Here is a 144,179-nt window from a genome sequence, read left to right on the forward strand (position 1 = left end):
CAAAAAATGGGGTTTAAACACAAAGGGGCAGATGTACTAAGCCTTGAATAATGATAAAGTGGAGAGAGATAAACTACCAACCAATCAGCTCTTGTCATTTTTCAAACAGAGCCTGTAACATGTCAGTTAGGAGCTGACTGGCTTGCACTTTATCTCCACTCTTCAAAGATTAGTACATTTGACACAAAATCTCAAAATATATTTATGTACACTCAGTAGATATTTATTTTAGGAGCAGGCCATGAATTCCAAATTTTGTTGAATATTTGTTTCAGTCTGATATACATAGTTCTTCAATGTGGAAATGACCATGATTCTTAAATTAACCAGTGTTCTAGATATTACTCTATTTTTGATCAAACAGAAAGAATCTGGATGAATGTTCTGCAAATATGTACATAAATTTGGGAGGTGCACTGTGCGCATCTGGAAAGTTGTTGCTAATTAGAAAAAAAAATGCATTGTGTAGCGTATGTATAAAATAAAATCCACCCAAAGGGAATTTACACAGAATATGAAAACAAATCTTTCAAATTAATCATTGAGGAATAGAAATTTAAATGAGTGGGTATAATATTAATTTCCCTTATATCTTAGATCTGCACTTGCCTTTGTCTACTGATATAAGGGCTAAACATTCTGAGATAAGAACTGCAATTCCTTAGTTATGAAGTGAGAACTAAACATCCATCATTGGATCTGTCATGGGATGGCTCAGTGGCTACCATTGCCTTTCAAGAATGGGGCCATGATTATAACTCTCTCCAGGACTACATCTGTGTGGAGTTTCTCTTCCATATGTTCGTATGGGTTTCCCCTGGATGATCATCTTTCCTAACTCCCTCCTAAAAAACATTGTGGTATTTTAATGGTCTCCTGAACCTTGATATGTGTGTACTTGTGGGGCAGGAAATGTAGTGGTGTATGGTGGTCATTCCGAGTTGATTGCTAGCTGCAGTTGGTTGCAGCGCAGCGATCAAGCTAAAAAAAAAGCTGTTCTGCGTATGCGGCGAAATGCGCACGTATGTCGTACGAGCACAATGAAAGATGTAGTTTTGCAAAGGGTCTAGCGAAGCATTTCAGTCGCACTGGTGGGCGCAGTGTGATTGACATGAAGTGGGCATTTCTGGGTGTCAATTGGCCGTTTTCAGGGAGTGTTTAGAAAAACGCAGGTGTGTCAGGGAAAACGCAGGCGTGGCTGGGCGACGTCAAAAGCCAACCCTCCAACGTTAGAATCAACGCACACGAAGAGTAAGTCCAGGGCTGGTCTTGTTTTGCACAAAATGATTTTTGCAGGCGCTCTGCTGCACAGGCGTTTGCACTTCTGCAAAGCGAAAATACACTCCCCAGTGGGCGGTGACAATGCGTTTGCACGGCTGCTAAAAACTGCTAGTGCGCGAACAACTTGGAATGACCACCTATGTACTAAGCCTTGGAGAGAGATAAAGTAGACATAGATAACGTACCGGCCAATCAGCTCCTAACTGTCATGTTATAGGCAGTGTTTAAAAAATTACAGGAGATGGTTGGTTGGTACTTTGTCTCCAATCATTTTATCTCTCTCCAAAGCTTAGTACATGCACTCTTTAGAAGGTAAGCTCAAACAGGACTCGTGTAAACGATTACATGAATATCTGTATTCTTTTTTTAAATGTATTAAATATTCACATGCATACCTCAAAGCCATCCTGATTTTGGTAGGACTGTTCCACCATCCCACAATCGGCATGTTCATCTCAGTTCGTGGGCAGTTGGTAGGCAAGTCTATAGTGAGCTGGTACTGTAGGTGCTTACTGTGTATTAATAAGACAAGGGGGTTATAGGAGGAGTGGAGTGAGGTTGGAGGAAGCCTAGTGCTACAGTAATGCTAAGCATGCCCACTGAAGACGTGCCCATGTCCACCATGATGCAGTCATCCCATAACCATGCCCTCAGTCCAGAAGTGGACTTTCATAGTGTTGGGAGGTATGGATATTTATTTTCACATTATTGTCATATCTTTCCTAGCACCTACTTTTATACACTTTTAGGTGCTCGACTGTTCTCTATTACTTTTATGGATATTTGTTTATTTATTAACAGTTTCTTAGAGATGTACACCGGAAATTTTTCGGGTTTTGTGTTTTGGTTTTGGATTCGGTTCCGCGGCCGTGTTTTGGATTCGGACGCGTTTTGGCAAAACCTCCCTGAAATTTTTTTGTCGGATTCGGGTGTTTTTTTTCAAAAACCCCTCAAAAACAGCTTAAATCATAGAATTTGGGGGTAATTTTGATCCTATAGTATTATTAACCTCAATAACCACAATTTCCACTAATTTCCAGTCTATTCTGAACACCTCACAATACTATTTTCAGTCCTAAAATTTGCACCGAGGTCGCTGAATGACTAAGCAAAGCGATCCAAGAGGGCGGCACAAACACCTGGCCCATCTAGGAGTGGCACTGCAGTGTTAGACAGGATGGCACTTTAAAAAATTGGCCCCAAACAGCACATGATGCAAAGAAAAGAGAAAAAGAGGTGCACTGTGGTCGCTGGACGGCTAAGCTAAGCGACACAAACACCTCAATATCACAGGAATTATTCGTTCTAATCAATGGTATTATTGGTCCAAATCACTGGAAGAAAATGACAAAATCACAGGAATTATTCGTTCTAATCAATGGTATTATTGGTCCAAATCACTGGAAGAAAATGACAAAATCACTGGAATTATTCGTTCTAATCAATGGTATTATTGATCCAAATCACTGGAAGAAAATGACAATATCACTGGAATTATTTGTTCTAATCAATGGTATTATTGGTCCAAATCACTGGAAGAAAATGACAAAATCACTGGAATTATTTGTAAACATTTGTAGAAAGTCGCTGCTTTCTGATTACAGAAATGCTCAGATATTCCTGCGAATCCACAATCCCTTCCCAGAGGAAAAAGAAATTGAGAAACCGTTGTTTGAGAACGTTTGTTCTCTTTCCCTTACAAAGGAACAAACCACTTTCCAAGAAGACTGAAGTTTTTGGGATTATGGAGACATAATGTTTTTGAATATAAATCCTAAAGCAGGTTGTGTATTAGAGCAAAAGAGTGCAAGAGACCAGCCATGCAGTTTCTGAAATATTATGACAAAATGTTGCTGTATTTCATAAGCACTCATTCCTAACTCTGCTAAGTACTGTTTGGTATACTGTATCTGGTTTCCATGAGGTAGTTGTCCATTATTTCAGCTTCCATTGACCTTTTTGAAAGCGGTAAAAGTTATCGATTCTTTTTTTTTATCCCCCCCCCCTATTTTTAATTTTCTCCTGCATAGCCCAGTAATGTTGCAATGTTAAGTATTGACTTGTGCCTTCTGGGGATCCACTTCTTCACCAAACCCAGCCAAATCTCATCCTAACCCTCTGTTCCACATTCTCTATGTACCCCATCTGTGTCACCCATGTCTGTCTACCCCTCCCCTTTAGATTGTAAGCACTCACGAGCAGGGCCCTCTTCCCACATGTGCTTATCCTTTGTCTTACTTTAATACTCTTCAACTGTACCACATCCAGCAGTCTTCTGCCACCTGATACTTATTCCAGTGTCATCTGCTGATGTAACTATGTTTATTTACCCTGTACTTGTCCTATACTGTCATCAACTGTAAGTTGATGTTTTCCTGTTTGATTATTTATGTACTCTGTAATTTGGCGCTGCGGAACCCTTGTGGCGCCATATAAATAAAGGATACTAATAATAATAATAATAATAATAATAATAATATAGGGTGTATAATCCCCAGGTGTATCTCACACATCACACAGTTCAGTATATAGGGTGTATAATCCCAAAGTGTATCTCACACATCACTCAGTACAGATTACAGGACGTATAATCACCAGGTGTATAACACACATCGCACAGTACAGTATATAGGATGTATAATCCCAAAGTGTATCTCACACATCGCTCAGTACAGTATACAGTGTGTATAATCACCAGGCGTACCACAAACGTTGCACAGTACAGTATAAAGGGTGTATAATCCCCAGGGGTATCTCACACATCGCTCAGTACAGATTACAAGATGTATAATCACCAGGTGTATAACACACGTCGCACAGTACAGTATACAGGGTGTACAATTAATTACCAGGTGTATCACACACATCGCACAGTACAGTATACAGGGTGTATAATTAATTACCAGGTGTATCACACACATCGCACAGTACAGTATATAAGGTGTATAATCCCCAGGTGTATCTCACACATCACACAGTACAGTATATAGGGTGTACAATCCCCTGGTGTATCTCACACATCACACAGTACAGTATATAGGGTATATAATCCCAAAGTGTATCTCACACATCGCTCAGTACAGATTACAGGATGTATAATCCCCAGGTGTATAACACACATCGCACAGTACAGTATATAGTGTATAATCCCAAGGTGTATCTCACACATCGCTCAGTACAGTATACAGGGTGTATAATCACCAGGTGTATCACAAACGTTGCACAGTACAGTATAGAGGGTATATAATCCCCAGGTGTATCTCACACATCGCTCAGTACATATTACAGGATGTATAAAATCACCAGGTGTATAACACACGTCGCACAGTACAGTATACATACTGGTCACAACAATGCAGCAGATATTGAGCACTGATCAGGATACTAGAAGTGACACAGAGCTGCAAGATACAGCAATGGCCTACTGTACTGTACTATATGTATACTGCTGGTCACCAAAATGCTGCACTGTCCTACTATATACTGCTCACAATAATGCAGCACAGAGATAGTATACTTGACACAGAGCTGCAAGATACAGCAATGGCCTACTGTACTGTACTATATATGTATACTGCTGGTCACCAAACTGCTGCACTGTCCTACTATATACTGCTCACAATAATGCAGCACAGAGATAGTATACTTGACACAGCGCTGCAAGATACAGCAATGGCCTACTGTACTGTACTATATATGTATACTGCTGGTCACCAAAATGCTGCACTGTCCTACTATATACTGCTCACAATAATGCAGCCTCTCTCAGGAAAATATTCCAAACAGAACTTCCACCAAAAGAAATTACGGTGTTGTAAGGTCTGATAGGAGCCCTAAGTTGGGTACATTGCGATCCGATCTGCCACATAGTCGACAGGTGATATCCACATATACTAGCACTCACTTATGTTTCCCCCTCCATGTATCATCAACTAAATGTGCACCCCATTTGTTTTAACAAGAAGCCGAAAAGAGCTCGGTAGTGTTTGTTGGCCCATTTACAGACCCTTGATACGGGATGAGAAGGATTTAATGTATACTTCACAATACCACGAAGCTTATTTAGAACATATACGGCACGATGATATATGCCCCTCAGACATGGATTCATACATACATGCTTTCTACTATCCCACTAGGTCATACATTTCCCACCTACAACTCTCCCCCGACCATCCAAACGTCTGTAGATATTGTGTAGATATTTTTCTGTTTATTGATTAGATAGTGGCAGTTATTGGTGACTGCCAAAGGGTGGACTGTCAAAGTCGAAAAATATTGCAGTACACACATCACGTACAAACTACACACAGATGGCGTCCGCGTGTGTACTTGTTCTGCTGTGCATGCGCATATCCGCAATTTGCTTAAGGTCGCTCCCGCGGTCCTGCGCATTAGCGCGTGGTATGAGTATTTACGGTAGAGTTTGTGAACGCATGGAAGGCTATCAAAACACATTACATATTTAATCCAAATAGTGCACAATGTACACATAGGGGTAAATTTACTAAGATTCGTGTTTTCCCGTTTCAGGTCAAAGTTCAATCACGAATGACATCGAAAGTGTAAAACTGCAACTTTTTGAATTGATTACGACTAATTTACTAAGCTGTCGTATTCGGGTTTTTCTTTTGTTCCGATGTCGATGTCATTCGTGGTTTTTTTTCTATTTTTACGGCAGTGATTAGCAAAACACTGCCGACTTTTTTACAATGAATCTCGGCCGGATCTGTGTGATCCGTGCTGGGGTTCATTTTTTTTGTTTTTTTAAAATTAAACACTGTCAAATATTTTAAAAAAAATTGCGTGGGGTCCCCCCTCCTAAGCATAACCAGCCTCGGGCTCTTTGAGCCGATCCTGGTTGCCGAAATATGGGAAAAAAAATGACAGGGGTTCCCCCATATTTAAGCAACCAGCATCGGGCTCTGCGCCTGGTCCTGGTCCCAAAAATACGGGGGACAAAAAGAGTAGGGGTCCCCCGTATTTTTAAAACCAGCACCGGGCTCCACTAGCTGGACAGATAATGCCACAGCCGGGGGTCACTTTTATATAGTGCCCTGCGGCCGTGGCATCAAAAATCCATCTAGTCACCCCTGGCCGGGGTACCCTGGGGGAGTGGGGACCCCTTCAATCAAGGGGTCCCCCCCCAGCCACCCAAGGGCCAGGGGTGAAGCCCGAGGCTGTCCCCCCCCATCCAATGGGCTGCGGATGGGGGGGCTGATAGCCTTTGTTGTAAAAGAAAAGATATTGTTTTTAGTAGCAGTACTACAAGTCCCAGCAAGCCTCCCCCGCATGCTGGTACTTGGAGAACCACAAGTACCAGCATGCGGCGGAAAAACTGGCCCGCTGGTACCTGTAGTACTACTACTAAAAAAATACCCAAAAAAAGACAAGACACACACACCGTGAAAGTATAATTTTATTACATACATACACACATACATACATACTTACCTTATGTTCCCACGCAGGTCGGTCCTCTTCTCCAGTAGAATCCAAGGGGTACCTGTTGAAGAAATTATACTCACGAGATCCAGGGGTCCAGGCTCCTTGGGAAATCCAGGGGTAATCCACGTACTTGAAAAAAATAACAAAACGGTGTCCCGACCACGAACTGAAAGGGGACCCATGTTTGCACATGGGTCACCTTTCCACGAATGCCAGAAACCCACTTTGACTTCTGTCTAAGTGGGTTTCTTCAGCCAATCAGGGAGCGCCACGTTGTAGCACTCTCCTGATCAGCTGTGTGCTCCTGTCCTCACTGACAGGCAGCACACGGCAGTGTTACAATGTAGCGCCTATGCGCTACATTGTAACCAATGCTGGGAACTTTCTGCTCAGCGGTGACGTCACTTTAGGTCAACCGCAGGGCAGAAAGTTCCCATCATTGGTTACAATGTAGCGCATAGGCGCTACATTGTAACACTGCCGTGTGCTGCCTGTCAGTGAGGACAGGAGCACACAGCTGATCAGGAGAGTGCTACAACGTGGCGCTCCCTGATTGGCTGAAGAAACCCACTTAGACAGAAGTCAAAGTGGGTTTCTGGCATTCGTGGAAAGGTGACCCATGTGCAAACATGGGTCCCCTTTCAGTTCGTGGTCGGGACACCGTTTTGTTATTTTTTTTCAAGTACGTGGATTACCCCTGGATTTCCCGAGGAGCCTGGACCCCTGGATCTCGTGAGTATAATTTCTTCAACAGGTACCCCTTGGATTCTACTGGAGAAGAGGACCGACCTGCGTGGGAACTTAAGGTAAGTATGTATGTATGTGTGTATGTATGTAATAAAATTATACTTTCACGGTGTGTGTGTCTTGTCTTTTTTTGGGTATTTTTTTAGTAATAGTACTACAGGTACCAGCGGGCCAGTTTTTCCGCCGCATGCTGGTACTTGTGGTTCTCCAAGTACCAGCATGCGGGGGAGGCTTGCTGGGACTTGTAGTACTGCTACTAAAAACAATATCTTTTCTTTTACAACAAAGGCTATCAGCCCCCCCATCCGCAGCCCATTGGATGGGGGGGGACAGCCTTGGGCTTCACCCCTGGCCCTTGGGTGGCTGGGGGGGGGGACCCCTTGATTGAAGGGGTCCCCACTCCCCCAGGGTACCCCGGCCAGGAGTGACTAGTTGGATTTTTGATGCCACGGCCGCAGGGCACTATATAAAAGTGACCCCCGGCTGTGGCATTATCTGTCCAGCTAGTGGAGCCCGGTGCTGGTTTTAAAAATACGGGGGACCCCTACTCTTTTTGTCCCCCGTATTTTTGGGACCAGGACCAGGCGCAGAGCCCGATGCTGGTTGCTTAAATATGGGGGAACCCCTGTCATTTTCCCCCCCATATTTTTGCAACCAGGATCGGCTCAAAGAGCCCGAGGCTGGTTATGCTTAGGAGGGGGGACCCCACGCAATTTTTTTTGAAAAAATAAGCACTTTCCCACCCCTTCCCACTGATATACATGCACGGATCTCATGGATCCGTGCATGCCTATCTAATCACGGGAAAAAAAATAAGGTCTGTTTTTTTTAGCACTTTTTTACGAGTTGTAATTTTTCACGGCAGTGTTTGTTTTTTTTTTGCTTTGCACTTCTTAGTAAATGACCGAGATTCATACTTAAACAGCCGCGTTTTGACCGATGGTGTATTCATTCGTAATTTTTTACTTGGACTTGCAAAAAATTACGAATGCCCTCATCTCTGCCGTGATTAGTGTTTAGTAAATTACCGAGATGACACTTTGATGAAAAAACGGCATCTCGGTCAAAATCGGGAGCTTAGTAAATTTCCCCCATAGTCTCCCTGCACCACATCAGAAAGTACCAGCAGTTTAAATGGTAACAGAACAAAGGGATTCACCTTTACAGAATAGGAGGGGACAGAACAAGGTTATAAGGTGGTGTTTGGTATCCAGCTGTAGGATATTTTAAGGGTAACATTCCGGTGTTGGTTTGAGGAAGATCGCATGTTCCTGCGGATAGTTATGTGCAGGAGCAGAATATAGATATAAACTGTATTTACTGTACATTATGTATGCGGCGGGAATCCAGAGGAGACCACCCACAAGAGCAGTTGGAACAGACATCACCCACCTATTCAAACCGACCTATGACCTCTCCTGTACTGTAAATGACCATCCCTGTGTCCAATGGACAAAGAGATTACAGTATCCATTGTGTTATGTTTTGGATGAATTGTATAAAGAGAGCCTGCAGCAGGCCTGGTCAGACACAAGACTCACAACGTTATCTATCAGATGACGGAGGACCAGACTGGGTAGCGCGGCGAATCCACTCACGTATGTAACATTGACTGTAGCCATTTACTCTGTTATATTGTATTGTATTGTTTGTATTGTAACCCCCTTTCAGCAATAATACGCTGTGGTGTCGGAACCCAGCGGTTTAATTACAATCTGGTGTCGTGTCTTCATTGCCCTGCTAAGGTTTAAAGTGTATTATCATTGCATTGCATAGCTGTTAAGGGTTTGCAGTGTATCTCTGGGTGTGTACGCGCTGTGAGTACTTTGTACCGTCAGCACGGCGTTTGTACGCAAAGTCCGTACACAGTACGGGACTTTGTACGCTAATAGCGTACAAAGTACGTAGTGTGTGTATTAAGTATAGCGGCCGCAGCGGCTCCATGTTAAAATGTATTTAAGGTGTGTTTAAGGTATAGCTTTCATTCCTGAAGATAAATCAGCATTATCAATACTGCTCACAATAATGCAGCACAGAGATAGTATACTTGACACAGAGCTGCAAGATACAGCAATGGCCTACTGTACTGTACTATATGTATACTGCTGGTCACCAAACTGCTGCACTGTCCTACTATATACTGCTCACAATAATGTAGCACAGAGATAGTATACTTGACACAGATATTTGCAGCACACTGAGCACAGATATGGAGCGTTTTCAGGCAGAGAACGTAGATATTTTTAGCACACTGAGCACAGATATTTGCAGCACACTGAGCACAGATATTTGCAGCACACTGAGCACAGATACGGAGCTTTTCAGGGAGAGAATGCAGCCATGTCCTCTCCGTTCAATCTCCAATGCACGAGTGAAAATGGCGGCGACGCGCGGCTCTTTATATAGAATACGAATCTCGCGAGAATCCGACAGCGGGATGATGACGTTCGGGCGCTTTCGGGTTAACCAAGCAAGGCGGGAAGATCCCAGGCTGCCTCGGAACCGTGTAAAATAGGTGAAGTTAGGGGGGGTTCGGATCTTGGAGAACCGAACCCGCTCATCTCTATTTCTTATATATTTCTGCAAATTCCGTTGCACTTTACAATTGGAAACAATAATGAAAAAACAAAAATGGGTAATAACAGTCATAGAGGTAGGAAGCAAGTTTACAATCTATGGGGAATTGCCCATCAGATTGCAAAGGTTATTTGTGGGCTGTATGATAAGGTCACGCAGTGATGTTGGCCTGGGGTCAGGAGAATGGAAAAGTGAAGGAAGAGAAAATATGTGAGGAATGGATATGTGTGGACTGTACAGGGGGGTTGTGACTGGAGAGGTAGGTTGAAGTGAGCTGTTCTGGAATTTGATAAACTTGCCTGAAGAGGTGAATTTTCAGGGAACGCTTAAAGGTTTGGAGATTAGGAGAGAGTCTTATTGTGCATGGTAGGGCATTCCACAGAGTGGTTGCAGCCCGAAGAAAGTCCTGCAATCGTAAATGGGAGCAAATAATGAGTGTGGATGAGAGATATAGATCTTGTGGAGAGCGGAGAGGTTAGGTTGGGAGAAATTTTGAGATAAGCAAAGATATGTACAGTACATTGGTGTAGTTTGGTTAGTGGCCTAGTTTGTGAGTAAAAGTATTTTATATTGAATACGGTAGAATACAGGTAACCAATGAAGGAAATGACAGAGTGGATACAGTATGTAGCTGGTGTAGTCATGGATGTACAGTTTATTAACAGTACATTTGGAGGCATCAGGCTAATGACGTTAATTATTACTAATTATATAACAATTATTATAAAGTTTTTGCCCTTTAAGGAGGATGTAAATCTCATTAATTAGTCTGGTTCTTTATAATAATAATAATTTTATTTATGTAGTGCTCTTTCTCCAATAGGACTCAAGGCGCTTAACAGATACATAGCATAATATAGTACAGAAAATAATGAAGTACATTTTCATAAAATACAGAAGCATGAAGATACTAAAAGGGACATTATGGAAATGCTTGAGTAAACAGGAAAGTCTTGAGTGAATTTTTGAAGGATTCTATAGTTGGGACCTCTCGCACTGTGCGGGGAAGTGAGTTCCATAGAGTCGGCGCTGCATGACTAAAAGCTCGACCCCAGATGAATTACGGGAGATTCTAGGTACTGCTAAAAGTCCTTCATCTACAGATCTCAGTAATCAAGCGGGGCAGTATGGAATCAGAAGCTGCTTCAGGTACCTTGGACCCTGGTCATGCAGTACTTTGAAACTCAGTAAGCCAATCTCGAAGATGATTCGCCATCTTACAGGCAGCCAGTGAAGGCAGTAGAGGATGGGTGTTATGTGGCTAGAATTGAGCTGGTTGGTCAACAGCCTGGCAGCTGTATTTTGCACCAGCTGTAAGCGGTACAATTCTTTTGCTGGGAGACCAAGATAGAGGGCACTACAGTAGTCTAATTGAGATGATACAAATGCATGTATGACTTTTGGCAGATCATCTGAGGGAATTAAGTGCTTGATTCTGGCTATGTTCCTCAGATGAAAGAATGAGGATTTGATTGTGGCTGATATCTGATGTTTACGTGTCAAGCCACCATCCAGGACAACGCCAAGATTCTGCACACAATCAGTGGTTTGTAATTCTGAATTCCCAAGTGTAAGTCCAGTTGGTTGGCTATGCTGCAGTCTTGTCCTTTGATGTTGCGGTCCTATCATAAAGACCTCTGTTTTATCCAGGTTCAGTCCTGGAGCTCAGCAAGACAGCCATTTAGGGTTGCTATTGGGTTATCAGTGCTCGGAGCAAAGGACAAGTACAGTTATGTATCATCTGCATAGCAGTGGGCAACTGCATATCAATATTACTCTATTTTTATGTTAGATATAATTTATAGTACCTGCCAACCTGTATTATCCAATACATGCACAGTAGCCATTCCACGGTTTTCTATTCTGATACTTGTACAGTAATTCTTTCATATCACTTGAGGGGAGCCAAATGTTTATCATAGCACAGAATGGTGCTATGATTCTCACTTTGCAAAGGGCAGCATAATCAAAGTAGTCCCATAGCCTCATATTACATTTAGTTTTGCTTTTTTTCAAGTATTGCCAGTTGCCTGCATTTTTCCACTCTAATTACAGCTAAAACGCTATACACAAACAGTGGGGCAGATGTACAGTACTAAGCCTTGGAGAGATAAAGTCAGTTCCTGACTGTCATTTTTCAAACACAGCCTGTAACATGGCAGTTAGGAGCTGATTGGCTGGTACTTTATCACTCTCCAAGGGTTAGTACATCTCCTCCATAGTCTGGTAATTCAGATGCAGTGGCAAGGGATTGATTCTGCCCATTCTGTCCATCCACTTCTAGTGTGGCAGATAACTGCACATCATACTTGCCCACTCTCCCAGAATGGCCAGGAGGCTCCCGAAAATCATGTGAAACCACCGCCCCCCTCCTACCCCCTCACTCCGGAAAAACAGGCAAGTCTCCTGACTTCAGATGAACGCCCTGTCTGGCTGCCTACATAGCGAATAAAGTGGAAGGTCTGGGTGCTGATGACGCGATTCTGGGTGAATCGTGTCATTGTAGCCATGCCCCCTGTTGTATAATGCCGGTAATCTCAGATTTGTAAAACAGGGGACGTGACTACAATGATGCAATCCTGGCCACCATGCCCCCCCCCCCCCCCGCACCAGCCCCCCAGCTGAGCCGACCTTGCTGCTTTCTCCCGGCGAGAGCAGCCCCGAAGTAGGCACATACGTACCAATGAATGTGATTCGCTTGCGTTATTTTTAAATAACTAATAATAGTGACTAGTCTTTTTTTTTGGACAACTGGGCACTTACTTAGAAAATGCTAAATACTAATTAAGGTCTGAATTGTTGTACTTTATTGTAATTAACATGTTATTAGCATATATAGAATAATAGAGAAATTAGAATATTTTGAGGGCTCAATTTTTTTTACTATTTGATACATTTTAGTAGCTGAACCTGACCTCATATGTTACTGTAGTCTGTCACCTTCTCATTCATGTTTGCTTTTTGTACTTTCCTTTGATATATATTTTTGCATTTTATAGAGTGCTAACACATGCAAACATTTTATAACTGTGTATGGTGTATCGTCTCACAATATTTGTGCCCATAATTAAATTACTTTACAAGTTAGCTCAGCTCTTACTGGTAAATTTTATATACATGAACTGATGCAATAAACTTTTACCTGTTTGGCTTTTTATCTTTAATTTAACTTATGCCTTTGTCTATGTTTTACACCAGGTTACTGATTTTCTGAATACGAGTAACATATAACTTTATTCACGAGTGAGAACTAGATTTAAATCTAACAGTAAAGATTATTGGTAAAGAGGAAATCTTTGTTCATTAGACTTTTTATTAGAGTCTTTTGTTCTTCAAATGCCATTCATATTTGCCTAGTCAGCATGCATATATGGCAGAGTATTGGCGGGATGTAATGCCGGCCATTTTTTTCTAAACGGACAATCACTTACAAGGCATTACATCCCGCAGTATATGTCTAGCTTTCTACTTTTTCCCTATATATAAAAGAGCCACTAATGTACATTATTGAAAGCACAAAAATGTAATTCTGTCACTGTGACACCATGGCCCTGTTTTTGCACAACTACCACCTGGTTGTATATGAAGCATTTTTATTATCCCATTCAAGATGGCAGTATCTAGAGGAGATGTATCAAATTCATTTCTTTTAAAATGCATAATGGAGCGACAGGGAGTGTTTCTGCCTGAATTTGAGGTTGATCCAATAGTGACACATTTAATGACAGTCCTAATGTCTATTACATTAAATATATAGAGGGGAATGTAATAGAGTCCGAGTTTTTGTGCGAGTATCAGTATGTTGTAAGTTTGTTCTGAAACTCGCAATATGTAATAGTCTGAGAGTCCATGTGAGCTTTATCCTATTGTTACTGCAGAAAATAACTGAGTAACACGAGTTTCATTACAAAGTGCGAGTTTGACAGAAGCCTGCACAGATCAGTGACTTGTGTGTGTTAAAAGTTAATGAAGGTTAATGCCCCTATCAGAACCGCCATCAAAACGGGCAATATCGACCCATTACGCTTTCTAATGGCAACACATGAAATACAAGGAGGTGCGTTCAGGGATGAGTAAATGGGTCCAAATCATTCCCGCATTAACATGTGAAACAATATAATTATAAAAGCGCTCCAATGGTCTAGAACATAGGTTCTCAAACTCGGTCCTCAGGACCCCACACAGTGCATGTTTTGCAGGTAACCCAGCAGGTGCACAGGTGAATTAATTACTCACTGACACATTTTAAAGGTCTACAGGTGGAGTTAATTATTTCACTTGCGATTCTGTGAGGAGACCTGCAAAACATGCACTGTGTGGGGTCCTGAGGACCGAGTTTGAGAACCTGTGGTCTAGAAAATTGCTGCCAGCAATTCAATATCAGGAGATGTTCTTGAACATCTTTCATAAAGCTTACTTTTCTCCACATCACCACTTCTTGGCGGGAATGTTCTCGTCAGCCTCTTGCCCTCGCTGCCACTCCCCTGTGGTGGATTTATATAATACTTTTTGGAGCTGCCTCGTTTTAAGGGTATTCTGGCTGTGTCAAAAAATTTGCCCTAGAACATTTGCTGTGAATGTTCCATTCACCGATATATGGGAGATATCTGAAATATTGCCTGAGGGTCAGTGAGTGGAGAGAGGCTATGAGAGTCTCTTGCTGATTATAAGCACTGTTGCAGGCAAAGCTATACTACAGACATGGGATGATGCAATACCTCCCATGTTACAATTATTGCAAGACAAACTTTTCCATGTTTTCAACATGGATTGGATTGAAGTCATACTGGAAAAGGAAAAATATGTAGTCAATTTTTTCGTAAGAGCTACATCACAACTTTGAATCTTGATATCCGGTGTAAAATTCATGACTCAAACTCAACGGTACAATATTTTGAAAATCTAGGGAGGCACTCCTGATAAACATTATATCCTGAACCATTACTCTATGGGGTTGCGGTTGTCTCCTTGGTCCTGTTGCCTCGCTTCCGCTCCACTATTCTAAAACTGAACATAGGGTTGTGACAAGCGTTTTATTAGTGTTACTGTATTATATGAAAAAATGTCCTTTATTTTGGTTCAATGGAATAACTGACAGTATAGTATAATATTTTGACAAACTTGTATGTGATCATACATTCATAATTATTCTATGTACTGATGTAATTTCACAGCTGATTTCATGTTGGACTACAAGATGTTCATAAATATTGTAGATGACATATTCGAATGGTGTTAAAATAAAAAATGTTCAGAAAAAAAAGTTAATGAAAGTGTTAAAAAAATAAAAAAAAATTATGTGGGTCCCCCCTACCCCCCAAAATCATAACCAGTACCAGACATGGTTGCGTAAATACGGTAAGGGGGGAAAGTAGGGGTCTCCCATGTTTTCATCAAAAAGCACCAGCCTCTTTGAGCTGGTCCTGGTTGTGACGCGTTGAGACGATATTGCTGGACACTTCACAATTATCCCCTTTATGAAATTGGAGAACTTTCTTTCAAACTTTACCCGGACGGCACCAATTGGACTCTCTCCTTTGGACATTACCACCTGCGGTGAGATTGGAGATATCCCTACCTGCATGGAAAAGCTTGCACTTTGTGCTTAAAAAGGACCTACTGAACTCTACCACTCACTTATACTTCTATCCGTCAGTGTGGACTTTATTCTGGAGGGAATCCTAGCCTGGGGTATGATATATATTTCTCCTAAGGGGTTTTGTGAATGTTCCTTGACCTATGAATTCATTTATTGAGGTGTTTTTATGTGAAAGACATCTTGTGTTTTTAGACATCATTTTTTGATTAAATTGAGTATATATTAATTCAACTTAACCTACCGTCCTCTATATTGATTATCAATTTTTAATTTATTTATTTATTTCATTTGGGGGATATACCCCTTATACAGCAACAGAGCGCAGGTGCTTTTTGGTTTCTGGTTGTGGAGATACAGGGTAGAAAAAGAATAGGGGTCCCACTGTATTATCCGGGATTCCTCAGGAAGTGGGGACCCCCCCCAATTTAGGTGTCCCCCTGAGCAAACCCTAGGCTTGGGCTTAAGCCTGGTTCTGTTCCCCGCAATCCTGGTGGCTGTGGGTGCGAGGTTAATGGTGTAAAAATAAGATGTAATATTTTCCTTTACTTAGGGACTTCTGGTCCCAACAAGCCTGCCCCACTTGCCAGTACTTGGAGAGCCACAAGTACCAGCAAGCCCAGACATAAAGGGGCCACTGGTACCTGTAGTACTCCTAAAAGTACTGTAAAAGAAATATTAAACAAACACAATACACACATTGAATGTTGTAAACTTCAATTGCATCCACACACTCACCCACATAAAATACTAACCTCTATCCCTGGCACAGGTCAGTCCTCTTGTTTAGTAGGCATCCAGGATCTTGGCAAAATAAAAAAATGAGATTTCTGATCCAGCGGTCTTGTAAGTGGCTCTATATAGTTACTATACATACAGCCTCCTGCCCGAGAATGACATTTCCCACATGGCTTATGCGCTGATTGGCTGAGAGTCACACCTCTCTCAGCCAATCAGCACATAACCCATGTGGAAAATGCTCTTGCACTCTATTACATACATCAACTGCAAACTCACATATTTTGAGCTGCAAACTCGCACATTTTTAGAACTCAGAACTTATTACATTCCCCTCTCAGCGCGTCTGTGGTAAATTACCTCTATTCTCAGTGGGTATGGGTTGTTGGGTTGACTCAACTTAGGTTGACAGTCATTAGGTCGACCATTGAAGGTCGACATGGGCATTAGGTCGACAGGTGAAAAGGTCGACATGAGTTTTTGGACTTTGTTTGGAGTCGTTTTCTTCATAAAGTGACGGGGGAACCCCAATTAGTGCACCGCGTCCCCTCGAATGGCTCGCTTCACTCGCCATGCTTCGGGCAAAGTACCTCGCTCCGCTACCCCTTCACTCGGCACAGGTTACTGTTCAAATCGTAGTCCACGTGGATCGTCAAGTATGGAAAAATCCATTTTTTTTTAACTCATGTTGACCTTTTGACTTGTCGACCTAGTACATGTCGACCTAATGACCATGTTGACCTAATGCATTTCAACATCCAGTGGTCGACCTAATGACTGTCGACACAAGCTGTGTTGACCTAACAACCGTATCCCTTCTCAGTTGACCTTTCACTTCTCTCCATATCTGACTTCTGTGATGGTGAAATAAGCAGTTATAGTAAGTATCAGAGATGTGGGAAAGTTGCTTAATCTCTTGGCTTTTTTCACCCTTGTGCTGAATCTATTTTGGCCCCTTCTATGCTGACCCCACAGTTTGAAATATGTTTTTTTATAAAAAAATGTTTAAAAAGTGCTTTCTTTAAATCTAAAGACTAGAATGCACAATTCTTTAAAATCAAGTGTTTTTTATAGATAAATCTACCAAATAAATGTTTGAAAAATATTTGCAGAACATGGATTGCCACCGTGTGCAGAGTAGTTGACGGTCTTTGGCACTTAATGGTCCATACTTCTTTTTGCATGCACATACACTATGTATGGATGCCATCTCATTTTTATTTTCAGTAGTGTGCACCTGTAGAAGAGAAAGGAGGTAAACCTCTCTGATAGGGTCGGTCCACCTTTTCTGGTTACCGTCTCAATGCCCAGGACTTCATGGTTTGGAAGAATCCCTGCTGGATTATACACTCGTGATGCTCTATGACTAAAAGCCTGAAATTTGATTATACTGCAGATGGAGGTGCTGCTGTTAGTGAAACTTTCACCGACACCACAGGAGCCCAGTCATTGGACCCCTCTGGTTCTGCTAGTTGAGGAGGGGGGTTATATTCTAAACTTACAATACATTAAAGTTGTCAGGGTCACTTCTTTTTGTCAACTTTCTGAAAATAAACTTTAATAGAATACCCAGTAGGACATGAACTTGCATTTAGATTATCATACTTTAAAATATAAAAAACTTTCAGAAAATATATTAGAGCAAATCAATAGGATAGATTTATTTACTTTGTAAACTACTTTGTAAACATTATCTGCGATTTTTCTGGCAACATTTGCTGTTTACTCACATGTGTTATTATTTGCTACACATACAGTAATGAACCTGCTGTTTTCATAAAGCTAAATAAGCAGTGAAACGTTCCTTTGATGTTTAAGTACAGTATCTTGCAGAGAGTTATCTGTATATTAGCCAGTGTAATATGGTGCTGGACTGATTCAGTCCTAGAAGTAAGCCTGGCCTTCTGGGTGGTGCAGAGCTCGTACAGATTTGTTCTGTGCCTCTGTGGAAAAGCCAGCTTGTATATATACTTCAAAAGAAAAATGATCTGACATTACAGAGCAGCCATGGGTCATGTAACACAGACTACCTGGTAGGAGAGAGAACAGAAATGGTTTGCCTTACCCCTGGCCATTTGTGACCGGCTGTAGTAGGTTTAATAGCAGGAGGAAAATGATAAAAAGATACTTTGCCAGGTAATGCTGACAAGGAAAGAAAATGGGCAATTCCCCTTGTGACCTGATGGTTCAGTTCAGTAAATCAGGCACACAGATTACTACTTGTTACAATAAAATCTAAACAGATGTATTGCATTTCTAATCAATGCATGCATTTTATTTATTTATTACTAGTTATTTATATAGAGCACACATATTCTGCAGCGCTTTGCAAAGAATATTTGTTCATTCACATCTGTCCCTGCCTGAGTGAAGCTTACAATCTATGGGGGTAATTCAGACCTGATCGTAGATGTGCGAAAAAAATGCACATTTACAATCAAATTCTTAGACATGTGGGTGGACGCCCAGCACATGGCAAATCCGCCCCGCATACCGGATCCAGGCCCTCCCCCCCTGCAGACATGCGAAGGCAATGCATGGTGGCGATGGTTTCATATGTTTTGAGTAGCCCTCTGCCTTTGCAGCCTAGCTGCGAAGGCAGGCGGCTACCCGCCATGTTTTGGGTCACAGCGGCAAACTGTCCGGACATGACTGCATTGTCCGGACCGCACCCCCCAATGCCGCCTTGATTCTTTAGCGACGCCAACTCACACCCCATGAACACCTCTGCCTGTCAATCAGGCGGATGCGATCACACAAGTGAGATGCTGTCACATCTCCCTGTGTGTGCATGCGCAGTGCGGCTGCTGTACATGTGCATACTGCGCCGGGCTTCAGCTTGCGAACACTGCCGCAGCAGTGTGCAGGTCTGAATCAGACCCTATATTCCCTACTACATGTACACACAAAAAAACACTAGGGTTAATTTTTGTCAGGCGATAATTAACCTATCAATATGTCTTTGGAGTTTGGGTGCAAACCAGAGCACCTACAGGAAACTCACGCAAACATGGAACACATACAAACTCCACACATTTATATTTAGGGCCATGGCCGGCTTAAATCCTTTACCTCAGCGTTGTGAGACAGTAATGTTAACTATTACACCATTTATGCTGCTTTTTGTGTTGTTTTAGTTGGAAATGTGTGTACAATGGTGGTTTGAAGTAATGTACACACCAGCAGGGTTTGTGCTTGACCCAATCACAAGTCCAGTGGCTTAACCAAGTAGATTGGTTTACTGAATAAATGATGGTATAGCCGTATTTACTGCTGATGGCATGAAGTGGAGATTATAGCAGAGAGGGGTTCTGGCAACTCACCAACTGATGTCTCCTGAATATGGGCATCAGTGCAGGATGCTGGAACAGCGGTACCATGGGGAAAATAATCGCAGGTCTCTTGGAGCTAAGTGGAGACGTCCATCTCCCACTTTGTCATCCATACACATTAACAAGCACATGTGCAGTAATAACACTGGCAGCATCTTGGTAAAGGAATGAGGCATCATCCCTGGAAGAGCCATGTTGTAGACTGTCCTCTTCTAACACCACCTCACCACATTTACATAGCAACCTGTAAGAAAGGTGAGGTTAGGCACATAAAAGAACATTAACATATCATACAGCTTTGGTTTGGTCATTTTAACAAGTACATTAGCAAAACGTCTCTCACAAACAGTATAGGCCTTGGGAACAGTCTCTTGACTCACAGTCATGATTCTTGATGCCTTTTGAACTTTTGACTTTTCTGTAACTTTTGTAGCCTTTACTTTCATGGCAATAGCCGAGCATGTTGTACTTTATTGATTTTGAATCCAGCTTAGGGCCAGGCTGGGAATCAAACCCATGACCTTTGTGCTGTGAGGCAGTAATGCTAACTATTACACCATCCGTACTTTGCTCATTCTGCATCTGTGCAGTGTTTGCCTCTAATGTCACATGTAAGAAGTCAAAATCTGGTGTTAGATTTTGAAGCATAGCTGTTGCTATTTCTTCATCACCTACTTGTACACCAACAAGTGTTAACTTCTGCGTGCATTGTTGATGATGACTAATGCATATCAAGCCTAAACAGAGCTGTCTGGTGCACCATAAGATATTCACAAATCAGCACAGCACAGCACAAATGATTGCCACTTTAGAAAAACAGGAGAACTCTCCCAAAATATCTCACTTTCTGATTCTCACACCGTTACATTCCCCCCTCCAGTATAAATATTGGTGCTAATTTAGAAATATTGATAAGTATGCTCCCAACTCTCTTATTTTGGCAAACTGTGACACTAATATTAAGCTTTGTTGTTAACAAGTGATGCAGCTGTAATTTCCAAGCAATTGCTGACAACAGCTCACTGCTTTGTAATGACCGGGAATATCACTGAACACTGTTCTGTGGATATACTAACCAGGCTACTGGTCTAATTCAGAGATTCAAGTAAATCTGATATTTGCTCAAAGCTCTGATGTCTTTAGATCTGTACTGCGCATATCTTGTCCTGGGATCTTGGCCGCAGTACCCCAAAAGCCGTACCATGACTAACATGCAGCTGGGGTTTGGAGGCGGCGATGAGGAGCATTTCAGGAAATGGGAGCATGTTGGCACATCGGCCTTGTCTTTAGTGTTCACCTCTGAGAGCCCCTATGTATGGATAGATTACATCAGGCTGCAATTTGTACTTTACGGTTACGGTGAAGGTCGAGCTCAGATCTGTGAGATTATAAATATGTGGATCCACTCTGTCAGTCCCTCCATTGGTTACCTGTATTCTACCGTATTCAATATAAAACGCTTTTACTCACACACAATGCCATTAACCAACCTACCACCACATACATCTCTTCGCTTATCTCAAAATATCTCCCAACCTGACCTCTTCGCTCTTTAAAAGAACTGCGTCTCTCATCCACACTAATTTTTCACTCCCATTCACGATTGCAGGACTTTGTTCAGGCTCCACCCACTCTGTGATATGGCCTTCCATGCACAATAAGACTCTCCTCTAGTCTCCAAACCTTCAAGCATTCACCTCTTTAGAAAAACGTATCAAATTCCGGAACCACCCACATAACCTTTATAAACCTTAATTACATCCCCACTGTAGAATCTACTCACATCCTCACATATTTTATGATTCTCCACTTTCCCATCCTCCTGAACCCCTGTCCAACATTTCTGTGTGACACCTACTTGTGAGCAGGGCCTTCCTACCTCTATGACTGTTATTACCCAGTCTTGTTTTGTTCCCTGTTGTTTGCAATTGTTTTGTTTTATGTTATCACCTGTTTACAATTCAAAAGCACAATGGAATTTGCTGCGCTATAAAATAAACTTTTAATAAATAAATAAATAACTAATAATGCCCCTTTGTTTTGTTTTTTGTTTCTTTTCTAACATAGATTATTGGTCTACCAAATGGTGAGATGTTGCTGTCAATGGGTAAATTCTCATTCTCATGAGCCAGGTGATAGCTACTGTACCCACACGGTTTGTAGTTGATAGCCCTGCACAAGGGATGCAATCACATGACCGGTGGTCGGGATCCCGGCCGTCAGGCTGCCAATGCCAGTATCCCAATTGCAGGCAATGACAACGGTCGGCTTGCCAATAGACTGGGACTATTCCCACTCGTGGGTGTCCACAACACCCACAGAGTGGGAATAGAACCTGTAGCGAGCCACCGAGCCCGCAAGGGGCTCTGTTGCAATCGCCCTCCCCTGCCGGCATTCTGGTGACCGGGATTCCGGGGTCGGTATGCTGACCTCTGGGATTCCGACTGCCTGGAAAACTATCCCAACCCCTGCACAATAACAAACAGGTGCAGTGTTTGGATTATCATAAAATTAAGATGCATAAAATATTATCATTTACCATGAGGTGGTTAAACATAAGCACAATTTCTCTTCGGTAATTTACCACTTTTTAAGCTTTGAAAACCTGGAACTGCGTTTTATCTGAAATGACATTTTCCAGATCAGTAAGTTGACAATACTGCAGTGTTATTTATATATTTTGATCTGGGAGCGTTTGTCAGAAAACAGTATAAGTATTATTTATCTAGCTACCCAACATTATTGACTAGTACATTTCACAGTATTCAGTACTTTTCCTGAAAGGAGTAAATAACAGTCCTATTAGCTACAAGCTGCTGGATGAAATAGATCGCCATTAAGGGCAAAATGCCATCTTCACCAATTATTGCATTTGTCTGCTTTTCCTACACAGGGAGAAGTAATAGAGGTAAAGGTTTGAGAAATGTGCTTGTAAGACAGGTTTGTATATTAGAAATGTGTGATACATAATAGACACATAGTAATGGGAAGTAATCCAATATCAATAACATGTTACTAAAATGAGGTATCTACTTAATCATTGCAATTCTGTAAACCCCAGGAGAAATGTGTATATTGTTGGTATGTAGCTTCAATATTTTAGAATACAGCTTGTTAGAGAGATATAAAAAGCCACATACAGAGGCTTATGCAGAGTTTTGACATTTTACCAGGTAATTCCCACTTGCTTTTTGGAATGAATTTCAGGATCCAAAACTGACCCGGACAAAATGTATAATTCAAACTAATCTTCACGCAGGAAGGGAACTTAGACTATGCTCCGGTTGGCCTGGTTCTTGGCTCTAACGTTAATCTCTGTCCCCCTAGGTGCTAGGATGTTTTCGGCGCCCCCTGCAAACTATACATTTGCGCCATACTACAAATATGTGCTCTTGACATGTCTGTTTACAATGTTTCATTCTTTGAAATGAAATATGCAAGGATGACAGAAGGGTGCTGGCTGGAGATTCAGAAGGGTGCAGCCTGCGGAGACTGTAGGGGGCTGGCTAGGGACACAGAAAGGGTGCACCAGAGTGTAGCCACAACAACCAAAGCAGATGAATATTAGGGCACCACATCTGGCACCAGCATCCCACCCTAAAGTGTACCAGACAGCAAGCAGCTATCTAGCACATAGGGGAATTTTTTTTCTAATATAATGGGCCAAATGTAATAGAGTGAGAGTTTCAGAAAGTGAGAGATTTGGTAAGGTTTTGCAGGTTTTTTTTTAAAGTGGCAATCATTTACACAGCAAGATCAACCTGGTTTTGCAGTGTAAATGATTGCCACTCTAAAAAAAAAACCCTGAAAAACCTTACCAAATCTCTCACTTTCTGAATGTCACTGACCTGGGTTGGAAGTGTTGAGAACTCGGTTCTTCCGATGATCAGGAAGAGGAACCACAGCTGGGCCGGAGCAGGGATGGCCGGATGTAGGTTTTCCTCATGCAGAACTTAGCCGTTGTAACCGACGTGTAATGCTATAGAATTAGTTGTGGCCAAGGCTTGGGGGCGATGCTGAAGTACACAGAAGAATGAAGAACTTGTGAGCGATGCTGAAGAGATGAATGAAGATTTGAGAACGATGTTGAAGCACACAGAAGAATGAAGAACTTGTGAGTGATGCTGAAGAAATAAATGAGGATTTGAGATTCAGTGTAACTCTGGAAGTTTGGGAGGCGTTCCACTTAGGGATACCCTGTAATACTGGATGCACAGGAGGTGTCCCTCTGGGTTCCGGTATGAATGGTCGACCATGTTATGGTCGACAGTCATTAGGTCGACCACTGTTGGTCGACATTGACATGGACACATGGTCGACACATGAAAATGGTCGACACATGAAAGGTCGACATCTGAAAAGGTCGACATGAGTTTTTTAACTTTTTTTGGTGTCGTTTTTTGCGTAAAGTGACTGGGAGCCCCAATTAGTGCACCGCGTCCCCTCGCATGGCTCGCTTCGCTCACCATGCTTCGGGCATGGTGCCTTCGCTCCGCTACTGCTTCGTTCGGCACACTTTACCGTTCCAATCGTAGTCCATGTGGATCGTAAAGTGTGGAAAAGTTCCCCAAAAGAAAAAAAAGTTAAAAAAACTCATGTTGACCTTTCATGTGTCGACCTTTCATGTGCCGACCATTTTCATGTGTCGACCATGTGTCCACGTCGACCATGTCAATGTCGACCAATAGTGGTCGACCTAATGACTGTCGACCATAACATGGTCGACCATGTGAACGGATACTGTCCCTCTGAGAGATACACTGTAACGCTGGTAACGCAGAGAATGTCCCACTGAGTGATACACTATAACGCTGGTAGCACAGGGAATGTCCCACTGAAAGATACACTGTAACGCTTGTAGCACAGGGAAGGATCCACTGAGTGATACACTGTAACGCTGGTAGCACAGGAAAGGTTCCACTGAGTGATACACTGTAACGCTGGTAGCACAGGGAAGGTTCCACTGAGTGATACACTGTAACGCTGGTAGCACAGGAAAGGTTCCACTGAGTGATACACTGTAACGCTGGTAGCACAGGAAAGGTTCCACTGAGTGATACACTGTAACGCTGGTAGCACAGGGAATGTCCCACTGAAAGATACTCTGTAACGCTGGAACACAGGAGACGTTCAGCTTGAGAACACGCTGAACGCTGCTAGCACTGGTGATTATTGGAAAGACGATACTCAGGCGCCGGGACGCTGTACGGCGTCTGCCTTTGAACTTCCCGCCCTCTCCCGATTGGCGGAAGGGGCCGATGATGTCACCCGCTCACCACGCTCTCGTGGATGCCGGGCGCAATGGCGGCGCCCACACCCCGGGAACCCGCCGGAGGCAGCACCAGCAAGATGCGACGATCCGGAGCCCACCGGGGGCGACGACTGCCGGGAGACCCAGCGCACCTGGAGCGGTAAGCGCGGCAGCCGCAGCGCTGTGAGTGTGACAGTACCCCCTCCTCTAGGAGTGGCCCCTGGACACTTTCCTGGTTTCTTTGGATGTTTAGAATGAAAGTTCCGGACTAGTCGGGGGGCAGTGACTTCAGAAGCTTTGACCCAGCTCCTCTCCTCAGGACCATAACCTTTCCATTCTACCAGATACTGTAAATTCTTGTGAAGATAACGAGAGTCAAGAATAGTTTTGATTTCAAATTCTGTTCCAGCTTCAGTCTCTACCGAGGTTGGACTAGGAGACTCCGAATGAAACAGATTTAAAATGAGGGGACGGAGAAGGAGAGAAACATGGAAAGAATTTGGTACCCGAAAGTTGGCAATCCCAATTTGCAGACAACAGGGTTCAGGACTTGCAAAACAGGGTAAGGACCGATGAACCTCGGAGCAAACTTCATAGCGGGTACTCTTAAACGAAGATTGTGGGTAGAGAGCCATACCCTGTCACCAACTTTGTATTGAGGAGCTGCTCACCGTTTTCTATCCGCAAAGAATTTGTAGCGACCAGAGATTTTCTTGAGATTAGCATGAACCCTACTCCAGATTTCTCTGAAGTGCCGGAGAGTGGAGGCTGCAGCAGGAACATCCTCCGAAGGAAAAATTGGTAATTCTGGGACTCGTGGATAGAATCCATAATTAATGAATAATGGGGACTCACCAGTGGAAGAGTGGTACAAATGATTATGGGCAAACTCGGCCCAGGGTAACAGTTCCACCCAATCGTCCTGTGAAGGAGAGAGATAAATGCGGAGAAAAGTCTCTAAATCTTGATTGACACGTTCATTGGTTTGTGGATGGTAAGCAGATGAGAACTTGAGTTTTATTTGTAAGGCTGAGCAGAGGGCCCTCCAAAATCTTGCAGTGAACTGTACCCCTCGATCAGAGACTATCTCCCGAGGTAACCCGTGCAGGTGGAAGTGTTCACGAATAAATAGCAAAGCCAACTTGGGAGCCGTTGGTAAACCGGTCAACAGAACAAAATGTGCCATTTTTGAAAAGCGGTCAATAATCACCCAGATGGTATTGTAACCCGTGGAGAGGGGTAATTCGGTAATAAAGTCCATAGAAATATGGGTCCAGGGTTTTTTAGGAATGGACAGTGGACAAAGCAACCCCGCAGGAGGCAGACGAAGAGTTTTGTGCTGAGCACATTGAGGACATGAATTGACATAATCTTGTATATCCTTCTTCATGGTGTCCCACCAATATGACCTTCGTAGAAATTCAGAAATTTTTTGAACCCCAGGATGACCGGAAAACTTGGTGATATGAGCCCACTGCAGTAACTTTGGTCGAAAATCAACTGGTACAGACATTCTCCCAGGAGGAGGACCCAGAGAGGTGGGAGCTGCTGAAATAGAGACTGGACTGAGAATTAAACTCTTTTCAAAGGAATTCTCCTCATCCGAGGCAATTAAAGAACGAGACAGAGCATCAGCCTTAGCGTTAAGAGTCCCGACCCGGTACTTAATAACGAACGAGAACCGAGTGAAGAAGAGCGCCCATCTAGCTTGACAGGGATTCAAGCACTGGGCCGTCTTGATATACAACAAGTTCTTGTGATCGGTGTAAATAGTAATTAGGTGTTTAGCACCTTCCAATAAGTACCTCCATTCTTCTAGGGCAGATTTTATTGCTAAAAGTTCCTGATCTCCAATGGTGTAGTTTCGTTCAGCAGGAGAGAACTTACGAGAATGGAAACCACATGGATGTAACTTCCCATCAGAAGAGTACTGTGAAAGGACGGGACCAATGCCTACTGAGGAAGCATCGACTTCCAAGAAGAATGGTTTTGAGAAATTCGGTTGTTGGAATACCGGAGCAGACATAAAGGTTGATTTCAACCGGGCAAACGTTTCTACAGCTTCGGAAGACCAGAGACTTGGGTCAGACCCCTTTTTGGTTAGGGCAGTAGTGGGTACAACGATGGTAGAAAATCCCTTAATGAATTTCCGGTAGATATTTGCAAAGCCCAGGAATCTTTGTACCGCTTTCAAGGAGAGAGGCTGAGTCCAGTCCCGAATGGCAGTGAGTTTTTCCAGATCCATGCGAACCTCCGTACCCGAGATGACATAACCGAGGAACGGAATCGAAGGGACCTCAAAGATACATTTGGAAATCTTGCCGTAGAGACGATTCCTTCGTAAGCGAAGAAGTACTTCTTTGACCTGTACTCTGTGCTATGCAAGATTCTTAGAAAATATCAGAATGTCATCCAAGTATACCACTACGCTTTGTTATAACATATCTCGGAAGATTTCATTTACAAATCCCTGAAAAACGGCAGGGGCATTGCTGAGGCCAAACGGCATTACCAGATATTCGTAATGCCCGTCCCTGGTATTGAAGGCCATCTTCCATTCGTCCCCCTTTCGGATACGTATCAGATTATAGGCTCCTCTTAAGTCGAGCTTAGTGAAGACGTGGGCTCCACGAACCCTATCAAATAGCTCAGTAATTAACGGCAAAGGGTATTTGTTCTTAACGGTGATATCGTTTAAGCCACGATAATCAATACATGGTCTTAACCCCCCGTCCTTCTTCTTCACGAAAAAGAAACCTGCTCCAGCCGGGGAGGTAGAGGGGCGAATGAATCCTTTCAGTATATTAGATTTGATATAGTCCGACAAAGCTTGGGTCTCGGGTAATGACAAGGGATATGTGCATCCCCGGGGTGGCATTTTCCCTGGGATAAGCTCAATGGGACAGTCCTAGGGTCTATGGGGTGGTAACTGATCGGCCACCTGTTCCGAGAACACATCTGTGAACTCCCGATAGGCCTCCGGAATGAGCTCCTCATCCGACTTGGAAGATGCACGGAGCAGGTAAACAGGAGTGAGACAACTAGAGTGACAAAACGAACTCCAGGACAATATTTGTGATGACTTCCAGTCGACGTGAGGGTTGTGAATTTTAAGCCAAGGTAGACCAAGAACAAGATCGTGAGGCATCTCCGGAATTACTAGAAACTCCAAATGTTCTTGATGCAGAGCTCCGACCTGCAGCTTGATTGGCTCTGTGCGACTTGTAATAAGACCATTAGATATTTTGGTACCATTGATGGCAGTCAACGTAATAGGTCGTTTGACAGACTGTAACTGTAAACCCAGACTCTGAGCACAAGAAAGAGAAACAAAATTCCCTGCAGCCCCAGAGTCCAGCAGGGCCTTAACCGGTTTGGCTATAGACTCAGAAAACAGAGACACGGAGAGTAAACAATCCACTGTTGGAGAAGATTTAGATGTAACCCCTAACTTGACTCCTACGGAACAAGCTAGGCCTGCCCGTTTCCCGGACGGGACTTGCAGAACTTGATAAAGTGATCCGCTGCTCCACAGTAGAGGCAGAGTTTACCCTCACGACGGCGCTGTCGTTCCTCCGGGGACAGCCGGGATCGGTTGATTTGCATGGGTTCGTCCGGACTCGGGGTAACTGTTTGCTTAGGCGGAAGAAGCCGGAATCTGGATCGATCCGACCGACTACGTTCGCCACCTCGTTCCTGCATGCAAAGATCCACCTTGACACAGAGTTAGATCAACTCTTCTAAAGGATCCGGCAGATCCCTAGTGACCAGCTTGTCCTTCAGATGGTCAGAGAGCCCGTTCCAGAAAGCGGCCCTGAGAACATCATTATTCCAGTGTAGTTCTGAGGCAATGGTCTGGAAGTGAACCACATACTGTCCCACAGAACGGGAGCCTTGACGGACTCAGAGCAGGTCCGAGGAAGCAGCGGTCATTCTGCCGGGCTCATCAAAAATCCTTCGGAATGAAATTAGTGCAACTGGAAACCAATGGGTCAGATCGTTCCCACAACGGAGACACCCAATCCAACGCTGAACCTTCAAGCAAGGAAATAATGTATGCCACTTTGGACCGATCCGTGGGGAAATTGTGTGAGAGAAGTTCAAAATACACCTCGCATTGGTTGAGAAAACCACAGCAATTCTTTGGATTCCCATTATAGCGAGAGGGAGTGGGAAGCTAAAGGCGTGACCTGGTTCCAGACGAGGATTGAACATTACTGGAGACGACTACTGGAGCGGGTAGTGGAGCAGGAGCCAGAACTACTGAAGCCAGGGAAGCCTGAATTTGATCCAGCCGGCCGGATAATTCCTGGAGATACTGCATCACCTGGCTCTGTGCCGCCTCCTGACTCTGAACTCGGGAAGCCAAGTTTTGGATGGCGCTTGACTCTGGGTTCCGATCCCCCGGGTCCATGTGGCCTGAGTATACTGTCACTGACCTGGGTTGGAAATGTTGAGAACTCGGGGGTTCTTTCGATGATCGGGAAGAGGAACCACAGCTGGGCCGGAGCAGGGATGGTCGGATGTAGGTTTTCCTCATGCAGAACTTAGTTGTTGTAACCGACGTGTAATGCTAAAGAATTAGTTGTGGCCAAGGCTTGGGGGCGATGCTGAAGTACACAGAAGAATGAAGAACTTGTGAGCGATGCTGAAGAGATGAATGAAGATTTGAGAACGATGTTGAAGCACACAGAAGAATGAAGAACTTGTGAGTGATGCTGAAGAAATAAATGAGGATTTGAGATTCAGTGTAACTCTGGAAGTTTGGGAGGCGTTCCACTTAGGGATACCCTGTAATACTGGAAGCACAGGAGGTGTCCCTCTGAGAGATACACTGTAACGCTGGTAACGCAGAGAATGTCCCACTGAGTGATACACTATAACGCTGGTAGCACAGGGAATGTCCCACTGAAAGATACACTGTAACGCTGGTAGCACAGGGAAGGTTCCACTGAGTGATACACTGTAACGCTGGTAGCACAGGGAAGGTTCCACTGAGTGATACACTGTAACGCTGGTAGCACAGGAAAGGTTCCACTGAGTGATACACTGTAACACTGGTAGCACAGGGAATGTCCCACTGAAAGATACTCTGTAACGCTGGAACACAGGAGACGTTCAGCTTGAGAACACGCTGAACGCTGCTAGCACTGGTGATCATTGGAAAGACGATACTCAGGCGCCGGGGCTCTGTACGGTGTCTGCCTTTGACATCACCCGCTCACCACGCTCTCGTGGATGCCGGGCGCAATGGCGGCGCCTACACCCCGGGAACCCGCCGGAGGCAGCGCCAGCAAGACGCGACGGCCCGGAGCCCACCGGGGGCGAAGACCGCCGGGAGACCCAGCGCGCCCGGAGCGGTAAGCGCGGCAGCCGCAGCGCTGCGAGTGTGACACTGAAACTCTCACTCTACTACATTTGGCCCATTTTTTCTTTTATAATACTTACTATCGGCTAATCACCATTAATTGATTCCTCTATGACACCTATGCAGGAAAATAGTGCAAACATTGCATCATTTACAGTCATAATGCATTATAGGCAAAATAATATCCCTGTGCAGTTGACATATAAAATTCAATGAATGGTGATTAGCAGATTCTAAGTATTATAAATTAAAAAAATATATATGTAGTCTCCCTAATCCTAAAAGTTTTTTTTTTATATATATATATAAAATGGCATATAAGAAGGATGAGACAGAGGAGGCTGGTGGCCAGGAGATCAATGACACTACTGTGCTGCCTTAGTCTGTCTGTCATACAGCATGACAGGTGTGGTAGGTCAGTAACAATAGATGGCCAGCTGCTGGCAGAGCAGGGACTGCGCCCCTCCAGTCAAGTGCCGTCCCGCAATACTGACCACATCGCACTGGCCCAGCCCCTGGTCATGGTCGACTAGCCTGGTGTTTCTTTAATTATCCGATCAGTGGCTACTCACCTTGCTAGGCTGCTCTTTTATCTCAATGCAGTATGACATGGCCAGCTGGTGGTTGCTTCTAAAAAGCAATTGTTGCCCCTATAATGCAAATTATGTTTATGTATATTCCCAAACTAGAGTACATGCTTTGATGTTCTTCTTCTATAGACAGTTGTAGCACACTTGGGGGGGACATTTACTAAGCAGCGATAAGAGCGGTGAAGTGAGCCAGTGGAGAAGTTGTCCCATCAACCAATCAGCAGCTCTGTATAATTTTATAGTATGCAAATTATAGGTGTTACATCAGCGCTGATTGGTTGCCATGGGGAACTTCTCCACTGGCTCACTTCTCTGCTCTTATCACTGCTTAGTAAATGTCCCCATTGGTCCTAAGAGATGGTGGCTGAGTCTAATTTTGCCTATGGGCTGGATTACTTGTGTTAAGTACCCTCCCACTAAGTCAGATGCTGGATGAGGTCAGGTGGCTTCCACCTGGATGTCTTGACCTGGCAGAAATGTATGTAACCCCCTATGGATATTAGAGACTTACCATAAGCTTCACATGTTAACTATTGCCCAAGCAAATCAGTTTTGGCAGGACTTTTCTAATTTCTGCCCCCCAAAAAATGGTATGGAAACATGAGTAGCCTTACAATGTGGATGTGGAACAGTCAGAGTGTGCCCTGTGTTGTAATTTGGCAAGAATAGCCAGGTCAACCATATGCAGGGCCGAAACTAGGATTTTTGTCACCCGGGGCAAGACAGTAATTTGGGCAGTGGCGGAACTAGCGAGCAGCGGGCCCAGGTGCAACAAAATGCTTTGGGCCCCCCCCCCTCATCCCGTCCAAGTCCACCCCCTCACCCCTAGAGAGGATCTGGTGAGGGGGACCTGCTCAGGGCCAGAGAAATGGATACCTAGCAACAGTGCCGGAACTAGACATTTTAGCGCTGTGTGCAAGAAACGGCATCGGAGCCCCTCCTCCATCTATGTAAATCTGGGGCAGTGCGCGCCGTAGACGCGCGCAAAAAATATAGGGGCGTGGCTTCATGGAGAAGGGGTCTGGCCACAAAATAATACCAATTCATATAACGGTGCACTGTCTGGTGGTAGTTCCGCCACTGGATCTTTTGGGGAGCCCTGCGGTCAGGTGACAGACTGCAGATTTATACAGCTGGGCCTTAGGTAGTCCAGGCTCAGGGTATGGCTGCAGTAAGGCTTTCAGCAGGGAGGAACGGTGCAAGTGCAGGTTTGCACCAGCGCACACCTTCACAGGGGGTAGAGAGTGGTGAGCTGCATTCATAAACTTCCCCCCACTCACAGTGACTCACCAGGCAGCAGATGTTTTCCCCCCAATTCCTCTAGTAGCAGGAGAGAAAGCCGGTAGCAGGCCGGACACAATGAGGGAGGTGCAGACTCAAGCAGCCCGCACTCCAATAATGGTGGCTGGATGGTCCGGGGGTCAGCAGGCATACATGCAGCAGAGGGACCCAGATGCCGTCTCAGCAGCCAGTTAAGGAAGGTGGAAGGCCCCCGGAGAGGTACCAGAGGCAGCTGTATGGAGGACAAATAGCCCGAGAGGCCAGGGAGGGCACCGGAGCACTCAGTCCCGTTATCAGGATGGTGGGCGGGAGCTCTGGGATCCGGCAGCAGTACAGGCGGCAGCAGGAGTCGGGGCTGGAGCCAGATGACACCTGGCAGGCTGCCAAGAGGAGACTCCACCGCAGAGACAGCAATTGCAGTTGGGGGGCGCAGGTGGACTCAGCGCCGTTGTACCGCGATGGCGGGCAGCAGCTCCGGGATACGGTAGGAGCACAAGCGGCAGCAGGAGTCATGTCCAGCGCATACTCTGCAGGCTGTCGGCGGGGGGGCACAAGCGGCAGCGAGGCAGTGGGAAGCAGCTAGAGGGTGAAAGGAGGACACCGGCGCACAGTGCACACTGTCCTGCTCACAGTATAGCCCTGGACTGGCCGCTGTGTGCTGCGGGCCGCAGCACACAGCAGCAGGCGGCATGTAATGAGTCAGTTTGACTTATTACATGCCGCGCTGGCTTTGGGCCCCTTGAAAGCGGCGGGCCCCAGTGCAAGGCACTGCCTGCACTGGCGGTAGTTCCGCCTCTGAATTTGGGCTACAGGTGAAGTAAAAAAGGAAATAATACATACGTAAATTCACACACCTATACACATACATACCGTCACACATCTAAATGGGTGGTCTTCAGTTTGCCAGCTGTTGGGATCCTGGCGCACAGTATACCGGCGCAGGAATCCCGACACCCGGCATACCGACACCTTTTCTCCCTTTTGGGGATCCACGACCCCCTGGAGGGAAAATAGATAGCTTGGTAGCGCGCCACCGTGCCCGCAGCGTGGCGAGCGCAGCGAGCCTGCAAGGGGCTCATTTGTGCTTGCCCAGCTGTCGGTATGCCGATGGTCAGGATTCCGGCGCCGGTATGCTGGCTGCCGGGAGCCCGGCAGATGGCATACCATAATACACCCATATAAACACATATGTGCATGCATACATTCACTCACATACATATATATAGTCACACACCTGTATACATACATAGTTCCACATATATACATACAGTAACACACAAGCACACATACAGATATAGTCACATACCTATTCACATACAGTCACACACATGCACACATTCATACACACATATACAGTATTCTCACACACACACATACAGTGCCCCTTCACTGTGTCACACTCACTAATACCACTTTTATACCTACTATAGCGGGTCGCACCCGGAAGTCTGACACAGGAGCCTCAGGCCCCTTTCACACCGCTGAATCCAACCCGGCTTATTGCCGGGCTGGTGACGTCAGCGGTGACGCTGCGAGGGCGGCGCTTGGAGATCACATGATCTCCAGGTGCCGCCATACTTGTCTACAATGTATTTCTCCTCTCCGGGAAAAGCCGGAGAGGAGACGCTGCAGTAGTCTTCGGGGGGCGGGAGCGGATGGTGACATCACCACATCGGCAAATGCCGCGATTCGCGGGTCCGCGGGAAGGGGCGGGGCTAAAAGGACACAATTTGCATCATTTTAACCCCTTCCCACCTGACGGACCCGCGAAAACGGGAGATTATCTCTCCATCCTGCTCGCATCACTAAGGTGCAAGCAGGATGCGGGAGACCTGCCCACTGTTCCAGGGGTGCGGGGGCTACCCCAAAAAACGGGAGCCTCCCACAGCTTCCGGGAGAGTAGGTAAGTATGGGTGCCGCCCATACATTCACTGTGAACGGGAGCGGGTCGATGCTACAATCCTGCAAGCTACCCGAGTTGGAATACCGGATTCCCGGATTATTCTAACTAGGCCCATTTACACCATGCAGCAACACGGGTTACGCACTCTCATGTGCAATAACCCGTGTTACTAGCTGGTGGTGTAAAATAGGTATAATTAGTCTGTGCTGCTGCTCTTCTCCCCTCTTTTCTCCGATGCTGCTGGCTGGCCTGAGTACAGAAGTACAGTGCCATGTAGCACCGCCCCCTTTTCGGAACTCCGGCTGCCGCTTCTTTTCCAGCTCAGCAGTGCACTATAGTAGTGCACTACTGCGGTGATTAAAGGCAGCAGGGGGGAGGCTGGGATAACTTGTTCCCTGTGCCCCCTCTTTGAGCACAACACACAACTACATAGAAGAAAGTGAAAGTAAACTACAGGTTTCGCAGCAGGGGCTTCTGGGTGCTGTAGTTTATTTTCAGTTCCCTCACAGCAATGCAGCAGCTAGTAAAGCCTGGACACGCTTGTACTCCGACGGCTCTAAGGGATCACTGCGCATAGGGATGGGGTGTTAGGAGGATTAAACTGAGTGTTGCGGCGACCCTCCAATCCAGCGCCCAGGTCACATGCCCCCCTAGCCCCCCCCTAGTTGTGGCCATACCATATGTCATGTAGAAGAATGAGATTACTATAGTGAGATCATTAGGAGCCACCCAGCAAACATGGTATTCGTAAAATCAGTCATTGTTATGTCAACTCTTCCTGCGTCCTTCTTTATTTGTATGGGAAAAGCTGTAGTTAATCACACTATTAATGATGAACGTCTGGCTATAGATTGCTGGCTGTGATATATGTATGTTATATGCCAAATTGGACAGATCTGAAACATTTACCACAATTTAAAGTGAGTGAAAATTGTCTGCACATTACTCAAAAAAAAAATTTAAGCTTATTTAAAATGGAGCTGTTAGCTCTACAATGCTAGTTCAGTTCAGTACAAATTATTAAACGAACCCAGTAAATGTTACTGACTGTATGCTGCAGCTTCAGGATTAGTGTTATAAAAATTGATTTAGCAGGCCAAATTGTGAACAAAATAATTTCAGACACATATGCATAAAATATAGCATATATTTCCATGAATCTTGTACTGAATATGTGTTAGAATCTTGTTTATAGACTGTATACAGTGCATATGTTGCGTACTGTTAGGGACATTCAGTGTCTGTGGTGTAGACTGCTTTGCTGCGGCTCAGAAGAGCAATGTGGAGCACAGTGGCTGGCAGACAGCTTAATGAGACAGTCTTCATTTCACCTAAGGCACTAGGAAATCCTGTTAGATTTACAAGTGTACATCTGTTAAAATGTCCCTAGAGTTATTTCTATTGGCATTCTTCATTTGGACTTAAACCTACTTAGCACTGATTGTTCGATTTGCAGGCTCACTTATGGCTGCGTGCTCAGCATTGTGTCTTCATGAGCAATGTTCAGGAAGTCTCTGATCCCAGCCTGTCTTTCACATATAAGCTTCAACTGAGATTCTACAAAGAGCCAGAAATTCTGATTTGCATCAATTCATTCTTATTTGTAGGAACCCAGTACAATTCTGAATCACCCATTTATTATTGGCCATCTCATCTCCTCCTCCTCCTCCTCCTCCTCCTCCTCCTCCTCCACATCAGCAAATGCTAGATATGTAGGATATGGATATTTGTGCTGTAATTGCCACATCAAGTTTATTGGATCTACGGGACTAAGTAGGATGTAAATGTAGCATGGGCGCATAGAAAAGAAGCAAATAACATTTGCCAGAGGCCAAACCACTGATAAGTTACACTTCATGTCCCAAGTCACAATTATTACATACAATATAGCAGCACTCACAGACATTTTCCCCATGAACAGGAAGAGAGAGTGCCAGAGGGTCTGTAAGCTGCTTTTATAAGGCTAGAGACACGTGTTAATACTCACTGATTAGCTTCTTTATGTTCAATGCCCTGTAATTGGTCTGATTCTATCATGTCAATTTCTAATTACAGAAATTTGGTTGATTGTCGGAACCGTCTGATTCTGTCTTTAGCTGCCTAAATATTGGTCTCTTTTATTTTTGTGTGTGATCAAAATACAGTAGTATAGTTATTTTTGATTGAATATATTCTACATGGCCAGGAGTATGAACATCACACCCAATTGTGCTTGTTGAACATCTCATTCCAATACCATGGGCATCAATATACAGTTGGTTCCCCCATTGTGGCTATACCAGTAGTGTCTAACAGTGCCTACTCCTTTTGAAACATGGCAGCTGGGATTCCCATCCAATAACCCACTAGAGCATTAGCAAGGTCAGACATTGATGTTGAGTGACAAGGATTGGCATGCAGGCAGTATTCAAATCAATAACATATCTATCAAGGGTTCCCTTGGCTCCAGAAGGGCCCACACCACACAGCTTGCAGACATTTTTGATGCCTACCTTCTATTCATCCTACTGTCCTGAATTATAAATTATTTCATTGATAGCTTTGGAAGTATGGCATCAACATCCTGTTTCCAAGATAATACCAGATTATTGCACAGAAGACTCAGGCACAGTACTAAAGTCTTTGTGACATTCTGCACATGCACTGGCAACATTACTGTCTTCAGGGAGGGGGCCCACGGATATTTGCACAAGAACCTACTCCAGTTATAAATGCCCCTGATTCACGTTCATCCCAAAGGTATTTAAAGCACTTGGGAAACAAAGATATTCAAAGTAGTTGAGGTCAAGGCTCTATGCAGGCCAATCAAATTGTTCCAAACACAAGGTTGGCACACCACCTTTTTGATGCCCTTGCTTTGCGATCTTTTGGAATTACACCACGCAGCAACCTCTCCTTGCATAATAACAACCTCCCTACTCGCTTTTTGGGGTAAAATGTGCAACCAAGAGTGGGAAAGAGCAGTTATATGCGATCCAAAACATGTGAGCTATGAAACAAATAACCCATGACATCATGTTTTCCCTCATTTCCAGATCTATATTTGGCAAAAGAAACTGAGGATTTGGTTCACTTAGGTTTCCCAAAATTCAGGTCATACTGTTTGTTTCATGATGCTACGATCACATCATTGTGGCCCTGCCACCTGCTATACAAGGCTACAACTCACAGCTTGGTAAAGCGGGTTGTGAGACCATGATGACGCGTTTCAGTGTGAATTGTGTCATTAAGCTGCCTGGACCAGCCACTTCATGAGTGAAGCGGTCTGCGGCCAGCAGCATATGATTCCGAGAGACTTGTCTGCTCTTCCCTGAATCTGGGAGAGCCAACTGAGATTCGAGAGTCTCTTGGACATTTCCGTGAGAGTAGGAAAGTTTGATTGAACACTTCCCTATTTAACCAATTGCCCCCCAACTGCACTCCGGCACCTTTGCTGCTGATTATCGGGCTAATTCAGACCTGATCGTAGATGTGCTAAATTTAGCACATCTATGATCAGCTTCCCTGACATGCGCAGCACAGGGCTAGTCCGCCCCGCATGTCAGGCCCTACCCCGTCCTACAAGTACAATAGCATCACACAGCGGTGATGCTTTTGTACTGTAGGAGTAGCTCCCAGCCAGCGCAGCTCCTGTGCACTGGCAGGGAGCTACTCGTTGCTGCCTGGGTCGCAGCGGCTGCATGTGATGTCTCGCAGCCGCCGCAGCCTGCCCCCCTCCAACGGTCCAGGCATGCCTGCGTTGCCCGTATCGCACCCCCTAAACGGCGGCCAAATGCTGCTGGCCCGCCCCCTCCCGCCCAGCGACCGCCTCTGCTTGTCAATCAAGCAGAGGCGATCACAGGGCTAAGACAGCCGCCGGCTGTCTGCCATGCGCCGGCGCATTGCGGTGCTGGCACATGCGCACTCCAGACCAGGTCTGAATTAGCCCCTTTATTTATTAATAAACATGCCAAATTTGCTTGCCTCCTTTTACATAGTTGAGTTTATTTATCCAGGTGGTGGCACTGCAATGCCAATTGGTGAGTGAGTATAGTATTAGTAATAATCTCTATATGCGAATCTAGCTACACACATTCAAAGAATAGCTGAACAGAATTGTGACTAATCATTTTTTCTCATTATGTTATAAAGAACCTAATTAAAATTTGTAATTTGCCTCATCATCAGTGCTTACAGATAATGTGTGATGAGCATACACCACAAACTTTGTATTTATTTCTCTATACATATATTTTATAATAATCATTCTGCTATGTAAGATAATAAAATTATTTTAGTATCAAAGTATTTTATATTTTGGTAGATTTAAGCTGCATCATTTTGCAATACACATTTGTAGCAGAAAAGGTTCAGGTCTTTTTGCAATACTAGGGTGGTTCAATAACAACTCACATGTGCTGTTGGGTGAGTATATCCTGGCATTATCATGCAGCAATATGGCACCTGTTTGCAGCAACCCAGGTTGTTTTTTATGAATTGCCCTCTGTAAGCGGCTCAATGTGTCACAATAGTGGTCAGCATTCACAGTATCTCACTTGGTGAGGAAATCAACAAGAAGCACACCCTTATGGTCCGAAAACACGGTCGCCATGACCTTCTTTGCTGATGGAGTTGTTTTGGATGTCTTTGAAGATGGGGATGATGTGTGTTTCCATGTCATGGATGCTTATTTAGTCTCCGGTGTCACATGATGTACCCACATTCCCTCACTTGTAACAGTACGCTGCAGAAACTGCACTCCCTCCTCGTGGTACCGTGTCAAGCGCACAAGACACAATCCTATCCTATTGGTTTTGTGAACCTCCATGAGTTACTTTGGTACCCTGCGTGAACACTTTTTCCTGTACCCCAGTTCATCATGAAGATGTTGTGCACAGCACCCACTGAGATGTTCAGTTCATCATCAATATCACTAACTCAAATGCGTCTGGCTTCCTGAATCAGATCTTCAATGCAGTATGCTTTGTCATCTGTGGTGTACGTGCATGGCTGGCTGGATTGCGGCTCATCATGAACGTCTGTACTCCCGTTATCAAAGGCAGTGTACCATACACAAACATTTTTCTGGGACATGATGATACTACCGTACACCTCTTAAAGTTGGCATTGTTGGCAATGTTAAAGTTGGCAGCTGCTGATGTGCCCTTTTAGATGCAGAAATCTGATCACACTGCGCACCTCAATGTTTGACCACAGTGGCAAACGCAGGATTTGCATGGGGGGGTTTCCAGAACTGGGCGGAGCCAATCACGGGGGTGGGGACTGAGGTGACCCAGTATATGCTGGGTCCGTAAAACTAGTGTGTCTGTGTGTGTATATATATATATATATATATATATATCTACACATATATATATATACACATATATCTACACACACACATATATATATATATATATATATATACACACATACACATACATATACACGGGTGGTCTTCAGTATGCCGGCGGTCGGGCTCCCGGCGACCAGCATACCGGCGCCGGGAGCCTGACCGCCGGCATACCGACACTTATTCTACCTCGTGGGGGTCCACGACCCCCCTGGAGGGAGAATAGAATAGTGTGGCGAGCGCAGTGAGCCCGCAAGGGGCTCATTTGCGCTCGCCACACTGTTGGTAAGCCGGCGGCCGGCCTCCCGGCGCCGGTATGCTGGTCGCCAGGAGGCCGGCCGCCGGGAGATCGTAGTGAACCCATATACACATATACATAGCATATTAAACATGCATACACATATATATATATATATACACACACACATACAGTACACATATATATACACATGTATATATATATATCTATCATATGTGTGTGTGTGTTTATATGTATGTATGTATATACATGTGTATATATGTAGGCACATGGATATATATGTACTATAATTAAAATAAAGTAAACTTTTATTGCACTTGCAAGTGCCACCAGGAAGACAGCAGGCTGCAGAGGACGCTAGACAGTCATTAATAATACTCATGCAGCTAAAAAAAAAAAAAAAAATTTTTTTTTTTTTTTTTTTTTAGTGGAGGCGGGTTTCTGGGTACTCGGAAACCCCCCCCTGGGTGCGCCACTGGACCATGTTTCCCCCAACCAGGCCACCTTGCAGCTGATGTTGGGACAGTATGACTGATATGAGGCACAGTCTAATGGCCATGAGGGGAAGTAGTGGTCTACCTGCTCTGGCCTGGTGGAAAATTAGAATGAAATAGAGAACACTACCTTACTTATGAACCACCCACATACATATTGGTGTGAATCTACACTTGTAGAGAAACATTGTTCTTCTCTATTTTATATTGTTTTCAAGCTAGTTATGAATCAATGGAGTGCCATTCCCTGCACTTAGAAACATTGGTCTGCAGACCCACTGCTTAGTAAATTTACACCAAAGAGAAAGTGAGAAAAACATACACACAGATACATAGAGAGGAAGAGAGGGAAGGCGAGGTACCCAGAGAGACAGAAAGAGAACAAGGTAGAGTGAGAGATGGCGAGAAGCAGAATGAGACAGAAAGAAAGGAATAGAGGAAGGGAGAGATAGAGAGCAATTGGATATAGACACACCTGCTCTTTATGATAGCTCGACCACTGCTGGGGGTTACTTACCTTCACAATATTACATGTGCAGTAAATAATTACATTTTAATTTGCACAGGAAATAAAAAGTAATATTCTCAAGACAAGAATAATATAAAGAACATATTCATAATAAGGGGTAGATAATAGAGTTAGGGTGTGGGTGTGCTGTAGCTCAACCATCATTATGTTGCATCGTCTTGGGAGTACGGTTACATTATAAAGCACTGACATATTAATGACTAGAGGCATGTATGTAGTGCTCTCTCATCTTCTGGGCCAACTTTCCAGGAAGATGGTGCATGTGCAGAATGTATCAAAAGGCTCTGGCACACTGCCATCAGTACCCATTATAATTACGTCCCTTTGATAAAGCCCTCGCTATACGCTGGAGGCTTCAAGTGTAAGGTCTGTACAAATACAGATGTGGATGCATTTAGGCATACCTCCAAGCTGTCTCAATTCACATAGACAACAATGTCCTGATTCCGGGGAACATTCCAGCATCTTGGCAGGAAGGACGTTTAGCTTAACTGGGTTGTTATGTTGGGAGGTAGATCACATTGACCAGTGCTCTGTACAGCATGGGTGCCACCAGAGATTAGAGGCATTTCCAAGGGAGGGGAGAGGTGTTGGTGGTCCAATGCTTCAGAAGTACTAGAGACATGACCTCAGTGTGTCACCACACCAGTCATGTAGTGGTCATGATCATGCACCTTTTTTGAAGAGGTTGTTGATGTGTCCTTAAAGGAAAACGTTAATGTTGAGAGGTTAGCATTTTGGTACAGATGTGCAATATGGAAAAATATAGATTTTATGTATTTAGAAAAAAAGGCAGTGCGTAAACAGTTTACTTTACAATGTATAATAACTATCCAAAACATGAATGATAACACACAATATTGAGATGTAAAGAAAGATACACTTATCATGAGCAGGTGTCAGGTGGTCAATGGAGATTAAAGAAGCCAATCATCCTGAAAAACAGCAGTGGCCCAACTGCCATTTCATGCAGTCTTTGCACCTTCATCAAGAGCTAAAGACACAGTGATAGTGAGTCCCTATATACCAAATATTCAGAATCCTCAAATAGAATGAAATGCATTTGTGGAAACAAGCACTTTACACTGAGGTGCTGGATGTGACATCACATCATTTGGTTACTGGCAAAACTCTTCAGGACGGTCGGTAGTGACATGCTGCAGCTCAGTAACAATGCCGCCGATTTGACATACTGAGGTTAATATGACCCCTTCATAGGCAAACGCAAGGGGGGTTTCCGGTTGCCCAGAAACCCCCCTCCTCTTGGCAAGTGGCAAATTATGACAACAATACCAATGGTATATAATACGATTACTAGAACTGGCACCGCATCATGCAGAACTGCTGCACATGCCCACTGGTAGCAGATTTTTCTATCAAGTTTGCTGTCTGTGTGGTTCTGAGCCCTCATTGAGTTCACTGGACCAAAGAGTAGCTACCAGAAAAAAGAGACAGGAGCCTTACCATGAGGTGGGAGAATGTGTGCTTAGAAAGTTCAGTACTGGTTCTATAATGTTTGTGCATTTATTTATTATAGTATGTTTAACCTTTTCCTGACCAATTATCGTATTTATATTATTTAAATATGTTTCGGGCCCTACATGCTGGGCGATAATACTGAAAGATATGAACGATCTCGTTCATTAATGAACGAGATACCGTTCAAATCTTTCAGTGTGGAGGCACCAGCGATGAACGATGCGCGGCCCCGTGCTCGTTCATCGCTGGTGCCCCGTCGCTTGTGCATGCAGGCCAATATGGACAATCTTGTCCATATTTGCCTGCACTGTTATGGAGCCAGGTGACAGGGGGAGTGAAGAAACTTCACTCCCCCCCGTCACTGCCACCGGGTCGCCCATCGGCCGTATCTGCCGTCGGGCAGCTCAGCGGCGGATCGCAAAGTGTGTAGGGCCCATTAGATACAGCCTATACTAAAGAACATCTATACTGTATTCCATGTTCCGCAGAGTGGGATATTTGCAGTTGCATTTGGAAACCCCCCTCCAGAAATCCTGCGTTTGCCACTGCCATTTGAAACTGAAGAAATGCAAAATGGAAATTAATTTTAACATTATCACAGAATTGCAATAAAAAATTAATACTAGAGTATTGTACATAAAAATCTGCCATTGGTAGAGCTTATGCTATCTTCTGTGGACAATGGTGCCATATACTTAATGATTGCACTTTCCATCTTATCATATTGGTTATCAAACAGGTCAACACAGATCTTGGCAGTTAGATAAAAAGATAACTGTCACAACTGAGGGCCTGAGCTGACGGGAGGCAGCCTCAGTTGTAGGGGCTGAGATGTACCGGAACCTGGGAGGTTGTATCAGACCCCTGGACATGTAAGTAACATGAATAATAACTGCCCGAAGGCGTGACCACGACAACTTGGATAAAAGTCAATGATGTTTATTATGACAACTCCGCAACACAGCAGCAGTAAAAGAAAACGTAAAAGTCAGCAAAGAATAAATACAGTTCCTGGGTACTACAGGATGGCAGGAGCCACAGGGCACTGGTAGTGTGAGATAGTTCTTATGATCTTCTAGATGGAAAGTCCTTACCAGGCCCGACTGTAGCAATGGAGATAACCCAGGATTGTGCCAGCTGGTGTTCCAGGAAAAGCTGGGTTGCTGAAGATAAAACAGCTGCTGTGGATACTGGCTGGAACCAGACTGTTGTTAGCACGGAGTGGATACTGGCTGGAACCAGTTAAATAATAAATGAACTTGGGAGCGATGAAATATGAACTGAAATGTAGAACTTGAGAGCGGAGAAATAATAATACCGGTGGAGAGTGGTAAAGTGTAGAAAGGACACCGGCCCTTTAAGGGAAGCTGTACTCTGCTGGAAGCTGAGCTGGAAGCAGGTAATGTTGTAGCTGGAAACAGATGAATCCACAATGGATTGGAGAGTCAGGTTACACCGCAGGTGGAATGCTGGTGCGGGTCTCTATGGTGGAAGTCTTGAGACAGGAGCTGGAACCTGGAAGACAATCACAGGAGAGAGACAAACAGGAACTAGGTTTGACAACCAAAGCACTGACGCCTTCCTTGCTCAGGCACAGTGTATTTATACCTGCAGCAAGGAAGGGGTTGGCTAGGCAGTTATGCAGATTATCAATACTGAGAACAGATTGGTGGAAATGATCAGCTGACAGAATCCAAGATGGCTGCGCCCATGCAGACACTTGGAGGGAAGTTTGGTTTGTAATACATGTGGTAATGAAAACAGTAATGGCGGCGCCGGCCACCGGAGACAGGAGACGCCAGGCTGACAGATGCACATCCAACCACGCGGACACAGCGGAGGCCGCGGCTGACGTAATCGCCACTCAGACACTCTGCATGCAGAAGTTCAGGGACGGCGGCGGAGGCCGCGGGAGACGCCATGCCAGGTGTAATATGGCGTTTACTGTGAGAGCGTCCCAGAGTGACAGGAGAGGATACAGGAATGTACACATCAGGATAACAGATGGGATCCGGTCCTGGAGCGCTGAGCCAGCCTTAGGAGGCATCTGATGGGTAAGAAATGGCGTCCAGATACCCGGATCGTGACAGCACCCCCCCCTTTAGGAGTGGCCCCAGGACACTTCTTAGGCTTTTGAGGAAACTTGGAATGGAATCTCCGGACCAAGGCAGGAGCATGGACATCAGAAGCATTGGTCCATGAACATTCCTCAGGGCCGTAACCCTTCCAGTCAATAAGATACTGTAGTTGACCGTAACGGTGACGTGAGTCCAGGATCTTGGCCACTTCATACTCAACGCCTCGTTGAGTTTGGACTTTCGGAGTTGGAGGAAGTGAGGAATGAAACCGATTCAAGATCAGCGGTTTCAACAGGGAAACATGGAATGTCCTGGGTATTTTTAAGAAGGGAGGCAACTGGAGTCTGTAAGCAACAGGATTGATGACTTGTTCAATCTTGAAAGGACCGATATAGCGAGGTGCAAACTTCATACTGGGAACTCTTAACCTCAAATTCTTCGTGGATAACCATACCCGATCACCCACCTTGAGAGCAGGAACTGCTCGACGCTTCTTATCCGCAAACTTCTTGTACCTGAACGATGCCTTGAGCAGAGCTGATCGTACGCTCTTCCAGATATTGGCAAACTGATGCAAGGTGATATCCACTGCGGGAACAGAAGTTGCTGGAAGCGGTTGGAACTCAGGGACTTTAGGGTGGAATCCAAAGTTAGTGAAGAATGGTGTTGAAGCAGATGAAGAATGATACTGGTTGTTATGACAGAACTCGGCCCAGGGAAGTAATTGAACCCAGTCATCTTGAGAGGAGGACACATAGATGCGGAGGAAGGCCTCCAAGTCCTGATTCACCCTCTCGGTTTGACCATTGGTCTGAGGATGGTAAGCCGTGGAAAACTTTAGCTTGACTTGGAGGACTTGACATAAACTTCGCCAGAATTTGGCTTTGAATTGAACTCCTCGATCTGAGATAATTTCTTCAGGAAGACCGTGGAGTCGGAAGATCTCTTGTATGAATACTTGAGCCAACTTGGAAGCTGACGGAAGACCGGTGAGAGGAATGAAGTGTGCCATCTTGGTGAACCGGTCAACTACCACCCAGATGGTATTGAACTTGTTGCACATGGGTAAGTCTGTAATGAAATCCATCGACAAGTGGGTCCATGGTCGACGGGGAACGGATAGTGGAACCAGTTGCCCCGCAGGCGACTGGCGGGATACTTTATGTTGGGCACACTTTGGGCAAGATGCAATAAACTCCAAGACGTCCTTTTTCAGAGTTGGCCACCAATAGGACCTAGAGATAAACTCCAGGGTTTTTTGGATACCTGTATGTCCGGCAAAACGGGAAGCATGGGCCCAATGCATGAGCTTCTTCCTTAGCATCGGCTTCACAAAACTTTTCCCTGATGGGGGCGTAGAGTCCATCCCTACCGTGGAGAATGCCAACGGATTTATAATAGGATGCTTGTCTGAAGACTCTGACTCATTTTCTTGCTCCCATGAGCGGGAAAGGGCATCGGCCTTGCGATTCTGAGAGCCCGGACAGAACTGGAGTTTAAAGTCGAACCTGGAAAAGAAAAGTGCCCATCTGGCCTGACGAGGGTTGAGACATTGTGCGCCCTTCAGGTATAAAAGGTTCTTGTGGTCTGTAAGTATGGTGATTGGATGAGAAGCTCCCTCCAACAGATACCTCCATTCTTCTAGAGCGAGCTTGATGGCTAGCAACTCCTGGTCGCCAATGGCATAGTTGCGCTCAGCTGGGGAGAACTTCCGGGAGAAGAAACTGCAAGGGTGTAAATGGCCATCTTTAGCCCTCTGAGATAACACCGCTCCTACTCCAACGGAGGAGGCATCCACCTCTAAGATGAAAGGAGAGTCGATGTCAGGCTGTTTCAGAACAGGCGCAGAGATGAACCTTTGTTTTAAAAGATGAAATGCTTGCATGGCTTCTTCAGACCACTTGGACGGGTTAGCACCCTTCTTAGTGAAAGCAGTAATAGGCGCCACAATGGTGGAAAAGTCTCGTATAAACTTTCGGTAATAGTTGGCGAACCCTAAGAACCTCTGGACCCCTTTGAGGGTTAAGGGTACCGGCCAATTTTGGATTGCTTGTAGTTTCTCAGGATCCATCTCTAGTCCGGAACCGGACACAATGTACCCTAGAAACGGAATGGACTTGACTTCAAAGACGCATTTCTCTAATTTGCAATAGAGATGATTGACACGGAGACGGGACAGAACCTCTTTAACCCAAAAACGATGTTCCTCTAAATCGTTGGCAAAAATGAGGATATCGTCTAGATAGACCACGACATGATGGTATAGAATGTCTCTGAAGATCTCATTGACAAAATGCTGGAAGACAGCTGGAGCATTGCTCAATCCGAAGGGCATGACGAGGTACTCATAATGTCCGTCACGGGTGTTAAAGGCGGTCTTCCACTCGTCACCCTCACGGATCCGGATGAGATTGTATGCACCTCTCAAGTCCAGCTTTGTAAAGATGGTAGCTCCGCTAACTCTGTCAAAGAGCTCAGTAATCAGGGGTAAAGGATAACGGTTCTTGATGGTAATGTCGTTCAAACCTCTGTAGTCGATGCACGGCCGCAGACCACCATCTTTCTTCTTTACAAAAAAGAAGCCTGCGCCGGCTGGAGAAGAAGAAGGTCGAATGAACCCCTTTGCTAGGTTCTCTTTAATGTATTCCTCCATAGAATGCGTCTCAGGCAGAGACAACGGATAAGTTCGGCCTCGAGGTGGAACCTTCCCTGGAACGAGATCAATCGGGCAGTCCCATTCTCTATGAGGAGGAAGGATATCAGCAGAAGCTTTACTGAACACATCCGTGAAATCTTGATATGGAGGAGGTGGAACATCAGACGACCTGGGGGAGGAAGAACAGACAGGCAATACTTTGAACAAACATGTCTCAGCACAGGAGGAACCCCATGCCAGGATTTGCGTAGTCGTCCAATCAATTGTAGGATTGTGAAGACGGAGCCATGGAAGGCCCAGGACCACAGGATGTGTGGCACTTGGAATCACTAAAAAAGAAATAAGTTCGGAATGAAGAACTCCCACTCTCAGACGAACTGGTAGAGTCCTTAAAGAAATAACTGCCTCAAAGATCTTGCTGCCATCCACGGCAGTTAAGGAGATGGACGCAGGAAGTCTCTCGGTGGGTAGGGACCACCGTTTAACATAGGCTTCGGTTATAAAGTTCCCAGCTGCTCCGGAATCAAGGAGGGCAATGACGTTCCGATAACGTTGAGCAACTTGAAGCGAGACTGGGAGATTACAATCTTGAGGAGATGGAGAGGAGATCATTACTCCTAGCCGGCCCTCTCCTTGGCGAGCTAGGGTCTGGAGTCCTGGACGTTTGGGACAGGCATTAATGGTGTGAGACGGAGCTGCACAATAAAGACAGAGAGACTTGGAGAGACGTCTTCGGCGCTCAGCAGGAGTTAAACGGGAACGACCAATTTGGCTGGGCTCATCTTTAGATGGTGACAGTTGGCGAGGAGGAGGAGCAGAAGATTTTGGAGCAGATGATCTTACACGCTCAGTTGCTCTCTCTCTGAAACGTAAATCAACTTTCGTGCAGAGTGAGATTAGCTCATCTAACTTGGAAGGTAAGTCTCTGGTAGCTAACTCATCTTTAATACTCTCAGATAAGCCATGCCAGAATGCAGCATACAGGGCCTCGTCGTTCCATGCCAGTTCGGATGCCAGGATCTGGAACTGTATAAGATATTGTCCTACAGTACGTGATCCCTGGCGCAAACGGAGAATCTCAGATGAAGCTGAAGTTACCCGGCCTGGCTCGTCGAAGATGCGCCTGAATGTTGACACGAATGTAGTGTAGGAGGATAGCAGGGTGTCGGACCTCTCCCATAACGGTGATGCCCAATCAAGGGCTGAGCCACTGAGAAGAGAGATAATGTAGGCCATTTTTGTACGGTCACTGGGAAAATTGCCAGGTTGTAGCTCAAACTGAATCTCACACTGGTTGAGAAATCCCCTGCAGAATCTTGGAGATCCGTCAAATTTTGCTGGCGTTGGAAGATGAAGACGTGGAGCAGAAATGGGTAAGGTGGGTGGGGTTATAGCTGGAGTCACTGTGGTTGACGCACCGGACGCGTCTGATCCACGGAGGGTTGTCTGAATCCCATCCAGCCGAGTAGAGAGATCCTGGAGACAGCGGATGATGTGGCCCTGTGCAGCCTCCTGATGTTCAAGTCGTGCTGCCAGTTCTTGCATCGGCCTGGCCGCTTGATCCTGATCTCCGGCTGGATTCATTAGGTCAGTGCTTACTGTCACAACTGAGGGCCTGAGCTGACGGGAGGCAGCCTCAGTTGTAGGGGCTGAGATGTACCGGAACCTGGGAGGTTGTATCAGACCCCTGGACATGTAAGTAACATGAATAATAACTGCCCGAAGGCGTGACCACGACAACTTGGATAAAAGTCAATGATGTTTATTATGACAACTCCGCAACACAGCAGCAGTAAAAGAAAACGTAAAAGTCAGCAAAGAATAAATACAGTTCCTGGGTACTACAGGATGGCAGGAGCCACAGGGCACTGGTAGTGTGAGATAGTTCTTATGATCTTCTAGATGGAAAGTCCTTACCAGGCCCGACTGTAGCAATGGAGATAACCCAGGATTGTGCCAGCTGGTGTTCCAGGAAAAGCTGGGTTGCTGAAGATAAAACAGCTGCTGTGGATACTGGCTGGAACCAGACTGTTGTTAGCACGGAGTGGATACTGGCTGGAACCAGTTAAATAATAAATGAACTTGGGAGCGATGAAATATGAACTGAAATGTAGAACTTGAGAGCGGAGAAATAATAATACCGGTGGAGAGTGGTAAAGTGTAGAAAGGACACCGGCCCTTTAAGGGAAGCTGTACTCTGCTGGAAGCTGAGCTGGAAGCAGGTAATGTTGTAGCTGGAAACAGATGAATCCACAATGGATTGGAGAGTCAGGTTACACCGCAGGTGGAATGCTGGTGCGGGTCTCTATGGTGGAAGTCTTGAGACAGGAGCTGGAACCTGGAAGACAATCACAGGAGAGAGACAAACAGGAACTAGGTTTGACAACCAAAGCACTGACGCCTTCCTTGCTCAGGCACAGTGTATTTATACCTGCAGCAAGGAAGGGGTTGGCTAGGCAATTATGCAGATTATCAATACTGAGAACAGATTGGTGGAAATGATCAGCTGACAGAATCCAAGATGGCTGCGCCCATGCAGACACTTGGAGGGAAGTTTGGTTTGTAATCCATGTGGTAATGAAAACAGTAATGGCGGCGCCGGCCACCGGAGACAGGAGACGCCAGGCTGACAGATGCACATCCAACCACGCGGACACAGCGGAGGCCGCGGCTGACGTAATCGCCACTCAGACACTCTGCATGCAGAAGTTCAGGGATGGCGGCGGAGGCCGCGGGAGACGCCATGCCAGGTGTAATATGGCGTTTACTGTGAGAGCGTCCCAGAGTGACAGGAGAGGATACAGGAATGTACACATCAGGATAACAGATGGGATCCGGTCCTGGAGCGCTGAGCCAGCCTTAGGAGGCATCTGATGGGTAAGAAATGGCGTCCAGATACCCGGATCGTGACAATAACGACTTGTGAGATCCCAGATTTAGACACTCTGTCAAAACAGACAGACTTACTGACTTTTAAGAGTCAAAGAGGACTGTAAAGAATTATGTGTTCACCACTGGCAGCAAGGTGGGAACTTTCCTTTAAGGTTCCCACAGAGATTCTGGAGGGAATCCACTAACATTGTATGTAATTTTCTTAGGTAGAATCTCAAACATCATGTAGTGATTCAGATCAGTCACAACCCAGGATTCCTTTTTTTGAAGGGTAACATTACCAGTAGGCAAAACAAAAGCACAAAAGGAAAAGGTCAGTCAGAAGTGGAGAAGTCAGATATATGGACAAACTAAGAAATACGATGCAAAACAATAAAAAGTAGTAATTTTTTAATTTGTCATCCTACAGTTGCTCTTTTGAGGAAATGTCTATGTTATCCAATGGACTATCATTTGTTAGGCCCTTTAAATAATGTGCCTTTGATTGTGAAATAAGTTGGTTTGGTTTCATTGACTACTCAAATTAAAAGATTGTTTTCCAAACAGGTTTATCCCGGCTATGAACAGTACAACCTAAAAACAAAAAGTTAATTTTATTCCCCCTATACTAACTCTTCAATTGACATCTTTGGGTTCCCCTGATATACATTCTACATAAGGTAACAAGACTTTAATTAGGCCGCCATCAGACCCATTATTTCCACCTGTGGTCTCTCTGCCAGCATGTGATTCAGGTTTTGCCTCATTATCTGAAGGATTCAAATGGTTTTATTGAATAGCTAGAGGCTCTGAGTCTTCTTTCATATTCTTGTTTACAGGTAACATTAGACATTACTAGTCTATATACAAGGGTTAAAGTCATCCGGAACGGGCGGAACTGCATTTTGTCAGTTTCATTTGGAGACAAAACCAGTTCCGCCTCCTCCGGATCACCCTACCCAGGGAGATGCCGGGCGCGCAGGGAGATGCCGGGGGCGCCTGCTGAGATTTTATAACAAAATCTCAATGGGTGCCTGGCTCCTTTCCCACAGTGGCAGCTGGAGGCAGGAGTTCACTCCTGAGCTCCGGCTTCTGGCTTTTGTCAGTGTGCGCTATTGGGGAGACGTCAGAAGGACGGCAGCGGTTTTGATGCAGGAGTGGGGCTTAAGGTGAGTATTGATTTTTTTTGTGTGTGTAAGGAGCACTACTACAGGGGACAATACCGAAAGGCTCATTAATATTGGGGGCATTACTAGGGGCACTACTACAGGGAACATTAATACTGGGGCATTACCAAAGGGGCATTAATACTGGGGGAAATACTACAGGGGGCACTACTATAGGGGGCATTACCACTGGGGGCACTACTACAGGGGGCACTACTACTGCTGACTTTTCTGTCACTTAACTACTCGCTCTCTGATGACCATTTCTCTGTCTACTGACCCTTGGTTCTTAGATGACTACCATTAGATGACTACCATTTCTAGCTCATACCCCCTGACTTTCAATCAAAAACAGTACCATCCTGGCTTTGAAGCGTTGGCTTTCAGATTACTTGGATGACTACCTTTTTTTGTCTGACTATTGGTCAACTACCTCTAAGGCTCTGATATTTTCAAGAATTTAGTACACAGTAACATAGTAATATTACAAATGTAGAACTGTCACTGTCAGCCACACACGAGTGAGGTAAATTCAGGCCGGATTGATGTCATATGCAAGTGCTGAAATACATGTGCATGTAACGTAGCACGCCTACCTGGGAGTGTAACCCAAGCACCTATATGGAAGTGTGCACTTATAACAGTGCTTGCAGCTAGGTGAATGTAGTGAGCACAGTGAATGAGAGTTCCTTTTTTCACATTTTGAAACTTGAAACTTATTGAAGTGAACCTGTTACAACACTTAATAGCTAAGTTGCTATTTTACTATGGTCACATTGGCAGCAACTCAATATTTTTCATGTGTTACTATTCTAGATTTATAGTGAACCCTCCTCAGTCAGCGCATGACCTGTAGGACTGCTACTACCAATTACGTGGGACTTCTAAAATATAAATCCAGCTTTGAATTTGCGTTTTTTCTCCAATTTGCCCAAGCATTCCCTCTTTAATAGAACTCTCTGCAGAAAAAATCAATGAGTAACAATCCGCCGTGTTATTGCTTAGGTTTTACAGATGATAAGTTTCCATGTGCAATGGAATAAAATTATCAAAATAATATTTGCAGACTCATATCTTGTGACACATTGATTATTTTAGTAGAGAGACCAGTTAAGTTCATCATACTGATTATAACAGTGGACCTGTCAAATGTGACATCTGTACCCCTCTTTATATTTTGATAAATGAGAACCACCTGGTTACAAAATGACAAATGTGAGAACTTTGGTTCCCAAGTTTGTTGTCTTTTCAATGATTTTAAATTAGATTTTAAAGTTCTGGATGTTTTAATAACTCTTTCATGTACCTAATAAAAAGTCTATGTGACTTTTTTTCAATGATTGCAAGTTGCAATCTGTAACCAGATACAATATTTTATAGACAGAGTCTGAGCTAGGCAAATATCCATGCAAATGGTAATTTATTGCGTCTGAGAAATGTGGGAGAAGGTGTGTGAGTGAATAGGGCTGGCCGAGCAGTACAAAGAAAGTAACACAACATACACAATACTAAATAAATTACTTTTCTTTATGTAACAATTTCCATTGTGTGATATTTACCAAATTAGTTCTAGTTTTGTATTCATTATATGTCATACTTTTTAAAAGATGTAGTCTAAAGTATAGAAGACTTGGGGCTATATATAGATGAGTCTCCTTATTAGCTATATGAACATGACCCCAACCTTATTCCTATGCAATGCTATGTGACTTGGGGGACATGTACTAAGGGGCGTGGTACGGCTCACCGGCAGTCAGGAGACCGCCGGTCAGCTTACCGACGCCGGGATCCCGGCAGCATACCGACGCCGGGATACCGGCGGGGAGGGGCGAGTGCAGCAAGCCCCTTGCGGGCTCGCTGCACTTGCCACGCTGCGGGCTCGGTGGCGACCTGCGGTCGCCACGGGTTCTATTCCCACTCTATGGGTGTCGTGGACACCCATAACTGTAAATAGTCCCTGTTGGTCGGCATGCCGACCATCGGGATAGTGAGCGGTCGGGATGGTGGAGGAGGTCATGTGACTGTTGGTCACCCGACCGCCGGTCACATGAATACCACCCGTACTAAGCAGTGATAAAAGTGGTGAAGTAAGCCAGCTGATATATAAATGTTACGTTAATGCTGATTGGTTGCCATGGGCAACTTCTCCACTGGCTCACTTCTCCACTTTTATCACTGCTTAGTACATCTCCCCCTGTTATATAGTCTTAAAGACATTCATTCATTTTAATTTCACCATCTTCCTTTCAGTTTTGTTATACAGATCCATTGGTGTCTAATACTATATTTCTCCATATTATTCTCCACATTTGATGGAGCTGATGGTCAGAGATCTGTCAATACAGAGCTTATATACTATGGACTGTTAGCAATCATTTTATGGAAAATGTTATCACTCTTGCTTCCTATATGTATATTGGCAAATCTGTTATAGAAAGGAAGAATAGCTTTTATTTGGATGATACATTTGCTAATTTCAAACTTGTATTTAGTGTTCATAACAGTATTCTCCTTAGTTGCGTGTTATTCTCTGCTCTCAGCAGTCGACATGCACTTACTGGACCTGGCGACTGGTGTTCTTTTGTGCTCCCACTCTCTGTAGTGTGACCCAGGTTCTTTCATGTCACCTGGTAACTGCAGTCAGCCGACTGCCTTGCTTGTGTCTGTCTGTGGGGGAGATGTACTAAGCAGAGAAAAGAGTGGAGAAGTGAGCCAGTTGTCCATGGCAACCAATCAACTGCTCTGTATAATTTTATAGTATGCAAATTCTAAATGTTACTTTAATGCTGATTGGTTGTCTTGGGCAACTTACCCACTGGCTCACTTCTCCACTCTTTTCACTGCTTAGTACATTTCCCTGACTGGGTCTCCAGATTTGGTCCTGTGTTCTGTGACATTTGCCCCCTGATGCCTGCTTGTCCTGACTTATTCAGCTTCGCTCTTGGTACCTTCCATTGTCCTCCAGTTCCAGTACTTTAACTTGAACAGTGTTTGCTATACCTTATTATTGGGGTCTCTTCAGTAGTTGGATTAATTTACTATTACTTGGCTTACAGTATGTACATGAATGCACATCAACTGGGATTGCCCTTGGGTAGAATCTTTGTTTATATTATATTATATCATTTACTCCAATTATTTGTCACCCTCACATTTCCTCTCAAGTACTTATAAAATGCATTCACAATGTTAAGGCTATTTGTTTTTCACTCTTATACAAAATAAACCTATCTTCCATAGAGGTAAGATACTGTTTATCTATACACAGTATGTGAATGTGAGCAAAATAGACTTATAACACTCGGTGTCTATAAAGTGCTAAACATGAAAAACACAAGAGTGATTATTAGAGATGAGCGCCGGAAATTTTTCGGGTTTTGTGTTTTGGTTTTGGGTTCGGTTCCGCGGCCGTGTTTTGGGTTCGACCGCGTTTTGGCAAAACCTCACCGAATTTTTTTTGTCGGATTCGGGTGTGTTTTGGATTCGGGTGTTTTTTTCAAAAAACCCTAAAAAACAGCTTAAATCATAGAATTTGGGGGTAATTTTGATCCCAAAGTATTATTAACCTCAAAAAACATAATTTACACTCATTTTCAGCCTATTCTGAACACATCACACCTCACAATATTATTTTTAGTCCTAAAATTTGCACCGAGGTCGCTGTGTGAGTAAGATAAGCGACCCTAGTGGCCGACACAAACACCGGGCCCATCTAGGAGTGGCACTGCAGTGTCACGCAGGATGTCCCTTCCAAAAAACCCTCCCCAAACAGCACATGACGCAAAGAAAAAAAGAGGCGCAATGAGGTAGCTGTGTGAGTAAGATTAGCGACCCTAGTGGCCGACACAAACACCGGGCCCATCTAGGAGTGGCACTGCAGTGTCACGCAGGATGTCCCTTCCAAAAAACCCTCCCCAAACAGCACATGACGCAAAGAAAAAAAGAGGCGCAATGAGGTAGCTGACTGTGTGAGAAAGATAAGCGACCCTAGTGGCCGACACAAACACCGGGCCCATCTAGGAGTGGCACTGCAGTGTCACGCAGGATGTCCCTTCCAAAAAACCCTCCCCAAACAGCACATGACGCAAAGAAAAAAAGAGGCGCAATGAGGTAGCTGACTGTGTGAGAAAGATAAGCGACCCTAGTGGCCGACACAAACACCGGGCCCATCTAGGAGTGGCACTGCAGTGTCACGCAGGATGTCCCTTCCAAAAAACCCTCCCCAAACAGCACATGACGCAAAGAAAAAAAGAGTCGCAATGAGGTAGCTGACTGTGTGAGAAAGATAAGCGACCCTAGTGGCCGACACAAACACCGGGCCCATCTAGGAGTGGCACTGCAGTGTCACGCAGGATGTCCCTTCCAAAAAACCCTCCCCAAACAGCACATGACGCAAAGAAAAAAAGAGGCGCAATGAGGTAGCTGTGTGAGAAAGATAAGCGACCCTAGTGGCCGACACAAACACCGGGCCCATCTAGGAGTGGCACTGCAGTGTCACGCAGGATGTCCCTTCCAAAAAACCCTCCCCAAACAGCACATGACGCAAAGAAAAAAAGAGGCGCAATGAGGTAGCTGTGTGAGTAAGATTAGCGACCCTAGTGGCCGACACAAACACCGGGCCCATCTAGGAGTGGCACTGCAGTGTCACGCAGGATGGCCCTTCCAAAAAACCCTCCCCAAACAGCACATGACGCAAAGAAAAAAAGAGGCGCAATGAGGTAGCTGACTGTGTGAGTAAGATTAGCGACCCTAGTGGCCGACACAAACACCGGGCACATCTAGGAGTGGCACTGCAGTGTCACGCAGGATGTCCCTTCCAAAAAACCCTCCCCAAACAGCACATGACGCAAAGAAAAAAAGAGGCGCAATGAGGTAGCTGTGTGAGTAAGATTAGCGACCCTAGTGGCCGACACAAACACCGGGCCCATCTAGGAGTGGCACTGCAGTGTCACGCAGGATGTCCCTTCCAAAAAACCCTCCCCAATCAGCACATGATGCAAAGAAAAAGAAAAGAAAAAAGAGGTGCAAGATGGAATTATCCTTGGGCCCTCCCACCCACCCTTATGTTGTATAAACAAAACAGGACATGCACACTTTAACCAACCCATCATTTCAGTGACAGGGTCTGCCACACGACTGTGACTGATATGACGGGTTGGTTTGGACCCCCCCCAAAAAAGAAGCAATTAATCTCTCCTTGCACAAACTGGCTCTACAGAGGCAAGATGTCCACCTCATCTTCACCCTCCGATATATCACCGTGTACATCCCCCTCCTCACAGATTATCAATTCGTCCCCACTGGAATCCACCATCTCAGCTCCCTGTGTACTTTGTGGAGGCAATTGCTGCTGGTCAATGTCTCCGCGGAGGAATTGATTATAATTCATTTTAATGAACATCATCTTCTCCACATTTTCTGGATGTAACCTCGTACGCCGATTGCTGACAAGGTGAGCGGCGGCACTAAACACTCTTTCGGAGTACACACTTGTGGGAGGGCAACTTAGGTAGAATAAAGCCAGTTTGTGCAAGGGCCTCCAAATTGCCTCTTTTTCCTGCCAGTATAAGTACGGACTGTGTGACGTGCCTACTTGGATGCGGTCACTCATATAATCCTCCACCATTCTATCAATGTTGAGAGAATCATATGCAGTGACAGTAGACGACATGTCCGTAATCGTTGTCAGGTCCTTCAGTCCGGACCAGATGTCAGCATCAGCAGTCGCTCCAGACTGCCCTGCATCACCGCCAGCGGGTGGGCTCGGAATTCTGAGCCTTTTCCTCGCACCCCCAGTTGCGGGAGAATGTGAAGGAGGAGATGTTGACAGGTCGCGTTCCGCTTGACTTGACAATTTTGTCACCAGCAGGTCTTTCAACCCCAGCAGACCTGTGTCTGCCGGAAAGAGAGATCCAAGGTAGGCTTTAAATCTAGGATCGAGCACGGTGGCCAAAATGTAGTGCTCTGATTTCAACAGATTGACCACCCGTGAATCCTTGTTAAGCGAATTAAGGGCTGCATCCACAAGTCCCACATGCCTAGCGGAATCGCTCCGTGTTAGCTCCTTCTTCAATGCCTCCAGCTTCTTCTGCAAAAGCCTGATGAGGGGAATGACCTGACTCAGGCTGGCAGTGTCTGAACTGACTTCACGTGTGGCAAGTTCAAAGGGCATCAGAACCTTGCACAACGTTGAAATCATTCTCCACTGCACTTGAGACAGGTGCATTCCATCTCCTATATCGTGCTCAATTGTATAGGCTTGAATGGCCTTTTGCTGCTCCTCCAACCTCTGAAGCATATAGAGGGTTGAATTCCACCTCGTTACCACTTCTTGCTTCAGATGATGGCAGGGCAGGTTCAGTAGTTTTTGGTGGTGCTCCAGTCTTCTGTACGTGGTGCCTGTACGCCGAAAGTGTCCCGCAATTTTTCTGGCCACCGACAGCATCTCTTGCACGCCCCTGTCGTTTTTTAAAAAATTCTGCACCACCAAATTCAAGGTATGTGCAAAACATGGGACGTGCTGGAATTTGCCCATATTTAATGCACACACAATATTGCTGGCGTTGTCCGATGCCACAAATCCACAGGAGAGTCCAATTGGGGTAAGCCATTCCGCGATGATCTTCCTCAGTTGCCGTAAGAGGTTTTCAGCTGTGTGCGTATTCTGGAAAGCGGTGATACAAAGCGTAGCCTGCCTAGGAAAGAGTTGGCGTTTGCGAGATGCTGCTACTGGTGCCGCCGCTGCTGTTCTTGCGGCGGGAGTCCATACATCTACCCAGTGGGCTGTCACAGTCATATAGTCCTGACCCTGCCCTGCTCCACTTGTCCACATGTCCGTGGTCAAGTGGACATTGGGTACAACTGCATTTTTTAGGACACTGGTGAGTCTTTTTCTGACGTCCGTGTACATTCTCGGTATCGCCTGCCTAGAGAAGTGGAACCTAGATGGTATTTGGTAACGGGGGCACACTGCCTCAATAAATTGTCTAGTTCCCTGTGAGCTATCGGCGGATACCGGACGCACGTCTAACACCAACATAGTTGTCAAGGACTCAGTTATCCGCTTTGCAGTAGGATGACTGCTGTGATATTTCATCTTCCTCGCAAAGGACTGTTGAACAGTCAATTGCTTACTGGAAGTAGTACAAGTGGGCTTACGACTTCCCCTCTGGGATGACCATCGACTCCCAGCGGCAACAACAGCAGCGCCAGCAGCAGTAGGCGTTACACGCAAGGATGCATCGGAGGAATCCCAGGCAGGAGAGGACTCGTCAGACTTGCCAGTGACATGGCCTGCAGGACTATTGGCATTCCTGGGGAAGGAGGAAATTGACACTGAGGGAGTTGGTGGGGTGGTTTGCGTGAGCTTGGTTACAAGAGGAAGGGATTTACTGGTCAGTGGACTGCTTCCGCTGTCACCCAAAGTTTTTGAACTTGTCACTGACTTATTATGAATGCGCTGCAGGTGACGTATAAGGGAGGATGTTCCGAGGTGGTTAACGTCCTTACCCCTACTTATTACAGCTTGACAAAGGGAACACACGGCTTGACACCTGTTGTCCGCATTTCTGGTGAAATACCTCCACACCGAAGAGCTGATTTTTTTGGTATTTTCACCTGGCATGTCAACGGCCATATTCCTCCCACGGACAACAGGTGTCTCCCCGGGTGCCTGACTTAAACAAACCACCTCACAATCAGAATCCTCCTGGTCAATTTCCTCCCCAGCGCCAGCAACACCCATATCCTCCTCATCCTGGTGTACTTCAACACTGACATCTTCAATCTGACTATCAGGAACTGGACTGCGGGTGCTCCTTCCAGCACTTGCAGGGGGCATGCAAATAGTGGAAGGCGCATGCTCTTCACGTCCAGTGTTGGGAAGGTCAGGCATCGCAAACGACACAATTGGACTCTCCTTGTGGATTTGGGATTTCAAAGAACGCACAGTTCTTTGCGGTGCTTTTGCCGGCTTGAGTCTTTTCAGTTTTCTAGCGAGAGGCTGAGTGCTTCCATCCTCATGTGAAGCTGAACCACTAGCCATGAACATAGGCCAGGGCCTCAGCCGTTCCTTGCCACTCCGTGTGGTAAATGGCATATTGGCAAGTTTACGCTTCTCCTCCGACAATTTTATTTTAGGTTTTGGAGTCCTTTTTTTTCTGATATTTGGTGTTTTGGATTTGACATGCTCTGTACTATGACATTGGGCATCGGCCTTGGCAGACGACGTTGCTGGCATTTCATCGTCTCGGCCATGACTAGTGGCAGCAGCTTCAGCACGAGGTGGAAGTGGATCTTGATCTTTCCCTAATTTTGGAACCTCAACTTTTTTGTTCTCCATATTTTATAGGCAGAACTAAAAGGCACCTCAGGTAAACAATGGAGATGGATGGATTGGATACTAGTATACAATTATGGACGGACTGCCACGGTTAGGTGGTATAAAAAAACCACGGTTAGGTGGTATATATTATAATAATAATACAATTATGGATGGACGGACTGCCTGCCGACTGCCGACACAGAGGTAGCCACAGCCGTGAACTACCGCACTGTACACTGGTTGATAAAGAGATAGTAGTATACTCGTAACAACTAGTATGACACTATGACGACGGTATAAAGAATGAAAAAAAAACCACGGTTAGGTGGTATATATTATAATAATAATACAATTATGGATGGACGGACTGCCTGCCGACTGCCGACACAGAGGTAGCCACAGCCGTGAACTACCGCACTGTACACTGGTTGATAAAGAGATAGTAGTATACTCGTAACAACTAGTATGACACTATGACGACGGTATAAAGAATGAAAAAAAAACCACGGTTAGGTGGTATATATTATAATAATAATACAATTATGGATGGACGGACTGCCTGCCGACTGCCGACACAGAGGTAGCCACAGCCGTGAACTACCGCACTGTACACTGGTTGATAAAGAGATAGTAGTATACTCGTAACAACTAGTATGACACTATGACGACGGTATAAAGAAAGAAAAAAAAATACCACAGTTAGGTTGTATATATTATAATAATAATACAATTATGGATGGACGGACTGCCTGCCGACTGCCGACACAGAGGTAGCCACAGCCGTGAACTACCGCACTGTACACTGGTTGATAAAGAGATAGTAGTATACTCGTAACAACTAGTATGACACTATGACGACGGTATAAAGAATGAAAAAAAAACCACGGTTAGGTGGTATATATTATAATAATAATACAATTATGGATGGACGGACTGCCTGCCGACTGCCGACACAGAGGTAGCCACAGCCGTGAACTACCGCACTGTACACTGGTTGATAAAGAGATAGTAGTATACTCGTAACAACTAGTATGACACTATGACGACGGTATAAAGAATGAAAAAAAAAACACGGTTAGGTGGTATATATTATAATAATAATACAATTATGGATGGACGGACTGCCTGCCGACTGCCGACACAGAGGTAGCCACAGCCGTGAACTACCGCACTGTACACTGGTTGATAAAGAGATAGTAGTATACTCGTAACAACTAGTATGACACTATGACGACGGTATAAAGAATGAAAAAAAAACCACGGTTAGGTGGTATATATTATAATAATAATACAATTATGGATGGACGGACTGCCTGCCGACTGCCGACACAGAGGTAGCCACAGCCGTGAACTACCGCACTGTACACTGGTTGATAAAGAGATAGTAGTATACTCGTAACAACTAGTATGACACTATGACGGTATAAAGAATGAAAAAAAAACCACGGTTAGGTGGTATATATTATAATAATAATACAATTATGGATGGACGGACTGCCTGCCGACTGCCGACACAGAGGTAGCCACAGCCGTGAACTACCGCACTGTACACTGGTTGATAAAGAGATAGTAGTATACTCGTAACAACTAGTATGACACTATGACGACGGTATAAAGAAAGAAAAAAAAATACCACGGTTAGGTGGTATATATTGTAATACAATTATGGATGGACGGACTGCCTGCCGAGTTCCGACTGCCGACACAGAGGTAGCCACAGCCGTGAACTACCGCACTGTACTGTGTCTGCTGCTAATATAGACTGGTTGATAAAGAGATAGTATACAATACATACAACAATATACTACTATACTGGTGGTCAGGCACTGGTCACCACTAGTCACACTGGCAGTGGCACTCCTGCAGCAAAAGTGTGCACTGTTTAATTTTAAATTAATATAATATTATGTACTCCTGGGGGCTCCTGCTATAACAACCTGCAGTGCTCCCCAGTCTCCCCCACAATTATTATAAGCTTTGCCTTTTATACATTGATGTGCAGCACACTGGGCTGAGCTGAGTGCACACAGACTGAGTCACACTGTGTGACTGGCTGCTGCTGTGTATCGTTTTTTTTCAGGCAGAGAACGGATATAGCAGAGAACGGATATATTATATTAAAATAAATAAAAGTTAACTAACAACAACTGCACTGGTCACTGTGGTAAACTCTGTCTGACTCTGCACAATCTCTCTCTCTCTTCTAATCTAATTTCTAATGGAGAGGACGCCAGCCACGTCCTCTCCCTATCAATCTCAATGCACGTGTGAAAATGGCGGCGACGCGCGGCTCCTTATATAGAATCCGAGTCTCGCGAGAATCCGACAGCGTCATGATGACGTTCGGGCGCGCTCGGGTTAACCGAGCAAGGCGGGAGGATCCGAGTCTGCTCGGACCCGTGAAAAAAACATGAAGTTCGTGCGGGTTCGGTTTCAGAGAAACCGAACCCGCTCATCTCTAGTGATTATACGTATAACAAAGCTAACTTCAGCTGGAGTTGGACATAAAATGACTATGTTTGTGTTATTTACTACATTATGCTAATGTGAGCCTCCTTGGACTAATACCCACTGTCTTTCTATTCACAGCTCCAACCCAGTGATGTGTGGTGAGGTCAGTGGCTGGGGAGTCACTGGTTAGTATCATAGTCAGATTTACTGCACACACCACCCTATGTACAGCCCATCCCCTATGTAAGCAGCACAGTCATGACCTATAGACAGTCCTGAGATGACATTGCCGAAGAGGTGACACAGGGCTCACAGTAAAGGGGTGTATAGATGTATTATGTTACCCCCACCAGCAGTGCTCCCTTCCGGCATCTAGCAGATGATGCCGAGCCCCCATATTAAAATATGTAGGAAAGCTATTTTTTATGAGTGCTGGCGTGTTTTGTAAAAGATTATAAACATTTTTGGTGATATGCTACAATTTGTGTGTACAAGTATCATTGAGTGATATAAAATAAAAATATAACTATAAGAGTAATAAAGTCAAGTAAAACAAGGTTTCAGAAACTAAAATAAAATAAATAATTGTAAAATGATAATTAAAAAAAGTATAGAATTATCAAGAAAAATCATAATAAATGTAGTTAAAAATTGTGTGAGAGTAAGATTGATATGGATTTGTGCGTATTAAAGGTGCTTACAAATAAAATAATTTTTAAAAATTATATATATATATATATATATATATCCTTTAGGTAATCTCATCCCCTTTCCGAACCTTAGTTATTTATAAGGATACTCATATGCCTATTCCAAGCATGTATAGAAACATTCCTCCTAAGTTACCCCCCCCCCCCCCCCCCCACCTGACCTCTGTACACATTCTGTTAAATTGCTGTCCCACATCCTATATGCCACTAAAAGTATGATTGCTTGCACTGGAAGAACCTTCTTCCACTGTCTCTCTCTATCCTGAAATCACCAATTTGTCATATAGCGGTGATGGAAAATATTACATATTATATTTATGATAGAGGCAATATGTTCTCTTAGGCTCCGTGGCTTTCTTACTAGGGCACTCCATCACCTCAGAGTCCAGCACTTACTGTCTCTGTTTGACCCATGCATGATGGGAGGGTTCTACCTCCTTGCTCCGATTCTTCCTTGTTGACCATCTTTGGATAGGTAATTTTCTTTGTTTTTTCTTATCCTTCATTTTCTATTTCACATGGTACTTCCTTCCTCTCTCTGTTTCCTACCCAACATTTAGTCAGTCTCATGGTACTTTAATTTTTCCGGTAGTCCTGTTCCCCCCTACACCTTTTCCCCTTCCTCTACCCTCCCCTTTGGTACTATTTGCCATTCAATTTACATGTTTTGTTTTGTTATTTATACTATTCATACTTTTCACCAAAATTTGTTGTGCTCATTGTATGTGTATCTTCTCATGATTGTTTATATGAGCTCTTTGAGTAAAGAATTTCAAAGGAATATATATATTATTTATTTATTTATTATAAAACTATATGTTTTAGGGTTTTACACACACACACACACACACACACACACACACACACACACACACACACACACACATTCTGTATATACACTCTATGTACAAAAAGTATTTGGCCATACCTGTTAATTTATGAATTCAGGTGTTTCAATCAGATGCGTTGTCACAGGTGTATAAAATCAAGCACCTAGCCATGCAGTCGGCATTTGCAAACATTTGCAATACAAAATGGGTCATTCTGACGAGCTCAGTGACTTCAAGCGTGGTACAGTGATAGGAGGCCACCTTTGCAATTAGATGGTTGCAAAATGAAATTTCATCCCTGCTGGATATTCCACAGTCAACTGTGAGTGATATTATTAGAGAGTGGAAGCATTTAAGATCAACAGCAACTTAGTCATGAAGAGTCATATGTAAAATTGCAGAGCGGGGTCATCGACTGCTAAGGCGCATGGAGCGTAAACATTGCCAACACTCTGCTGATTCCATAGCTAAAGAGTTGCAAATGTCAACTGGCATTAATGTAAGCACAAAAACTGTGCAGTGGGAGCTTATTGGAATGGATTCCCATGGCCAAGCAGCTGCATGTAAGCCTCACATTGACAGTGGACTGTGGAGCAGTGTAAAAGTGTTCTGCAGACTGACGAATCACGCTTCTCTGTTTGGCAGTCAGATGGGCAAGTCCGGGTTTGGAGGATGCCAGGAGACCGTTACCTGTCTGATTGCATTATGTCAACTGTGAAGTTGGTGGAGGAGGGATACTGGTATGGGGATGTGTTTAAGATTTTGGGCTAGGCCCCTTATCCCCAGTAAAGGGCTATCTTAATGCTTCAGCATACCAAGACATTTTGAACAATGCTATGCTTCCAACTTTGTGGCAACATTTTGGGGAAAGCCCTTTTTTATTCCAACATGTCTGTGCCCAGTGCACAAAGCGAGGACTATAAAGACATGGTTTGATGAGACTGGTGTAGAAGAATTTGACTGGCCCACACAGAGCACTGATCTAAACCCCATCAAGAACCTTTAGGATGAACCGGAACGGAAATTGTAAGCCAGGCCTTCTTGTCCAACATCAGTGCCTGACCTCATAAATGCTCTACAGAATGAATGGGCACAGATTACCACAGAAACGCTCAAAAACCTTGTGGAAAGCCTTCGAAGAAGAGTGAAAGCTATAATAGCTGCAAAAGGGGGGCAACTCCATATTAAAGTATATGATATATACAGTATGTATATATATATAAATAGTCACAGTGGTACAATCAGCGGCACTCAGAGACTGACACGGCTGGAAGTGGGTGAAAAAAGTGCTAAGTGCCTTTAATCCATGATAACTGCTATATGATCCAACGTTTCGGGGCGCGGACGCCCCTTTGTCAAGGTGAGCCAAATACAGGACGCCAGTAACACAGAGGAGAGGATGCCAGTAACACATGTTGGTCAGGTATTTAAACCTGTGATTTGTATTGCACTTGATCCTTGACAAAAATGTAATAACATTGAAACGTTGGAACCGCTGCTTGACTTTTGAGCATTTATTTCAAGCCTATGAGTGCCTCACCAAACTGGTCTGTATATCTTTTCTCATTTGAGAATGTGAAGGCACCGGGGAAATATGTTGGTTAATTGGGAGTGCCGATCCCTACGTGACTCTAGAATGGGTTTTGCTAACTGCAGCAAGCATTACTTATGATAAAGCACCCAATAAGAGACACTACTAACTGATGCTACATGTGTACATGTGAATTGATCCTGACAATATTGGATCAAACTTTGGGTCTAGCAGCAATTTATTTTAATTGTGGTATCCTTTAATTACAATCCTTGATCATGGCAGTGCCGGGTGAGGAAGTATTAAGTGGCTATAGGCATTTGGACTTTACTGTTGGGGATATGTTATCTTTCTCCGAGTCTGAGGTGGAAGCCATACTTGCCAAGGAACAATTGCATGACAATATTGATGAAGCATCATATGATGAACTATTTAAAAACATTTTATGTGTGAAACAAAGGAAAGTGGATTATAAATATCATGCTATATCATTGAGTGATTACTATAAAGCAAAAAAGATTCCACGGGGCCTCCGAATAAAAAACTGCCCTACAATCGGGCGGCAAGATCCTAATTTTTGTAAGCGATGGGTTGCTATATTAAATAAGTGTTCGCTCAACCTTATTTTATTGGTAATTGAAAACTCTAATAGAGAACTAGTTGTACTGAAAGAAAAGATAGCATCCATGGAAACAGATATCTATCCGATACTAACTAAAGACACTGATACAGATTGGGTCCAAAAATTGAATATGCAGATCCAAACATATCAGGCTGACCTGATTAAATTCAAGAAAGCTAAGTTTGCAAAAGTTGAGGCTGACTACATGCACCACACTGTATATCAGTGGGCAACCAACAGACCTAGAGAAGGCCGTAAACCGTTCTTCAGAAGGAATCTCTATAATCCATCAGCAACTGACAATTCTAATGATGGCATGACATCGAATAGCGAAGGGGAAAGAGACGAGCCAAGATCCAGCAAAACCCCAGGTACTAGCCCTTTAGGAGTTACTACAAGGGCCAAAAATATCGTAAGAAGAGAACGTTCACCAGGCGCGGCGGTCAGGGGAAGAGGACGAACAAGAGCTCCAAAGAAACCCCCGCTTCCACGAAGAACTTGATATTTAACCTTTCTACGTATAAACTGTCAGCCATTGAAGAACGGGTCCTTTCAAAAGGACTATCTTTTGTGCCTACTACTCCACACAATGAACTTCAATGGCAGATTGAACTCAACCAACTACAACGCAAACTTAAACTAAGAGAATTTTGGCTAATAAACCAGCACAGACCAGTTTGGTTGATACCATTCCCCCACAAGTACAAAAACTATTGCCTCGATCAAAATTTGATCCTCCCTCATCAAATCCCACCATCAAATTATGTATGCGAATGGTGGAACAGGAGGTTCGGAAAAATGTACCCAAACAGTGCGTACATCACAACTTAACAATTGAAGAGAAGAAATCTCTTAAGGGTCTCTCTGAGAATAGAGATTTCATTTTCCGTCCTGCAGATAAGGGAGGAGGACTTGTAGTTCAAGATCTTAAGAACTATTGTACCGAATTGGAACGACAACTTAATAACAACAGTGTCTACCGGAGAGTATAGACCCGACCAGTATCTTTAAAAAGGAGTTACAAAATCTATTCCAGGATGCAGTTTACAATAAAATTATTTCCAGAAAATTGGGCGACGCATTAATACCAGATTTCCCTGTGGTACCAATCATATACACGGTCCCCAAGATTCACAAATCATTAGTGAACCCACCTGGTCGCCCAATTATTGTAGCAAATAATTCATTATTTCAGCCCATTTCAGCATACCTGGACTCTCTATTTCAGCCCTGTGTACAACAACATAAAATCTTTTTACTGGATACAACAGACCTTTTAAACAAACTTATGAATTTGCCCCCCTTAGTAGGGGAAATCCAATTATGTTGTGTTGACGTCAGTAGCCTTTATACCATAATTCCGCATCAAGAGGGTATATTGTCTGTAAAAAAATATATACATGACCACCCAATGTATAATGGTCCTGATATAAACCTTGTATTAGAATTACTTAATTTGGTACTGACAAAAAACTTTTTTCTTTATGCAGGCAATTTTTACCTGCAAACAAGCGGGTGTGCGATGGGATCAACACAGAGATCAACTATTTGGATGTTAAAATTGTGAGACAAGGTACTATAGTTACTACATCTTTATACACTAAAGAAACAGATAGAAACAATTTGATTCTATTTACTAGCTTTCACCCTAAACGTTTGCGTTATGGTTTACTATATTCACAATTCATACGGGTGATGAGAGTAAATAGTGACCCTTTGAAAGCCGAACAAGAAATTGACATCATTGACATCATGTTATCAAAATTTTTGGAAAGAGGGTACGAAATGGAAATGCTGACGTTAGCCAAGCAAAAAGCATTGTCCACTCAGAGATCTAACTTACTAAAGAAAAGAGAGCTGAGGTCTAAAAAAGCAGTTTTTCCATGGGTAAATTCATATACTACAGGCAGTTAATTAGTTAACAAGATATCAAAAAAACATTGGCCCATGGTCCAATCAGACCCAGATATAGATCTGACGCATACACGTCTTATGTCATGTTATACCCGAGGTAAAAACCTCAGAGACCAATTGGTTAAGACGGACATTACCAATAGAAAAAAAACATCTCACTTTTTGATTAAACAATCTGGTTGTTACGTGTGTGGTTGTACCACATGTCGTTTCATGATACAAGGGAAAACTTTTCAACACCATCATTCGGGTAAAACATACTATATTAGACACCATTTATCTTGTAAATTCCGTTACGTTGTATACCAAATAATATGCCCGTGTGGTAAATCATATATAGGGAAAACAGAAAGAACTTTCAATGAAAGAATGACAGCTCATAGATCTGCTATTAGAGCGGCCTTAACAGCAGGAAAAAGCCAGTGGCCCGTCATTTCTATAATTATAAACATACCCTTGCATCGCTAAGATATAGGATGATAGATTTTGTCCCAGAAAACATCAGGGGAGGTAACCGTGGATTGAAACATTTACAATGTGAGTCCCAGTGGATTATGCGATTAGGCACATTGGCTCCGAGAGGACTCAATGAACAACTAGGTCTAAATTGTTTTTGAGACAAATTGGCCTTAGTTGCCTTTTAGGACTTCTATAGATTATTCTGATTACCCTTGTTTGGTTATTTTTGTATTTATGTCGGCCAGTCGAGTGGCTGTTAGATTGTCAGCAATTGCTTTTTGGCATATATACTATGTTTACGATCATGCCTATGTATAATATCGCTTCACAGATAGCTTCAGTGATGCAATTTATGAGGTTGTAGTAAGCATAATTTTAAATATCTATTCATAGATGATGAAAATTGTTGCTGACTCAATTTTAATATTGTTTGTTATTTATTATTCTTATTCACGTCTGTATCACTTTAATTATGTTGCACAGATCGGCACACCAGCCGTCTGATGATGTCACTAATTAGTGCCTCCGGCCGGGGGGGGCGTCCTGTAGCCGGAGAGGACGCCAGTAACACATGTTGGTCAGGTATTTAAACCTGTGATTTTGTATTGCACTTGATCCTTGACAAAAATGTAATAACATTGAAACGTTGGAACCGCTGCTTGACTTTTGAGCATTTATTTTAAGCCTATGAGTGCCGCACCGAACTGGTCTGTATATCTTTTCTCATTTGAGAATGTGAAGGCACCGGGGAAATATGTTGGTTAATTGGGAGTGCCGATCCCTACGTGACTCCATATATATATATATATATATATATATATATATATATATATATACACACACACACACACACACACACACACACACACACACACACACACACACACTATCTCTTTTATATATTTTATATATATATATATATATATATATATATATACACATATAAGGAATACTATTTCATTTAGTTCTACATTACCTGAGTGTACATTTTCCCTATTATGGTTGTAGACAAATAGGATAACAATTAGTGAACACAAGACAATATCAAAAACTGAATAAAGGTTTTGTGTTATCTTAAATGATTTATTCAGCTATTCTACTCCCTTGCTATAATTTACTAATTTAATGGTCAAATTATAGCTGTCCCACCCATTTATGGCCATATAAATGATTCTTGACTTACCCATGTGAATTCCTGTTCCTGAGTGCTGTCAGATTTAGATTGGATTTGAATCTATTGCTTTCTGTCTTACAGAGGTTTGCTGTTCTGCTGTTTTATTGCTATATTTAAAATGGAAAGTGCTTCTAAATAGACCTGCTGGGTATCGCAGCTGATCATTGCTCAGACGTCTTATCTCCCAGTATGAAATTTAAACCTAACAAGAACCCTCATCTTTGCTGTATACATTTAAAAAATGAACCATGTATTACGTGTGAGATTTAACCTTAACGTACCTAATTAATCCACAATGACCTATTACACTTCAGTTTATAATGCTAGGGAAAGTTCAGCGCAACATTTATTTTTACATTTTCATGTAAACTGCTAGTAGGTTTCATTTAGCATAGATGTACTGCTACTGTTGCAGCTCTCATCTCAATCTGCTATCATGCTCAGAAATTCTAGTGATGTCACAACTATTTGAAGTCATTCAACTGTGCACAGTCCATATTTACAAAACTCAGCCACTGCATCCCTTGAAGGTGGATCTAGCACACCTTAATGAACACACAAATTCCCCACCCTTGGGAGATGCCTCTATAAGTAGTGCACATAAGTATGAAGAGGGACAGAAAATACTGAAGAGCTGCACTTTTCTAAAGTTTAAAATCACACACTATCTATCTATCTATCTATCTATCTATCTATCTATCTATCTATCTATCTATCCATCCACTTGACCATCTCACAGCGCACAATATTGTTCACCAATACTGGCCAAAGGCTGGCTGGCTAAACAATAGAGCAGCAGCACAAACACACGGCAGTTATTTCTGTTTAAAAATGTATTGCAAATTAGTAATTTACAGAATGAGGCTATACACCTTCCAGATTTTTAAGGTTAACAAAACAAGCATGGTAAATGCTATTCAAAGTTTTAGTACATAGTCTAAAAGTGCATGGAATACAGTTTAGTTTCAATTGGTTTTGAATATGATATTATCCAGGTGGTGGCCTTCATTCATGATACACATTTGTAGTTGATTTCTGAAGTTTTGCATCACTCGGCAGGTCGCTTCCGGTGTTATCGCTGCAATTTCTTGATAAATCTTACTTTCATTTGTCTGTCTACTTTAACAAGCGGATTTTTCGGTACTGGGCTGAAAACAATCTTCATCAGCTTCATGAAAGGCCTCTACATGGCCAACAGGGTCATCTGAAAGCTGAGGTCTACACACATCGGCCAAGAACCATTAATGAACTGAAGGCTGCTATATGCCAAGAAATGATGATATCATATTAAAAAACAATTGAAAATAAACTGTATTTTATTAACTTTTAGATTATGTACTAAATTTTTGAATAGCATTTACCATTCATTTCTCATTCATTTGAAAATCTGAGTTGTTTTTTGCCTCATCCTGTACATTACTAATTTGCAACACATTTTTAAACTATCAATATTTTTACCATTGATGGTCAAGGACAGCTCAAGCACAGATGGCAGGAGCCATGGATGTTCAAACTGGAGAGGATGGGATACAAGCAGCTAGCAGAGGAGGAGCCTTGCAGTGTAGCACATCTGTGCCTAGTGATGATTACATTAACTTTCTAAGGTACTTCTTATTTGGGGGCTTAATGTAGTCTCAACAGTGATTAGATAACTAACCTTATTATTCAGTTTGCAAAATGAATACCAACAGACTTGCAGAAATTCCAGGATCTGTCTCAAACATTAGTGATTGTGCCAGAAGTATGGTAGTTGTACAAGTGTGTATACTTGCAGCTCGCAATAGTATATAGCTATTGTTTTATTAGTAAATGCTAAAGTTGCTTTATTCTATTTGTACTCAATCTAATAATATAATGAAGTATCCTATACAGAAGAAAGTATGTTGTTTGGACATTTAAATTTGCATTTCCAATATATAATATAAGTAAACACAAACATAAATACAAAACGACATTAAATGACGTACACCATCTATATATCGTCACCAGAGAATCAGTTTCAATATGACCATCTTCCCTTATGAACCCCTCCTCCTATTAACTTATGAAAATGTTTGCATAGCTTCTTTATTGTAAGCAAAGAAAAAAACCTCAAATGAAAAATATTTGATTCAAGAACGTTATACTATTTTTTATAAAGACAATTTATGTAGCTGCACAGTTCAACTGTCACATAATTGCGAGTTACACACGTATGTATGTTTGCCTCTTAGTGAACCCGGTGAAGCACAGGGGAGCCTGCCTCTGAATGAGCTGGCATTGTTTGTTAGATACTGCTTCTGCTGCTGCTGAGAGTGATTCAGCCACCCAGGGGGCTGTCACAGTCATGTAATCTTTATTTTGCCCACTACCATTTGTCCACATATCGGTAGTTAAGTGGACAGTGGATACAATCATATTTTGTAGGCCAACAACTTTTTTTTTTTAAACGTCCTGCTACAGCTGGGGAATGGCTTTCAGGTGAAATGGAACTGAGAAGGAATTTTGTACTGGGGACACAGGACCTCAATTATCTGTATAAACCCACTGCATTAATGGCAGATATTGGACGCAGATCTAATACTAGAATAGCAGTCATGGCGTCAGTGATCCGCAGTGCGACTGGGTGAGAGCTGTCATACTTGCTTCCTCTTGTAAAGGATTGCTTAACAGTCAATTGTTTTGTGAAACTTATACTAGTAGTCTTTTTGGTCCACTTCTGGGATGAAGATCCTCCCCCAGCAGCAGCAGCAGGGCTAGCGCTCAAGGATTCTTCTCAGGAATCCTGGAAAGGGAGGAGTCACCAATCAATAACAAATCGGAAGCAGAACTACCTCCGATCATTACTAAGGATTTTGAGGATGAAGGTGTTAGTGGTTGAGATCACTTGTTATTAAATGGGGTCCTTTATCTCTGTCCAATTTATCTCTCTCCAAGCTTTGATATATCTTCCCCATTGAGCTCCATGGGAAGGTGTGATTTCCATGTATTTCTGGTATTAAACTGGATAATATTTTAGAATTCATAACACATGAGTAATTTTAGTCATGAAATATAACTACATAAATCCACATTGTTTGGCTATTGTTTGTTTTCAGAATTTACTCATGTCTGGGGACATTGCGGTTGTGCTATTTATCAAGCCCTGAAAACTAAAAGTTTTTGGAGCTTGGCTCTGGCAGCTATTGCCACCTTTACCTATTGGAAGAGGGTCCAGAGTGCGAAAAGGAATCCATGTAGATCGCTTCACCTTCTCTGGATCTCACACCACCTTCTCTGGATAAGCGTATAGGTGTGACCTAAGGTCATGCATGTGCAGTAACACTGCTGGATGGAACCTGGCATCACAGACTTCACAGCACGTATTAATATCTCAAGTGTAGTTTATAGGATTTGCCAAGACAGTTGCTCTTCTGAGCAGATGTCCCGACTTGTGGGCAATGATAAATTGCAATGTCCAGTTATTGCGCTACATGGAAATACAGACAGTATTTCCCTGCAGGAAAAAAAAAGAATATTGCATTTGCACTACCTGCAGTGTAAAATGGCTTGTTCAAGTACAGATTTGCATTGTGTGTAGGATTTGTTCCTAAACCTGAATGAGACCCACAATGCATGCATCCACTCTCACAGACAGAAGAGGGTACAAGGCATCCCATAATGGTATGCACGGCTACCATCAAAATGGCCGCTGTCGTATATTTACACCAAAAAAATATCACTCACACTTTGCAGCCATTCACACTTACACTCTGCAGCCATGCACACACACTCACTGCAGCCATGCACACACACTCACTGCAGCCATGCACACACACTCTCTGCAGCCATGCACACACACACACAACTCACTGCAGCCATGCACACAACTCACTGCAGCCATGCACACACACTCTCTGCAGCCATGCACACACACAGGGTTGAACTGGCCCACAGGGGTACAGGGGAAACCACCGGTTGGCCCCACTGCCAGGGGTCCACCTCCTCTGCTAGGGATCAGGTTCCAGACTGTGCACTTGAATTGTACATTATACATATTATCTACAGTGCATTGCAGTTATTAATCTGGTACATTATCATGCATGCACTAGCAGTATTTACTATATATATTTATCATGGGGCCCATACCATGGTTAGCCAAGTCTCTGTGGCAGCTAGCCACACCCCTAAGCATGGGCCTCTACCACTGCATCCCCCGGTGGGCAATCCATGCCCCAGTCCGACACTGCATACACACTCACTGCAGCCATGCACACACACTCTCTGCAGCCATGCACACACACTCACTGCAGACACACACACACACACACACACACACACACACACACACACACACACACACACACACACACACACACTCTCTTCAGCCATGCACACACACTCACTGCAGCCATGCACACACATTCACTGCAGCCATGTACACACACTCTCTATAGACATACACACACACTCTCCAGGGCCATGCACACTCACTGCAGCCATGTACTTACATTCACTGCAGCCTTTTACACACACTCTCTGCAGCCATGCACACATTCACTCTGCAGCCATGCACACACACTGTTATTCCAGCCAAGTTCTGCCGCAGCCAGCAAACTTACCCTTCTCCTGATCCAGGCTGCTCCTCAGGCACCGTGGCTTCTCTCTTCTCCAGTATGGCTGTAGCAACAGTGAGCAACAGGCAGCGGCGGTAGAACCGGGACTCTCCTTCACTTTGCTGGATGGGACTGCAGGCAGACAGGCAGATGGTAAAGCAGGCAGAGGATCTTTCACTTTGGGGTAGTAGCGGCGGGCGGGCGGTAGGACCGGGGCCCAATTCAGCATTATGCAGCACTGGCAGTAGCAACCAGCATCAGCGGCAGTAGTGGTGGTGAGAAGGCAGCCGTAGGACCCCATTCACATTGCAGCAGTTGTGGCCAGCGTGATGGCCCCCCTTCTCTGTCATAGTGACCGGACCTCGGGACTGCTGTACTGGCAGTCCCCCATGATGGCGGCCCTATTTGTATGGTATAAGGCTCACTTGTTTAGGGACTGATTCTGAGGTGGCAGTAAAGCAAAAAGTAGTAAGTTACTGTTCACCTTTTCTAAAACCATGTTGCGCTGCAGGTGGGGCAGATGCAAAATGTGCAGAGAGATTTAAATTTGAGTAGGGTGTGTCCAAACTAAAATCTAAATTGCAGTGTAAAAATTAAGCTGTCCAGTATTTGTGGGCTACATGCAAAAGGAGGCAGTATATACCATCCATGCAAAAATATAAATGTATTTGCACCCCTAGCATTGCAACATGGTTTGTCCATTTACTTGCCTTTTTTGCTTTATCCCCCAACTCAGAATCAGGCCCTTCATCTCCCTATAAAATGATTCAAACCATTTCAACTAGTGATGAGCGCCTGAAATTTTTCGGGTTTTGTGTTTTGGTTTTGGGTTCGGTTCCGCGGCCGTGTTTTGGGTTCGACCGCGTTTTGGCAAAACCTCACCGAATTTTTTTTGTCGGATTCGGGTGTGTTTTGGATTCGGGTGTTTTTTTTAAAAAACCGTAAAAAACAGCTTAAATCATAGAATTTGGGGGTCATTTTGATCCCATATTATTATTAACCTCAAAAACCATAATTTCCACTCATTTTCAGTCTATTCTGAATACCTCACACCTCACAATATTATTTTTAGTCCTAAAATTTGCACCGAGGTCGCTGGATGACTAAGCTAAGCGACCCTAGTGGCCGACACAAACACCTGGCCCATCTAGGAGTGGCACTGCAGTGTCACGCAGGATGTCCCTTCCAAAAAACCCTCCCCAAACAGCACATGACGCAAAGAAAAAAAGAGGCGCAATGAGGTAGCTGTGTGAGTAAGATTAGCGACCCTAGTGGCCGACACAAACACCGGGCCCATTTAGGAGTGGCACTGCAGTGTCACGCAGGATGTCCCTTCCAAAAAACCCTCCCCAAACAGCACATGACGCAAAGAAAAAAAGAGGCGCAATGAGGTAGCTGTGTGAGTAAGATTAGCGACCCTAGTGGCCGACACAAACACCGGGCCCATCTAGGAGTGGCACTGCAGTGTCACGTAGGATGTCCCTTCCAAAAAACCCTCCCCAAACAGCACATGACGCAAAGAAAAAAAGAGGCGCAATGAGGTAGCTGTGTGAGTAAGATTAGCGACCGTAGTGGGCGACACAAACACCGGGCCCATTTAGGAGTGGCACTGCAGTGTCACGCAGGATGTCCCTTCCAAAAAACCCTCCCCAAACAGCACATGACGCAAAGAAAAAAAGAGGCGCAATGAGGTAGCTGTGTGAGTAAGATTAGCGACCCTAGTGGCCGACACAAACACCGGGCCCATCTAGGAGTGGCACTGCAGTGTCACGCAGGATGTCCCTTCCAAAAAACCCTCCCCAAACAGCACATGACGCAAAGAAAAAAAGAGGCGCAATGAGGTAGCTGTGTGAGTAAGATTAGCGACCGTAGTGGCCGACACAAACACCGGGCCCATTTAGGAGTGGCACTGCAGTGTCACGCAGGATGTCCCTTCCAAAAAACCCTCCCCAAACAGCACATGACGCAAAGAAAAAAAGAGGCGCAATGAGGTAGCTGTGTGAGTAAGATTAGCGACCCTAGTGGCCGACACAAACACCGGGCCCATCTAGGAGTGGCACTGCAGTGTCACGCAGGATGGCCCTTCCAAAAAACCCTCCCCAAACAGCACATGACGCAAAGAAAAAAAGAGGCGCAATGAGGTAGCTGACTGTGTGAGTAAGATAAGCGACCCTAGTGGCCGACACAAACACCGGGCCCATTTAGGAGTGGCACTGCAGTGTCACGCAGGATGTCCCTTCCAAAAAACCCTCCCCAAACAGCACATGACGCAAAGAAAAATAAAAGAAAAAAGAGGTGCAAGATGGAATTGTCCTTGGGCCCTCCCACCCACCCTTATGTTGTATAAACAAAACAGGACATGCACACTTTAACCAACCCATCATTTCAGTGACAGGGTCTGCCACACGACTGTGACTGATATGACGGGTTGGTTTGGACCCCCCCCAAAAAAGAAGCAATTAATCTCTCCTTGCACAAACTGGCTCTACAGAGGCAAGATGTCCACCTCATCATCATCCTCCGATATATCACCGTGTACATCCCCCTCCTCACAGATTATCAATTCGTCCCCACTGGAATCCACCATCTCAGCTCCCTGTGTACTTTGTGGAGGCAATTGCTGCTGGTCAATGTCTCCGCGGAGGAATTGATTATAATTCATTTTAATGAACATCATCTTCTCCACATTTTCTGGATGTAACCTCGTACGCCGATTGCTGACAAGGTGATCGGCGGCACTAAACACTCTTTCGGAGTACACACTTGTGGGAGGGCAACTTAGGTAGAATAAAGCCAGTTTGTGCAAGGGCCTCCAAATTGCCTCTTTTTCCTGCCAGTATAAGTATGGACTGTGTGACGTGCCTACTTGGATGCGGTCACTCATATAATCCTCCACCATTCTTTCAATGGGGAGAGAATCATATGCAGTGACAGTAGACGACATGTCCGTAATCGTTGTCAGGTCCTTCAGTCCGGACCAGATGTCAGCATCAGCAGTCGCTCCAGACTGCCCTGCATCACCGCCAGCGGGTGGGCTCGGAATTCTGAGCCTTTTCCTCGCACCCCCAGTTGCGGGAGAATGTGAAGGAGGAGATGTTGACAGGTCGCGTTCCGCTTGACTTGACAATTTTGTCACCAGCAGGTCTTTCAACCCCAGCAGACTTGTGTCTGCCGGAAAGAGAGATCCAAGGTAGGCTTTAAATCTAGGATCGAGCATGGTGGCCAAAATGTAGTGCTCTGATTTCAACAGATTGACCACCCGTGAATCCTTGTTAAGCGAATTAAGGGCTCCATCCACAAGTCCCACATGCCTAGCGGAATCGCTCCGTGTTAGCTCCTCCTTCAATGTCTCCAGCTTCTTCTGCAAAAGCCTGATGAGGGGAATGACCTGACTCAGGCTGGCAGTGTCTGAACTGACTTCACGTGTGGCAAGTTCAAAGGGCAGCAGAACCTTGCACAACGTTGAAATCATTCTCCACTGCGCTTGAGACAGGTGCATTCCACCTCCTATATCGTGCTCAATTGTATAGGCTTGAATGGCCTTTTGCTGCTCCTCCAACCTCTGAAGCATATAGAGGGTTGAATTCCACCTCGTTACCACTTCTTGCTTCAGATGATGGCAGGGCAGGTTCAGTAGTTTTTGGTGGTGCTCCAGTCTTCTGTACGTGGTGCCTGTACGCCGAAAGTGTCCCGCAATTCTTCTGGCCACCGACAGCATCTCTTGCACGCCCCTGTCGTTTTTTAAATAATTCTGCACCACCAAATTCAAGGTATGTGCAAAACATGGGACGTGCTGGAATTTGCCCATATTTAATGCACACACAATATTGCTGGCGTTGTCCGATGCCACAAATCCACAGGAGAGTCCAATTGGGGTAAGCCATTCCGCGATGATCTTCCTCAGTTGCCGTAAGAGGTTTTCAGCTGTGTGCGTATTCTGGAAAGCGGTGATACAAAGCGTAGCCTGCCTAGGAAAGAGTTGGCGTTTGCGAGATGCTGCTACTGGTGCCGCCGCTGCTGTTCTTGCGGCGGGAGTCCATACATCTACCCAGTGGGCTGTCACAGTCATATAGTCCTGACCCTGCCCTGCTCCACTTGTCCACATGTCCGTGGTTAAGTGGACATTGGGTACAGCTGCATTTTTTAGGACACTGGTGACTCTTTTTCTGAGGTCTGTGTACATTTTCGGTATCGCCTGCCTAGAGAAATGGAACCTAGATGGTATTTGGTACTGGGGACACAGTACCTCCAACAAGTCTCTAGTTGGCTCTGCAGTAATGATGGATACCGGAACCACGTTTCTCACCACCCAGGATGCCAAGGCCTCAGTTATCCGCTTTGCAGTAGGATGACTGCTGTGATATTTCATTTTCCTCGCAAAGGACTGTTGGACAGTCAATTGCTTGGTGGAAGTAGTAAAAGTGGTCTTACGACTTCCCCTCTGGGATGACCATCGACTCCCAGCAGCAACAACAGCAGCGCCAGCAGCAGTAGGCGTTACACGCAAGGATGCATCGGAGGAATCCCAGGCAGGAGAGGAATCATCAGAATTGCCAGTGACATGGCCTGCAGGACTATTGGCATTCCTGGGGAAGGAGGAAATTGACACTGAGGGAGTTGGTGGGGTGGTTTGCGTGAGCTTGGTTACAAGAGGAAGGGATTTACTGGTCAGTGGACTGCTTCCGCTGTCACCCAAAGTTTTTGAACTTGTCACTGACTTATTATGAATGCGCTGCAGGTGACGTATAAGGGAGGATGTTCCGAGGTGGTTAACGTCCTTACCCCTACTTATTACAGCTTGACAAAGGGAACACACGGCTTGACACCTGTTGTCCGCATTTCTGTTGAAATACCTCCACACCGAAGAGCTGATTTTTTTGGTATTTTCACCAGGCATGTCAACGGCCATATTCCTCCCACGGACAACAGGTGTCTCCCCGGGTGCCTGACTTAAACAAACCACCTCACCATCAGAATCCTCCTGGTCAATTTCCTCCCCAGCGCCAGCAACACCCATATCCTCCTCATCCTGGTGTACTTCAACACTGACATCTTCAATCTGACTATCAGGAACTGGACTGCGGGTGCTCCTTCCAGCACTTGCAGGGGGCGTGCAAATGGTGGAAGGCGCATGCTCTTCACGTCCAGTGTTGGGAAGGTCAGGCATCGCAACCGACACAATTGGACTCTCCTTGTGGATTTGGGATTTCGAAGAACGCACAGTTCTTTGCGGTGCTACTGCTTTTGCCAGCTTGAGTCTTTTCATTTTTCTAGCGAGAGGCTGAGTGCCTCCATCCTCATGTGAAGCTGAACCACTAGCCATGAACATAGGCCAGGGCCTCAGCCGTTCCTTGCCACTCCGTGTGGTAAATGGCATATTGGCAAGTTTACGCTTCTCCTCCGACAATTTTATTTTAGGTTTTGGAGTCCTTTTTTTACTGATATTTGGTGTTTTGGATTTGACATGCTCTGTACTATGACATTGGGCATCGGCCTTGGCAGACGACGTTGCTGGCATTTCATCGTCTCGGCCATGACTAGTGGCAGCAGCTTCAGCACAAGGTGGAAGTGGATCTTGATCTTTCCCTAATTTTGGAACCTCAACATTTTTGTTCTCCATATTTTAATAGGCACAACTAAAAGGCACCTCAGGTAAACAATGGAGATGGATGGATACTAGTATACAATTATGGACGGACTGCCGAGTGCCGACACAGAGGTAGCTACAGCCGTGGACTACCGTACTGTACTGTGTCTGCTGCTAATATAGACTGGTTGATAAAGAGATGTAGTAGTATGTATGTATAAAGAAGAAAGAAAAAAAAACCTCGGGTAGGTGGTATACAATTATGGACGGACTGCCGAGTGCCGACACAGAGGTAGCTACAGCCGTGAACTACCGTACTGTACTGTGTCTGCTGCTAATATAGACTGGTTGATAAAGAGATGTAGTAGTATGTATGTATAAAGAAGAAAGAAAAAAAAACCACGGGTAGGTGGTATACAATTATGGAAGGACTGCCGAGTGCCGACACAGAGGTAGCTACAGCCGTGAACTACCGTACTGTGTCTGCTGCGACTGGATGATAAATAATGATATAAAAAATATATATATATCACTACTGCAGCCGGACAGGTATATATTATATAATGACGGACCTGCTGGACACTGTCTGTCAGCAGAATGAGTTTTTTATAGAATAAAAAAAAAAACACCACACAAGTGAAGTTACACGACGAGTGTTTAACTTTTTCAGGCAATCACAATATAGTATACTACTAACTATACTGGTGGTCAGTGTGGTCAGGTCACTGGTCAGTCACACTGGCAGTGGCACTCCTGCAGCAAAAGTGTGCACTGTTTAATTTTAATATAATATGTACTCCTGGCTCCTGCTATAACCTATAACTGGCACTGCAGTGCTCCCCAGTCTCCCCCACAATTATAAGCTGTGTGAGCTGAGCACAGTCAGATATATATACATAGATGATGCAGCACACTGGGCTGAGCAGTGCACACAGATATGGTATGTGACTGAGTCACTGTGTGTATCGTTTTTTTCAGGCAGAGAACGGATATATTAAATAAAACAAAACTGCACTGTCTGGTGGTCACTGTGGTCAGTCACTAGTAAACTCTGCACTCTCTACACTTCTACAGTACTCCTAAGCTCCAGTAAATCAGGTCAATCTCTCTCTCTCTCTCTCTCTCTTCTAAGCTAAATGGAGAGGACGCCAGCCACGTCCTCTCCCTATCAATCTCAATGCACGTGTGAAAATGGCGGCGACGCGCGGCTCCTTATATAGAATCCGAGTCTCGCGAGAATCCGACAGCGTCATGATGACGTTCGGGCGCGCTCGGGTTAACCGAGCAAGGCGGGAGGATCCGAGTCTGCTCGGACCCGTGAAAAAAACCATGAAGTTCGGGCGGGTTCGGATTCAGAGAAACCGAACCCGCTCATCTCTAATTTCAACCGCATGCCTCTACTAGTGCCAGGATGACAAGTATATAACCTCTATATTGTTTCATTTGATAATTTAGCAAACAAAGACACAGCAATTGCTTTGAAGTTTCCATGGCAAAGGACAATGAAATGAGACCTCATAAGACCTTTCCTTTCTATTGGCAGGTCCTTGGATTAGGGAGGTAGGAGGAAAAGAGGAGCCTGATATTTCACTACTGTATATTAGAGCTTCTGTAAAAGTGCAATGGTGACGCTTAAGCAAGTATGCTTACTATTCCACCAAGGATAATGGGTTTGCAGAGGAAGATAGCGGTATTATCTTTGGAGCATACATTTGCACAGGCTGAGGGGAGGAGCTAGGCTGAATGAGGTAGCTCCTTGCAATGTGCGCAGTATATATAGCGGTGCACCTTGTTTTAGGGGAAATAGCATTTCCAAAGTACCACATGCATTACAAAGAGTCCCAATGTGATGTAGATAGATACACTCTCAGAATTTATTTAATCTATAGATGAGACTAAAGTTAGAAATATTTTAGAAGACAAACATTAAGTCTTATTAAATGAAAAAGGTGGTTCTATAGTGGTAGGAGGTGTGACTGTGTTGTGACATTTACACATTTTTGTAGTGTGCTGCTTGAGTTTTTTCCACATTTCCACAAACAAAGGTCACTGCTAGATTGTGGAGACGCCTCCACAATCTAGTGGCAACCTTCATTTGTGCGATGTCGTTTGAGAGCTAGGGCGGGATGTTATGCCGCCCGAGTTTGGGATGCCGGCCCAACTCGGACATTTTTTTAAAGGGGCAATCACTTCAAAGGCATGGTTTTGTCTTGTAAGTGTTGCCCCTTACAAAAAATGTCTGAGTTCGGTCGGCATCCCGCATGGCCGCCAAATTCAGGTGGTATTACATCCCGTCACATATGCGTACCTTGATGCATACTGGGGGGGCCATCAGCTGTTACATGACAAAAAAGACAACTTGTTTAATTCATTTATAATTGGCATAGGGTGCAAGAAAGTGAAAGTGCCCATACAAGTGAGAATAAAGTGAACTATGGGTGTGATTCTGAGTTTTACGTTATTTGCATAGCTCCTACGTCATTGGACTATGGATATGTTAATGCTGCAGGAAGAGTCTGAGAGAAAAAGTTGCCTACTGCCAGCATCGCTAATCGGAGTTCTAAGGCTTCTCAGAATGACCATCTCATCCCATAACCAAGGCCAGTAAATCTAAGTTGGAAGACACAGACATTGGCGTTGGCATTCTCACAAAACGTAGGTTACACGCCTCCTCTTTTGGAAAATTGCAGGTTGCCGACCCGACCCCAAGTGGCGTTCGATCTAGCAAACAGTGAACTGCAGGTGCGCAGTGTGGTGTCTGCGCATGGGTAATTCTCTCACCATCGGAGATGTAAGCAAGTGATCAAATTTGCGTACAACTCTAAACGAGGCCCTGTGTTGCCCCCCGGCTCTGCGGCCACCAGAGAAACATAATTGCACGAACATGGGATAATATATATTCATTTTAAATTGATACAGGCACATTGGTGCAAAACCAAAGTGCTTTGCTGTATACATCAAATGCACTCTGTAAATGTGCCCCTCTGTATTCCATTCAGCAAAACTGGCTGAAATTTACTGACATGAATGAACAGAAAATAAAATGTGTTTTATTTAGTTAATGCTGACGTGAACTTAACTGTCTGATTTTAAGGTAATAAAATTTATAGCTCAACCATCATAAGTAGATGATGACAAAACTATTGTTTATGAGTTCTATGCACTAAAGCAATAATGTCATTTGTTTAACATCTAAAGTTGATACACATAAAACTAGCACAGAGAGACTAAAGAATCCTTCCCTGAAACAAACTACTTCCCAGTAGCAAAATTGTGAAGACTCTAATGAGACCAGTGACTTGGAGCCAATGAGTAATGTTTTATGAAGGATGTCCTATGGAACAATCTGCTGTTAATTACCTGAAAATACAGCAACGGGAAATAACTTAAATTTGTGATGGCCTTAAAAAGTTAAATACCAAGCATTGTATCTGGAAGCTGAACCCTTACCAGCCGCCTTGACGTTTTCCCTCATAGCAAACAGGCAATCGTGTAGAGAAAAATAATATAATGCAAAAGTTCTTGTATGGTACTATAAGTAAAGAGTAACATAGAAAGCAATGAACTTTTAAAGCAAAATAGTTGTTAGGATCAAATAATCTAAACCGTGATACAGTACATAAGGTAGATACTTGCATGCATAATAACATTGAAATAGTCTAACAGGGAGTAAGATAAGTGTAAACAGACATGCAGCTAAAATCTTTACACACAAACTAGACAAACCCCCATCAGGAACTTCCTGTCCCAAATTCATATAAACAACAACAACAACTGCAAACATAAACTATATAAGACTCATTTATAAAGCACAAGCATATTCTGCAATGCTGTAACAATACAAAATGGGAAAGAGAAGAGTTTTAAAGTTTTTGTACATAGACAAAGGAGCAATTTTTTCTTAGGAAAAGGTGCTCTAACCAGTGGTGCAAGTAGAAATATTTTCTTAGTGGTACTGAGTGCCGAAAAATGGGCGTGGATATGTGTTGTGAGGGGGCGTGGCCACATGACACTAGGAGGAGTGGCTACATGACACAGCACCTTTTCTTTGCACTCTGGAGGCAAGGCTAGAAATATATAGTAATGTCTCTACTATAATAGAAATATATAGTAATGCCACCAGTATAATAAGTATATATAGTAATGCCCCCAATTTAATAAACAATATATAGTAATGCATCCATTATAACAAGAATACTACACGACTGTAGTAGTGACCCTGGTATAATAGAAATATATAGTAGTATCCACATTACAATAGAAATATATAGTATTGCCCTCATAATAATAGAAATATACTGTATAGTAGTGTCCACATTATAATATAAATATATAATAATACCCCCATAATTATTGAAATATATACTAGTGTCCACATTATATTAGAAAGTAATTACCCCACATAGTGAAGCCATAGACAGCAGCCCAACCTGTGAAGAACAAAAGCCGCTCAGTGCCGATGCATCACACAAGCTGATTGAAGAGAAACAGCTGCACTGTTGCACTCAGTAAGGGACGCCGCGGGAAAGTGTAATCAGGCTCCTCGCTTCACGCCAGCCAATGCTGCCAGAGGAGGAAGCGTGAAGTGATGTCATGACGTCACCGTCACACTCCCAGTAACCCTGACAGAGTGGGAGGCGCCGTCATGCTGCCAAGCACCATGGTCTTGTTGCTCGGTGGTGCATTATAATTGTAGTAATGGTGGTCACGGGTGCAAAGTGTGTGGTGGGTATTACTGCATACCTGCTCTTAAGGGTAAGGGTATGCCGTACCCGAGTGTATCCGCATGCTTGCACCACTGTCTAAGGCTGAGTACACACTTTGCTATACTGGATGACAGCACCCGGCCACATCCAGTATTGTACAATATCTTTAGAGTGAAAACTAAAGATAATGTACATCGTTAATAACCCGTGGGAGCGCTCATTGTTAATGATATAGTGAATAATACACACTGGACGTTGTTAACGATATATCATACGATCCGCCGGACCCCGCGAGAGTGTGCCTAACACCTTGAGATATGCACTAACTTTCCTTAAGATTTTGACTACATAGACAAAATCTTACAGATTTATCTCACTGTGTGTACACACCTTAAGAGACAGTCTAATAGAGACAGAATTTAAGGAAACACAAGTCTTGGCGGAAGATTAATGAAATTCAACTGAGCCTATTAGGATTCGTTTTGAAATAGAGTTGTCTATATTAATATAGATATAATATAAACTAGTATCTCTGCTAAAAATCCTTGGGTTAACCAGAATTTTGATGTATGGAGAATATCAGACTTTACGTGCGGGTGTAGACAAACCTGAAATCCAACACTTATATCATACTTACCAATATTTTGTTATACCCCTCCAGGAGAGTTCCTGGAGAAGAGATGCAGGTGGCAACTGTAGGGAGGAGCAATTTGCATCATTATGAACCACCCCTGCAGAGCTATGCTGCCAAGCAAAGGATCACACAGAGGGGCAAGGCTACGATGATGAGTGTTGCTGCCACCACCATGTCCTACCCATTTTATTCAGAAGTGGGTGGGATATGAGAACATGACCTACTCCACATGAGAACTCCATGAAGTAGGCAAGTATTACTCACATGTATGGCAAAGCAGGGGCAGACCAAGGGTCTGTGTGTGCGTGTGTGTGTGTGTGTGGGGGGGGGCTGTGCAATCAGGGTGACGCCCCTCCCTCCATAGTACTTCTCTCATGCCCACTACTAATGGCCACTATATAGCTGTGATACCCCTGGCTTCTATGGAAACCTATGGCTGTTGCTGTTCCAGAGACCAGAGGCATAACTCTGGAGGCAACAGAGTCATCTGCCGCCGGACTCCTGCTATGAAGGGAGGCACCTTTCCTCCCATTCTGTGACACCATTGAATTAAGTTAATTGATAGCTGCACTATCTCTTCAGTGGCCGGCTTCCTCACTGGTCCCTGCACCTTACAAATCACACCTTTTTTATTATACTGTAGAAACACATTTTACAAGTGTCATACCGAGGATTACAAACCACAACCTATTACACTGGAAGCACTGTTTGCTCCTGTATAGGAAATCTAAGATTCTAACTAAAGTATCTTCTTTGACAATTACACGTAACTTCATATAGTTCGAATTCTCATGCTTACTGTACAGGAGCAAATAGCTCCCTCAGTAAAGTGTCTGCTGTCAGTGTAACAGGTCATGGGTTCTAATCCTGGGTATTACTGCTAAGAAATGTGTGATTTAAAATAAAAGACAATGAAATGTATATATACAGTATATACATTTTTTTCAGAACACTCCACACACACATACATATATACTAGATTGTTAGCTCTTCAGAGCAGGGCCCTCTTTCCTCTTGTCTAAACCCTCTTCTTGACACATTTCACTCAGCGACCATCTTTACCTGCTTTCTGTCCTGCTGGTTAAGGCTCATCTCTATTTATGGCCGCCAGCCCCAAGTAGTACAATGATTACTCCTTCGCTACTTGCATCTAAGCTGTATTATGTTTTGAGAATTGTGTTGCTCTTTGTTACCTGCACTCCATTTTTGTTATTTATTTACTGTTATGCTAAGTTTTGTCTCCCTGTGCTGTCCTTTGTACGGCGCTGCAAAACACTTGTGGCGCCCTATAAATAAAATGTAATAATAAATAATAATAATATACATATATTCATCTAAATATAGGGGGTTACCAATATTTATCTTGCTTCTGGGCAACTGGGATGAATTTACGCCACTGCCAGAGACTACCATTGATGGAGCTGTAGAGTGCAAGGAGAGACATGCTGGTAATACAAAATGGACTTAGTAGTTGGACATGCGCAGTTAAGCCAGGCCAATGCCAAGGAACGAAGCTGGAGATCGCGTGAGATGCCACAAGTCAGTGAGAAAAGATAATAATAAAATAATATTGCCATGCAGGCTTCCCTCCATTTTCCCTACTCCTGCTCTGTCTTTATTGCATGCTAACAGGCAGAGCAGACTCCAGAGCTTTTATTCTGTGAGCAGGCTCTGTGTCTAAATAGATCACAGTGAAAATAAATAGGTATAATAGAAAATAAATAAAATCTAACTTATCTGAACACAGGTCAGTGATTGATGAGCTCCTTCTCTGTGACCTGGTCACCTGATCTGTACCATCAGCTGAGATGCCTGCCAGGACTTTTACTACACCTCACTGATCAGCAGACCAGGTCACAGAGAAGGAGCCCACCGATTACCAACCCCTGGATGTAGCATGCAGGTACGTTTTAGATTATTATTTTCTAATACAGATGGGAGAAGGCCAGGAGAGTAGCAGCACTTATAGGAGGAGATCCAGGGAAGTCTCAGACAGGAAGGTGAGGAGCAAGGCACAGCAGAGAGGACCGGCGCATGCGCAGACACATTCTCACTGTATTTTTTGTGAAAAATACCTTGAGAAGCGGGGGGTGGGATTTCGCAAGTACAGAACTTTTTTGCAAGCTCTGTCCCTGCGTGCAGAATTTAATACATTCTTACAATATTTGCAAATATCGCAATGTGAATGTGATTCATTTTTTCGCATTCCAATCACATTTTATTTGCAAATATTGACAAATATGCCCCTCTGAGTTAATTCATCTGCAAAGAGAAAGAAAGAACCATTTTGATACAGGCATCATACAGGAGTTGACTAAAGTGCACTAATTACTGACCTACAAACATTATTATTATTATTATTATAAAATTTTATTTATAGGGTGCCACATGTGATACTCAGCACTGTACAGAGGGTACAATAAGACAGTACATGGTAACACAGTACAATACAGTATACAGTACAATATAGTACACAATAAACAAATAACACTACAAGTCTCAGCATTACTGAGTGCTGAAGATAATTGTGCTGCTAAAAGTCAAACTGTTTTTACTGTGCCTTATCACTGAAGAGCTGAAGCTGTTGTTTTCTCTGAACCAATAAAGATCAGCATTCGATTCTAACTTTGCCTATTGTGGATTATAAGTACATGCATGTAATAGGACCAGGGCCGCAACTAGGAATTTTATCACTCAGGGCAAGTCAGTTATTTATCAAGAGAAATAGCTCTTATTGATTGCTTATTGCAGTATTAAAGGAAGCATGAAGGCAGGAAGGGGCCCGTTTGCAGTCTCAATCTGGGACCCTCCTCTCTAGCCCGCAGCGCATAAGTAAGCACTAGAACATATGCAAGTCTCTAGGAAAATGTTGTGGCAGACATTTTCCTGGCAATTTTCCTACTGTGCATGCTCAAAACACTGTAAAAATAGCTGTGGCGCCATTTTCTTGGTGATGTGTGCAGAGCTGCTACTGCTGACTTTAGAGAGGTAAGTAATGAAGAAATGGGTGCAGGAAGTGCAGTGTGAGCCCCCTTGGACCGAGGGTCACTTATGGCCACACACTCTGTACCCATTATAGATCTGCCACTGGTGTGAGTGTCAAAGTAAAACATCTGTATTAGCTGCATATGGAGGTCAGGAAACCAAGTCTACGGAGTGTCCCAACTAACAAGCACAAACACCTCTTCTTCGTCTAAGGAAAGCACATACTCGGAGTCGGGATCCACCTATCCTATTAGGGATTGCAAATTTGTTAAAATCTTCTGGACATTAGTCACTGAAAAAAATGCGTATTGATAAAGTGGTTAGAAATAGTTTCAGCCGCTCTGCTAGAAGTTTATACGAGCTGATCAGGAAGATTGGTCAGTGTGGTGCAGGGCATTGTGGGTCTTTACCTGGTTTGCATAGTTAAGGAAAGATAAGGAATACCCATCATTTACCTTACTGATCTTTGCCAGCCATAAACCATCTGCTGGTGAAATGGCCATAGGATGACCACAACCATTGTTTTAGTTCTTAGAAAATTATCAAATACATTGAATGTGCAAATAATTGAAAAAGATAATATATGCCATGTACGCACTATAAAACGACAGGGGCTGCGCACTGAGCCAGACTGAATGTGCACATGTTGCCTAGCCTCAATAGAATAAGATATGAAGAATGAAGACTGTCAGTAGTAAAAACGCAGCCATATGTCAGTGGCAATGACCACTAACAGTGCCCACAGCAAGATCGGCCAGGTTATAATACACTACCTCTATAAGCATTCAATTTGGGGGTGACTTGTGAATACACTACCAGCAGTTACGCGGCTAAGTGTGAGCACGGGTAACCACAAACAGCATTAGCAGCTGCAGCTGCTGGGTCACAACGCACCGCTGGTATAAATATTTATTGGTGTGGTTAGCATGAATGCTCGAGAAATATTTCAGTCAACCTAACAGAAATACTAATATATGAAGCAATAGAGATGCATATATAAGGGGAGGCGGTTGATATAAATATGGCCTAAAGTGTACAGACAATAGTTTATGGACTAACCGCCAGGAGGTATATAGCTGAGTAGCAGAATTCCTATAGTGAAATAGGGTGGTTTTAGAAAGGAGAGAATTTTTCTAGGGAACCTGTATATAAAGTGCAGTTATAGGAGGCACTAATATATGTCAATATCCCATAGCACTGACAGGCAACCATCTCTCTAAAAGCATTAACCCAAACAACTTACCTAGTGATTAATGCCAGCTAATGATGCACCCAGGGGCGTTTTAATAGAGGAGGGGACCAGCGTACAGCCTCCATTACAGGCCCCCTCCTCTCCGACAGCAAGTAGATTCTGGCATAATGCCATAGTCTACTGTGCATGCGCAGGTCTCTAGGAACATGGCGCCCACACCTTGTTCCCGGGGATACATTCAGTGCGCATGCGCAAATCACTCAGAAATGGCCGTGGCGCTGCAGTGCAAACACAAATCACTTGGAAAATGGCCACCACTGCCATTTCTGAGTGATTTGAACATGTGCACTGGATATGTCCCTGGGAACAAGGCGGGGGCACCATGTTCCTAGAGACCTGCACAGGCACAGTGGACTCTGGCATTATGCCAGAATCTACTTACTGCCGGAGAGGAGGGGGCCTGCAACGGAGGCTGTTTCTTAAAACAGTCCTGGGTGCATCATTAGCTGGAGGGGTAAGTATAAAATAAGGGGGCAGGGTGTACGGTGTGGGTCCCCTGGGCCCAGAGGCCCGTGAGTACCGCACACACTGCACCCATTATAGAAACATCTATGGATGCACCTCTAAGTGATACTATCACAGCCAGAAGTGATACCAGTAAGATGAATAACTGACTTAGGTGGTAACATGAGCTAATACACTAACACGGGAAACACCATTGTTATGTATGGTGGTGGTGTATAATTACTAAACTAACAACAACTGCTAAAACTACTCAAAATCAAAACATGACAGATACATATGTGATTATAATTATCTGTCAGTCTGATTACAATATCAGAAGAAATCGAGCATCTTCATGTGTGGGATAAAAATAAACTGCTGCGAGTGAGTTGGATATCTGAAACATTTATTTGATTCATGGTATTGAGGGGCAGATGTATTAACTTGGAGAAGGCATAAGGAAGTGATAAACCAGTGATATGTGCAAGGTGATAAAGGCAGCAGCCAATCAGATCCTAACTGTTAATTTACATATTGGAGCTGATTGGCTGGTTCCTTTATCACCTTGCACATATCACTGGTTTATCACTTCCTTATGCCTTCTCCAGGTTAATACATCTGCCCCTGAATGAGATAGTTTGAGACAAATGTAACTTCCCATACACATGAGACAGGCAGCTCTAGGAGTGGACATTGCAACAAAACAATGTATATTATGAATAAATGAGCCAAATATTTATCTATATGATAAGAACGACACCGGATGAATTTTGATAGATTTTATATTACACAAATATTCATCTCATTTCACTATCTTTTATTTTATATTTCACCATTTTAACAGACATAAAAATTGTGAAACATTTTAATGCATATCCCACCATGGCCCTAACTGTGTGGAGTTTGTATATTCTCCCCGTACTTGCGTGGGTTTCCTCCGGGTACTCCGGTTTCCTCCCACAATCCAAAAATATACTGGTAGGTTAATTGGCTTCCAACAAAAATTACCCACAGTGTGAATGTGTCTGTGTGTACATGTGATAGGGAATATAGATTGTAAGCTCCACTGGGGCAGGGACTGATGTGAATGGTCAAATATTCTCTGTAAAAGCGCTGCAGAATATGTGTGCGCTATATAAATAACTGGCAATAAAATAATAAAATAAAATAAATATCAATAAAGTATTTACTTTTAATGTATTTACTAGTAGTCCCAGTGCACCCTTACTTACTTTTACTTACTTATTTACTTTTTCTTGAGATTGTGAAAGCTCTCTCTCTCTCTCTCTTTCTCTCTCTCTATCTCCTATATAATAGCTCAGATCTGTGACTCTGTGACTGTGTGTATAACGCTGGGCGTGGCTAGGAGCTCTCATTGGGTTAGCAGCAGGTCTATCACACCCAGTCTACAGCTAATTAGGCGAGAAATGCCCTCCCACACAAAGGTTACATCCAATGGGAGGCTCTGCCCTTTGGCTGCTGTGTGTTCCCAGAGCAGGATTTAGAATGGGGCTGATGGAGCTGCAGCTCCAGGTCCATACCCCAAAATAGGCCCACTGCTTCCGCAGCATCATACCCTCCAACAATTTACACATAAAAATCACTACAAATTTGAAAAGGGGGCATGGCCACGGTTAAAGGGACGTGGTCTTGCCCCTTTTCCTATACTTTCAATGGAAGTTTGGAGAGCCAAAAATCGGTAAAGACTATAAAAAATGGTACTGTACCTGCCAAAAAGGTACAGTTGGAGGGTATGCCACTGCATCTGCAGCAAGTCTCTGCGCTGTAGATAGGGGAAAAAAAATCCTTTTACTACAGCATCCTATGTCTGCTGCCAGTCCACCTGCCCCCTCCTGCATCAGCAATCCCCACTCCCTAACCATGGCGCAGGTGGAACAAAAGCTGCTGCGGCCACCGGCATAGATGTGTATGAAAGCCCTCCCTGCGCCGCATACTCTCTGAGCCCTGGAGCCTCCTCTGTGTGTGATATCACAAAATTGACTACCCGCCACAGCCGCGCCCAGATCCCCAGAGGCCCTGACTCTGCAACACAGCACCTGGGCTGCCGGCCTGGAAGCCCCAAGATGGCTAATGTAACGGATAGAGTGAGTGATATCACGGAGGGTAATGTCTGGACGCTGAATCAGTGTAAAAGGTGACAGTGCTGACACTGCACAGCGCTCTCACCTTTTATATTCATTCAGCGAGTCAGTCAGTTCTGCCAGCCAGTCACTATTGTTAGCGCTGGTGTCCCAACGCACCGCATTACAGGGATGCACTAAATAAACTACAGCTCCCAGCAGCCTTTAGCTCCAAAGCATTCCGGCGCTAAGGGCTGCTGGGAGCTGTAGTTTATTGAGTGCATCCTCTTCCCTGTAATCCGGCGCGTTGGAACACCGGCACTAACAATAGTGACTGGCTGCTTGGTTGCTGTGCGAGTCTCCGGGAGAGCCACTGTCAAAGGGAGAACAGCAGCTTTGCTGCTTCCAGAGAAGCATTACCCGCCCCTCCCCCACTTGCAGTACCTCCAGGGCCCATCCGCGGCACCCCCGCACCCCACCCTCCACCACCCATGGTGGCTCCAGACCCCCTCCCCCACCCGCAGCACCCCCACACCCACCTGCGGCACCCCCCTCCACCACTCGCGGTGGCTCCAGCCCCTCTCCCCCACCTGCAGCACCCACGCACCCGCCTCTCCCCCACTCGCAGCACCACCACACCAGCCCCTCTCCCACCCACAGTACCCCCGCAGCGGCCCCTCCCCCACCCGTGGCACCAGAGCCGTAACTTGGTGTGTGCTAAGTGAGCCCCCCCTCCCTCCTCCAGTGTGCATGTGACCAGCAGGCACCCGGGGAGACTGAGCGTGGAGGCCGGAAGAATGAGTGGGCTGCGCCGCGGCCGGACCTGCTAAGCCTACGGACTAGGAGTCAGGCAGCCGCAGCGCAGTGGACCGCGTGGACTGGATTTCACTTCCAGCCAGCTCCTCAGCGGCCACACAGAGAGGAGAGGCGCCGATCTGTGGTATGTGCCTTCCGGGAAGGGGGGGGAGGTTGGGGGGTGGGGTGGGGTGGTGGTCTTGAATGAATCAGTGTGCCTGCCAGTGTTGGCCTCACCTCCAGCAGCACTGTCCTGGCAGGCACCCCCCCGCCCTCCCCCCACACGCTGATTGTTGGCCTCACCTCCAGCAGTACTGACTACTGAGGCCAACAATCAGCGCGTGTGTGTGTGTTGGGGGGGTGTTCCTGCCAGGGATACTGTCTGCCGTACTGTGTAAAAAGGGGATGCTGTCTGCCGTACTGTGTAAAAAGGGGACGCTGTCTGCCTTACTGTGTAAAAAGGGTACGCTGTCTGCCGTACTGTGTAAAAAGGGGGACGCTGTCTGCCGTAATGTGTAAAAAGGGGGACTGGCTGCCGTAATGTGTAAAAAGGGGAACGCTGTCTGCCGTAATGTGTAAAAAGGGGACGCTGTCTGCCATAATGTGTAAAAAGGGTACGCTGTCTGCCGTAATGTGTAAAAAAGGGGACGCTGTCTGCCATAATATGTGTAAAAAGGGGACGCTGTCTGCCGTAATGTGTAAAAAGGGGGACGCTGTCTGCCGTAATGTGTGTAAAAAGGGGGACGCTGTCTACCGTAATGTGCAAAAAGGGGAAACTGTCTGCCGCAATGTGTATAAAGGGGGACTGTCTGCCGTAATGTGTAAAAAGGGGGACTGTCTGCCGTAATGTGTAAAAGGGGCTCTACCTGGTGTAGTGGCGCTACTGTGCGGCGTAATTTGAATAATGGAGACTACTGTGCACTGTAGTATGAATTGGTATTATTTTGTGGCCACACCCCTTCCCTGTGAAGCCACGCCCCTAAAATTTTTGCACGCGCCTACGGCGTGCACTGCACGTGTTTTACATGGGGGGGCGCCAATTCCGTTTCTTGCACACACCGCTAAAATGCCTAGTTACGGTACTGCATGGCACCCCCAGACCCCCTCCCCGTCCGCGTTTTCCCCGCACCCTCCACTCCCCCAACCACAGCACCTACTAGGTGATTCATCAGGCCCTGCATGCGCTGTTCATGCCATTGCAAGGGGCTACACCCCCTTAACCATCGCACGCCCTTTGTCCGTGCCATATTTAACCACTCACACCATTATAATTGGAGGTAATACTCCATATAATCATATAATAAAAATATTGCATGCCACAAGGGCGTGAAAGGGTTAAGGGGTCATAGGCCCTTACGACGATGTGAAGAGCGCCCGTAGGGTGAAATGAATCACCTAGTATATATATAAATGCGAAAGCCCTCACTGACTGACTGACTCATTACTAATTTTCTTACTTCCCGATATTTTAGGAAGCTGAAATCTAACATAGGTATTCTTCAGGTGGGAAATAGGAAAATTACATAATTAGAATTTTAATAAACCTCTCCTAAGGGATGAACAGGGGGTTGACATAATGACATCATTACCAATGCGTGGCTTGCGTTGTGTGAACGATAACACCCAAATGGACAATCGGATCAAAATTTGGATTGCACCTCCAGTGTGTAGAATTTAATAGACTACAAAAATGGTCCTGTCACTTTTTACCGTATCTGCTACGGATGCTCCTTGGGTAACGCCAAGAACCATGGATTAATATTTGCTTACATTAAGACGTCTCAAATTTACATCTCTATAGATTTACCAAATTACTAACACTCATCTATATGTACAACCGTGAAAATCAGAAACTCCCGTGCGAAAAATGGGTAGAACAGCTAGTATGTATATATATATATATATATATACACACACACACACACACACACACACACACACACACACACACACACACACACACACACACACACACACACACACACACACAACACAAATAGAAAATTCAGCACTCACCATAGCAAGCTCACTTGTCCTCACAACTTCAATAAATAAATGATGGGGGTTTAGTTAGTGAATTGGCCAATGCACGGAAGCCTGCAAACCGCTCGCCAAGGTACCCCACCTTCATGCAGGTCCTACACTATCACAACGCCTCAAAAATTAAAACCTGGCAACTGTATCACACATAATATAACTGCAAATATGCCCACTAGGTTTAATGTATACCTGCCACAAATCTTATGGATTTTAAAAGGTATACTAGTCACCTGACACTGGCTGATAAATTACTAAGGAGAAGCTGACACAGGTTTAGAACAATTGAGATTACACAGGGTGCATGAATAGGCCTTTGACCATGGTTAATAAGAGTTAACCAAAGATTAACCCCACAATATACAAACAAATATAGAAAACCACAGCACTCGCCACCCCAGAAGCGGGGTGCAGTGTCTGCACTCACTACTCATAGGGTGGGGTGCATGCAGCCCATGGCCACCTACCCAAATACATACAAATAGAAAATTCAGCACTCACCATAGCAAGCTCACTTGTCCTCACAACTTCAATAAATAAATTATATATATCAAAGTCAATTCAAGTAGCACTCCCATTAAACGGTATAATATGCTCCGGTGCCCTCCTAGGTACCTGCTGCGAGGTCCAACGATAAAGCGGCGTGTAAGGTGGCACTCGAAGACCAAGACACACTGCACTGCAGGAAGTTTTCAACGTTTCGAATTTAATCAATTCGTCATCAGGATCACCACATAATCATATCCAGGTGTACGGGCCCGGCATGCCGGCGCGGCATAACCACGTCATGTATTTTGTTTATATCACCTAGACAATGGGCGCGGTATGACGGCGTGGTTTGTCTGCGCCAAAGTACCGTGTGATGTTGCCTCACCATACACTTGTGGTTAGTTTGTGTTGATCTGGTTACGGGCGGGCATTGGTGACGTGGTTATGCCGCGCTGGCATGCCGGGCCCGTACACTCAGCAAATCGCCAGAGCAACGGTGGTCAGTCTCCTGCTTCCTTCTAATAGTTCTATACTCCCGGTTAACTACTGGTCCCAGCCAGCAATATATTGCATTTCTAGCTACCACTTCTATACTCCCGATTCCTGTTGTCCATTTCCGGTGAACTATAGGTCTCAGCCAGCTTACAATACATCATGTGCAGTTTTAGTTATCTATACCTGTCTGTCCTGAAGCTTAGCCAGTTCCAGCCCGGCATATGTGCTTATTAACCAGTCTCAGCCCGCCACCTGAACATTAGTCAGTTACAGCTCGACATCTGAGCCTATTAGCTGGTCCCAGCCCGGTGCCTGAAGTTTAGCCGGTTCCAGCCTGGCATCTGTGCCTTTTAGATGATCCAGCCTGGCATCTGAAACTTAACCAGTTCCAGCCTGGTATTTGTACTCAGTAGTTGGCCCTACATGATATCTATATTCTAGTCAGCCCTAGTCCAAACGCAGAGCCAGTTAATCGGTTCGAGTCTGGTTCCCGAGCATACCTTTAGCTAGTTCCAGTCTGTCATTTTACCAACTAGATCCTGACCAGCAATCCTGTACAGTGCTTGAATTCTTTAGGACCTCTGGCAGCTTGCGCTCTACTTTGGCCAACTTACTTTCTGGCACTTGAAGACTTCTCTCTGGAAGTGGCAGCTCACTCTGGCAGCTGTCCCTAGTGACCTTGGAGCTCTCCCTTTTATATTGGCAGTTCTTTCTGAAAGACTGGCAGCATTCTCTATTGACAAAGAGAATGCTAAAAAAAAAAGCATTCTCAAATTGCGCAAATCAATATACTGGCCCATTACAGGTGCTAACAAGGGAGGGGCTAATCTCGAAAAGAAAAAATGCAGAATTCCCTCAGCACACTATAATGGACCTGTGGTCTCTTGCTTGCTATTTATTTATTTATTTGTTCTAAACAGGCTGCACGTTATACTGTTACTGCCCTTGATATTATGGGACTGATTCAGAGATGTATGCAGTGTCAGTATTGTACGCAGTGGAGCAGAGTGCACTGAGCAAGCGCAGCGATTGATTAGCAATAGCACACGCACAGAGGATTTATTGATTTATTTGGACAATGAGTGACAGGTAACAAGCTTTTGGGAGAGGCAATGGGTGGGAGCTAGAAAACAGCATCCATATTGGGGCCGCTTCCCTCACTGGCGATGTCGCCCATTGGACCTGCAGGTCTGATGGAGGATGTAGCTGATGACGTGCGGGAGTGTGCATCATCAGCTATATACTGCATACACAGTTACACACTAGACGATATCATGAACGATGTGTCACATCGTCTACGATTATATCTAGTGTGTATTCGGCTTTACTCTGAAGTTCGATGGGCAAACTTTGTGCATCCGATAATTCCTGCTTTTATACATAAGCACAAGGGAGATGCTGGCAGTGGTCGTCTCTATACACAAGATGGTCTACGAGTCATTATCATATTTTCGCATAAGCACAGCAAGTGAAATCGCATCTCCGTATGCATCTTCGTATTCGTATGCAATTGTCTACTGTACATCCGTGAATCAGCGCCTATGTAAAGAGATAAGTAAAACTGGTTTATTGTGGATGCCTAAGGAAAGGATATTCAGATTTTGCTGATCTGTGAATTGTGTTTAATGAAGCTGATGAATAGTGGTCCTTTATCTGGTCATGCTACCATGATATTATTAATGAGATATTTGATATAAAGCTTAATTAGCATGTCACTACTTTGAAATTTGTCTTAGTATGGTCTCATGGTATATTAAATTGGATAAGTATTGTCTAAAACTAGGTCACTCACGGTGTTGAAGTTATTTTAATTAGATTTATTGCTCCTCTGTACTATAAACTCCACTGAATGGTATAAATATCTCACTGCAGGTTACAATAATCCAATGTTAATTTGGAGCTGAACACAGTGACTATTGATTCTGTAAGATTACTGAGCAGATTTGCCATTCTCCTGGGTCTATTTATCAAGCTCTTTGTTTATAATAGTGACGGCAAGTGTCATAAGGTGACCATTTTGTAAATATAAGTTCAACCTTATATATAATTGTATGCTATGTTTAGCCAGGTTAAAGGTCATCTACACCCATATTGTATTTATTAATTGTAAGTGATTTCCACTGCCTTCTGTTTATTAGACAACATTTAATGGTATTAACTCTTTTAACCATGAGTCTGCAGCTTCAGATGTTGCCGGCTGCCTGAGGAGCTCTGTGACAGTCACAGTTAGGCAGGGTGTGCGAGTGGTGCTGTTGCCCAGGGTGCGTCACTACTGCAGTCATATGGCACCTGTATTTGGCTTGCAGAGTGCCTACAGCGGTACTAGAGGTGTATGACAAATTCACGTGTTAATGTTACCTTCCTTGTTAAACATTAATTTGCAAATCAATTGACTAAACCTGTGGAATATAATTTTTAAATCACTGGATGCATTATTTTATTGAAGGAGTAATTAAAGAAGAATTTAATCTGGTAGCAGACAAATGTGGCACTGAGCTTTCAGTAATAATACAGAACTGGCCATAAAAAAACAGAAAGGGTAAATTTTTGTGATGTGATTGTCATGTGACTATTTAAATGAGATTGTGCCTGTTTAAATGTGGAAATTAGCATTTAGCAGTGGCAGGAGAGGGGTGAAAAATGTAATGCTGGTAACACACTCGATATTGTGAAGCATGTGCCTGACTCCAACAGATGAGAACGACACATTGGAAATTTTTTAGCAGTTGGGCAAAACCATGTGCACTGCAGGGGAGGCAGATATAACATGTGCAGAGAGAGTTAGATTTGGGTGGGGTGTGTTCAATCTGCAATCTAAATTGCAGTGTAAAAATAAAGCAGCCAGTATTTACCCTGCACAGAAACAAAATAACCCACCCAAATCTAACTCTCTCTGCACATGTTATATCTGCCTCCCCTGCAGTGCACATGGTTTTGCCCAACTGCTAAAAAATTTCCTGCTGCGATCAACTTGGAATTACCCCCATTGTTCAAATCGTCTAGTGTGTATGCACTATGTCGTATGTCGTCAGCGACATCCGCATGCAGGTCTGATGGGCAACATAGCCAGTGAGGGCCATGCTTCCTCCCCCTCCCCGCCATCGCTCTATCTCTGTGTCCTGTCGCTGCTGATATTGCGCTGGGCACATATAGTCTAGTGTGTACCCACCATAACTGATATGAAGAGCTGGTAGTTTTCCATATAATCAAAGTAAAATGAAAGGAAGAATTTTTGTAAATCAGGAAATTAACAGAAATGTCAATAAAAAAGGTTTGTCATGAAAAATAATAAACAGGTAGCATAAAAGTTACTCGGCAGCAAACTCAAATGACTGTTTGCAATGAGTTTGTAATACCACTGGTGTAGGGAGTAGGGACTGATGTACAGTATGTTGAATAAAAAGTATTAAAATAGCACCCAGTTCACTGAATCAGTCTGTATCAGCCTAGCTAAGATCAATCCATTTCAGTCTCCGGTGGGTATACTGTAAATTAAACTTGTAAGCTTCAAAGTAGTTACAAACATATTTATCAAAATTAATTTTGTCTAAAATAATATGAAGAAGGATGTTTTGACACTCTTTTCACATTATTTTAATATCACCAGACTGTCCCAAGGACAATCTCCCATACTTAATGGGAAATGCAGCCTGCCTTAATTTCCTCTGGTCAGTCAGCTAATCGCCGACTGGTCAGTCAGCTAATCGCCGAGCTCCTACCTGGTCAGTCAGCTAATCGCCGAGCTCCTACCTGGTCAGTCAGCTAATCGCCGAGCTCCTACCTGGTCAGTCAGCTAATCGCCGAGCTCCTACCTGGTCAGTCAGCTAATCGCCGAGCTCCTACCTGGTCAGTCAGCTAATCGCCGAGCTCCTACCTGGTCAGTCAGCTAATTACCGAGCTCCTACCTGGTCAGTCAGCTAATCGCCGAGCTCCTACCTGGTTTACAATACAGCTGATCGAGGTCACAGAGCAGGAGCTCGGCGACCAGCAGACCGGAGAAGAGACTCACCGATCAATGGGCTGGTAAGTATAACACGGAAAGCAGATTCGTAGGGACAGAGCTTTCTCGCAAGCTGAGAAATCTGAAGGGTATCAGCAATGAAGTTAGCTAGCTAATAGATGGGCAGATTCAAATACATATATTTATCAGTAGCTCTACTTCTCTTGGGCTCCTCTGCTAGCAACTCTCATAACTCTAGCCATTTCCACCCATAGTTATTATTTCTTGAGGGGTTAGTGAATTCTCACTTAGGGGATATTGTAATATTACTGGTGGATTCTTCTCTGAAGACTTTCTGTCTATTACACTCTAATTATATATATATATATTTAAAGGCATGGTCTGCCTGCTTTAGGGTCTATGTTTAAGCACTGATGTGGTTAGTTTGTGTGGTGTAAACTGTTTGATTGGCTGCTTAATCAGATCTGTTCTCTCCTATTTCACACAGGCCTGAATCCTCCTGGAGTCAGTATATCAGAATCTCTCGTCTCTGTGATAGCTCAGCTCCTCCTCACAGACGGCAGTGGCTTCAACCTCTGGTTCCTCCCTCAGCTGTCTGACTGTGTCTCTCCAGTGTTCATCTCTGGCTCCACCAAAGCGCACCCACACTCCCTCATGTAAGCCCCATGAGTCTCCTCAAATGGCGGACTCCTCCTGTTTATATACCTACCTTCATGAACCTCTAACAGCTGCCAGGATGATCATACCTTGGACTGTTACGTGGATTAATTGTAACTTTCTACAGTCTCTCAAGCTTAAATTGCTTTTCCATTGCAAACCTCCATGTGACATAGTTTTCTGAGTTTTATAAAGCTCACTCTGAATGCAACTATTGTGTACATGCTGTATGCTGAATAAACCTGTAAAGGGGGGTACTCACGGCACGATATTCTAAGCAATCTGACTAGATTGCCTAGAATTTAAGCAGGATCGCTCCGTGTGTACCCCATACAGCGATAGCGATGCGCAGCCCCGCGCATCGCTATCGCTCTAGAGGGTCGCTCATTTCACCCGCTGGGTGAAATGAGCGGCCCCCCCATCTCCCCCCGCACGCTCAGCACAGATCGCGCTGTGCTGAGCGGTTCGCTCAGCACACATCTCTCGCACATCGGCCCGTCTATATGGGCCTTAAGTTTCACTATCTGTTCTCACATGTAGCATTCTATGGTAATGCCTAGACCCATAACCTATTGCTATGTGTGTACCATTTGTGCTATAAACAAGATGGATGATAGTAGACACCAGCAGAATCAGCATATGAAGTGGGTCACACAGTGAGACTTAACCAGGACTTCTGGTTTATTGCAGTGTGACATTGTACAGGCGTACTCAAAGTAATCACAGCAGATAGTGGAGATTGAGCGGAACCAACAGAGGACCATCTGTGTAGATGTGTAACAACAAAATCAGGACGACACTTGCAGCATCAGTGTAATACAGGTCTTTACTCAGCATTAGCCAGACACATAGTGGAAGTAACAGGAGACAAACAGGAAGTGAGTCATCTCGGCATGATATCATCTCCCATGATGCACAGCATGCATGTACATCCCCCTTTCAAACTGGAAGGATGCAGAACATAGATGAAACAAATGCAACAATGTTGGGCGTGAACAAAAGAAAAGACATTATACAGTAAAGTCTTGGAACTTTGGGTTGGGTTTGGACACACGGCCCGGTAATGGTACACTGGGAACTTATAGGCATGTCCACTGTGACACCAGAGAGCTCTATTACTTCAGGAGTGGTCTCTGAGGAAGGGCTGCCCATGCAATGCGACTCATCACTGACATTGGTTGCAGCTGTGGTAGAAACTAATGAGTCAGGCTGTGTAGAGCTTTCTTCAGGTACACTTAGATGGTGGCAGTTGCGTTCATAGAGGGCATTATCAGACTGTACCATGTAGCTATTTGGGCGACCTACAGGATGCTGAACCACTGCCATTCTGTCAAATCCGTGCTCGGTTTGCATGTGGACAGGCTGGCCTGGAGACAGTGGGGGCAGGCGATATGCTGATCTGTCATAAGAGGCTTTGGCAGCCATTCTGCGCTTGCTGATGTTCTCCCGTACCTGTGGCTCTACTCTGGGTTGCAGGAGCTGCTTTGCCATTGGGGTGCCTGTGCGGGTGCGCCGTGCTAATAGGCACTGTGCAGGGGATGGAAGTCCAACTCAGGGCGTGTTTCTCAAGTTTAACAGTGCCAAGTATATGTCTGATCCATCTCGTGCACACTTCTCTATTAGGTGCTTTGCAGAGCGGACTGCACGCTCTGCCAATCTATTTGACTGTGGGTAGTGTGGACTGCTAGTGATGAGCCGGAAGTCCCATGTATTCACAAAGTCCTTGAACTCTCTACTCTTGAATTGCATGGCATTATCAGTGATCAGCTGCTGTGGGGTAACATGTGCTACAAAGTGTCTCTTCAGCTTTGTGGTGCTGGGCAAGTAGTTTATCGCGAACCATCCCGAATAGGAGTCAACTAGTGCCAGGTACTCCTTCCCCCTCCATTCGAATAGATCGGCCGCAAGAATGGACCATGGAAGATCAGGAATGTCATGGAGCAGCATGGGCTCCCGTGGCAGTTGTGGACACAAGGCATTGCAGGGTGCACAAAACAAGACAGCACGGTCAATGTCACCGTACATGGAGGGCCAGAACGTGGTTTCACGGGCCCTATGCTTGGTAGCCTCCAGGCCGGGATGGCCCTGGTGCATCTGCTGGGTGTAGAATGTCTGAAGGGCAGCCGGAATCACGAAGCGATGACCCCGCAGGATGACACCATCAGAGACGGTGATCTCATCTCTCATACAGTAGGGTAAGTACTGACGCGTTTCGCTGCATAGACCTTGCAGCTTTTTTTTTTTATAAAAAAAGCTGCAAGGTCTATGTAGCGAAACGCGTCAGGTACTTACCCTTTGGAACAGGACATCTTTGAATTGGACCCGAACCAGCCCAAACCATTGACCAGCTATCCAGAGGAGTCCGAGAGAGGCACCATCCTATCTCCGCACTGCATGAGGTATTCACCATTTATGGGACACTGCATTAATCCTCTAGCGGCATATGGAACTTTTTCATGGACTCTCTTAATTACCATCTAAAAGGGACTCTCCATAGTGGATTATAACTGGACGTATCATTTATGGGCAAAATGCGGAACGGATCCTAGAGAATATAAACCATCAGTCCTTTACCAATACCTTGGGTAAACTCCAACTTTTGCATATAATTGGTAAAATCCATTTTTTGCATATATTTGGCATATTATCTTGCACAGAAGTACTGTTTTTGAAAGAATTATTGTTTTAAAATTACACATTTAGTGATTGACATTGTTCTTTCCTCTGATAGCGCAGCCTCCTTCTTTCTCTTAGTTTCCTTCCAGGGAGTGACTTTCCCGTATTATTGGCTGCTGCTTAGCTAAACAACTCGCCGTACAGCGCCCGAATACCTTTGGGTATTTTTACCTTATTTTTCGCAGCTTGAGCATCATACCCTGAATACGGGGAGAAGCAGAGTGGATGGGCTTCTTCAGTATGGTGATGAGAGGCTGATGGTCGGTTTCCACCATGACAGGACCGCCATAGATGAAGTCATGGAAACGGTTGCAGGCGAACACCAGTGCCAACAGTTCTTTCTCAATTTGTGCATACTTGGTTTCAGTGTCAGTGCGAGCCCTGGAAGCAAAAGCCACCGGTCTGTGGTGTTGGAGGCACACGGCCCCTAGACCACTCTGTGAAGTGTCGGCAGAGAGGACTACCGTATCATGCACGTTGAATTATTGCAGGACCGGCGGATTTGTCAGCATGGTCTTCAGTCGATCAACATCAGCCGTGTGTGCATCCAGCCAGCACCAGTCTGAGTCCTGGTGGAGTAGCTGCCGCAAAGGTGACGTGGTTTCACTGTATTGCGGAACAAATTTAGACAGGCTGTTGGTCATCCCCAGGAAGCGCTGCAGTGCCTGCTGGTCAGCCGAAAGCGACATTTGCTGGATGGCAGTGATTTTATTCAGATCCATTTTGATGCCTTGACTAGTGAGCACGTGGCACACATATGCCACTTCTGTAACTCTAAACTTGCATTTGTCTGGGTTAGCTTGGGGTTCAAAGCATGGGCCTATTCAAGTACCTGGTGCAGTCGCTAGTCGTGTTCTTCCTTGGTGCGGCCCCACACCAGGATGTCATCGACAATGATTTCACAGGGATAGCCTGCAAACAGTTGCTCCATGTAACGCTGGAAGACCTCACTGCCCATAGTGATTTCATAGGGCAAGCGAAGGAAGACATACCGCCCTATTGGGGTCATGAAAGCGGTGAGCAGGGACGAAGCTCTGTCCAAAGGGATTTGCCAGAATCCGCACTTTGCATCCAGGATACTGAAAACTGTGGCACCTGGCATGTCAGCAATCACTTGCTGGATGGTGCGGAGAGGGTGATATGGACGCAGCAGTGCTTTGTTCAAGTGTACTGGATCAATACAAAGACGTACAGTCCCATCCTTTTTTGATGCGGCCAACGTGGCGGACACCCACTGTGTTGCTTCCTCTATGGGGGCAATGACACCCAATTGAGTCATTCTGTGGATCTCTTTAGTGATTTTGTCTTTCATTGTGATAGGAACCCTCCGGGGAATACAGACAGTAGGTACAATGGAGTTATCCAGCCTCATATGGTACACAACAAGAAGTTTGGCAAGTGTACTGCATTCAAATAAATCCTGAAAGTCTTTTATCTCTGGGACGTCATCTGTATTGCGTGTACCTCAGGCCCCAATTTGAGAAGGCCTAGCTTCATACTGTCAGGGAGGCCTAGCAGTGGTTTTACCTTTTGATCCTCAATGTGGAATAGCAAATCAGCACAGGTAAACTATAGCTTTGTGGTACCCAGTGTGGTGATGATCTGGCCACCATAAGCTATCAAGTTGATCTTGTCTCGTGGGTTTATCTGTGCAGTTAGATCTATTTCACGTAGTTGTTTGTAGGGTATGACATTGCACTTCGCCCCTGAGTCTATTTTGACTATGGTCACCTTGTTCGTATGCTTTGTTCTCAGTTTGATAAATATTTTGCCCTTTTCATCCAAGTGGTCTACACTATCACAAACTGTCATGCGAACCGATTCACACCCTGGCTCCGTTTCAACCTGGTTAATCCGCCGGGGTGAGCGGCTATAGCGCGACTCAGACTTTTGCATTATGGAAGTTTGATCTTTGGAGCGGTAGCACCTTGCAAAATTATTCCATTTGCCACATGCATTACATCGTTTATCATATGCGGGGCAGCTTTGTTTGTCAGGAGGGTGCTGTGCCATGCAGTTCCCACATGTGGAGGATTGGCGCGGAACGGCCGCCATGACACACTGTCAGCGTCCTTTGTTAGTTCCCTTGTGCCATTTTAAGACTGCTCATTTAACATACAGATATTTATGGCAGTTTCTAATGTGAGACCTTTCTCCCGCAGCAGCTGTGTATGTACCATGTCGCTGCGTATGCCGCATACGATTCTGTCACGGATAAGCTCCTCTGTGAGGATACAAAAATTCCACTTCTTTACCAGCAGCTTTAGCGTGGAGACGTAGGACTGTATAGTGTTATCACCCTTTTGGTTTGTGCTGTTGAAAACATGCCTCTCCATAATTACATTCTTTATTGGCATGCAGAGCTCTTCAAACTTTGCAATTAGGAAGTCAGGGTCCTCTCTGTCTTCTCCTTCAGCGTATATAAAAGCATCTGATTTGTCCACAGCATCGGTGCCTGCGAGGTTCAGCAGCATGTATGCCTGTCATTTTTTGACTTGTCTGAAAGGCCTGCTATGGAGTATATGTGCCATTCCCTTTTAAACCTCAGCCAGTTGTCAGCCACGTTTTCATCAAATATCAGCGGATCTATTCTCCTGAAACCTTGTGCCATGGCATCCCATTTCTGACACCATGTAGGTGTGTAACAACAAAATCAGGACGACACTTGCAGCATCAGTGTAATACAGGTCTTTACTCAGCATGAGCCAGACACCAAGTGGAAGTAACAGCAGACAAACAGGAAGTGAGTCACCTCGGCATGACATAATCTCCCATGATGCACAGCATGCATTTACAATCTGGTCATATATAAGCAGCAGTAAACTCAGGATAAACATAGGGACTCCCCTGAACTAAGGGGGACATTTACTAAGCAGTGATAAGAGCAGAGAAGTGAGCCAGTGGAGAAGTTGCCCATGGCAACCAATCAGCACTGAAGTAACATCTATAATTTGCATACTATAAAATTATACAGAGATGCTGATTGGTTGATAGGGCCACTTCTCCACTGGCTCACTTCTCCACTCTTATCACTGTTTAGTAAATGTCCACCTAAGTACTATACGTCCATCTAGTAATGTGGCTCTCAAACACTGTAACAAGATGGCGCCACACATGCACAATGAGTCCATAGTCACACGCTTATACTCCTAATGCCTCCTCTGGAGTGAGTTCTACCGCAGCTGGAGTGATGTTGCCTACCCTTGATCTAGTACAATCTATGAAAAGATAATTAGAAATGGATTGTCAGATATGGGCAACATCTCCACTGGTCCTCTATAGGGCTTGATAGAAACAAGTTTAACTAAATAAGTTAAATGAGAACATTTCAAATTTGCAAATATAAACTTTATATAAGGCAACAGGTATGGCTTACATAGAATACATTAAACATATCAACCAACTTAGGGAGAAGGTACCCCAGGACTGGGCAAATGTGACCAGTACCCTTCTTCAGAAATTAGCCATTTCCGCATTTTCTTCTGAAAAACCAGCAGGAGATGCACCTATATATTAACAGGCATTACAGTTAGTTGCAATATATCTAATATGTATATTCTGTATGTTAGGCGCGGGGTCCGCAATGTCCGCGCGGCCCGGCGCCTAGCAACTAGGGACGCCGTGCGCGTTCAGCCGCCGGCTTCCTAGCAACGCTAGACGCCGGGCGCGCTGAGCCGCACAGACCCTAGCAACGGGGACGCCACGGGCGGACCGCGTTCCCCGTTGCAGGGTCTAATTGCACACACACTTGTCTTCTGGCCGTGCAGCAAGGCAGCTGCACGGCATTAATACCAATCAGGCTCTGAACAGCTGAATACCTGCTAAATACCTGCCCAGTGCTGCACACAGACGCCGGTAATAGCTTCCTGCATGCTGCCTTGGTTTGCTGAACGTCTGTTCCTGTCCTGCTGTATCCGGTCATTCCTGTCCTCAGAAGTTCTGTATCTTGGAGTTGTCATCTCATCCCAAGAAGTCGTTTGGTCCCCTGTTGTCCTCAACGATCACCAGAGAATATCGTGTGGTGTTCGTGAGTTACGGCTCTGCCGCATGTTGCGGCTCAGCTGCTTTTTCTTTATATTCTGTTTCGGAGCATTTGCGGAGGGTTCCGCTTCCACAAGTCCTCTCCGGAACTCGGCGGTGCCGGGTAGGAGAGTGGACAAGTGGATATTTTGGTTGTCCTTTTCCCTGGCGGTTTTTCCGCACATATTCTAGTTTTTAGTTTCTTGTAGCCCCTGGCCTGGTTGTTTAGTCAGAGGGCCCCTTGTTATCACCCTGTCTCGGATTTCCCTTTGTCTCCCATTAAGACCTGAGGGGGCATCGGAGTTGGGCAGACATAATCCGCCCTTCAAACGCGGCTGCCATGGGCTCAAGCAACCATAGTCTCGCAGGGGATTTCTGACAGCACGGGCGAGACAACGGAGTTAGGGCGCCAGGGGCTATTTTCCATTCCCGCTCCCTTCCCCAGCATTTCGTTCCAGTGCTCCGGTCCTCGCAAAAGATCTCCTCAGACCAGAGTGCTGGAATCATAACATTATTACCGGCCAAACCAAAAAATTTAAATTAAACAGGGCTTTAATTTTTTCCTCTCATTCAGTTTTTGTTAAAGTTTTTTGGCCGCATGAATCCGACAGGTTTAGGGCCAAATCCTGGCCAGCTCTTAGTCAATCAGATTCAAGAACTTACTCAGATGGTTCAGGGTCTTTCTCTTCGGGTGAGGTCGCAGGAAGATCTTTTGCGAGCCTCCCCAAAGGTGGTCCCTGAACCAAAGATGCATTTGCCCGACCGTTTTTCTGGTGATAGAAAAGATTTTTTTAATTTTAAAGAGTCCTGTAAACTTTATTTTCGTTTAAGACCTACTTCCTCTGGTACTGAATCTCAGCGGGTTGGGATTATTATTTCTTTACTCCAGGGGGATCCTCAGACCTGGGCATTCGGTTTAAGAGCAGAGGATCCTGCATTGTTGTCAGTAGACGCTTTCTTTAAATCTTTAGGGCTTTTGTATGATGACCCAGATAGAGAGGCGTCCGCTGAAAGTCAGCTGCGCGCTCTCAAACAAGGTAGAAATCCTGCAGAGGTTTATTGTACTGAGTTTCGCCGTTGGTCGAACGACTGTGGCTGGAATGACCCAGCCCTGCGCAGTCAGTTTCGCCTCGGCTTATCAGAGTCTATTAAAGACAGTCTCCTCCAGTACCCCGCTCCTGAGACTCTCGATAAACTCATGGAGCTTTCTATTAAGATTGATCGTCGTCTCAGAGAGCGGAGAGCTGAAAGAGGAACATCTGTAAGGTCAAGTCCTTGTGTTTATTCCATTCCAGAAGACGTCGAGGAGCCCATGCAGATGGGTCTCTCCCGGCTGTCTCCTGAGGAAAGGACCAGAAGGCAAAATTCCGGTCTTTGTTTGTACTGTGGTGGTAAGGGACATTTTGCTCGTAACTGTCCGAACAAGTCGGGAAACGCTTTGACCAGGTGAATTGTGAGGGGGTTCACCTAGGTCTGCAGCTTATCTCCTCGAATAACTCTCTTTTAGTTCCAGTTAAGGTTTCCTTTGACAGCCTCAGTTCTTTGGTGTCGGCTTTTGTTGACAGTGGAGCTGCAGGAAACTTTATGGATTTAACTTGGGCTAAGGCCTTAGGCATTCCTCAGTTACCATTGGGTAGGTGTGTCACCATGCATGGCTTAGATGGGAGTCCGCTTTCCAACGGGGTTATTACTCACCGTACACCTCCCGTAGTACTTACAGTAGGAGCTTTACATTCCGAAAAGATCGAGTTCTATCTAACACATTGCCCAGCAGTTCCAGTTGTTCTGGGTCACCCTTGGCTGGCCTTTCATAATCCCACCATTTTTTGGCGGTCTGGGGAGATTTCACAATGGGGTACTTTTTGTGCTAAGGAATGTATTTCGTTTCCAGTTAGAGTAGCAGCTATCATTCCAGAACTCATACCTGTGGAATACCAGGAGTTTGCCGATGTATTCTCCAAAGGCAATGCGGACATTCTGCCTCCCCATCGGCCTTATGATTGTGCTATTGAGCTAATCCCTGGTGCCGCATTGCCATAGGGGAGATTATATGCATTGTCCGGGCCAGAAACTTCGGCTATGAATGACTATGTTCTGGAGAGCTTACAGAAAGGTTTTATTAGACCATCAAAATCCCCTTTAAGTGCTGGTTTTTTCTTTGTGGAGAAAAAGGATGGCTCGCTTAGACCATGCATAGATTTTAGAGCCTTGAATAAAATCTCAGTCAAAAACACTTATCCTTTGCCGTTGATTTCTGTACTCTTTGATCAGTTACGTTCTTCTGTGATTTTTTCTAAAATTGACCTGAGAGGAGCTTACAACCTCATCCAAATTAAATCTGGAGATGAGTGGAAGACGGCTTTCAGTACTCAGTCGGGTCACTACGAATACCTGGTGATGCCGTTCGGCCTGTCTAATGCTCCAGCAGTTTTTCAAGACCTCATTAACGATGTGCTCCGTGACTTCCTAGGGAAATTTGTGGTCGTTTATTTAGATGACATCTTGATTTTTTCTGAATCGATGGAACAACATATCACCCAGGTGCGTCTGGTTCTTCAAAAGTTACGTGATAATCGTTTATATGCCAAGCTGGAGAAGTGTGAATTTCACGTCACGAAAGTATCTTTTTTAGGGTACATAATTTCCCCTCAGGGATTTTCCATGGAACCTAAGAAGCTTCAGGCCATCCTTAATTGGGCGCAACCCACCAATTTAAAAGCAATTCAGCGCTTTTTAGGGTTTGCGAATTATTATAGGAGGTTCATTCATTCTTTTTCTGACCTGGTTGCTCCCATTGTGGCTCTGGCAAAGAAAGGAGCGGATCCTACCAACTGGTCGCATGAAGCTGAGTTGTCCTTCCGGGCTCTGAAACAAGCCTTTGTCTCAGCTCCAATCCTCAGACATCCTAATCCGGAATTGCCCTTTGTTGTGGAGGTTGATGCCTCAGAGGTTGGAGTGGGGGCTGTCCTTTCTCAAAAGGATCCGGTGTCTTTGGACTTACATCCTTGTGCCTTTATGTCCAGGAAGTTCTCCTCCGCTGAATCCAATTATGACGTTGGTAATCGGTAGTTACTGGCGGTAAAGTGGGCTTTTGAGGAGTGGAGGCATTGGCTGGAAGGAGCGAAGCATACTATTTCGGTATTGACTGACCATAAGAACCTGCAATACATTGAATCAGCTAAACGGCTTAATGCCCGGCAGGCACGTTGGGCATTATTTTTTACTCGTTTCAAATTTATAATCACTTTCAGGCCTGGTTCCAAGAATACTAAAGCTGATGCCCTGTCACGTAGCTTTCTTCCGGTTCACAATAACAATCCTGTTGTTACCCCAATACTTCCATCTTCGGTCATCCGGGCAGGCCTCACACAGGATTTATTTACCCAGTTAAACCAACTTCAACATCAAGCTCCTAGATTTACTCCTGCTGGTCGTCTTTACGTTCCTGAATTTTTGAGAGCTACTGTTTTAACTGAATTACATGACAACAACGTTTCAGGGCATCCGGGAATCACTAAAACATTGGAGTTAGTCTCTCGCTCAGTATGGTGGCCTAGTATTTCTAAAGACGTTAGGGAATTTGTTTATTCATGTCAGGTTTGTGCACAGCATAAGGTTCCCCGTTCCTTACCTATAGGGCAACTTATGCCCTTAAGTGTCCCTCTCAGGCCATGGTCTCATAGTTGAATGGATTTTGTGGTTGACCTTCCCCTTTCAGCCGGATTCCGAGTCATATGGGTGGTAGTGGACCGTTTTAGTAAAATGGCTCATTTTATTGCTCTTCCTCGATTGCCTTCTGCTCAAGGGTTGGCAGTTTTGTTCCTCCGCCATGTGTTCAGGCTTCATGGGTTGCCCACTGATATTGTTTCTGATCGGGGTCCACAATTCGTCGCACAATTCTGGAAATGTTTTTGTGCTTCATTAAAGATGAAACTGTCATTAACATCCGGTTACCACCCACAATCCAACGGCAAACCGAACGAGTTAACCAGTCATTGAAACAATATCTGCGCTTGTATTCAGACAAACTCCAGAATGATTGGTCCGAGTTTCTTCCTTTGGCTGAATTTGCTTACAATAATTCTTGTCATTCCTCCACTAAAGAGTCTCCTTTCTTTTCAGTTTTTGGTTTTCACCCCAGAGCTAATTCTTTTTTTCATCATTCTCCAATCTCCTCGCTGACTTTAACCTCCCATCTCAGAGCAATTTGGAAAAAAGTGCACCTTGCTCTCAGAAAAGCGGCCTTTCGAGAGAAGAAATTTTCTGACAGGCTCCGACGTCCTTGCACTTTTAAGGTGGGAGGTAAGGTGTGGTTGTCAACTCGCAACATCAGGCTTCGACAATCCTCGGCTAGACTGGGACCCAAATTTATTGGACCATTTCTTATTAGTAAAAGAGTCAACCCAGTTGCCTTTCGGCTACGTTTACCAAGATCTCTCAAGATTGGAAATACGTTTCACTGTTCCCTGTTGAAACAATACGTTTCTTCCAGTAGATTTCCTCGGAGGATCTCTCAGGGTAGATCTCCAGTGGATGTACAGGGACAACAGGAGTTCTTGGTAGAGAAAGTTCTTGATTCCAAATTGTCCCGGGGTCGGCTTTATTTTTTAGTTCACTGGAAAAGCTATGGTCCGGAGGAAAGGTCTTGGGTCCTAGATAAGGATCTTCATGCCCCTACGCTCAAGAGGGCATTTTTTCGGGAATTTCCTCAGAAACCTGGCTTTAGGGGTTCCTTGACCCCTCCTCAAGGGGGGGGTACTGTTAGGCGCCGGGGTCCGCAATGTCCGCGCGGCCCGGCGCCTAGCAACTAGGGACGCCGTGCGCGTTCAGCCGCCGGCTTCCTAGCAACACTAGACGCCGGGTGCGCTGAGCCGCACGGACCCTAGCAACGGGGACGCCACGGGCGGACCGCGTTCCCCGTTGCAGGGTCTAATTGCACACACACTTGTCTTCTGGCCGTGCAGCAAGGCAGCTGCACGGCATTAATACCAATCAGGCTCTGAACAGCTGATTGGAGGACTCCCTGCTAAATACCTGCCCAGTGCTGCACACAGACGCCGGTAATAGCTTCCTGCATGCTGCCTTGGTTTGCTGAACGTCTGTTCCTGTCCTGCTGTATCCGGTCATTCCTGTCCTCAGAAGTTCTGTATCTTGGAGTTGTCATCTCATCCCAAGAAGTCGTTTGGTCCCCTGTTGTCCTCAACGATCACCAGAGAATATCGTGTGGTGTTCGTGAGTTACGGCTCTGCCGCATGTTGCGGCTCAGCTGCCTTTTCTTTATATTCTGTTTCGGAGCATTTGCGGAGGGTTCCGCTTCCACAAGTCCTCTCCGGAACTCGGCGGTGCCGGGTAGGAGAGTGGACAAGTGGATATTTTGGTTGTCCTTTTCTCTGGCGGTTTTTCCGCACATATTCTAGTTTTTAGTTTCTTGTAGCCCCTGGCCTGGTTGTTTAGTCAGAGGGCCCCTTGTTATCACCCTGTCTCGGATTTCCCTTTGTCTCCCATTAAGACCTGAGGGGGCATCGGAGTTGGGCAGACATAATCCGCCCTTCAAACGCGGCTGCCATGGGCTCAAGCAACCATAGTCTCGCAGGGGATTTCTGACAGCACGGGCGAGACAACGGAGTTAGGGCACCAGGGGCTATTTTCCATTCCCGCTCCCTTCCCCAGCATTTCGTTCCAGTGCTCCGGTCCTCGCAAAAGATCTCCTCAGACCAGAGTGCTGGAATCATAACACTGTATTTATCTATTGGCCTTTCCAAGCCTGATTTATATGTCTCTCTTTTTAAATTTGCATCCCATCTCCTTGCTTAATGTTGACTTTAACTCTATATCAATATTATCTAAATGTTCACAATCCATAATCCTAGTTTGGTTTATCCCAGTCAGGGAACCTGTGCTTGGGAACTGGTAGAATAAGATAACATTGACACATTTATTAATCTTATCCATAATTGTACCTCTTCAGGTGAAAAGATAAAGGCTCTCAAGCAGGAGTTCATACCAGTCATCAAGAGGTGAAAAAGACAGTGGTGGCCCTACCCCTACCCCCCGGTGGCACAGTAGCACAACTGAGGGGACAAAGGAGGAAGTAATGTACCAGTTATCCTGCCATTTCCCACCCAGTCCTTCTCCATGTTTCTGCAGCTCCAGCTCCCCAATGTCTGTCCAGCCAGCCCCCTTCTGTCTCATCAGCCCCCTTCTGGCAAGTGACAGTTGCTGCATTGAAACCGCACAGATAGATCTATCTTTAACCGCACCTCTGCAATAATCAGCAGGGTGACAGCAGAGGCTATAAATTGATTTTATTTAGTGCCCTTTATGCTTCCCTGACAGCTGGCGCTTGGAGGCCAATACTCACTTGGCCTTCGGGAGTTTCGCCACTGTCTCTAAGTATATGGTCTATTTTTTACACAAGATTCTGGCGCTGGTTACAGTTCTGCCAACCTGTAGGACTATTCTTTATTTATTTAGTATTAACAGTTTGATCTATAGCTCAGCAAATTCCGTTGTGCTTTACAACTGGAAACAACAGTGACAAAACAAAACTGGTTAATAACAGCCAGTCATAGAGGTGGGAAGGCCCTGCTCGCAAGTTTACAATCTATAGGGAAATAGGCATTGATACACGAGGATAGGTATTATCTTGACAAAAATTGGTATGATGTGAACCTGGGGGCGCTGACGTGATTCTAAATGAGGAAAGATAGAAAATACTTATCTCTTGGTATTCCCCTTTATGATGTAGTATTCTTGCTTATATTTCTTGAGATGGATGAAAACTCAGTTCGACAGATTGTATGAAAAAAAGAATTAAAGGGTATATGAGACCAGGTGACGTTCCGAATAGCAGATTCTTTTTGCCTCTTAATTTATATAAGTAGGCTTTGCTTACAAAATAATCTTTTCACAAAATTAAATATATAATATAGTGTTTTGAATAAACACACCTCTCACTTGTGAACATAGGTGTCTGAATGACACACGTAGAGATGTTATTAAAACATATTACGTAATGTGATATTCACAATATGCACACACCTCACTTACAATGTGAGATGTCTGGATAACACATATAAAAGGTATCTTTCAAGGACTCCAGAATGTCGCGTACCATTACTCACTATTTGAGACGTAGTGCACCTCCTATCATGGTTTCTTGCATAATAGTCTACCAGATTGCAATGGTTCTTGGTGGACCATATGGGTTTGGTTTGACATCTCGGTGGTCGGGATTTCGGCGGTCAAACGACCGACAGTAGCATCCTGACACTGAAGATCCCGACATCAGAGGGGGTAGGTATTTTTACCTCCCCCAACCCTAACTCTCAGTGGGTGCCAGCTATGGATAACACTTAGGGGTGGTGGCTAGGGTTAACCCTCAGGGGTGGCGGCTAACCTAACTCTATCCCCCCCTAAACCTGGATGTCCTATCATCGCAAAGGACAGCTTGTACTGCAATATGCATGCGGAGAGTGGCGGTATGCATCGCAAGCAACATACGATGCTTGCGTCATCCCGCCCATAATGTCCTAACTAGGGTTTTATATTTATTTCAAACTCCGTGGGGGTATCCTATTAGCTGTGGTAATTGTAAGGCAGCAGCAAGGTGCACTCCTCTCCAATAGAGATCTCTAAGTGCCGTGTTCAGAGACTTATTACTGTTTAGCTCACATGACTTTGTTATTAAGGTAGCTCTTTTTAAGTTTGAATAAAACTTGGATATAACTGGAACAATTATTCCTTGATGTGTCACTATTTCTCTAACTTGGATAGAGTTATCCCACATTGCAAGTTTTACTTCCATAATATAGTGTTGGCCTACACCATAGTCAATGAATGGGCTTACAGCTGGAGATGAAAGATTAATTGGCCAATGTCCTCCATCCGAACAGCATTACACACTAGGGTTCATTTTTGTTGGCAGCCGATTAGCCTTCAGTATATTTTTGGATTGTAGGAGGAAAACGGAGTACACTGAGGAATCCCACACAAGCATGGGGAGAATATAGAAACTCTACACAGAGCCGTGGTGGGTATGAAACCCATGACCTCAAGGCTGTAACTATTACACCATCTGTACTGCCATACTATATTGTTTATATTTATAAGTTATTGTATGTTTATTTATTGTGGTACAACTGTTGTACCCAACTGAGTGCTATAACAATATATGCACAAAATTTGCTACCTATGGGGGTAATTCAGACCTGATCACACCTCAGGGAATTTGCAGAAGTTTGCGATCAGATAGTCACTGCTCAGACAGAGTGAAAATCTGCGTTTTCCTGACACTCCCAGAAAACGGCCAGTTACCACCCCCAAACGCCGGGTTCCTGTCAATCAACTTGTGTACGCCTAGCGATAAAAAGGAGCCGGATTTTTTTACAGTTTGGCCTTGCACGTGCGCATTACGATCCGTAACCATGCGCAGTTGATCGATAATCGTCAGCCTTGCAAAATCGCACAACAGCGATCAGGTCTGAATCGGGCCCTATGTATTAAGAATAAATGTGCAAACAGGAACTATAATACCAAACAACCCCCATTTTACAAGAGCAGAGATTTCTGACTACTGACTTGGAACATGGTATAGATAAAACTCTCAATCACCTGAATCTAATAAGGCTATAATCATCATTGACACTATAATGATTAAAATGAATAAAACCCATTAAGAAAAGTCATGTTGAGTTATTAAAAGTTTCGCTCTATCTGATTTCTAATCTTTTATCCATTTTTTATGATCAGATCAGTACCCATCTATCTACTAAAGACCATTAATATACTGTGCTGTAGATGTTATACATGCTCTTTAGTTTAACAGCTTATCATTGATTTCTTGCAGCAGATATTATATCTAAAAAAAAAAAAATACACGTGAAATGAAATTTGGTGCACTGCTGTAAATTGTACTCTGGCAGGACGATGAAAGGTTTCTTACATGGTCTACAACAAAGGGTTGTGCAACTGAGACAGAAAGCAAGTGGCCACAATCCTGCTGAGTGGAGCCCAAGGCTAGCCACCAGCTACAGATTGTCAATGATAGCTCAGATACTTCTAAGTGAACATTATTTGCACTGTACAGGAGGGGGATGGAGACAGTAAAACTTCCATTAACTGGATCCTTGTTAAATGACTTATAGGCATCTACTAGCAAGAAATTGCAAACAAAACGTTTCTTATTCTAAACTTCCCTTTTCTGTTCTGTCAAACAAACTTTTTGGACAAATCCACGTAAAATTGTAGCACTGAAAGATAAAATTGCTATTACTTATCTAGTCATCAAAACAATGCGATTGTGGCTTGTAGACATATCAAGAATGATAAATTCGATATAAAGAGAATAACAGCGAGAAAGCCTTGTGACATTTATGGAGTCGCTGCTGTCTCCCTGATATTTCTTTCTTATACTGAACAAACACCAATAAAAGATCTGATTTGTGGAATGTGTACACAATGTTTAGAGCTGAATGGTGGGAGAGTACCATTAGTAATATGTACTTTCCTTTCATTACAGGAACAATGCAGTGAGATCTTTATTACCCATCTCTTCATTTGAAATCTTGTTAAAGACAAAGTTTAAGTGAATGTATGACAAATGCAAGATACTGTCCTTTGTACAGTTTCCTGTGGTTAATACTGGGAAATTTATATTAATTCTGAGATTAGTTAAGGTTACAAAGAATGAGCTGCAGATTATCTGCACTATATTATAGCTAAAGAGTTCCAATCACCAATATTAACTTTCACTTATAGGTGTTGCCCACATTTGGATTTTTAAAGCCGGATTACACAACAACTAGATTTCACTGCTGCTGAGTATTACAATCTGTCCAGTCCTCTTCTAGAGAGCTCTATTTAGAAGAGGATTAGAATAACCTAGGGGCCCATTTGTCATGGATTGCATAATGACTGTGATCTGGCTTGAACACAGGTGACTTAATTAGTAGAGATGAGCGCCTGAAATTTTTCGGGTTTTGTGTTTTGGTTTTGGGTTCGGTTCCGCGGCCGTGTTTTGGGTTCGAACGCGTTTTGGCAAAACCTCACCGAATTTTTTTTGTCGGATTCGGGTGTGTTTTGGATTCGGGTGTTTTTTTCAAAAAACACTAAAAAACAGCTTAAATCATAGAATTTGGGGGTCATTTTGATCCCAAAGTATTATTAACCTCAAAAACCATAATTTACACTCATTTTCAGTCTATTCTGAATACCTCACACCTCACAATATTATTTTTAGTCCTAAAATTTGCACCGAGGTCGCTGTGTGAGTAAGATAAGCGACCCTAGTGGCCGACACAAACACCGGGCCCATCTAGGAGTGGCACTGCAGTGTCACGCAGGATGTCCCTTCCAAAAAACCCTCCCCAAACAGCACATGACGCAAAGAAAAAAAGAGGCGCAATGAGGTAGCTGTGTGAGTAAGATTAGCGACCCTAGTGGCCGACACAAACACCGGGCCCATCTAGGAGTGGCACTGCAGTGTCACGCAGGATGTCCCTTCCAAAAAACCCTCCCCAAACAGCACATGACGCAAAGAAAAAAAGAGGCGCAATGAGGTAGCTGTGTGAGTAAGATTAGCGACCCTAGTGGCCGACACAAACACCGGGCCCATCTAGGAGTGGCACTGCAGTGTCACGCAGGATGGCCCTTCCAAAAAACCCTCCCCAAACAGCACATGACGCAAAGAAAAAAAGAGGCGCAATGAGGTAGCTGTGTGAGTAAGATTAGCGACCCTAGTGGCCGACACAAACACCGGGCCCATCTAGGAGTGGCACTGCAGTGTCACGCAGGATGGCCCTTCCAAAAAACCCTCCCCAAACAGCACATGACGCAAAGAAAAAAAGAGGCGCAATGAGGTAGCTGTGTGAGTAAGATTAGTGACCCTAGTGGCCGACACAAACACCGGGCCCATCTAGGAGTGGCACTGCAGTGTCACGCAGGATGTCCCTTCCAAAAAACCCTCCCCAAACAGCACATGACGCAAAGAAAAAAAGAGGCGCAATGAGGTAGCTGTGTGAGTAAGATTAGCGACCCTAGTGGCCGACACAAACACCGGGCCCATCTAGGAGTGGCACTGCAGTGTCACGCAGGATGTCCCTTCCAAAAAACCCTCCCCAAACAGCACATGACGCAAAGAAAAAAAGAGGCGCAATGAGGTAGCTGTGTGAGTAAGATTAGCGACCCTAGTGGCCGACACAAACACCGGGCCCATCTAGGAGTGGCACTGCAGTGTCACGCAGGATGTCCCTTCCAAAAAACCCTCCCCAAACAGCACATGACGCAAAGAAAAAAAGAGGCGCAATGAGGTAGCTGACTGTGTGAGTAAGATTAGCGACCCTAGTGGCCGACACAAACACCGGGCCCATCTAGGAGTGGCACTGCAGTGTCACGCAGGATGTCCCTTCCAAAAAAACCCTCCCCAATCAGCACATGATGCAAAGAAAAAGAAAAGAAAAAAGAGGTGCAAGATGGAATTGTCCTTGGGCCCTCCCACCCACCCTTATGTTGTATAAACAAAACAGGACATGCACACTTTAACCAACCCATCATTTCAGTGACAGGGTCTGCCACACGACTGTGACTGATATGACGGGTTGGTTTGGACCCCCCCCAAAAAAGAAGCAATTAATCTCTCCTTGCACAAACTGGCTCTACAGAGGCAAGATGTCCACCTCATCTTCACCCTCCGATATATCACCGTGTACATCCCCCTCCTCACAGATTATCAATTCGTCCCCACTGGAATCCACCATCTCAGCTCCCTGTGTACTTTGTGGAGGCAATTGCTGCTGGTCAATGTCTCCGCGGAGGAATTGATTATAATTCATTTTAATGAACATCATCTTCTCCACATTTTCTGGATGTAACCTCGTACGCCGATTGCTGACAAGGTGAGCGGCGGCACTAAACACTCTTTCGGAGTACACACTTGTGGGAGGGCAACTTAGGTAGAATAAAGCCAGTTTGTGCAAGGGCCTCCAAATTGCCTCTTTTTCCTGCCAGTATAAGTACGGACTGTGTGACGTGCCTACTTGGATGCGGTCACTCATATAATCCTCCACCATTCTATCAATGTTGAGAGAATCATATGCAGTGACAGTAGACGACATGTCCGTAATCGTTGTCAGGTCCTTCAGTCCGGACCAGATGTCAGCATCAGCAGTCGCTCCAGACTGCCCTGCATCACCGCCAGCGGGTGGGCTCGGAATTCTGAGCCTTTTCCTCGCACCCCCAGTTGCGGGAGAATGTGAAGGAGGAGATGTTGACAGGTCGCGTTCCGCTTGACTTGACAATTTTGTCACCAGCAGGTCTTTCAACCCCAGCAGACCTGTGTCTGCCGGAAAGAGAGATCCAAGGTAGGCTTTAAATCTAGGATCGAGCACGGTGGCCAAAATGTAGTGCTCTGATTTCAACAGATTGACCACCCGTGAATCCTTGTTAAGCGAATTAAGGGCTGCATCCACAAGTCCCACATGCCTAGCGGAATCGCTCCCTTTTAGCTCCTTCTTCAATGCCTCCAGCTTCTTCTGCAAAAGCCTGATGAGGGGAATGACCTGACTCAGGCTGGCAGTGTCTGAACTGACTTCACGTGTGGCAAGTTCAAAGGGCATCAGAACCTTGCACAACGTTGAAATCATTCTCCACTGCACTTGAGACAGGTGCATTCCATCTCCTATATCGTGCTCAATTGTATAGGCTTGAATGGCCTTTTGCTGCTCCTCCAACCTCTGAAGCATATAGAGGGTTGAATTCCACCTCGTTACCACTTCTTGCTTCAGATGATGGCAGGGCAGGTTCAGTAGTTTTTGGTGGTGCTCCAGTCTTCTGTACGTGGTGCCTGTACGCCGAAAGTGTCCCGCAATTTTTCTGGCCACCGACAGCATCTCTTGCACGCCCCTGTCGTTTTTTAAAAAATTCTGCACCACCAAATTCAAGGTATGTGCAAAACATGGGACGTGCTGGAATTTGCCCATATTTAATGCACACACAATATTGCTGGCGTTGTCCGATGCCACAAATCCACAGGAGAGTCCAATTGGGGTAAGCCATTCCGCGATGATCTTCCTCAGTTGCCGTAAGAGGTTTTCAGCTGTGTGCGTATTCTGGAAAGCGGTGATACAAAGCGTAGCCTGCCTAGGAAAGAGTTGGCGTTTGCGAGATGCTGCTACTGGTGCCGCCGCTGCTGTTCTTGCGGCGGGAGTCCATACATCTACCCAGTGGGCTGTCACAGTCATATAGTCCTGACCCTGCCCTGCTCCACTTGTCCACATGTCCGTGGTTAAGTGGACATTGGGTACAACTGCATTTTTTAGGAGACTGGTGAGTCTTTTTCTGACGTCCGTGTACATTCTCGGTATCGCCTGCCTAGAGAAGTGGAACCTAGATGGTATTTGGTAACGGGGGCACACTGCCTCAATAAATTGTCTAGTTCCCTGTGAACTAACGGCGGATACCGGACGCACGTCTAACACCAACATAGTTGTCAAGGACTCAGTTATCCGCTTTGCAGTAGGATGACTGCTGTGATATTTCATCTTCCTCGCAAAGGACTGTTGAACAGTCAATTGCTTACTGGAAGTAGTACAAGTGGGCTTACGACTTCCCCTCTGGGATGACCATCGACTCCCAGCGGCAACAACAGCAGCGCCAGCAGCAGTAGGCGTTACACGCAAGGATGCATCGGAGGAATCCCAGGCAGGAGAGGACTCGTCAGACTTGCCAGTGACATGGCCTGCAGGACTATTGGCATTCCTGGGGAAGGAGGAAATTGACACTGAGGGAGTTGGTGGGGTGGTTTGCGTGAGCTTGGTTACAAGAGGAAGGGATTTACTGGTCAGTGGACTGCTTTCGCTGTCACCCAAAGTTTTTGAACTTGTCACTGACTTATTATGAATGCGCTGCAGGTGACGTATAAGGGAGGATGTTCCGAGGTGGTTAACGTCCTTACCCCTACTTATTACAGCTTGACAAAGGGAACACACGGCTTGACACCTGTTGTCCGCATTTCTGGTGAAATACCTCCACACCGAAGAGCTGATTTTTTTGGTATTTTCACCTGGCATGTCAACGGCCATATTCCTCCCACGGACAACAGGTGTCTCCCCGGGTGCCTGACTTAAACAAACCACCTCACCATCAGAATCCTCCTGGTCAATTTCCTCCCCAGCGCCAGCAACACCCATATCCTCCTCATCCTGGTGTACTTCAAAACTGACATCTTCAATCTGACTATCAGGAACTGGACTGCGGGTGCTCCTTCCAGCACTTGCAGGGGGCGTGCAAATGGTGGAAGGCGCATGCTCTTCACGTCCAGTGTTGGGAAGGTCAGGCATCGCAACCGACACAATTGGACTCTCCTTGTGGATTTGGGATTTCAAAGAACGCACAGTTCTTTGCGGTGCTTTTGCCAGCTTGAGTCTTTTCAGTTTTCTAGCGAGAGGCTGAGTGCTTCCATCCTCATGTGAAGCTGAACCACTAGCCATGAACATAGGCCAGGGCCTCAGCCGTTCCTTGCCACTCCGTGTGGTAAAAGGCATATTGGCAAGTTTACGCTTCTCCTCCGACAATTTTATTTTAGGTTTTGGAGTCCTTTTTTTACTGATATTTGGTGTTTTGGTTTTGACATGCTCTGTACTATGCCATTGGGCATCGGCCTTGGCAGACGACGTTGCTGGCATTTCATCGTCTCGGCCATGACTAGTGGCAGCAGCTTCAGCACGAGGTGGAAGTGGATCTTGATCTTTCCCTAATTTTGGAACCTCAACATTTTTGTTCTCCATATTTTAATAGGCACAACTAAAAGGCACCTCAGGTAAACAATGGAGATGGATGGATTGGATACTAGTATACAATTATGGACGGGCTGCCGAGTGCCGACACAGAGGTAGCCACAGCCGTGAACTACCGCACTGTACTGTGTCTGCTGCTAATATATAGACTGGTTGATAAAGAGATAGTATACTCGTAACTAGTATGTATGTATAAAGAAAGAAAAAAAAACCACGGTTAGGTGGTATATACAATTATGGACGGGCTGCCGAGTGCCGACACAGAGGTAGCCACAGCCGTGAACTACCGCACTGTACTGTGTCTGCTGCTAATATATAGACTGGTTGATAAAGAGATAGTATACTCGTAACTAGTATGTATGTATAAAGAAAGAAAAAAAAACCACGGTTAGGTGGTATATACAATTATGGACGGGCTGCCGAGTGCCGACACAGAGGTAGCCACAGCCGTGAACTACCGCACTGTACTGTGTCTGCTGCTAATATATAGACTGGTTGATAAAGAGATAGTATACTCGTAACTAGTATGTATGTATAAAGAAAGAAAAAAAAACCACGGTTAGGTGGTATATACAATTATGGACGGGCTGCCGAGTGCCGACACAGAGGTAGCCACAGCCGTGAACTACCGCACTGTACTGTGTCTGCTGCTAATATAGACTGGTTGATAAAGAGATAGTATACTCGTAACTAGTATGTATGTATAAAGAAAGAAAAAAAAACCACGGTTAGGTGGTATATACAATTATGGACGGGCTGCCGAGTGCCGACACAGAGGTAGCCACAGCCGTGAACTACCGCACTGTACTGTGTCTGCTGCTAATATATAGACTGGTTGATAAAGAGATAGTATACTCGTAACTAGTATGTATGTATAAAGAAAGAAAAAAAAACCACGGTTAGGTGGTATATACAATTATGGACGGGCTGCCGAGTGCCGACACAGAGGTAGCCACAGCCGTGAACTACCGCACTGTACTGTGTCTGCTGCTAATATAGACTGGTTGATAAAGAGATAGTATACTACTAATATTATATACTGGTGGTCAGGTCACTGGTCACTAGTCACACTGGCAGTGGCACTCCTGCAGCAAAAGTGTGCACTGTTTAATTTTAATATAATATTATGTACTCCTGGCTCCTGCTATAACCTATAACTGGCACTGCAGTAGTGCTCCCCAGTCTCCCCCACAATTATAAGCTGTGTGAGCTGAGCAGTCAGACAGATATATAATATATATAGATGATGCAGCACACTGGCCTGAGCCTGAGCAGTGCACACAGATATGGTATGTGACTGACTGAGTCACTGTGTGTATCGCTTTTTTCAGGCAGAGAACGGATATATTAAATAAACTGCACTGTGTGTCTGGTGGTCACTCACTATATAATATATTATGTACTCCTGGCTCCTGCTATAACCTATAACTGGCACTGCAGTAGTGCTCCCCAGTCTCCCCCACAATTATAAGCTGTGTGAGCTGAGCAGTCAGACAGATATATAATATTATATTTATATAGATAATAGATGATGCAGCACACTGGCCTGAGCCTGAGCAGTGCACACAGATATGGTATGTGACTGAGTCACTGTGTGCTGTGTATCGCTTTTTTCAGGCAGAGAACGGATTATAAATAAAAGTGGTGGTCACTGGTCACTATCAGCAAAACTCTGCACTGTACACTACTGAGTACTCCTAATGCTCCCCAAAATTAGTAAATCAAGTGTCTAAACGGAGAGGACGCCAGCCACGTCCTCTCCCTATCAATCTCAATGCACGTGTGAAAATGGCGGCGACGCGCGGCTCCTTATATAGAATCCGAGTCTCGCGATAGAATCCGAGCCTCGCGAGAATCCGACAGCGTCATGATGACGTTCGGGCGCGCTCGGGTTAACCGAGCAAGGCGGGAAGATCCGAGTCGCTCGGACCCGTGAAAAAAAACATGAAGTTCTGGCGGGTTCGGATTCAGAGAAACCGAACCCGCTCATCTCTATTAATTAGTACCTCAGTTCTTTTGATTTAACCATCTGTGCTGAAGCCTGAATATCATTAAAACTTGCACTGTTGGTATGCCTTGAGGACCGTGGTTGGGAAGGCCTGCCTTAAGGTATGGGGCTCCGAAAGGAGCCCATCCCTGCGATGTGCTCTGTGGCCTGCCAGGGGTGCTGTGCATGCGCGTTCACATGTGACTGTGATACACTGAGGCATTTCTGGCGGAGAGTTCCAGAAAACCCAGCCAGACATTCCTGCGATCTGTAGCCCATAGGCTACAATGGGCTACCGCAATCAAAAGATTGCGGTAGCTGCAGGGAACAATGGCCCAAATGTATTAAGACTTAAAAAGTGATACAGTGGAGATGGATAAAGAGAGATAAAGCAACAACCAACCAGCTCCTAACTGTCATTTTTCAAACACAGCCTGTACCATGGCAGTTAGGAAGCTGATTGGCTGGTACTTTATCACTCTTTATCCGTCTCCTCTTCATCACTTATTAAAGCTTAATAAATTTGCGCCAATATCTGGAATGCAGAAATGTATGGGGGATGCGGCAGTGGGCAGAAATTGAGGGATTGCAGCTAGTATCTCTCCTTTATACATTCCAGGAATACTTAATATTTGCAGCTAACCCCTGCAAATGGGTGTTGTTTTTCGCGGAATTAACTTAAAATATTATTTGATGAATGGGCCCCTAAATCCTCCAGATAGGGAGTGCAATCCCAGGCTTTTTTTCAATCCTGGAATTCAGAATTGAAAAATGCTGAATCCTGGCACCCCAGGATTGCAGTATGGATCAGTGTAGGAGTAGGGAGAGGTGGTGTGGGGAGCAGAGAGGAAGGGTGTAGGGAGCAGCAAGTGAGGGTGAGTGTAAGGAGCAGTAAGGGAGGATGGGAATAGGGAGCAGAGAGAAAGGGTGCAGGGAACAGTGAGGGAGGATGGGAGTAGGGAGCAGTGAGAAAGGGTGCAGGTAACAATGAGAGAGGGTGAGAGTAGAGAGCAGTGAGGTGGGTGTGTGGGGAACACAAGATGGATGTAGGGAGTTTGTAAATGGTGCTTACTATTATGTGGGCAGCCATAGAGACACAGACAGCACTGGCGGCATTTCAAAGATAGCGCTGGCCACCGGCCAATCGGAGCTGGTGGCCCAGCAGCCAATCAAGAACCGCTGCTGCAGCTGCTTCCCTGATTGGCTGCTGGTCTGCCAACTCCGATTGGCTGGCGACTGGTGCTACCTTTGAAATGCCACTGGCGCTGCCTATGTGTCTATGGCTGCACGTCTAAGCACCATATACACCCCTGCCACCCGGGCTGCACAGCCGGGCAGCATTTGAGCCAAGTACTGCTAATGCTCAGCACTGCCTGGCAAAATAGTGCATGCGCAACCTAACCCTGCAAATCCCGGGATCCCGCGATCCTGATCCCAGGATTGGCCTCCCTACCTCAAATGATAGAAGCTGTTATGCAATTTGATTTAAAAAAAATTGCCTGTCGACAGTGTGAAGAGCGCACGTAGGGCGCAATGAATCACCTAGTATCATATCTTTATACAAAAAATATTACGGCTCAAAGTACTCATGGCACATTCCAGCACAACAATCAACAAGGGAGGCATATATTATGGGTGATACCACACAAGAAACCATTGATACAGCATGATACTTTGATTTTAAATTAGAAAAAAAAAAGAGAGATAAAGGTGGATATGTTGTGAAATGTTATTTTGAATTTCAATTTGAATTAAATGGTTGCAGTTTTGCAAGGCAGCCAACTACACGCTTCAGCAGAAACAGGTAAATAACAAGTATTTCTATACTCAGGCGCTACAGAAGGGCTACGTTTTCCTGCAGCTGTTTGTTACCAGGGGTATTCAATCCCCAAAATACATGACCCTCAGAAAATGGAATGGATTAATTATACTATATTTAATATAAATATTACAATTAGTGGAATAGCAGCGTATATTGTGAGTCCTTTTCCCTGAAAACTCACCTCTTCAGACAAGCCTATCAAATTCCAGACCCACCCACATAACCTTCAGTGCTTCCCTATCTAATTACATCCTCTGTACAGTATTCATGAATCATAACATCACATATCTTGTCTTTCTTTAGTCTCACACCCTCCTGACACTTGGCCAACTTTGCGGGGTATCATCATACAACCCATTAAGAACCTAGCAATCTGGTGGACCATTATGCAATAGATAGCATCTATCCTTGTATATCTATGCCTATTTCCCTATAGATTGTAAGCTTGCGAGCAGGGCCTTCCTACCTCTATGTCTGTCTGTTATTACCCAGTTTTGTTCTATTACTGTTGTTCTAATTGTAAAGCGCAACGGAATATGCTGCGCTATATAAGAAACTGTTAATAAATAAATAATATGGTAACCTCCAGATACAGGATAGAAAGTTTCTTTAAAAGCCAACAGTGTTCAGCAACAGGGCCGCCATCAGAAATGATTGGGCCCAGGACTGACAAAATAGGCAGCCCCCCCATGCAGCAGCAGTACCCCCAATTCATAATGCCACACATCAGTGCCCCAATACATATGTCACACTATAGTGCCAATAATACATGATATGTCACACATCAGTGCCCCCAGTACCTAATTATGCCACACATCAGTGCCCTCAATACATACAGAAACATGACACACATCAGTGCCTCCAATTCATTAAATATACAATAACACAGTGAAGAGGTAGCCACCACAGTGCCTGCACAGCTCCAAGCAGGCTGACTTGATTGATCTCACCAACAACCAGGTGAGAGAGTGCAAGTGTGGTGTTGGGGCCAGAGAAGGCTGGGCTTAGGAAGATGGCTGCTGGCAATTTGTAAGAGTAAAAAAGTTTTTTCTGCAGCGGGGTACACTGTGTTCCACAGGGAATACATCGGGGTGTAGAGATGGATCTTGATCCAGAGGCACCAACAGGCTAAAGCTTTAGACTGTCCCAGAATGCATTGCGGGGCCACCTCTATAACCCTGCCTCCAGGCACTAAGAGCTCAGTTTTAGAGTTGTTGCCTGCATGAAGCAGGTCACTTAACAGGGGGGCAGCGCTAGGCAGCCCTGAAAAAGCTTTTTAGAAGACTTCAAGGGCTGCAGCACTTCATATGTCAGTGTGAATTACTGTGCTGCTGCTCCTTCACCTCCCCAAGCGGCGTCGCATACTCCCGCTGGCTCTGATCCCGGGTACTTGCAGCGGAGATGCTCCGGTTCCTAGGCACACCACCGCAGACGCTATCCTGGATCGCGTGGCTGTTACTAAGGGAGGAGGTAAGAGGGTCCCCCAAGTGGGACCCGCAATTAAATTGCATTCCGGACGCGTTTTAAGCAGATGAACAGCGACGCTGGCGTGGACACTGTGTCAGAGCAGGAACCCCATTATATACACCAGGGCATGGGAGTACAGGTCAGATAGTAAACTATCCACTTTAATAAGGCTCCATAGTACCCGGTGGTGAGGACCAGCATAGGAGAAAAGGCGCTTGAGCTGTAGCCCCTCCCCCGGCTCCGGGCGCCATCTAATGCTGGTGTTCCCACCCTGGAGCTGCCTCACACTCTCCCTCACTCCCTGACTGAGATGCTGGGCACCATCTTCTCACAGTAGCTGCGACTGGGACTGCACGCCAAGGTCTCCTCTGTAAATCCACCTGATTCACACTTAAGTATTCTACATGTCATTTTAAGACAGCATTAGTTAAGAACAAGTGTACCTCTACCAGAACATATTGTACGAGTATTCTGATATATACATCCGGTCTCGGACCACGCATTGATTTATATATAAATATATATATATATATATATATATATATATATGAAAGCAAACAACAAATACCCTTCCTGCGCTAACGTTCATTAGCACTACTGAAAGATCCCCTGTTGGTAGGATCTTAGAAATAGAAACAAAACAACAAGTACAGAGTGCGCTAGTAATTACAACTGGTTAAAAATTTATCAATTCCAGATTCAAGGGCGGGACTTCTCTTGAGTTCTTTTTCCCTTAGGGAATTCCTGATTGGGGCCTATAGAGAAACCCTCTCACCAAAGAAATCACCCGACAAAAAATTCACAGTTTAGTTACAGGAATTCTTTATATAAAATAAACTTTAATCCATAGTCATGAAATTGGCATGATATAAAACATAATAAGACAACAATTTTTTGGACACACACCGAAATGCTTTAGATGTTGCAAGATAATCCTCCTCACTTTAACGGTGTGAGCTCTTGGAGGAATAATCGGAGCAAAGGGATAGTGTACAATAATTGATAAATCCTATGCGTTTCGTCCACTCGGACTTCTTCAGAGGTAAAATATGTCTAAAATTATAATGTGATAAAATCCACAAGGAATAATTTGTAATGCAAACTTGGTCTACTGGAATCCAGTGTGTCGCATATGAAATTGGATCCAGAAGTATAAGATGTAATAAATTCCACTAGGAATATCTATGATATAGACGTCATCTGCTGGAATTCAATATATTTCACAGAAATTTTTTGAATCCGAGAAATGGATATAATTCACATTTGAGGCAATAGGGATATTAGCTGATTGAAACCCTGGGAAATAAAATGGACAGTGCGCCACCATTTAAAGAAATAGAAGATCCATAGTGGCTGGCAGCAACCAAGACCAAAGGATTAAAAACAAAAAAAATAGAGTCTGAAACCTCTTCCTGACCCAGCTTGATAAGCTGAATTGCATACAAGACCAGTGGTATATAATAACAATTCAGTGATTAGCACTTGGATATAGTGATGATACAGCACACCAACTGAGTATATGTTTGCAGCATCCAGGAAGGGATATATATATATATATATGTTTACTAGTACAGTGCAGTTTTATTGTCTCACTAAAACAAATATCTGCATTGTCACTGTGACTGTGTGTGCCTGTATCTGCTATGTGGATTTAACTTTCAGTGTATCACCAGCTATAGCTATCACTGTATTCTGTACCCTAAAGGACTAGGGGGGTCATTCCGAGTTGATCGCTCGCAAGCTACTTTTTGCAGCCGTGCGTACGCATAGCCGCCGCCCACAGGGGAGTGTATATATGCTGTGCAAGGTTGCGATCGCTTCTGCAACTGAGCGGTACAAAAATAGTTTGTGCAGTTTCTGAGTAGTTCAGAACTTACTCAGAACTTGAGATCGCTTCAGTCTGTCCGGTCCCAGAATTGACATCAGACACCCGCCCTGCAAACGCTTGGACACTCCTGCATTTTTTCAAACACTCCCAGAAAACGGTCAGTTGACACCCATAAACGCCTTCTTTCTGTCAGTCTCCTTGCGATCAGCTGTGCGAATGGATTCTTCGTTAAATCCATCACACAGCAACGATCTGCTTTGTACCCGTATGACATGCCTGCGCATTGCGGTGCATATGCATGCGCAGTAGTGACCTGATCGTTGCGCTGCGAAAAATGGCAGTGTGCGATCAGGTCGGAATGACCCCCCAGGTGCATCAGGGTCTCATATATAGTGCTGCACAGTATTTACCATTAAGTGTATTCTACTGTGTACTCAGTCACATCATACTGGATTTATTCGCTGGTGTTGTGTACTGTGTACGCAGTCACATAGTACCGGATTTAGACGCTGGTGTTGTGTACTATGTACGCTGTCACATACTAAGGGATTTATTTGCAGGTATTGTACTCTGTCTGGCTGTATTGTACTCATACACTCTGCGGTTACATTCACTGAAATGTCTGACACAAAGGGCGGGAAATCCACAGACGCTCCTGTATCATGAAGCGCATGCGCCGGGGATTTACCTGACGGGGATAGTTTTAATTGATGGTCTGTGTAATATGTGCCATACATCTCCCAGTCAGTCTGCAGCTCCTGTAACCAATCAGGAGCCACCTTGCGCGGGGTTCTCAACTATGCTCAATACGCTTGTGACACGCCTTATGACCCCTATGGGACCTCCTGTGCCATTGCAGATACGTATTGTCCCTATGGTAAATCTGCCTTGGGTTGATAATTTGTCTACCCATTTGCAGCAATTGAATCAATCTTTGGTTAGACCAAAAAACCTACCGCACGTCCCACTGGGGTCAAGGGGTCATCTAAGCAGGCCGCTTCCTCCTCACAATCCACTAATATATCAGATATTTCTGATGAGGATGGGGAGTGTACTGATCCGTCAGACACTGATTCAGTTGCTTCTGACGATAAACCTACAACTCAGGTTGATGTCCCTGACCTAGCGGAGGCTATTAAGCTGATTCTACAAATCAAAGGTAGCTAAAGTAGTCTTACCACATTCTGACCACTTAGTAGACATACATCAGGAACCCTGGTCTTCTCCAGGAAATAAATTGTCCCTTTCTAAAAAGATGCTAGCTCGCTATCCTCTCCCTGCTGAGTTGTGTAACAAGTGGGAAAATTCACCGCCGGTGGATTCCTATGTCACCTGTCTTGTGGTGTCATCTACTCTGCCTGTCACCACTGTCACCTCACTGAAGGAACCGACAGATAAGCGTGTGGAGGGATGCCTGAAGTCAATTTACTCCCTTACAGGTGCTGTACATAGACCCACTATAGCGGCCTCCTGGGCCACAAAAGGAATTGAAGCATGGGTTCAGGCAATAGAGGAAGAGCTGCCTTAGGATATATCTGACACTGCCAGATAATATCTGTCTCATATTACCACTGCCTCCCAATATATTCAGGAGGCGTCCTCCAAGGCAGGTGTAATGGTCGTCAAGGCGTCGACTATATCCATCCTGGCTCGCCGAATTCTGTGGTTGAGGTCATGGAAGATGGACCTGGACTCCAAAAAGACCTTGGAGGTACTTCCTTTTAAGGGAGACATCCTATTTGGGGAAGATCTGAATAAGATTGTGACTGACTTAGCGGCTGCTAAGACTGCATTTCTCGTGAATACTAATCCTTCTGCAGAGAAGAAAAAGAGTACCACTTTTCGTTCCTTTCAACCTCAGGGGAAAGCGAAGGGTCAGACATACCCGAGACATACACTAAGCCCAAAACAACAATCCCGTGCCGCCTGTCAGCCTGCTTCCAAACAAGACAAGCCTGCTGCATGATGGGACGGGCCTCCCCCTGGGGGATCCCAGGGTGGGAGGCCGACTTCTGCAGTTCACCCAGGTCTGGTTAAAGACCACTTTAGATGCATGGGTGCGAGAAGTTGTCTCCCACGGGTACGCAGTCTCTTTCAAGAGATGTCCCCCTTGCTAGTTCTGCATAACGGTTATTCCTTTGCATCTTTTGAAGGCGCAAGCTCTACATCTGGTTGTGCGTTCCCTCCTGGATACATGAGTGGTAGTGCCGGTACCCAAACAAGACAAGCCTGCTTCCAAACAAGACAAGCCTGCTGCATGACTGGGCGGGCCTCCCCCTGGGGGATCCCAGGGTGTGAGGCCGACTTCTGCAGTTCACCCAGGTCTGGTTAAAGACCACTTTAGATGCATGGGTGCGAGAAGTTGTCTCCCACGGGTACGCAGTCTCTTTCAAGAGATGTCCCCCTTGCTAGTTCTGCATAACGGTTATTCCTTTGCATCTTTTGAAGGCGCAAGCTCTACATCTGGTTGTGCGTTCCCTCCTGGATACATGAGTGGTAGTGCCGGTACCCAAACAAGACAAGCCTGCTTCCAAACAAGACAAGCCTGCTGCATGACTGGGCGGGCCTCCCCCTGGGGGATCCCAGGGTGGGAGGCCGACTTCTGCAGTTCACCCAGGTCTGGTTAAAGACCACTTTAGATGCATGGGTGCGAGAAGTTGTCTCCCACGGTTAAGCAGTCTCTTTCAAGAGATGTCCCCCTCGCCAGTTCTGCATGACGGTTATTCCTTTGGATCTGTTGAAGGCGCAAGCTCTACACCTGGTTGTGCGTTCCCTCCTGGATACAGGAGTGGTAGTGCCGGTACCCAAACAAGACAAGCCTGCTTCCAAACAAGACAAGCCTGCTGCATGATGGGGCGGGCCTCCCCCTGGGGGATCCCAGGGTGGGAGGCCGACTTCTGCAGTTCACCCAGGTCTGGTTAAAGACCACTTTAGACGCATGGGTGCGAGAAGTTGTCTCCCATGGGTACGCAGTCTCTTTCAAGAGATGTCCCCCTCACCAGTTTTGCATGACGGTTATTCCTTTGGATCTGTTGAAGGCACAAGCTCTACACCTGGTTGTGCATTCCCTCCTGGATACAGGAGTGATAGTGCCGGTGCCCAAACAAGACAAGCCTGCTTCCAAACAGGACAAGCCTGCTGCATGACGGGGCAGGCCTCCCCCTGGGAGATCCCAGGGTGTGAGGCCGACTTCTGCAGTTCACCCAGGTCTGGTTAAAGACCACTTTAGACGCATGGGTGCGAGAAGTTGTCGCCCATGGGTACGCAGTCTCTTTCAAGAGATGTCCCCCTCGCCAGTTCTGCATGACGGTTATTCCTTTGGATCTGTTGAAGGCGCAAGCTCTACACCTGGTTGTGCGTTCCTTCCTGGATACAGGAGTGGTAATGCCGGTACCCCTGTCCCAGAGAGACGGAGGATACTACTCGACCCTGTTTTTAGTTCCGAAACCCAATGGGTCTCTCCGGCCTATACTCAACCTCAAATCACTGAACAAATTTGTGAGAGTGTCCAAGTTCCATATGGAAACACTGCGCTCGATTGTACTGGCCATGGAACCCGGAGATTATATGGTATCCCAGGAAGTACAAGATGCTTATCTACATATACCCATTGCCATATCGCATCAGCAATATCTGTGGTTTGCTATTGGCAACCTTCACTATCAGTTCCAGGCTCTGCCGTTTGGACTGGCCACGGGCCCTCGGATCTTCACCAAGGTTATGGCCGTGATGACGGCTCATCTGTGTCGTCAGGGAATCAGAATCCTGACGTATCTGGACGACTTGCTGATCCTGGTGAACTCCCAAGATGTCCTCCTCAGTCTTCTGCAACTGATGGTATGCTTCCTACAAGCCCGCGGGTAGCTCGTCAACTGGAAGAAGTCCTTGCTGGTCCCTGCTTTGAGTATGGTGCACCTGACTGCTGGACACACACAGTCAGCAGCTGTTTCTGTCTCCAGAGAAGGTCCTGAAGCTTCAGGACAGGATCAGATACTTCCTCTCTCGCCCAAGAGTGTTGATACACTCGGCGATGCAAGTACTAGGCCTCATGGTGTCGGCTTTCAACATGGTAGAGTACGCTCAATTTAATTCCCGCCCTCTACCGAGGTTAATTCTTTCCAAGTGGGATGACCTGTCTCATCGGATCAGGTCTCAAATGATCTCCTTTACTCCGGAGGTTTGTCTGTCACTGAGCTGGTGGCTACAGGACCAGCAGTTGAGCAGGGGCGTCCCTTCTGGATCCCCAACTGGGTCCTACTGATTACGGACGCCAGTCTGAGGAGTTGGGGCGCGGTGCTGGAGCAACAGTCTCTCCAGGGTCGGTGGACCAAGGAGGAGTCTCTCCTCGCAATAAACATTCTGGAATTGCGGGAAGTGGGGGTAATTCTGAGTTGATCGCAGCAGGAATTTTGTTAGCAGTTGGGCAAAACCATGTGCACTGCAGGGGAAGCAGATATAACATGTGCAGAGAGAGTTAGATTTGGGTGTGGTGTGTTCAATCTGCAATCTAAATTGCAGTGTAAAAATAAAGCAGCCAGTATTTACCCTGCACAGAAACTCAATAACCCACCCAAATCTAACTCTCTCTGCACATGTTATATCTGCCCCCCCTGCAGTGCACATGGTTTTGCCCAACTGCTAACAAAATTCCTGCTGCGATCAGCTCAGAATTACCCCCAGTGTTCAATGCTTTGACTCTTGCCCTGCCTCTGATACAGAATAGGCCTGTTCAAGTACAATCAGACAGCGCCACCACAGTGGCATACATAAACCATCAAGGCAGCACTCGAAGCCGCATGGCAATGATGGAAGTGTCAAAAATCCTTCGGTGGGCGGAATGCCATCTGCCATCAATATCGGCAGTGTTCATTCCGGGAGTCCTCAACTGGGAAGCGGATTTCCTCAGTCATCAGGATGTACACGCCAGAGAGTGGAGACTTCATCAGGAAGTCTTCCAACTCCTAGTGGACAAGTGGGGTCTACCAGATGTAGACCTGATGGCGTCACGACACAATCACAAAATCCCGGTCTTCGGATCAAGAACAAGGGATTCTCAAGCAGCATTCGTGGACGCACTGGCAATTCCATGGAACTTTCGGCTGCTCTACGTGTTCCCTACAGTGTCACTTTTGCCCAGGGTTCTATGGAAGTTCAAGCAAGAAGAAGGAATACTACTTCTAGTCTCTCCAGCGTGGCCCAGACGGCACTGGTTCTCAGACCTGCAGGGTCTATCGATAGAGCGTCCTCTTCTACTTGCTCAATGCCCAGACCTACTTGTTCAGGGCCCTTGTGTCTACCTGGACCTGGCCAGACTGGCTTTGATGGCGTGGCTCTTGAAGCTTCACTCCTGAGGGCCAAAAGATTCTCCGAGGTGGTTATCCAAACTATGCTAAAGGCCCGCAACCCGGCTTCCGCACGGATTTATTGTAGAGTCTGGAATTCTTACTTCACCTGGTGTGCTGCTAAGAATTAAGATGCTTCCAAGTTTAGTACTTCCAGACTTCTGGCTTTTTTTGCAACAAGGCCTGGATTTAGGACTTCGTCTGGCCTCCCTCAAGGTTCACATATCTGCCTTGTCGGTGTGGTTTTAGAGAGAAATTGCGTTTATACCTGACGTTCATTCATTCACTCAGGGCATACTGTGGATTCAGCCTCCCTATGTACCTCCTGTGGCTCCATGGGATTTGTCTGTTGTCCTGAATGCCCTGCAAGAGTCTCCATTTGAACCTCTTGAGTCAGTGTACCTTAAATGGCTTACTGGCTATTGCCTCTGCTAGGAGGGTGTCAGACATAGGTGCTTTGTCCTGTTATCCACCCTTTTTGATATTTCATCATGACCGAGCAGTTCTTAGAACTCTCCCAGGTTATTTACCTAAGGTGGTGTCATCTTTTCACCTTAATCAAGAGATTGTGGTTCCAGCCTTCATCTCTTCCGAATTTTTCTCCAAAGAACGGTCTTTGGATGTGGTACAGGCTCTCCATATATATGTGGAGAGGACAGCCTCTATCAGGAGGTCAGATACCCTCTTTGTACTGTTTGGTTTCCACAGACGTGGCTGGCCTGCAAATAAGCAAACCTTGGTCAAATGGATTGAAATGGTGATTGCACAAGCTTATGCGCAGGCTGTACTCCCAGCTCCTGCTGCTATTAAAGCCCATTCTACTCAGTCTGTTGGACCCTCTTGGGCGGCCCATCGTGGCGCATCCGCAGAACAATTGTGCAAGGCGGCTACATGGTCCTCAGTGAACACGTTCATTAGGTTCTATGTCTTTGATACTTCCGCCTTCCAAGATGCTTACTTTGGACGCCAGGTTCTCATACCCACTGAGTTGCGTCCCCTCCCTTGAGGATCTGCTTTAGGAAATCCCTGATGTATTCCCTGGGGAACACAGTGTACCCCGCTGCAGAAAAGGAGATTTATGGTAGACTTACTATGGTTAAATCTCTTTCTGCGAGGTACACTATGTTCCACAGGGCGTCCACCCCGACGCACTTAGCTTCTTTGGCTTGGTATGGCATTAGCCACTAGTCCCTTCTCCTGTCGTGAGAACGTGGTTCTATGTGACTAACATTTGCCTTCTCTTTTACCTGCTTCTGCATTGGACTGGTTAACAAAACTGAGCTCACAGTGCCTGGAGGCGGGGTTATAGAGGAGGCCCCGCAATGTATTCTGGGACAGTCTAAAGCTTTAGCCTGTTGGGTGCCTCTGTATCGAGATCCAGCTCTACACCCCAATGTTTTCCATGTGGAGCCCAGTGTACCTCGCAGAAAGAGATTTAACCATGGTAAGTGTACCATAAATCTTTTTCCTGTCAATGCTGTCAGTCTCCTTTCCTGTTGTTTTCAATGGGGGTCTGGAGCTGTGGCTCCTCTTGCAGGCACCCATCTCTGTTTGGGCCTGTGACCAGGGTCGGCGACATGGTGGGGTTCAAAAGGGGACACCTGTACCGGGCCCCAAGGATCAGAGGGGACACGAAGATATGCCACTTAGTGCCCGACAGGGATGTGAGCCGTCTTGTCCAAATAGGGCAGCGAGCTGTAGGCGGTGTGGGCGCAGCCTTAGAGTGACCGGAGCGTCTAACACACAGCGACTGTGTGGTGTGACTGTGCACCCGCTCTTCTGGGTCTAGCTCTGTTGTGGGCAATTACGGATATGGCAGCAGCTCCACTGGCCAAGATTCCCATGTCTTGCGCCAGCCTCTTCTGGTGGGGTGTGAGGGCCGCATGGTACCTGCTGTGTAGTGTTCAGGTCTGGATACTGGGGAGAGTAGCACAGGTGGAGTAAGAGGGGATTGGTGAAGGGATACAGTGCATTTGGTGGAGGAGCTGGGTGCTGCATGGAGTCATTGGGGGAGACAAACTGTGGGATATGTGGGAGGAAGGAGAAAGGGAAACAAAGACTGTGGACCGTGGTGTGTGTGTGTGTGGGGTGAGGAAGGAGAGATATACATATTTATATGTATGTGTGTATAGTTTATTATATAGCGCAGCAAATTTTGTTGCGCTTTTACATATATATATACAGGTTGAGTATCCCATATCCAAATATTCCGAAATACGGAATATTCCGAAATACGGACTTTTTAGAGTGAGACTGAGATAGTGAAACCTTTGTTTTCTGATGGCTCAATGTACACAAACTTTGTTTAATACACAAAGTTATTAAAAATATTGTATTAAATGACCCTCAGGCTGTGTGTATAAGGTGTATATGAAACGTAAATGAATTATATGAATGTACACACACTTTGTTTAATGCACAAAGTTATAAAAAATATTATCTAAAATTACCTTCCTGCTGTGTGTATAAGGTGTATATGTAACATAAATGCATTCAGTGCTTAGACTTGGTCCCATCGCCATGATATCTCATTATGGTATGCAATTATTCCAAAATACGGAAAAATCCCATATCCAAAATACCTCTGGTCCCGAGCATTTTGGATAAGGGATACTCAGCCTGTATATATATATATATATATATATATATATATGATCTGAGGAGGCCCCAGAGATATCACTGTACCGGGCCCCAAGATTTCTGTTGCCGGCCCTGTCTGTTACTCCAGTCCTGGCAGTCCCCACCTGATGGCAGCCCTGTTCAGCAAAGTCGTAATTATCAACTCACACTGAATAGGATCCTTAAAATAGGCGGAAGGCAATCATGCACAAGTTAGAGGAGTTGGTATGAAGTGGCCAGAAGTTCTTAAAAGTGGCAGTGGTACCCATAGTTCACTTGAGGGTGATTGTGGGATCTGGAGTGCTGGATCAGGTTATGGTTGGTCAGCTGCCCAGTCCAGGTATGTGAAAGGAATTTGGGATGTAAGAACACCTCATGCATTTCACTGTGTACCACACAGCTTTATCAAAGCTGGCTATTTCATATCAACTCCAAGGGACCCCCTAACTTTTGCATGATTACCTTCTTTCTATTTCAAGGCTTTTAAAGGAAAATTCTATCCTGTATCTGGAGGTTATCATAGCAACAGGACTCACAATATACATTGCTGTTCCACTAAGATTTAAAAAAGGAGGAAAGCGGTGTATGAATTTCATAGTTAATTCTTATGCAATTGCTTTTTAATTTGTGAATTTTTATATTAAATATAATATTGATAATCCATTCCATCTAGTGTTTGTGAAAAATTATTCTTTCCTCCAAAACGCAGTTTCTTTTTATTTTCAGATCTCCATGCTTCAAGCTTGAAAAAGTTTACAAATGAGATAACTAAGGGGCTAATTCAACAAGGAACGCAATACTGCAAAAATCTAAAAAAATTGCAAAAATACGTAATATCTGAGACAAAAAATGTAAAATCTGAGACAAAAAATACACCTTCTGAGACACAGCAAAAACTGCGTAAGCACTACGAAAACTAGGTGAGCAGGGGGCGTACTAAAAGGCTGGTCTTGCAAAAACTACCAGCAGGGACGTGTTGTGGGGTGTGTTGTGGGCGTATGCTGATGATTGGTAGGTGGTGCATACGCAATTTTTGCGACTGAATGCAGATTTATGGTGTGCTGTTTCTGAGTGACTACAGGTCTACCTTAAAATCTGCACAAGCTGACCTCATTTGTAGAATGTTCTATGCATACTGCAACCATTGCTTCATTACACCCAGCTGAAGCAGCTCACATTGCTGAGCATAATTCAGTTTATTCAGCTGCATTGAAACTTAACAACATGTAAGGGAGGTTTAAACTATTTAACACATGTATTACTCTAAAATATATGTTAGTAGTAACCTAATAATTCTTTAAGTTAATAACAATGCAGGTTTGTCAAGAACACACTTGTTTTCCTACAAACGTACAATAACATTTGTGTACCAATAACATTTACAAGCAAGTTTTTTTTTTGTTTGGTTAATGGCTTTTTGTTTAAAAGCTGAGGTTTTTTTTCTGATTTAAAGCAACAAACAATTATTATCTTCAAAAATCATACCCACATACATGTTTAAGGTTTTTTTTTCCTTGACAAAGTAACATATGTTCAATAACATCACCACAATAATTGTGATTTTGTGGACATTTTAATTATGCACCACTTTTTTTAAAATAAATATTTTCACATTAAACAATAATATAAGGAATGTTAATAATAACAAAGAAACATTAATATGTCATGTATGTAAACTTTCAACATAAAAAAAAACTATTTTTTTTTCTTTTTCCGCCTGCATTTGTGGATTCACCAGCGGAAGAAGCTCGTCTTGTTGTTCGACGCATCCTGTCAGTAGACATGGTTGGCTCAATGTTATGTGTGGCTGATGTTAAATTGTGACATCAGAAACCTTTTACGCAAAAAATGGGACTAAGTGTACGTTTTTTAGCAAAAAAGGCGGAATTTTAAATCTCATCGTAAAATTTGCAAATTTGACTGTTCCACCTTTTTTTGTAACATTAAATTAGTGTTGCAGATTTTCCGTTTGGGCGTGCTTTCTCAATTTTGCGATTGGTCGCAATTTTTGCTAATTAGTACTTTTTACAATCCTTACTGAATTAGCCCCTAAATCATTAAAAATCTTCACTAGAATCACAAAAGGTTTGGCCTGCTGCGTAACCTCGAGATCTTCAACAGCCAATCAGGAGCATGAACGGTAAATTATGAATGTAATATTATAAACAGCAAGATAGTGCCCTAGCAGTAACATCTTTGCATTATTACTGCGTTAGCAGTAACATCTCAGCATAATCCCTTATTTCCGTCAGATAGTAACTCTGTCTGTTCTGCCAAAAATATTGATTTCAGGTAAGATCAACAAGGTTATCAGCAAGGTGAATGACAAGGAGGTGTTGTGAGAGTTGGAAAAAAAATGTCCAGGCCATCAGAAGATGAATCATAGTGACTGATCTATTTTAAAGTTTTGATATTTGCCTTATAGTTCTTACCAGGAAGTGCTTTTTCTGGGCTTCCCAGAATTTCTACCAATTCTACTTTGCACCTGTCAGTATTAGGAATAGTAAATAGAAATTAGCAGAGAGCTTTCACCACATCAGTCATATAGGATGGGAATTCTAAAAAATAATAATTATTGGACAGCTGTTTTATGTAATATTAAAGTAACAACTATTGAAATTCATTGTATTTACTTTTTTAAGATTACATTTTTGTTAATCCTTAAAAAAATATAATTTTTGTTTCATTCTATAACATTTTTATTAATTTGATTTTTTAAATATTTTATTTATAGTAAAAAAAATATAGCAACAATGACAAAAAAAAAATAGAGCAATTGCAAGAAGCAGGAATTGCACAATAATTTGACCTGAGTAGTGTAGCAAGGTGCATAAAATAAGTGGGGGTGTGGGGTATGGAGTAGTCCAAAAACATTACAATAGAAACAATGAAAGAAAGAGGAAGAGAGCCAGGGGTCAAAACAAAATGTCTGACAGGCCATGCACAGATTGGTAGTTGGAGAATGATCTAACATAAGTATATCAAGGGCTCAAACCCGGAGAAATTGTGGTGACTTGGAGCTGTGATTTTCTCCATTGCAGCCAAGTGCCACATTCTAGCGAAAACAGCAGAAGAGAGGTAGGAACAGGATTTTTCCACTGCAAGGCTATGAGACATCTAGCAGCATTGAGGATTTGCATCACCAATTTATTATGATACCTGTCTTAAGACTGAAAAGGAAGACCTAAGAGAAAGGACCATGGGTTAACAGTTATGGGGGAATTTAATACAACACTCAAAAGGTTCACAATCGAAATGCCAGAATAGAGCTATTATTAGACAGGTCCAGCAAATGTGAATAAAGGTACCATGATTCCCACATTCCCTTCAAGAGGTAGAGCTGTACATTCTATGGAGTTGAGTGGGAACCATGTACCAGCAGTAATAAACTTTATAAGAATTTTCCTTCACCAATGTAGATATGGAAGACCTAACAATCTAATCCTGAATCGTGGGCCAGGTGTCATCTTCTGGGGAAGTGGGCAGATATTCTACCCACTGGAATTTGCAACAGGGAGGTGGTGCTACTGAGAGGAGGAGTGAGTTGTATAGGAGAGAAACCATACCAGATTGTAAGGGTCTATGGTAACAAAGGGACTCAAAGGGATTCAGGGGGTGGGACAAATGCAGAGAAATGCAGTCAGCACCATTCAACATGTCCACCACAAACCTAACACCACTGGAGACCCAAAGAGTAGAGGAGAGGGACAAACCCAGGGAAAAATCTGGATTATCCCATTGCAGGGTAAGAGGGGATAGGTTGCTAGACAATTTGTTGAACTTTGTACAGAGGACTCAAACCTGACAAGTAAGATAAACTGGGTGAGTAGAAGAAACTGGAGGCAAGGGGAGATACTAAGAAGTGGGGGTATGGTGGTCACTTTACAAGTCAATATTTCCAAATCAATCCAATGTGGGAAACTAGCGGAAGCCAACTTAGCAACATCTTGACTAAGGTGGGAAGCTAAATAGTACAGTTTAAGATATGTGAAATCACTATCAGCATTTGTTGTAGCCTACATAAATTAGTGAAACTAGCTCAAAGCATTTTATCCCTCCCAACTAATGTACTGTCCAAACCAGGAATGGATCTGGGCTAGGACAGTATCTGGAACTTTACAGGCAATGTTTGGAACATGTAGAGTAGTCTTGGCAGGAGATTCATTTTGAGGACCACAGTCCATATGAACCACAAATTTATATGACCACGCCACTATATACCTACCATAGCAGGGTAGTTTTCTTTATAGAGAGAGTCATAGTTACGGGTTATAAAAACACCTAGATAACAAGTTTTGTGTATCCTCCATGCAAAGTTATAATGTTGTTGTAACTAGTTTAAGAACGGGGTGGAGATATGGAGCAGCACAGCTTCAGTCTTATTGTAATTAAATTTATACCCCGATATCTTACCATAAGCGTACAAACTTAAAAAGAGATTAAGGGGAAACACATGCGGGGAAGAAAGGGTGAGCAGGAAATTGTTTGCAAATAGATTTTGCGGTCTGTGGAGCCTATGTGGATGCCCACATCGGGGGCGAGGCGGATCCGAGCAGCCAGCAGTTCTGAAATTAAAGCAAATATTAGAGGGGATAGTGGGCACCCCTATTGAGTACTGTTGAGAGAAAGGCTATGAGATAGTGTATTTACCTATTCAGGACTAAAAACAAGTTTGAAATACAGTACCATTTATCATAAGTCAGAAAGCCTAATGCAAGATAATACCACCAACAATCTATTTGACTGATAGACAAACATAATATTGTTCAGAAGAATCCTAAAATAAGCAAACATAGTTATTATAGCAATATAAACGTACTATAGAATCAAAGAACTGCTTGGTCCACAATAATCTGTGGAGAAAAAAAAAATACTGATGAAAGTAAGGATATTAGATTGTATTAATTTCTCCATATTGTATTTTTTATTTCTTGAATGATTGAGGTTACATTAAAAAAAATATTTCCTGCAATAGCTCATATAATTACCACTAAAATTAATCAATGTTGAACAAAATGACTACTTTTAAGTGAATGTTTATGAGGGAGTTTTCCAGGATAATATACTTGGAGAGTGTTCAGAAGAGAAGTCAGGTGCAGTTTAGTTCATATTGAGCTAGATGTAAATTGACTGTAAAAATGCCTGTATTTCTTTTGAATGGCTTTGGACATTTAATTTATTACCAAATACCTTTTTTTAATAACTTGTATGGAAAAGCAGTGTGTAAAGCCATTCACGCAGCCATGAGAGTAATAATAATATGATATTTTTAATTAGGGAGAGATATTTTCAGCAGACAGATTTTATTATATAAGGGAACTCTGTGCTGGCATAATGGTTACCCAAGTCAATTTACACATCCTAGAAACAGGTACTTTGAAGTGACCTGTGATTATGGAATGATGAGTCAGTTATCCTGCAAATTACAGGTGGAGAAAGCAATATAATGTTGCTGAGTCTAGCACCTTATGTTATAAATTGCTCCAAAAAATAGCACTGAGTGAATTCTTTCCTTAATGACGCCTATATTTCTATCCATATATATTCGAAAAGGATAGGTGGGTTTCTCCCCTGCTTTAATTATACATTCATGAGAATCTGTAAGAGAACATACCAAAATAATGATACAGGCAATATGTAAGCTATAACCAAGTTAAAAATTCTAACTTAAAATTTGGCATAATGTCCAAGTACTGGTCGGGTTTTCTGAAATGTTTAAATCAGCTTTCAGAGTTCAGAGGCATAGATGGGAAACAGGTGTGGGGTAGTCAGGGGGTATATTCAGTGGGACAATTATACCATGCCGGGGTGATAAAATCTTTCCAGCAATTAAAAGGGGAATTTAACATGCCTCAATCGAACATTTTCCGATATTTGTAAATCCGACATGCCCTGCAGATTCAGTTTGGGAACCTACCTCCTAATTTGACTTCCTCTCTGGTTCGGACTTGCTTGACCACACTAAGTAGGCAGAAGGCTGTTTCCTTAATGAATACTTTCCTGTTAAATAACTATCACGTGGACCCTCTTAGAGTCTTATGAGGTAAATGGGAGCAAGATCTATGACCTCTTGTGAATGATGAGTGGTTGGTGGCTAGGGAGCGCCCCCTTATAGCTACTACTTGTATTAGGTTCCAACAAATACAACTATTTATTCTCCATAGAACTTATTTAAATGTATATATGGGGTGGGCACTTTCTGGCACCTTATGTGGGAGAGCCTGAATGTTCAGAAGCTATGGGATGAGGTAAAATGGGCATTGGAATTCTATATTCTTGACACCAAAAGTATGTGTATTGGGGGCTACTGAGGATGGGGTTTTTGCCTGGTCAGATGGGGTTTATGTTAAAAATGTATGTGCATTGGCCAAAGTAATTATTGCCCGTGCTTGGATGGCTTCAGCCGATCCAGATTTTTCCGCTTTGCGGGCATTAATTAATTCTACAATTAAACATGAGCACTATGTATACATGTGCCGGCATGCTAGTATAAAATTCAATAGAATTTGGTCTAAATGGATTGAGTCTCCGTATTTTAATGCAGTGGATACAGGCTAGAGTATATTTCATCTTAAGGTGGTTGTATATGTGATGTATTGAAATGTAACTGAAATGTAATTTAAGGAACCAGCAAGAATAAAAATGGGGATAGGATTGTTTTGGTGGAGAGCATAGCTCAATAAAGGTAGTGATATAAACAGGTTGGAAGGTTTTGAAACGATTAGCATGTCAAGTTGAAATGTGACTACAATGTATTATGTGGTAAAGGGTCTGTAAATTGATATTGTGAACTCTTCCTTTTTTCCTCTTTTTGAATAGCAGTATAAACAAAACGTATTAAAGAAGGTATAGATATTTGTTTTCCTCTCTATTTAGGACATATATTTCTACACACTAACTGAATTGTTAATAGTACAGCTTGCACTATAGGGTGGGAGAAAGGGGAGAGAAAAGGAAAAAGAATATAATATTTAAAAAAATATATATTTATGGAATATTAAATATATTGAATAATAGGATAAACAAATATACACTCAACTGATTATTACTTGTATAGATTATATATATAAAAATAAACACAAAACATTAATTATATTGCATGATTAATTACAGATATGCGAGTTGAAGGGGGGAGGAGAAAAGAGGAAAAAGAAGGGGAGGGGAAGGTGAAATAAGGGAAAAGGAAAATATAATTTTAGTTAATTTTGTACACAGAATAATTATACCTGGAAATAGTGGATACAATTCTTAATTCAAATACAATTTGTATACATTTATGTTAATTAAACCATGACTTATAGAAAGTTGAATAGATACATACAGTACCCATTGGGGTGTAAAAAAGGAAAGGCATAGGGGTCCTATTGAATAACTAATTAATAAATGAGGCAGCGGATAATAGATATGCTTATGTCTAAAGTTGATTTATACGCATAAATATCCAAGATGCTTACTGAGAGGGGTAGGGGGGAAAAGGAAAAAAAAAAGATATATATAAATTACCTCAAATTTATAAAGATATGTATGTTCAATACTATTGAGCTTGGTGTTTGTTAGTCTGTATTATGTATTGTCTATGAATAATTTTTGTCATACTTACATATTGTTTTATTTTTTATGTGTGTAAAAGAAAAAAATAATAGAGTACTTAAATAAAAAAAAGTTTCAAAATCTTAAAATAATAAAAATGCATTATTAATATCAAGTACGATAGCATCTACAAAGTCAGTTGTGATGTGTTAACAAATTCACTTAAGCTTTAGAGCATAGTTGATGACTTTTTGGTTACACCTTCCAGGAAGGTTGGTAAAGCTGTGGGTGGGGGCATTTACTTGGTAAGCGGGGGCGTCAGGTGGACAACAGGCAGTGTTGGGATACTTGAATGCTCTTCAGGGTGGCTGGCAGCACCACCTGGGATTTAGGAGACTCCCGGCGGTTC

The sequence above is a fragment of the Pseudophryne corroboree genome, chromosome 5 (genome assembly GCF_028390025.1).
Source record: "Pseudophryne corroboree isolate aPseCor3 chromosome 5, aPseCor3.hap2, whole genome shotgun sequence".
Lineage (NCBI taxonomy): Eukaryota > Metazoa > Chordata > Amphibia > Anura > Myobatrachidae > Pseudophryne > Pseudophryne corroboree.